Here is a 136898-nt window from a genome sequence, read left to right as displayed (position 1 = left end):
CTCTTCATGCATTTTACGCTATTTCTAATACTCACATAACAGTACTGGGAAGTTGGCAATGGTTCCCGGTCGTAAACCACTCCTGTAGGCCAAATGTATGGTGCGACCTTTTCTATTTCTCTATCAGTCTTCAAAAGAGAAGACCGCGCTTGCAAACGAGGAGAGAGTAGAGAGATCAGATGTTCGTCAGGCAGGCAGGGAAGCTGGAACTGCCAAGGGGTGCAGCGACGGACGTGTCTCTTCCTCTCCCTCTCTCGCTCGACCTCACCTCCCCTGGACTCTGAGACCGGAAATGAAAAATATGCGCCGGAAAGAGATTCTCCGACGAGCACATTATCATGCCGAGAATCCGACGTCGCAAAGGGCGGAAGAAAAAGCCTCCGTTCCGGGGCAAAAAAAAAAAAGGAGCTTCTTCGAGTGTTTTTGTTTCTTTCTATTCCCCCCCCCCCTTCATCTCGTCATGGTAGCAACCGTGTAATTATGTCGTGGGGAGTATCTTCTTCATCATGGCTGTATGCCCGCCTCCATGCACATGTCTCACATTAAAAAATCAGACATTATCATATTTTGTCTTTTATTTCTCCTCGTATTCCTGACGCCCATTGGCGAGGCTAGTTAGGCGTTAGAGCGGATCTCGTAGCCCGTGAATTCAACGTTCGTAGGGACAGAGCCAATGCAATGTGTCGTCTGATGTATTGATATAAATCACCCTACAATGTTAATGTTACATTTGTTGATAAAGAAGAAAAACATCACCAGATACATCATAAAAAGGATCCCTTCGTGAGGAGTGGAAAAATCGAGATTCGAGACATTGAACATTGAGAATGATATATGATTGTTAATCTGTCATTATCAATCTTCCCTAATGTACGTGACAAAAACATAAACAATATCTTTGGGAATTGCATCCCATGATTGGAGGGGGAAATAAAAGATCTCGTCTTCAGCTGGTAAAGTTCCATAAGCGGTGGGATGGGTGAACCCTGACATGATTTTCTTTTTCTAATGTGTTCATTTGTTTTGTTTTGTAAACGACAACTACCATTCAGTAAATGCCATTTTCCCAAGGTGTAATTCCACAGCTGTTAAGTTTTCTCTTTAATGATAAAGTAGACTCGGACGAATAGCGTACTAGAAGTTCTGATATCAAAATCGGAACGGGAAAGGGAAGATACGGAAAATAAAATCTCAAATGTTTTGGCTGAATAGTGACGTTGGTGGAAACCTCATGATATGCAAATTAGCAGAGGTGATGACGACATCGACTCACAAGTTTCCTATAGGTCAGTGCAAAACAATTATAGTAAAGACGATGGTCTTTGGTGACGGTATTTAGCAACTTATCAGTCCTTTTCCTCGGAAGTAACCATTGAAAGGTGAACACGCACACGCACGCACGCGCACACACACACACACACACACACACTCACTAGGCCGCATGGAGACCGGTCGTTTTCGTTCTGCTTCCAAGCCCACACCCCTCCCCCCCCCCCCAAAAAAAAAAAGAGAGGGGTTATAGTTTTATGATTTGTGTGAAGGTCAGTAGGAGACTTATAAGGCAATGACATTATCAGATCATCTTATTTGCATATCTGATTGAAACTGAAATCATTGCTTGATGAAACATGTCAAACTTTAGAATCTTGTAACTTTGTTATACTCACATGCATCTGCCATCGTGTTCGTGTTAAATATTCTATTTTATCAAATGCAATCTCGGACACAGCATTCAATTATACTTCTCGTCTGGACTGGGTCAGCCAAACCATTGATTTATTGGGATGGAAAAAAATGAATAAACAAGTGTCTTGTCGATGCAACTGTCTGAAGATACCCTGTTCTGTCAACAAAAGGTCAGTTAAATTCAGATTGAATGGAATATGCAATACTACTGTCGTCTCAACTTCCGACTCGGGATTTTTTTCGTTCTCTCTCTTTCCTCCTCAGCCTGGAGAGCAGAGTGACGTGTTTTTCCGAAGCGATCAAATATTGACAGAGCATGTCAGTGGACGAATAGAGTATACAGCTGGGGATAAGGGATCTCTAAATAAAACTCAATACCAGGGACCACATTTGACGAAGGGTGAAAGGTCAGCAGTCCCATATACCCTTTTGGATGCCGTATTTATAAGAAGGTACAGAAGAGAGCGAGCGAATGTCTTCGACTCGGGGCCGAATATGAAATGGCCGAGCGAGATGTGTGTTGTGTGTGATCAGGCGTTGTAACTCAACGTACTTTTTATGCCAAAAACACTTGTACGGGAGGGGAGGGGGGGGCAAAATCAATAGAAAAGAGATGCTAACCATAGCGAAGAACTCATCTTGCGGTTGTTGTCGTTGTTGTTGTTAAATTTTCTTCTTCCTCTAGATTGGCGTGAGCGATGGCCTTTGGATATTCAAAAGCCATTATCAGTTGATAGACAGACACCACTGAAAAATTAAACAGAACTCATCGGTCATACAGTATACATGATATTTACGGTAGCATGACATTTGCTCCTGCGACGATTACTCCCATGAAATATCTACACGCTAAGACAGTCAAATTCCACCCATATAACTTGGTCCTAACTCTAATCCTAATTCTCACATCTAACTTAGCCTGAAGCCCAACACAACCCTAACCCTGAATCCTTGGAGAGAATAAGACCAGAGCATTTGTCGCAGGAGCAAATGTCGCATCACAATAACAATTCGTTCTATCGCTAAAATGGGAAAAATAATATGCTGATGAGTTACATTTTGTCTATCATTTATAATGTATCACCAACCATCATCATTCCGTCATCACTTTCACCATCTTCACGTTTCTTCTATTACTTGACCACCAGCCTTCAGTTTGCATGAGGTAAGATTTGAGTGAGAATGTGTAATTTTTGTCACATCCTGGTTATCGATGAAGAGGTTTGCCATACATCTATAGCATACTCGAGTTCAGCTCTCTTTTCGAGTGCTGCAAGACAACGCTTTAATTAACAGTTGGTGGTAGACTGTCGTGGCGCTCTCGCGTTTGACGTTCAGACAAGACTAAACAGTGTAACTTGTGCATTCACTCAAAGTATATAATTTTGCTGGCGTTCCATATCAACTGTAACACCAGTAAATCAGAACAAAAGAACTTGATGTTCGCCTTATTTGATTTCAGTTTTGTTAAATGAGCTGGAAATTGCCATAATTCCATGCTGTAGCTGGTGGAAGAGATACACACCTCCATGAATTTACTCTTTCAAACCGAGAATTTCACTTCGCATCTTGGGCGTAGTTCCCAATCCGAATGTAGGCCTACGTCAGAAGGGCGAGGTGCGACGAATGCTCGAGCTCAGAGAAAACCTTACTATGTATTTGATCGTGAGATACCTTTGCTGTCGAATTTAAATCACTGTCGTTATTTGTTTCACTTTTAGCTTCTTCTCATCACTCTCAAGAAAAAGGCGCGAGGACATTTTTTCAACAAATTTACCGCCACCCCCCCCCCCCCCCACACAAACACATATCCTTCCCTGTGATCTTTGCGACTTTCTGCCATTGATAAAGGACGGGTTTTGTTGCGAATTCAGCTAATGGGTACAATATATCAAAGTATAGTGTTCACTTTGGCGCACACGACAGACTGCTATGCGTTGGTATAGTCGTGGGATTTTGGTATTTTTCTCCCCTGCACCCCCCTATCCCTCTCCCTCCCTCTCTTTCTGTCTTTCTCCCCCCCCCCCCCCCTCTCTCTCCCTCCTCTCCCCCCCCCCACCCTCTCTTGATAATGTCTTGTATTAGAAAAAATATGCTTGTTGGGAATCTTCAATTCAATTCAATTCAATTCATTTATTTTCATTTTTCTTTTTCCAACAAAACATAACACATAATACATCTGGAATTACATCATAAACATAAAAGTTCGACTTTGCAAAAGAAAAATGATTCAGATAAACAAAAGAATGCATACTAGCAAGAAAAATACAAAGTTATGCTTCAGTTGAGAAAAAAAGAATTGAGAGGTCCACTAAAAAGCAAGCTTGTATGTTGTGAACCACTCAAAAAAAAACAAGCTTATGAATTACTTATTTACAAACACTTATCACAGATATGATTTGCGACAGAACGGAACAAAACAGGAGAAACACAAAAACATGACACGACTTGACAGAATAGATGAAAAGAATGGAGGGAGAGAAAGGAAAAAAGAGAACGCCTACACACTGAACAAGGGAAATGGAACAGGGGGTGATTGAGGATGTGCTTCAGAGAGCTGGTACTGCACGCAGCTGTGCAAAAATTATGATGGCTACTTCATTACGTAATAGTGAATTCAGTGATCGATTGATTGGTTGATTGATTCTTGAAACAAGAATTTCAATTTACAAATTTAATGTAATCCCAGAAAGTACTAAATCATGTAATTTGCCCTGCTGTGTCTAGCTAAATGCTCAATTCGTATACTTCAAGTGTATCATCAAGCAAGTCATTGTATAAACAGATTGAGAAATAGATACATGTATATGATTTTTTTTTTAATATCTGAGCGATTATTACGATAGGATTCCCATATCCCTATATATCACACTGTTCAACATTTGGACAAGCTATTCCTCTTCTCTTCGGGAAGTATTCCAAACTAATGCTCCGTTATATTGATTCCATCCGTCAACGTGCCCCTTGTAGTCTAGAAGCTTTTATAAATAACATGACCCGAGAAGAGCCGATAGCTAAGATCACGCTCAACCATAGCCTTTCGAAGCCACACCTAAGCCATACTACGCCAGAGCGTATAGACCAGTAACACTAAACCCAAGCCCTATAAAGCCAAACCAAGCCCTGTATCAACAGGCGCAAGTCCTGTATCGCCAGACAAAACCCATGTAACGCCAAACTCAAACCCTAGATCGCCCAACAAGCCCTGTAACACCAGACGCAAGCCCCGTACGCCAGTCCAAAGCCATGCAAAGTCACGAGTAAGTCCTGTGCAGGATATTCGCAAAGCTATAAAGGAGTCTCTTGAGCCTGCACTATCTTACATTTCTTGCATTTGTCTTTACGAATGTTTACTTTGCAACATGTCCTGTTGCCAGGCAACCTCGGTTACCCGCTGGAAGACCAGACATATCAGCTCCACGCGCCATGCTGCTAAATTAGGAGTGACAGTCGCACATATTCCATTGCTCCTTCTTTCTCTATTTCTTAATTTCTTTCTTTCTTTGATGTCAACTATTTCTGCATCCACGCAGCCACGATCCTCAGATTCTAGGGATGTTGATGTCTGCGTGAACGTGTCTGCATGTCTGCTTTTACGCCAGAGTCTGCGTTTGAGCTAGGGAATGCCAAATTTCTTTCATCAGTTGTTCATATTACTTTCTCTCAATATGCTCCCACAGGCCTTATTGTCAAATTCATCGAGTTGAAGTATATTGAGCGTAATGAGCAGCTTGAGTGCAAGTTTATTGCTGTTTCTAGGAATTTCTCACGCATAGAATTGAGCTTGGGTAGGTGCGTGAAGTACTATTGTCAATTCAAAATCATCATTACGGGCGGATCCAGGAATTCTGTAAAGGGGAGGCGCCTTTACAAAAAGTTAAAAGGGGTACGCACGCGCCCCTTTTTTCTGTTTATTTCTTTTGTTTTAACAAATGATACAGAGGGGATGCGCGCCCAGTGCGCCTCCTCAGGATCCGTCACTGATCATGATAATCTATTAAGAACATGCTAAACTTCCAATAATGACTCTAACCAAACACACAATAAAGGTGTGCGCCGCAATCTAAGACCTCAAGCCACCTCCTCCACTGTGATTGCTCCAATATGGAAGTAGAGGAGCGCCGTTCAGTTTAGAAGAAACATGAGTGCATCTAACCCAGATTGATGGATAATATTGCGATGGACGAGCTACATGTAGGGACAGAAAAGGAACAACACAAACAACAGCAACGACGATGCTACAACCTTGAACCAGGTAGGCATACACACTGACTGGAGACATATTGGGTTGTTCTATAATGATGATGATTCGTTTTGATGTATGCGGAGAAATGAGGCGTTATGATCAAAATAGAACGTGCAAATGTAAATGCACTATCAATCTGATGGTCTTCTAAAGATAGGTACTCGGTTGATTTAACTGATCAAGTATTGTTGTGTCGATTGGTTTCGCTAATCAAATTGTTGTGGTTCCCCCTGTTCTTTTTTTTTCCATAATTCTGTCGTCACAATATTCTATCATTTTGCAATGAAGAAGTAAGCTGAGCTCAGATCCCGTTCTAAAGTTTAATATGAAGAGCGCTCAGCCATTCTGTTTAAAATGCTTTATCAGTCCTTCCTTTGACCAATTTATGTCATTTCCTTTGAATATTGCTTTTCTCCTTTAAATTTGACAGTAGTTTAATATCTTTGTTCTTGCGTATTTTGTCATTGCAGAAAAGAAAAGAAAACAATCCATTATGGTTTAGATCTCTAGAGGCATTATTGACGTCACTAGGTGACGTCGTCATGATTTTGCCGCCAATAACTTTGATAACGCTGCCTGTTAGGACTTATCTATCATCGATGCAATGATAGAGTGCAGAGACGCAATGACGTAACAATCATGACCACTCAATGCAGTTTTGATCTATTCAATCAAAATTTTACTTCCAATCTCTTTTTTTTCCAAATACAATAATTACAAGAAATCAGTGTAATATAAAATATATGGGCATGCATATGGAAGCTGAAAAGAAAAATAAGCATGTGCATAGCCTATATAAAAGTGAAACCTACTGAGTGATTACGAACTATGCAATGCGTGAATGTCACAAAAGACATTGGAATGTAGCTTCCCAAAGGACAAGCAGAACTTGTATGCTTCCCTGCAATGTCTTTCGTTAATCATATCAGTAGCATGCAAATTTTCAAGTTATGATTAGTCTAGAGGAAGGTGCATTCCCAATGTCTTTTGTTAATCGTATTAGTTCTTTAGCAATGATTAGAAGATTATGTCACGGGCAGAATCTTGGTTTGGAAGGGGTTTTTTGTATGTGTGTAGGCGTATCCATAAGTAATCTGAGGAAAAAGAGAAGAAAATTATCAAAAGAAATATATATATGATAAAATGCCTATATTCAGATATATATTTGCATTTGACCACATAGGTGAGGTTGAAGGTATCATAAATCAAAAAGTCAACATGCATTTGCATCGCATAGTTCCTTTAAACACTCTCAAGTAAATCCTTCTCGAGTGTTATAGTCCATGGGCCAGGCCAGATATTGGTACCACCTGAGGTGGCAAAACCTTTTTGGTGTCATTTTGTTTGTCGGGCATAGATATGCTTATCAAGCTATGATAGCATTTCCAAATGAGTAGCTTAGTCATAATAAATGAATGTTTAACCAATTTGGTCTCGTTTTTATATCCCTATACTTCTGAATCGAAACTAACCGCTATACAAAGAAGAGCACTGTCTTCTGTATGTTCACAGGTGTTCTGTTGTAAACGCGGTGCGCTTAGTCTTTATTCAAGACAGCGAAGGGAATATCCAAAGGTTATGATGTCCACAGCGCTTAGTCTTTATTCAAGACGGCGAAGGGAATATCCAAAGCTTATAATACAGTGTCTATCCCTTTATCTAAAAACAATAACAAAAAAAAAAGCAATTCCTCGTGAATTTTACCGTACTTGTCAATTATTTATCATTTTCCGGTGAAAACGCTACGGTGAAAACGCTAATACCACGCCAATGTCGCTTTATTTCCATCCAACAATGAAAGATGATGCAAAAACAATGTACCGGTACACTACAATACATTATAATAAATAATATTGTAAATGAACAGAGTGATTTTTGTTTAAAACTGATGTATTTGTTGAGAGGGTAGTATAAAAACAGTATAGATAATCCCTTTTATTATAGTCTGGGTGCCAAGGCCACTTTTTGGGTCTAACCTTGTTTTACCGTCCACCCAATGTTTTTTGCTGGTTTTACCCTATTTCGGAGGTGCTGAATCTGAATCTGGATGATGCAACTCTTGCATCCTTGAGGGTTTTGAGATATTCAAGATGGCCGCCAAAATGGCCGCCCAAACCGGAAATTCCCCTGTATTTCCTCTAAATGGTGAAAAATTGAAAACAATTGATGGTTTTACCCTATTTCGAGGGTGCTGAATCCGAATCTGGATGATGCAACTCTTGCACTCCTGAGGATTATGAGATATTCAAGATGGCCGCCAAAATGGCCGCCAAAACCGGAAATTCCCATGTAGGGCCTATTTTCTTTTAAATGGTGAGAAATTGAAAACAATTGATGGTTTTACCCTATTTCGGGGGTGCTGAATCCGAATCTGGATGATGCAACTCTTGCATCCCTGAGGGTTTTGAGGTATTCAAGATGGCCGCCAAAATGGCCGCCAATTAAAACCAGAAATTCCCCGTATTTCCTTCTAAATGGTGATGAATTGAAAACAATTGATGGTTCTACCCTATTCTGAGCGTGCTGAATTCGATCTGGATGATGCAACTCCTGCATCTTTGAAGATTTTGAGATATTCAAGATGGCCGCTACAATGGCCTCCAAAATGGCCGCCAAAAACGGAAATTCCAATGTATTTCCTTCTTAATGGTGAATATTGCATGAAAACAATTGATGGTTCTACCCTATTTCAAGCGTGCTGAATCCGAATCTGGATGATGCAACTCTTGCATCCTTGAATGTTTTTTTAGATATTCAAGATGGCCGCCAAAATGACCGCCAAAAACGGAAATTCACATGTAGGCCTAGACCCCCTGTTTCTGGGGTTAACCTCGATAAGCAACTTTGCTTTTGTTATCCCCATCCACTTTCATCGTGGCTGATGTTAGTACCGTGGTTAAATAAAATGAATGAATGAATGTATCTATACAGCCATTTTTGATGATTATACGCATGTACATATGAATTGTCATGTAAACGCAGTGTTGTATTGTTTGTTGCTATTTTTAATCACAGTTGTATTTGTTTATATTTTACCTGATTGTGGAAAATTGAATAAACTGAACTGAATTTAAATATTTCCTTCTAAATGGTGTAAAATTAAAAACAGTTGGCGGTTTTACTCAATTTTGAGTTTGCTGAATTTGAAGCTGCAGGATACAGCTCTTGCATCCTTAAGGGTTTTGAGATAATAAATATGGCCGCCAGAATGCCTCCCAAAATGGCCGTCAAAAACGGAAACGTTCATGTAAGCCCCTATTTCCTTCTAAATGGTGTAAAATTGAAGACAATAGATGGTTTTACTCTATTTCGAGGGTGCTGAATCCGAACCTGGTTGACGCAGCTGTTGTATTAATTAGGGTTTTGAGATGTCCGAGATGACCGCCAAAATAACTGTCAAAAATGGAAAATTTCTAGACCCTATTCAGCACCCTCGAACTCGGTTGTTGCAATTTGTGCATTCTTTAGGGTTTTGAGATGTCCAAGATGACCGCCAAAGTAACTGGCAGAAACTGAAATTCCAATGTTAATATTTTTTTTTCTTAATGGTGAAAATTTTAAAATAGATTGATGGTCTTACCCCATTTCCAGGTTGCTGAAGGTCTTTGAAGGTTTTGGGAGATTTATAAATGTACTGTATAAACGGACATTTTCTTATAAATGATGAAATACTGTGCTCTAACGTGAAAAGTAATACTTCGTATTCTTAAATTCAATTCAGTTGAGCGCATTTGTGCAAATCAGCCAAAAAATAATGGCATCCAAAATGACTGTCACAATAGTATACTGAGGTATTCCGATATGTCTCAAATGGAATTTTAACACGTACTGGATAAAAAATGATATTGACATCATACTGAAACGTACAAACACAAAGATACAACTGAAAATTTCTTTATGCATTGTTATGAAATAAAGCTTGTGGTCGCCAACAATATGGCTGCACAGATGTGAATTTAATCCTTTTCGGCTACCAATAGAGTAAAATCAAATTATGGCATGCTTTTCATTAGAAAAGGTTGCATCCATGACCACTATAGTAGATATCAATAAGGGTAATTTCAAAACACTCTGCGTGATTATTATATTCGTAAGTACTGGACTATCGACTTTTACCTTACATGTTGTCGTTTGTTTGTTTTTTATTCAGTTTTTTTAACGGCGAGTTACCTGTGATTTTTTCATCCCCTGTGTGTTTGTAATATATATATATATATATATATATATATATATATATATATATATATATAATGTTACATCATATTGCCGAAAAAAATTGAAGCATAACTATAAAAATGTCCAACTCGTGTATTCAACAATGTCATCAAGACCACCAATATAAACCAATTAACCAATATGAGTGTTCATGGATGAAGAGATTAAAACTGCTCATGGATAATCTCAGTAAACTTCTCTACATCACTATCACAATATGATTTGAATGGGCATGTCTTGTCCATTGATTGTTAGTGTTCAAAACTTATCCATGATATGTGGAGGAAACAGTCATATCATGCAATTATGCAACAGCATCTGTAGTCTTGCAGGGGTCATTGCTGGCACACCTGTATCGTACCAACTGCAAGATATCCGGTAGAGCTGGTTTCACTGTACAGCAAGTTCAAAGTGGGATAAATGAACTATAATATGCGTTCGTTTATCGACAGAGTAGAGTTGGGTTTAGATTTGCGATTGGCGAAAACCTGAAATCTTTCAGCACATAAAATAGGGTAAAACCACCAATTGTTATCAATGTCTCCCCATTTATTAGAAGGAAATGCAAAAGAATTTCCGTTTTTGTCGGCCATTTTGGCTGCCATCTTGAATGTCTCCAAACTGTCACCGAGTTCCATCATCTAGATTAGGATTCAGCATCCACGAAGTAGGGTAGAACCAACAATTGTTCTCAATTTTGAACCACTGAAAAAGAAATACGTGGGAATTTCCGGTTTTGGCGGCCATCTTGGCGGCCATCTTGGCGGCCATCTTGAATATCTCAAAATTCCTCAATGATGCAAGAGTTGTGTCATCCAGATTCGGATTCGGCACCCTCGAAATAGGGTAAAACCATCAATTGTTTTCAATTTTCACCATTTAGAAGGAAATACATCGGAAATTCCGGTTTTAATTGGCGGCCATTGTGGCAGCCATCTTGAATATCTCAAAATCTTCAAGGATGCAGGAGTTGCATCTTCCAGATTCGGATTCAGCACCCTCAAAAAAAAAAGGAAAAAACCATCAATTGTTTTCAATTTATCACCATTTAGAAGGAAATACATGGGAATTTCCGGTTTTAGCGGCCATTTTGGCGGCCATCTTGAATATATCAAAATCCTCGAGGATGCAAGAGTTGCATCATCCAGATTCGAATTCAGCACCCTCGAAATAGGGTAAAGCCATCAATTATTTTCAATTTATCACCATTTAGAAGGAAACACAGGGGAATTTCCGGTTTTGGCGGCCATTTTGGCGGCCATCTTGAATATCTCAAAACCCTCATAGACGCAAGAGTTGCATCATCCAGATTCAGATTCAGCACCCCCGAAATAGGGTAAAACCATCAAAAAACATTGGGTGGACGGTAAAACAAGGTTCAGCCTCTGGCACCCAGACTATTAGGAACTTTAGATATGATAACGGTACATTGTTCTAGATAAAGACTAAGCGCACCGCGTGACAGCTGTGGACATCATAACCCTTTGGATATTCCCTTCGCTGGCTTGAATAAAGACAAAGCGCACCGCGTTTACAACAGAACACCTGTGGACATGCAGAAGACAGCGCTCTACTTTGTATAGCGGTTAGTTTCGATTCAGAAGTATAGGGATATAAAAACGAGACCAAATTGGTTAAAAATTCATTTATCATGACTCAGCTACTCATTTGGAAATGCTATCATAGCTTGATAAGCATATCTATGTCCGACAAACAAAATGACACCAAAAAGGATTTGCCACCTCAGGTGGTACCTATAACCCATTTTTCGGGTCTTGGCCCATGGACTATTACTGGAAAAGAGAGGTCTATGTAAAAGACATTCGCGTAGAGACGTGGGTCACTCAATTGAAATACAAAAAGAGAGCACACAGCACACACATACACACACACGTGTACACGCACACACTTACACACAGGTACACAAACAACTAAAGGAATCAAAGATATATCTATAGATAGAACATAACTGTAAGAAAGTTTGGGAAGGGGCAGTTAGAGCGAGAAGGAATGGGGATGCATTTTTTTTTTAACCTTTGTGTTAGCCTCTGCTTGTTTTGAATAAATGAAATGATATCACTATTTCCACACAGACATTTTATAAACTTATGTGACGTCACCCAGTAGTCCCTTTCAAAAAAAAAAGTTTAGATGATGTATCTGTTTTATATGTCAAGCAATGACGCAGAATGTGGCACGGATACATGTTTAAACCCTGGGTTTCCCTGTGACCTTACGCTTGTTCCATAAAATTATTCCCATGTGAAACTTCTCAATCACACAAATAATTCATGTGGAGCTAAATCATGGTTTGTCTGTTGTTCTTTGCTGTGCTGTTATTGCCAGCTGAGACATCGCGGCACACTAAAAGGTGTGAGATACTTTGACGCACATTATTCCACAGGACAACGTCACACCAACGGAGATCTTAAATGTCACGCTAAGTAAAACGCCACGTGTCGCTTGGGCTTCGGTTGTGAGGCTGTGGCGGATCTGTGGGGATTGCTTTAAAGGTCAATAACACTAGAGTATATTATGACGATCTCATCCACTTTAATCAATTTTGATATTCGCGAGGAATGAGGAGTGATGAGGTGCAATATAAGACGTGCCATGACCCGTAACTGTTATAATCTAGTTGATGGCCAACCACTGGTTGTCGTCATCAAGGAGGCATGTTTAGAAGATTAAAGGCGAAACGATGGGTTAAAATAAGCATGGCATGTCTGTGCGCTGCTCTGACGAGGTGAAAATATATTTACAGGTGTCCGTATTGGTATTCTGAAGGTCCGATGTACTAAATGGATATCAAAATAAAGCAATGATGAGACAAATTAATCCCCCCCCAACAAAAATAGGTATAGATCCACTGAAATGCATGTACATTAAAGGTGTTAAAAAGTGTATCTCGAATATTTCATTTTCAGACCTGCAGTGAATAGATAACATACCGTTGTAATGTTGATCATTAGATTTGTCGTAATTATCATTTTTCTGTCAAATAATCAAAAAACGATTTAGTTGAACATTTTTCCATTTGATGTACAATATGAACCATGAAATGTATACCACCAGCATGAATATTTGGAACTGGAAATAAGTGGCTGAACTAATAAGTCGTAGAATGTCGTGTAATTGTGAGAACTCAAACCAAATCATGCAAACTGTACCAAAGAGGAGATATGGGATATATCTCTGGATAACTTCCAACTTAGGGTGGTGTAATATCAGAAATATTCTCAGAGTGAAATTTTCGCGAATTGGAGCCGACGGCCTTTTCGCGAATTGCCGCTGGCATTCAATGAATGGTGGGTGTGGTATATAGACGAGAACTTTTGGGTGCATTTAATTTCGCGAATCTCGGCTCCTCGCAAAACTCGCAAAAATTTCACGCACGCGAACATATTATTTTTGGTTTTACAGAATCTTTTTAATTTCGGGATATTCTAGCTAGAGATACTAGATAGGGTAACGGTAAAATAGCAAGATGACAGCTACTTTTTGGGTGCGTATTTACCTAAATATTACTTTTTTGTAAATAATTCATAGTTTGTGACAGAGAAAGCTGGAGCGACTGTAGCGAACGCATATATTCATCCATACTGAGTGGGCAGACTCGAATGCAACAATTAATGGAAAGAGTGAGAGTTGCGGAGATACCTCGTACTTTACTATTGTCAGATTTTTCAATAAATTAGATATGAAGGAAAACAATACTTTTTGTAATGATGTAATGATAATGATATTAGATAATGATAATAGCATCACAATTACAGATGATAAAAAGGAAAACTAATTAACTCAACAGGCTATAATTGTGAAATTACTTACCTCAGATTCTGTACTCTCTTTCCTTTTTTTTTCTCTCTCGACAGTTTAGAGTTTAGCTAGTCTAAAGCACCAAGGTTCTCACCATGGTCCCGATACACACATATATATAAAACGCTCCAGAAAAATGCCTAAGCTTTTGTATGCTACATTTTTCTTTTCTCGTCGCTTTCAAGGTGAGAAAGCGCAAGGAAGTTTAAAAAAAAGAGTCACTTAAGCAATCTGCTCTTCTTAGAGGAGAAAGGGTTGACTCAGGAATAAATAGAATGAGACAGAGACAAATAGACAAAGAGTCTTGGACAGTGCTTCCGTGGTTTCTTCCCTTCTTTTCTATTTTTTCTCTTCCTTTCCATCTCCTTCTTTTTAGGTTACGGAGAATTGAGTCCCGAACCACTTACCGTGTGGACATCCAATGCGTCAAATCCTCAGCAATGTTCTCTCTTTCTCTCTTAGAAAAAATTGGAGGAAAAAATAGAGAGAGAGAGAGAGAGAGAGAGTCGCCTAAGTGTGTCGGGTTAGATTTTGGCGGGCTTTTTGGCGTCTTTAGTAGTTGTCTGTGTCGTCTGCCGAGTGGTATCGATGAGAGATAGATCTCTCTGTTTAACTTCAAGATGGGCATTCGTGGTGATACCGCTAGTGGTGTATCTTCTCTCTTCTCGTCCGAACCGTCGCTCGGTGTGATAGGGTGATGCGGGATTGGGGGGGGGGGGGGGGGATTTAAAGCGACCAGTCAGAGAAATTAACATAGTAGCGGTCTATTTATTTAACTATTTCTTTTCAGTTCATATATTTATTGCGGGGTGGGGGGAAATGAGAAGGCATACTATGTACATATTCGTTCAAAATACACTGCAAGTGTACTGTAAAATCAAGCATGATTTTCATGGAAAATGCAGAAATAGAATCAATGTGAAATCAAAACAATGCACCAGCTATTTGGAGGGTTGTATCATGACTGAAATAAAATCGGTGATCAACGTCGACAACAAAGTGCAACAAGAGAAAAATCATACAGCTGGTGACAAAGAGAGAGAGAGAGAGAGAAAGGGAGAATATGAGAAAAAGAAAAGAAACAATAGATAAAGAAAGGAAGAAAGAGAGGGAGAAGGAGAGAGCAAGAGATGAGCTAGGATGAAGAGTGATCGCACCAGCAACTAAGCATGTATTCTTTGAGTAAAACACTTTGACTCTACGAGGATGGATCAACAGACCCACTAACACGACTAGGGACTGATTGTATTATGTGCAAATACGCAAGTACGGACCATAAACATTTTGACTAACCATTTTGTTGGGATTATCTCCAGACGTCAAAATATCAGGTATATTGCATCTCTCTGGGATAAAGACCGGTCGATAGTATAGTATTGTGATGCCCAAAACACATACAACCCCATGTAGACAAGCTAGTGCAGCTGAATTTGAAATAGACAGGCATTATTTGTCTAGTACAAATTGACAATCACACACACACACACACACACACACACCACACACACACACAAACTTAGCGTAGGTAAGTAACTTTGCCTTATCAGCTTATCGAGCGTTGGGGGCCAGCTCGGCTCCACAACTTCCTGCGTATGTTCTAAGAAATTTCTCACTCTTACCCAAAGAGAATCTATCGGTTTGAACAGCGCACTACTGAAATCAAACGGTAGTGGCAATAAAGATCTTGACCACATTTCGAAACGACAAGTTAGAAACTTAAAGGCACACAAACCCGAGATTAAAGAGGGCGCTCTAAAAATGTGTACGTTAATAAAACCGCTTCGCACGACAAAGTTACTTACGTCAAAATGGTCGAAATAATGCCAAGCTGAGTTCGTCTTTTGATTTGATCGTTGTTCCTAGCTAGTTCAGTTTACAGCGAATCGTGAATGGCTATGAACCTTGACAGAACAGAGCGCACGCAATACACACCCGCAATCTGCTTGGATGGACATTTGGCTAGCTTTACATCGTTGACCTTCGCAACGAGGATGGCGGCGATCATCACGCCACCCAACAGGGACTTTTCGATTCACCTCCTGGACCTGGACGTCGAGGTAATGACGTCATTTTAATTAACTGCGCATGCTCCACGTTCTCCAGCATGTATAGTGAGGTGCCCGCACCTCGTCAGGGGCCCTAATACCGTCACCCTGCTTAAAATTGTTGCAAGCGCACTGAACAAAAATTTATGCCTGGGACTGTGTTCAGTACGCTTGAAACTTGGCAGGGTTACCGCAACCAAGCAAACTGTGGTGAAAACCGGACAGTTTTTTCGCGAAAATCTTAAATTTATATTAGGAATACGTGTTAAGTATCAACACGGTCACCTGCACGCATCTTTTACGTGCTTTGTCTATGCGAGCATCACGGTCACCCGCACACGTCTTTTACGTGCTTTGTCTATGGGAGGGCGGGTGACGAGTTGCGGGCCCCTTTCTTAGCGCACAACTATTCCACATCGTTCGCGTTGGACGACGATAGCTGCAAATTTCCGGTATTGATCAGTGAACTTGTGGTTCTATTGGAATCTTCAGCATTTTTCCTGTATGTGAGTGGGATTTCATAGAATTTCAGTGACGAAATGTGATTTAAACATGCATGAACATTAACTATGACGAGGTGCGGGTCACTCAATTAGAATTGCTAACGCGCCTTCCAAGGATTTCACGGCCACCTAGATTCAGCGCGTGAGTGACGTCATCGCTTGGCGCACCAATCGCTAACCCGCTGGAGGGCGGGAGGGAGCCATGACGTCATAGCGGTGCAACGTGAACGGCGTGAACTGAAAATTGAAATGGATGATAACACCGGGAACGTGACAAGTGGACTGCAGCAATTTTGGTCCGCTCTTGTACGAGAAAGGCGGCCATGTCCACACAATCGAAAAGTCCCTTTACATTTCTCTCTTGAATCCGGGGTCCGTGTGGTTTTGAACCTGTACTGAATATTAAATACTTTTCTTTAATCAAATAAGACAGAACTTTTACATTTGAGCAAAAGGGAAACTCGAGGGGATAAAGATAAAGCAGCAACATCTCCCGAATCAGGAAAAATGAAAAGCTTCAAAAATATCTCACTTTGAATTATCAAAGGATACACCAATGATTTCGGCTTTTGCTCTTCACATTCGCTTCGAACTCGTCAGTTAACATAGAGTTTGTCATACAAACATACAATCTATTTTTCCCCCATTTCCAAACAACCCTCATGCGTGCATGACGCGCACGCGATCAAGACAGCACACTGAATAGCCCTTGCACAAAGCCTACTACAGCCAGTCTGACAGCCATGACGTATATGGACGAGTCAAATTGCAGGTCCGAGCCGTGGCCGTGGCCGTGGCCCGTGACCGTGGCCCGTGGCCCCAGGCCCGTAACTAGGATTTTTATGAGGAGGTGATTCAGAATTAGAAAAAAAATGGACCTTTTTAGTTCAAGTTTATGTTCAGTACCGTTATTTTACACATACCGAGCAATACCAAGAAGCGAACCGGGGGGGGGGGGGGGGGGGGACGGGGCGGGGGAAGTCCGCCCCCAAGTTACGGGCCTGGGCCTGGGCGAAGACCACCTTCAGAGGTGATCCCATAATCAGGCCGCGTCTCAGCCTTTGCATGTACCAAGCTTGGACCGCAGCGAGCCTAAATGTAACAGGATAATAATCACGTACTTGCCAACATTAAATCAGAACTTTGACGGATAATTGAGTAGACCTATGAATATAAGAACGACCCAAATCCATGGAAGACCATTTCGAGTAAACTAAAAAAAAACTTCATATCTTTTTTGATTGTCCAATAATATTCTATTTAACTGTGACGGGAAGGCAACATCGTATATACAAATTAGAAGATACATTTTTATGATAATTAACATTTACATTAATTGTGGAGAGGCCATTTTGTGTGGTGGACTTGGGTCGTTCTTTGATTCATATGGACTTGGGTCGTTCTTTGATTCATATACATGATATTCTGCTATAGAGATGAGAGAAGGATGAGAGAGGGCGCTATAATATGAATGTAAGAATGACCCAAGTCCTTCATTCTTACATTAATATAAGATTTAACTCATTCATTTCAGGCACTTTCGGGGGTAATTAGGATTTATCATTTATACACAAGATGAGTCCATGCATAAGCTACAATTTCCATGTCAAACTGAATTTGGCCAAAAATTGGACTTGGGTCGTTCTTATAGTCAGGTCTTCAATTGCTTTCGGACCTGTCTGTTAACATTCTCAATGTTACAAAGCGTTGCTGTGAACTCGTATAGAAAAAACGCAGTAAAACTGAAATTGACTTGAATCAGTGAAAAAAAATAATCTATAAGGAAATCTATACTGAAACGAGTAAAGAATCTTAAATTGAAATATTGGTGTCAGTGCATTTAATTCTTTTGTATTTTTTTCAGGAGATATGGAAAATATGTTCATATGTTAACATATTCATATAATAGTCTAAAAAGAAGTCCACATTATCCTTCTGTGCTGGATTATCAGGAGAAGTACAGCACAAGAAAGATAGGGACAAATTTAATCCAGTTGTATTTTGCTCATCATTTTTGTAAGACATGGCATTCATTCTCATGGTTTTTTTTTTTTGTTTCTATTTTCAGATTTCAATATATTTTTCTGTATTCTGCCTTACTTCCGCAGTCTTTATTCCAGTATGTTGTTTATGCAGATGATGACACGACGAGTGCGTTAAATCCGATTCGATTGAATGAAAACTGTATACTTCCAATGATTAGCTTGTACGGTACATGTATCGTTGTATTGTGTATAAAGCCATGTATAATTAATGTATTGCAGTAATGTAACGTAAGTGAGGGGACTGCACTATAGAAGTTCGCTTTTTAGCAGCCCCTCAATTTTCATTTCCATGAAGTTCTTTTAATAACCAATATGTATTATTATGTTCCAAGATATGTAATCATTTGAAGTGTGTCATTTGAATTACCTGTGTATATTGATTGGAAATGAAAATAAAAAACATGCATGTGAACATGCATGTGTGAAATGAAATGAAATGAAATATGTAAAGCTTTCCTTATTGTGGTTGCTGTCTCGACGAATCGTTTTCAAGTCTGTCCAGCAGACGATATCTACTGTTCAGAAGACTGGGCGATTAGCCGCCTTCTCTTCCTTCACTCCCTCTCTCCCTCTCTTTCTCTCTTTCTGAGAGCATTTCTGTCTATTTTTCCGTCCCCCCCCCCCTCCATATCCCCCACATCAAGGGCAAGGACACAACACACACACACACACACACACACACACACACACACACACACACATACTGTGTACACATGCACGCACACGAGCTTACACGCCATGCAAGCACACAACACAAGATACACGCGTACATATTTTGCACAAAATGCTCACACGCCGACACGTTCCTTAAATCACACAAATCTTGAAGTATCGAGAATACGACGTTCCTTTTCATAATTCAAGTGGCGGGATTATGTCCCCGCCGGCTCCGCAGCTGCTGTTCCAATCTGGGAGATGAAACGTATCTGTTTAGAAGTTTAAAAGGATCTTTAAGCAGTAGCTACATGTTGACAAAATATGCAGCAGTACATCCATTTGTCATATCACATCACATCTGGCCCAATTTTCGAAGCAATATCTGATATGTAGACACCTGGTTATAAAGAGATTCGGCAAGAGCTTTCGATAATTGTAGAAAGCGTGTAAACAGAACAGATTCCCTGCTATGGACAATAAATGATTGAATTAAATGAAATTGAATTAAACTAAATTGAATTGAACTGAATTTCTTGTTGGTATAGTGGTAACAATAATAACTGTGTCCTTTTCTTTGCTTGGTAAAGTTACATAATTTAACCCAATTACAAGCAGTTTCATAATTTAGAGCTCTGCCAGTGATAATTGTAATATCTACAGCGGACGTATTTTGATGAGCCTCAGTTGAGAGGTATTTTAGATTATTCCCAAACGAGATTTCAAAATTGCGCATTAACGTTGCAGTTCAATTCAATTCAATTCAATTCAATTCAATTCAATTCAGTTCGATTCAATTCAGTTCAGTTCAGTTCTAATTTGAATTGAAATTAAATTTGAATTGAATCGAGCATTGTACTTGAACGCCAGGTTCTCGTAAAACATTTGTTAACATGGCTTCATAACGCAGATAACTCCGCACTTACATGACTGTAAGCCTATTTATTGCTTTCTGTTTTCACGGAAGTCACCGGAGGAGCTGATTACGCCTGATTTGCAGCGTCGCTCTCTTCTTAAAAGCGATGATTTTATGACGAAAGAGGGCGACATTCACTAGCGTTTGATGTCGTGTGCAGACCAGCGATAGAGATTGGGCAGTGAACGATAGTCAAGCTGTACCGTCTAACACCGGGCATCATACCGGGAGTACTCTGATGTCGTAGATGTACATCGTTAATGAATGACGATGCAAAATAAGGCAGATGTGATCTACATAAGACACGAAACGAACGGCTGGGGAGTGATGTTGCCATGGAAACCATTATGACGGGTAGACTGTGTTCTTGACTGTTTTATTTGTGACATCTAATATCCAACAATATAATCAAACTGCCCTACATTTCACGGTTTTCTTTAGAGAAATCAAAAATTATACCTTAGTGTTGTATGCGGTGAATTGATTTACGCCATTTAACATCAAGATATATAAATCATATATACACAGAGGAAAACTCAGAGGTCGAAACTGTTGCAGGAATTCACGAATTCTCAGATGCAAAGATGGCAGAAACAAACTAAGATTTTTGTAACGAGTAACGGTCTTAGCAGTACACACCATTATATGATACATTTTTGCATTGTTAAAGTTCATTGTTGAAGTTTTATTTCTGTTTTCCATTCGTTTTGGCAGGATAGATTATATTTTCCTCGCTCAGAACAGAAAAATGCTGCATTTCAACAAATCCAGGTAGAGGCCCCTTACTCAAGATTTTAATATTAACTTTTCAGAGTATGTAAAAGATAGCTTTTTTCATTAATTCCGTAGGTGAATATTTTTTGGTGAAATGAGGACCTTATAATACTATATCCTTATTTACAAATTAGAGCACAATACGCACTAAAATTAACACATACTAATGATGTTGTTATAACCGCCTATTATTTTTTAATATTTCAAATACAATACCGGTGCAAATTAGGAAGTGCAAATTCATAAGAAAATACGACCAATTCACATTTCCACTTTCAGGTGAGCATAACACAAATTCAGCACATCGAAATCTAAAAGCTTTATTTACCATTTGCAGATGACACAAAAAAAAAATCCAGCTTTAGTTCTTCAGAATAGTAACAAAATGTGAGTCGCTTCTGGAATAAACTGTCTACAGTTATGGTTTATTGAGAATAACATTGATATCTCTTTATATTTCAGGTTTATTGCGAAATGTATAATGTTAGGATGTTTGTGATACAACTGACGTACACATATGCACCAAATAGACATCTCGAACATTTTCTTTAAATCACTGCTCCAAATGGCAAACAGCACCTTTAAACAATAGTATTGTGAATATCACAATACATGTAATGAAATAATGTAGTCGGAAATGCCCAAGGCAATTTACATGACAATTGTGAAGAGATTAACAGTTGCAAAGTATTCATAAGCAAATATACAGCCTGGCAGGTACAAACTGAAGCTACATTCAGGATATTTTAGTCATGCATAATAACTCGGGGATAGACAAAGCAATTAAAGTGTCTGTGCAATTTGAAAAGATCTTACTAATATCTCGTTCGATGAGCTTACTTTGGAAATTACCAAAAATCCCCCCTAAAAACAAAAATAATAATAAAAGAACAAATAAATCAAAATAAAAAATTGTTATAATATGTCAGGAGACAGAGTAAATAGACGTACGCAGAAAAAAAAGAAAAGTAGAGCACATACGCAAGAAGTAGACATCTGGGCCGGCGCTCTGTTTTCAAAAGTGTGGGGGCCCACTTCCGGGTTTCATGAGCTAACAAGCAAAAAAAAAAAAAAAAAAAAGAGAGAGAGAGAAAAAAAGGTCCTCAGCTCATCTCTCCCCGTCCCCGCGTCCACTTCCGGGTTTCTTCAGCTGACAAGCAAAAAAAAAAAAAGGTCCTCACTTCATCTCTCCCCGTCCACTTCCGGGTTTCTTCAGCTGACAAGCAAAAAAAAAAAAAAAAGTACTCAGCTCATTCTCTCCCCTCCCATTTTAGTGCCACTTACGTACTTCCGGGTTGAAAAAAGTGTGGGGGCCCAAGGTGATGACACCTTATGTATTCCTTTAATATGGTGCACAAAAAGTGTGGGGGCCCGAGCCCCCACGGCCCCCACGGCTGCGCCGCCCCTGGACATTACATTACCGGGATACATTTTAATCAACTAAAGTTTGATTTATTCTACAAACAACACCCCACTTTCCGCATGTGAGCATACGCTCATTTCATGTCTCGAGAATGCTTAGTACACATTTTATGCGCATTCTTTGGGGTGGGGAAATAGCAAAGACTAGTCAAGTACACTCACCAAAAAAAAAAAAAAGTGAAAACTTTTTCCAGTTCATTTTTTCACAGAAGATTTTGAAAATTACACTGCATATGCCATATATTAAAGCTAATTCAATTGGATTTCACTGTTGTCCTCCAAGGCACAAAAGAAAAAAATGTCAAAAATGGCATGTCGTCATTCATTTGCGAATGCAGTTCAAGACTGCAATAATAACAAAAGACAAATTTTAAGCAATGAGAGACAAATGAAAGAGAAAGTGAGCATAAGATTCTGTTCTCTTATCCTCAAACGAAAACAACGTGGGGAACTAAAGGGGGAAAACAAGAATTTTTGTCAACTTTTACTTCAAATGAAATCTGGAGTAAAGCCACAAAGATGATTGAACAGACAAAATTTCATCCTTTAACTTATAGGAATAAGACCTAATGACACAAATTCAAGAACCAAGTATTATTTTCGAATTTTCCTAATTTGAAATAACATGTCAAATCTCTACCATTTTTGTTGATATTGTTTTTTTCTCTAACGTAATTTGAATTTGGATTTGACAGAAGACTCCTCATTTCCCTCGATTATTCCAATATCCTTTAACTTATAGGAATAAGACCTAATGACACAAATCCAAGAACCAAATATTATTTTCTACTTTTCCTCATTTGAAATAACATGTGAAGTCTCTACCATTTTTTTATATTGATTTTTCTCTAATGTCATTTGAATTTGGATTTGACAGAAGACTCCTCATTTCCCTCAATTTTTTTAAGACTAATTCTCAATTCTTTTGCTGAACAATAAATAATTATGATCTCTTCGCCCCACTAAAAATGGAAGAGTATAATGTTTGAAAAGTGACTATTTCATTCAGCTCATTAAAAAGAAACAAGAAAAAACAGGATCTCCTGCCTTGCCTTCGATGGTGACTATAAGTATATTCAAACATGCTCAATATCGAAAGGTAATAACAATTTAGTTAGCAATGCAAAGTCATGCTCCTGAAACACTGCTCTAAAGCTGAGGTTTTCTAAAATATATACATCCAAATATAATCTGAAGTGCGCGGATGAAAGTAAGGAATTTCGTCATGATAATAATAACAACAGAGATCTCCTTACAGGCCGTTTCGCAAGAGGCTCTTTGTAGGGCTGCGTTCCTCCTCAAAACAAGCACACGGTTCAAGTTTATCTTCGTGCTAGGCTTCGTAGCCCTTTGAAGATTAAGAAGGAATAATTGCAAGAAGAAGGAAAAGAAGAAGCGATACATATATGTGAAATGCACTGATGGGCATAGCTACAATAGCAACAGTATCACTGATGTTGGCATCAGCAATGACCAAAAAAGAAAAAGAAAAATAACACCAAAATGTTTTGACCATACGTTAAGGGCGATTGATTATCAGACGAAAAGTGTGCATAAATCAGCAAGACAAACTAATGTCGCTATATCATATGTTGCTTTTGCATTTGATCAGTATGATTCTGATACGACTGAACACGTATTTGACGTTCTGTCTAAAGACTGGATTTACGGCCATGTAAATGAAGACGTTAATCATGTGATTGAAGCCTCTCATACGCGCGGCAAAATAGACGACGCGATAATTCACTAGCCTCGTCACAAGATAAAGGTAGGCCCTGGCTGGGAGGGTCATCAACATGGCGTAGGGTAGCCAGGTCAGAATCAAGAACACCGTCGTCACCAGTAGCATCTTCGTGGTCCTGTTCCCATGGACGCGTCTGCCGGGTCTGACAGCTTGTGCCGCAGTATTAGACTGCGCCTGCGTCACGCCTGTTGTACCCGTGCCGCGGTGCCCATTAACCTCTGCGGGTGACAGAGGCGGTTGTGCCGCGGTTAAAACCGGAGAGGTTGTGGACCCTGTACTCGCCGCGTTGCGGGCCAATGGAACAGCGAGGTGGCGAGAATCATCTGAGGTCGAGTTTTCGCTGACGGGCGGGCGCTGCGAGGTAACCGTGCTTTCATGGGAGGCTGACCATGCTTGAGAAAACACCGTGGTCCTCTCCGTGGTCAAAGTAGACGGCGAGACGCTGTTAGAGCTGGGGTTTGTCGGTCGCAGATTTGACGCATCCATTTCTGCCCGCACTCTGGCTTGCCTCCTTATCACAGCAAACACCTTCCCGTACGAGTACAAACTCGAGCCGAACACGATCACAAACCCAACCAACTGGACGACGTTAACAAACAGTCGAAGCGGCGATTCTCCGATTGTAAACACGCAACTGTATGGTGCAGATTCGCTGAGGGGCGGAATGATAGAAAAATAGCCGAGAGAAGACAGACAGACCCCAAGAGAAAAGGCCATGCTCGCACAGGCGACCGCAGCCGCTTGGCATTTACCGATCTGCCGACCGAAGGGTTTGCAGACCGCGAAATAGCGGTCGACGGCGATGACGCTCACGAGCAGTAGCGACGTCAGCGACGTCCACATTCTAATGATGAGGGACATCCAGCACATTGGGATGATGTCGAGCATCTCCGGTAGCGGGGTCGTGCTCGCCACGAGGTCGATCACGGCTTGGACGATGACGAGAATGTCCGTACTCTTCTTCGGAGTCTTGTAGTAGTAGGCGGATATGATTATAATGTTGCCTGGTAGTCCAGTGACTAAAATAATCCAAAAGACGACAATGTTTCCGACATCCATCACTTTTTTACTTACAATGTATTAAACAACAAAAGAATACTCAACAAGAAGACAATACTCTTGAAAAGTTTTCGTTTATATGATCCAAAGTCTATCACGGGTGACAAAGGCTATTTGTACTAGAAACATTAAAAAAATGATAATAATGAAACGATGTATCAAGAGGAAAGCAAATAAAGAGCTACCTGACGAAAGTGACTTGTTGTCAAAGGCTTTTTCTCCTCAGTGACGTGGAGGTACTAGGAAACGAAAACTGCAATATTAACAGAAAATAAAATTGAAGAAATACACAAGTCACAATTCAGCGTCACTCTCCGTTAGCATTAGAATTATTTTATTTTGACTGTTTCCTCTTACCTTCTTCTCTTACCTTCCTTAAAACCGAACCGAGAATAGTTCTGGCACACCACACACACGCACACGCACGCACGCGCGCACGCAACACACAAACACACACACACAGGCAAACACACATGCACGCTAGCACATACACACCCAACCTCGCACGTATTGGGCAAGGACACACTCATGTTCGGACAAAAGACGTTACAATCACGTACACGATAATTCAATCAAGCAATCCCTGCTCCATCAACCATCCCATCTGAAAAAAAAAACAAAACAAAAGGAAAATGATAATTACGATATATTTTTTTTTTTTTGAAAGAAGACGGCTAGAACTGCTGGTAAAAAGAAAGAAAAAGAGAAATGGATAATCACGCGCAACTAATTTTCTGTTGAGATTCCGATTTGTTCATTTACATTTCATCTCCTTCAAGGTAATCTACACAAAAAGCTGCCGACCGCTAGAGGGCGACAAACGTTAGCAACAGATTTCAGGTAAACTTGACTCCCGCCTTGACAGAAACAAATGCCGCTTGTGACAACAAAATACAGGCAGTCGAAGTATACCATAACTGCAGGCACGGATGAGGAAAAAAAATAACCACAATGAAAGCATGTCAGCAATACTTATTCAACATAATTTTGCAGCACCAAAGTAGATCAATACTCATTCAAAGGAATTGAAGTTATTTTCTGAAAGCTCGCGAAGTATACATGTATACGCATCGTTCCTTCTGATTATTGTACATATGTTGATGTATATAATTTATTTCGTTTATTACATGAACCTTTTGTAAAAGTTTAAACAATATCATTTTATGATATGTATACTTTGTATTACGTTTTGATTTTCGATGATTGGAAATAAACCATGATTGAATTGAATTGAATTGAACTGAATTGAATTGAATTGAAGGAACTACGATTGCATTGAAAAGGTATTTCACGATTCGAGCTTGAGTAGAGAATGAAATTTCAACTTTAACGAAAAATCATAGAGGGATGAGAGAAAATGGAGTAGATTATGGAAATGATATCAGTCAGGAAAGGAAGGGTTTGAGAGGCGATTGAATGAATTAGATAGTGTAAGGTGTGATAAAAGTGAGACAGGGACAGTTTTTTTTTTTTTTTGGTCATTTATAGTTTTTAATGACTCCCTGGTGTCACTGCGCAGTATTGTATCCATTGATTGTAATACATGTACGTTGTATCTTTGTGTTGTATAGGTAAATGTATAAAATGCTGACTGTTTTGAATACCTGAGGTGAATAGATCTGGAACAAAGGATGAGGTTTTGTGTATGACAATGTGTGTGTGTGTGTGTGTGTGTGTGTGTGTGTGTGTGTGTGCTGTTGGGTTTTTTTCTCTCTCTCTCTAATGTAATACACGGTGTAATGGCACTGTTGTTTATATCAACAGCTGACTTACCCCCAACTATTTACACACATGGATAAATAGGGACATAATGTGGGTGGAACACCTTGTCATGGAATGAAAGCACCAAGCGGGATTTGAACCCCAGACCTTCTGCTGAAGAGGTAGTCTTATCAACTACATCACGGTGCTCTTTTATTGTTTGTATTTTGTTGACGACACTTGTGGGAAAAAAAAGAGATAGTTTGATAAGTTCCTCTCTACCGTGTAACTGTAAATCCACGGTAAGAGAATCAAAGATTAATGACTTGTATCGTTTGCCCTTATAGGACAATTTATGCACAAACTCATCGACAATTCTCGCCCTCCTGTGTTTGATTACATGTACATGAAGAAGAAGAAAAAGAAGAAGAAGAAGAAGAAGAAGAAGAAGAAGAAGAAAGAAAGAAACTGCCCATTCAAATATATCCTACCCGTCAATCCAAGTATGAATGTCACTTACTTTTGACCAGGACTGTTTTTGCCAAATCTATATTCTCTCTTTTTGTTTTGTTTTATTTTGTTGTTGTTGTTTTTTTTATTTCTGGCCCGAAATTTTGGAATTCCCTTGATAACAATATAAAAGAAGCTTTAAAGTTTTGACACCTTTACCTTTTAATTAAGGAAATATTACATATGTTTTTACATTTTGGAATGAGTTATACCTTTGTAAGCCTTAATTTAGAGTCCCTTCTTTATCAAAATCATTTATCGTCTTCTACCCTCTTTAGAACCCGTTATACTTTTGGGAGCTAATTCAATTCAATTCAATTAATTTATTTTCATTCTTCTCTTTTTTCCAACAGAACATAACACAGTATAAATTAGGAATTGTATCACAAACGATTATATCTCGTGCTTCCCGTGCCCTGGTTTTGCCCCATATATTTCCTCTTCCTCCCCCGTTTTTTTCTTTCTACTATGTAGAGAATCTCTTCCTGTCATGCATTCCACGCGTACTTACTTTTCCTCTTTCTTCTTTTACAAGAGGGCTCCCTCCAGTCTGTTTACGTGTCTGTATGTATGTATTTATTCCCTGTCTTACTGTTCTTTTTTTTCAAACAATTTGCCTAGTTTTGAATTTTTTTGAATAGATATTTTTTGAGGGGACTGCAAAATACACGACTCACTTTTTAGCAGTTCCCTCAATTTCGAACAACTTTTTTTCGGTATTTGTCATGAAATTTACAATATTGTATGTTGTTCTGTTTGTTTTATCTTTACATTTCTGTGTCATTTTATGTATTAAGATGTTATGATTATATTTTGTTGGAAATGAAATAAACGAAATAAAACGAAAGCCTCTTATCCCTACGACAGAAGGAATGCTACATAACACTAACTTTGTAGATCCAAAAGAGATTATCCAATTCGTTTGATGTGCAGAGGGCATGGTTGTAGGTCAATGCATTCTGTACGAGGTATAAGAACAGCGCCACCTACAGTTGGCTCATTATTGATATCAGAATTCTGTCGATAATCGGCGTCCACCGTACTTTTTTGCACGAGGGGCTTGGTGGTTTATACAACATCGATTTAAGGTGTGATCAATCAACCAATCAGGAGAGAGGGCGACAAATGAGAGGTGGAGATAGAACGCAATAGGAAGATACCAGTCGAACGGGAGATGAGTAGATGTAAAAGCCCGGTCACACAGCGGTCAAAACACGTCAAAAAGTGGTCTCCCGTGAAGCAGACGATGTTGTTCGCGTTGATGTCGAATTTAAGACGAGCTACGGTCGATTTATAGACGTGACAGGACGCGGGGAAAAATCGGAACGGCGTCGGACGCGGTAAAAAGTTTTGAACTGCTCAAAATTTTATTCCGCGGACAACCACGGGCGGCACATGTGGTAAAGACGTGCAACACACGTGAAACACACGTGAAACACACGTGATAATCCGTGTTCCGGCAGTGATTAAAACTTGGGGAGACGCGGTAAGACGCGAAAGTTTAGCGGTCTGTCCCGGGCAGAGCACGGTCATCTGACGCGTGTTACGCGTTGGTATCACGGGAAATAGCGTGTGTTTAGCGGCTTATCACTGACAAATGGATTTTTCCGCATGCATACACGTGGCTGGACGTGGTTGGCAGTGCTTAGACATTTCTTCAGCAGTGGAACAGCCGCCAACGGCCATACCCCGTACAAAGCACGGCCAAACCAATCTTGACCAAAAAATTATCACTTACAACCACGTCCACCAGATTTTCATAACTTTTTGTACGTGATTTAGACGTGGAGTGCTGTGTGACCGGGGCTTAGAGAAGGGGAAAGAGGGGGAGAGGGTGAAAAAGTTAGGCGTCAAGTCCAAAGAAATATCAGACTCGTTCTTCCATAAGAATTATGATAGAGGGTTTTATTATTTTCATATTGAAAGATTTTTTTCCACTATTCTTCACAGCGTAAGCAAAATTAAACGACCTCGAGGAAGAAGCATTGGTAAATCATCTCGTACATGATGCGCGAAGAGCATCAAAGTAGGCCCTACATCTTTAGAGAGTGCTGATCTACTTTCTGGCTCAATATCTCTCTCACTTTGTGAAGGACTTAATTCAATTCAATTCAATTCAATATGATTTTATTTCCATATAAAGTAATACAAAGAAACGTACATAACGCTTACATGAGTATACATAATAATACAATTTAAAGGAACTTTGAATCACGTACGTTTCAACAAAACATGAATACAATTTTTATAATGATATCAACTCTGGTTTGGATAAATAAACAAGTAAGCAATACAATCTTAATTTATAACTCTACATGGAAAAGAGGACTTAAAGACGATTGAATGAGATGGGTCGCATCTACATGGTAGTCGTACACTATCAAAAGGGTGTATCTCACTGAGCGGTGAATGTTTGCGAACGTAGCGATTTTAGGTTTCGTCAGGGGTTTTAAACAGTTGCAATGAAATTCGCAAAACGGTTTCCCTTGTCGGAAACAGTTTTTCTTGTCGCAAAGAAACGTTAAAAGTGACTTATCAATTGCAATTGTTTACGAATCCTGACGAAACCTTAGATTCGGTACGTTGCAAACATTTGCCGCTCAGAGAAGTATCCCTTTATCATCCTTGTCACATGCTTATAGGTCACATAGAGCGAAAATGAGATACACGAGATAATAAAAACGCTTATTCGTTGTTTTGACAGATTAGGTTTAAAAAATGAAAAGAAGAACAGGATGTTGGAGAGGACTAAAAGAGAAGGGATCAAAACGAAGACGAGTCTCTTTTAAACAAAGGATATGATGTAAGTGCTAAGTATTAATTGTAACAGTCAACTAAGAGTCTGATACAGTAAGTTTTTATTGTTTGTTTGTTTTATTATTTTTTTGTTTGTACGGAGCTTCCAAAATATATCGAGGTTAACAGTAAGAACGTGTTTGGCGAAAGGTAAGTCTGACTCTTGTTTGGTGTGACTGACGAGACCGACACCCACGAGTCATACGGCCCACGAGATCGACATAAAAAAGGTCCATGAGTCAGATAGCAGGCAAACAAGGCCCATGAGTTCAACACTATACGCAAGGAAGGTTCATCATGAGACCGACATTAGTAGATAACGGGCTTTATGTGTCGGTCTCTGATGGGCCTTTTTTTTCTTAGTTTCGAACTCGTGGGCCTTATTTGCCTAGTGTCAAGCTCATGGGCTGTATGACTCATATGATGTATGACTCCTGGGTGTCGAACTCGTGAGGTACACCCATAGCTAGGAAGATTCCATACCTTTATAAGAGGCATAGGAATGTCAGCATGAGACTACAAATTACATGCATGATCATAATGGTAATTGGAAGTTTGATCTTACATTGACGTCTTTGTCTGAAGTATTCAGATTTTAAAATTATTATTAGTAGTGTTAAAACAAATCTGATATCACAACCTCTGACTGTGAAGGCTTTTCCAAAGAATGAAAAAAACAACAACAACCCAATGCTTTGGAATCGTTCACCATCATATGCAGACTGAAGTGTAATCTACCGGATTTTCCTGTCATGGTTTTATCCTGTTGGAAAACCATGCTGACTTGACGCTAAGCAGCACGAATAAAAAGTATCCAGCAAAGCAATCGAGAGTTAACGTTCTATAGTAAATAATCATTGTTGTTACTTTGTTACTGTAATAACAGCGAGCAGTAACTCCGTTCGAGGTGTTATTTCAAAACGGATTGAAGCTAAACAAAAGCTTAATTCACACCTTGCAGAAAATGCTCTGTTATCCCTCCTCTCCCCTGTCAGGTAGCAAGTTTAAACAGCGGCGTTTTCTCTTTGAGGCCTTTTCTCTAATATTCAGAGAAAGGGGGAAAAGAATTTTCCATAAGCACACCTTGATTATTTTCTAGCATCTTTTTTTTTCATCAAATTTCGGCAAGTCATAAAGCTAAGCTTAACCTGATTACAACACCAGGCAGAGTGGAGAAGGGTCTACTCAGAAAAAAAAATAAAAAGAAAAGAAAGTTGATTGAATCGTAGGAAGTTGGCAGTTTACCCCCACGCCCTTTAAAAGGACTCTCTCGTACCGATCCCTAAAAATCTGAGCAGATTTTACCCGGTAGCATTTATTTTTGAGATCCTTTGTATGACGAGCATTAGAGTAATGAGCAATTTCGCACCTTCAAGCTTACGACGCGGATACACACACAGCGGTAGCTGCATTTCTCAGCAACGAACGTCAACAGTTCGGTGTCTCTCAGGTAATGTTGATGTAAGGTGATTATTCCCGTCTCTGATGGAGAGGACAGTTCAGTTCCATTCAGCAAAATAATTGGTGCCTGACGGTTCCCAACCAACCTCTCCCCAACCCAACACACAAGAATAGTCCCTGCAGTTTTCATTGATGGCAAGACAAAGTGTGAAAAATGTCGGCATATCAGTGAATAGATCATAGCAAAGTATAGTCATAGAGCGTATAGTAAAAAACCCTTGACACCGAATTAATCTAAATGCAGAAGTCTTCATACAGTAACTTAGATATTCCATAGCGAAAGGGTTAAAATGATCCATGAAAAAATTCAAAATGTGTGGCGAGATGAAGACTTCTTGCATCTTGCAACTCGCGAAAGCGCCTCGTTTAACATGAGGAGAGAAGACATGCAACTGTTACAATTCAAAATGCAAGGCTTGTTATTTAGGACGCTTAGACAAGATGGGCAGAATTCGACTGGTTGGCACACGCTCGGCCTAAGGACAGGAAAGGGAGAAGACGATTTGTTTAACCCTTTCTCTGCCAAGGACTTTGGACATAGTATACAACGCTATGGAGTTTTCTGCCCCAATCAGGACTTGAAGCAGATAAAGGGTAAACGCTTTCTCTGCCAGGGACTTTGGACAGTGTGTACAATGCTTTGGGGCTTTCTCTATCAATCGCACTCAAAACACTGAGGGTTTTAATAAACACAGATATAAAGGCACTTTGCGTGGGACAATGATGCTAGACGTTGACCCGTTAAAACTTGTCAAGGTTCCTTGCTACCTTCTTAACCAATGGGGCACCTTGTCGGGTTTCAACAACCCGCCTTCACGAAGCACAGCCAAGGTTACTGCAGTGAATGAGGTCTGATGTATCGAATGCGAAACATCGATTCATTGGTTGCGAAGCACATCGTTGATAATAATAATGGTAATAATAACAACAATAATAATAATAATAATAATAATGATTACAATGATAATAATAATATTAATAATAATGATAATAATAATAATAATAATTATAATAATAATAATAATAATAATAATAATAATAATAATAGTTACTTGTTCGCCTTCGCTTCTGCCTAAGCTTATGCTTGGCCTCTTATGGGGATGAACTTGGCTATGTATCGGTTCCTATATTGGTCTTGATTTTCATTTTATCGACATTACTTCGAGCACGTCGATTTTACTAAAAAATTACTATTAACTCTAGAAGTATGTTATCAAGAATGACAGAAGCTTATAAGTGGCAAAAGTCCCTATCATAGAGAATCGTATTAAAAGATAATCATCGAAAAAGTAAAGAGAATTTTGTCAAAATCTAGAAGGAGCTGTTAAGCACACACACACACACACACACACACTTTTTTTTTCAACGATGTTTATTCTGTTCCATTCAAAGTAATAGAAAAAAAATAACAATTTTCATTTACAATTGAAATGACGAAAATGTACATTTGTGATCATAATAGCAAATTTGCTATTGCTGTACATAATGACATAACAAAAATTACATTTTCATGAACAGTTGTCAATTTACATACAGTCACTTCCCCCTATGCTCTCAAAAAAATTGCTTAAATTTAACAGTGATAATTCAATTCTTCTAGCATTAATCTTAATAATCATCCAAATGAATTATGCAGCAAAATTATACAGTAATAAATAATGGAACCATAATCAACCAATACCCGCCCACCTACTAACTCATATCCCTTCCTGAGTCCCTATGACCACCCCCACCAGTTCCCTCCCTTCCTGTTTCCTCCCCCACCCCTATCTGTACACATGCAACACACAAACACACACAAACACACCCATACACACACACACATACACATGCACCTAATTTGGTAAACTGCTCTTGCCTACACATCACAATATAGTAAATATTATATAAATAGTGCATGCTCTATGATGCACTATACTGGATTAGAGAACGACAAATACTAAATTATCCCGAGTGCTGTTTTGTTTCACCGAGGCCGCAGGCCGAGGTGAATAGAACTGCACGAGGGATAATTTAGTATTTGGAGTTCTATAGTCCAGTACTGGTGCATCAATAGAACATGCACTATTTGTTATAGTAAATAGGCCCCTTGATCTAGGCCACCAATGCATGTTGCGTAGGTCTAGAGCTAGAGGTCTAACCGATATGTACATCTAGATCACTTCTAACGTTAGTAGGCCTACCGTCCTTAGCTTAGGCCTCCTGGTCTACTATTAGATATTCTAGCTCTAACGTTAGATCTATAGATCTAGGTCTAACCGCGCTAGTTCTAGACCACACTCCTACTTCGTTTAGAAAAACGAGGTCTAGATCTAAAATACTCAAGTTTCTTACCTATAGAACAAAATGAGCTCCAAATCCAGATGAACACCAAAAACTTGAACTTGAATGCGCTGAAATTCCAATGAAAACTTGAATGCACAACTGGAACAATGGTCAATCCACTCAATGGAACATATTCACAGTAGCGTTAACACGTTCTCTAGTTAGTCTAGTGTCTTCCATTTGGAATGTTACTTCTGATTGTAGATTACTTTCACTTTACAATTGTGAAAATGAAGGTGCATTTGAGAGCTCACAGATGTAGATATGTTCACTGGAGATGCAGTTGGCTGACTGAGATCCAGCTGAGATGACTGTGGTGGGGAAGGAGGCGCAACATTTGAAGTGGTGCTTGAAGTAGGTCCAGAAGTGACAGTAGACTTATCAGTAACGTTAGATCCAGCAGTAGAACTACCGGCACGCTGTATCTGTAGCTGAACAGGGCCAGAACTAGGAGTAGCGTTAGTCCCACTAGAGCTAGGTCTCGATCTACGCAAGGTTGACTGTAGGCCTACATTCACCTCTTCAGATCTGCTTGTACTGGTGCTTGCGATCGTCAAGCTCATTCTCCTCTTCTGACTCTCCTCTACCCTAGAGTAGTGTTTGATGCTAGACTCCGATTTATGTCCAGAAATGGACATGATGTGCCGAGCTTCAAACCCAGCAGTATCAAGTTTGTTGATAGCTGTTGCACGGAGGCAGTGATTGGTATATACCCTGGAGCACTTGGCTTCACTTGAGATGACTGCCATTTTATTCCCAAGTGTATTCATGCCCACAGCCATATTATCGTACCAAGGGTTACCTGCAGGCCTAGCTGCCTTTGGCCGTTGCCAAAATGCGTCACATTTTTCATTCAGACGAGATTTGTAGTCACAAAACGATGCGACAGGGCAGTCGGACTCACCCGTTTCGTACATGCGGCCGCATTGACTTTTTTCATCATCATCCGCACCGCCACGATGGTTCTTTGTCGTCATGTCCCGAACAAGGTGAACATACCGCTGATTTGCTGAATCTTTGTCAACGGCAAAATCATCTTTTTTCATCTGACGAAGATTTTCACGACCTCTGTTGCAGAGATGCAGCATGAGATCGAGAAACACCTTATTCTGCAAACCTTTTGGTGTCGTGGGGTCAACTGCAGAACTTTGCCTTATTTTGTCCATGTCCTCTGTGGTGATCGGATCTTTATGCCGAATGACACCTTTCCCCTCTGTCTTCAACATGTGGAGGACCGCGTTAAACATTTCACAAGATGATTGAAAAGCATCATCCTTCGTAATGTCTACTTGACGATGCTTTAGTAAGTAGCGATGAAGTCCGTATCGAATCGTGATCATCGACCGCTTGGCATAGAGCTCCCCGTCGCCTCGACGTACTTCTGCATAAAATGTCCGAAGGAAAGTGTTCAATTCGGGAGAAGAAGAATGCTCGGTCACACGAGAAAAATCTATGTTTTTCTGTTCGCAATATGCCCTCAAAATGCTCAAGGAGTGATTAATAACGTCCTTGGTTCTTCTGGAATCCTTTCCATCGACGATAGACTGTAATTCCACCTCAGAAAGAGATAGAAATCGCTGATCTCGCCCACTCTCTCGAAGAGGTAAACTGGCCATTTTGACCGATAGAAGTTAGAGCTTGATTAACCGGTTAACTACTAACGTTACTACTGGTACGTTAGAGCCGAAAATTTTCCTCCGATCACACATTATCGATCATTAATAATTGTCTGATCGAAATTATCTACCGCTACCTATATAAAATCCCGCAATTTTGCTTTCGCTGTTATCGATAGCCCTGTGAGTAATGTTTTCTTCACGAAATGATATCGATCCCCATACGATAGCAATCGTAAACAATTAACTCATCCCCTATTTATTAACACGGGATTCCCCGTGCAAAAATCAGCGTTATAGTGGCACGGTCGTGCCACTATACCGGAATTTTTGCACAATCACGTGATGCTATCCAGCCAATCACAACGCCAATTTCACTCTACCTATTTACTATTATACTAATGATGCACAGGATAGAGTGTGTTAGTGAAGGTGCGGCGCGCTCGAGAGTATTGACAATGGTGCGACATGCACGAGGCGCAGCCGAGTGCATGTTTGCAACCGTTGTCAATACTCGAGAGTGAGCCGCACCTTCACTAACGCCACGAAATAATCCTGTGCATCATTAGTTTTATAAAATGGGTCGAAAACTAACAGCATTATTCACGTACCTTTGTGGGTCAATACCAGTCAGCTACATGTAGCACTCGCTCAAAAGTCAAGATGTCCGAAGATGTTCGTCCCAAACATTTACGCACGTCGCACTCGGAAATCCCGCACACTAAGTACTGTACGTACGTATAAGAGTATACGTACGCCACGTACTGTTATGCACAAGAAAGGCCGCCGGCTGTTGTGGCAGCCCGCGGCCCGAACTAGAAGTTGTTTACAGGATTGACAGCGCGTATAGTAGCGCGTGACGCACTTGTAACAACTGATTGAGTGCGCACTGCTAGTGTAAAACATTGTGACGTACGTCAGGCCAGGGAGGTGGAAGAGAGACTCTTCTTAAGCAACGTTTACACTTTGGCGAGTTGGAGTCGCGAGTCGTGCGCGAGCTGTGCGAGCTCCAACTCGCGTTAACTCGCACAAACTCGCGCGAAATGTAATTTTTTTTCTGGAATTTGCATGAATGATATAAGACTCAACGCCGAGTTCACTACGCTCGCTGTACGAGTGAACCGAGCTCGAAACGAGACATACCGAGCTTAGTATGAGTTGCAGTGACCTTTATACGACTTAAAGCGAGCTTTAAACGAGTTGTCAAGATTTTATTACGAGTAATAAGAGTTTTATACGATCGAGGGGCGGGAAATGCACATTTTTGGCGCTCAAAGATGGATGCCAGAAGCATTTTCGCTCTGCTTGAAGAAGAAGAGACCCTGATCTTCTGCACGATTGGTGCGACCCAGTTGTCAAGGAGGCGCCGCAGAAAAAGAGATGCTCAAGAGAGGACCAAAATGCTTCAAAGGAGGTTTTGGACAAGACCCTGGTTGTTGAGGAGGCCAAAGTACGGACACTATAATAAATTATGAGACGCTGATGGCGGAGTTAGCTGGTGAAGACCTGGACGGTCTTGCGGGGGGAGATGACAAGGCGTAAGAAGACCCTCGTAGATCTCTGACCTCATCTGCTCGCTGGAGGAGCTACAACATAATAAAAGGATACCAGTCACTTCAATACTCATAAGGGTACATCGTTTATATTTCACCATGTTACACAAAACTATTAAGTTATTGAGCAGTTAACCACAAATTATACGGTATCACGAAATTATCTCGAGAGTACTGGAAAAAAAATCACAGTTATAATCACAGTCTCAAACATATTTTGAGATCTTGAGATTAATGACACACTTTACTGTTCCTTTTCTTTAATACAGAACAATGTTCATTATCATAATGTTTAATCACCTATTAATGTATCCCAGAAAAACCCCAAGAACTGAATAATTTTAGTAATAATTTTGTGCGTTATTTTAATTCATGTTAGTGTATGGGACAATGCCTGATCAAAATTTTTGTTCACTGCAACACTTAGTGTTCAAAGCTTGTTTTAATATCGAGTGTTAAAATGTACTTGCGAACCTTTATTCCTTAACATCTGCCATATTAACTCAAACATAATTATGTAGGTGGATATATACAAAACTACAATATCAGCGAAGTTGAGAACAGTTTGAAATTCACATGTTAAGAGTAAGTAACTCCTTTATAACATTGAGATTAAATATTTTCAATTACTCGGATACAACTGGTTGACGAAAATGTAAATTTGAAGAAATGCGTATCGTGAAAGCATGCATATAATTTTACTTTGACGGAGTTAACTCAAACAAATAAGGTTTCTGTATGGTCGAGATGAAATGTCCAAATCGCAATTTACGTGTTTAATCTCTTGTTTTGATGTTAGAGGTAATACATGTATTTAACATTATGTTCAGTTAAAAAAATGAGCTGCATGTCAAAGTGCTTTCAGAATATATGTTTGGATGTAAAAGTTAACATTAAACGTAATTATGCTTCACAGTGTGAAAACCTAAAACTTCACCTCATGGACAACTGTACTGGAATTATTATTCTAGCAGATGATAATTACAATTTTCATTAAAAAAAATCTGGGCTGCATGTCCTTGCATGTTTTCAGAATATATGTTTTGAACCTTTGAAAATATTATGCTTCACAGGAATCATTTAGTGCTTCAAAAGGTGAAAACCTCAAACTTCACCCCACTGTTCTGGAATTATTATTGTAGCAGATAATGATTAAAAAAAATATAAACATCTTGGTAGTGAATGTGTGTCGTTCGTTATTTTCATATTCTTGGTTGTTTTAATCAATCTGAACATAATTAGACAGGCCATGCAGCTCATTTTAAGAATATTTTTAAAAATCGATCAACCACAATGTTGCAGTGGCCTTAATGTACGTGTTGAGTATCCTTTTCACCGGTTTTATATCATGGCGTTATCATGATAAACACACGAACGGAGTTTTACCCTCTAACAATATGGTGGATTAGTCATTTTGTTATTCGTGCATGTACTTGTATTAAGTAATAACTGTTCATAAAATACATGTATTACTCGATCCGTACTGTCTTTTCTTAACAACAATTCACATTCACCTTTTCCAGCAGTTCTCTGTCCTTGGCTTCTTCAGAGGCCACCTTGGGGGTTGTACACCTCCCTTTCATTTTGCCTTTGCCCTTGCCAACAATTGATAAGTTGGTGTAAGAAGAACCAGCTTCATTGTCTGCTGGGGGTCATCAGCTTCTTGGGTGGTCTGGTCATTCTCACTGCTGTCATCATGCCCATCAGTCTCAGTATCCTGGTCGGGGGAAGAGTATTTAATTCGTCTTCTCTTGGTTGGGATGCTACTTGTCCCTTAGAGGTCTGCAAAAAATAAATAAATCACTCGATCAACATCTTTTACAGGAAAGACGCACGATGGCGATTTCTATATTTTGTTTAAATGTAGCTTATTACAGATCTTAATAAAATCAAATGCATATTAACCTTCCCAATGTTCTCCCTTTCATCCTCACAATATCTCCCTCCAGGACGCGGAATGTATTGAGAATCCACTGATCTCTCTCACTGTAAGGTGTGTCTCTGGTCCCCTTTCCAGACTTTGGGTTCGTCAGACGGCTGTACTGTGTCCTCATAGACTTGAGGAAATTGTTCAGCTGTTCAGCTGAAAAAAAAATCGAACACTGGGAATTTAGATCACAGAAATTAATGGAAAGAAACAAACAACTTTATTAAATTCTTGTTTCTCATACAGTGAAGTATATAGCTAGCTAACGGGATAAACGAAATGTGGGGGTCAAAATTTTCAGGACTAAATATTATGCATGTCGTGTTGTCAGTTGTTTACAGGATTTTCGATAATTATGGCAATCATAATCATAGTAGTATCATGGTAATGAATTCAACAAAATATATTTAGCGAAACTCCGTTTTGCCGCCACAGCCCCCCCCCCTAAATAATAGATATTAATATTCATCTTCACTTACCGAAGCACACCGGATCGTATACTCCTTGGCTTTCTCTTCGATTAGCCTTGTCTTCTTTGCAGTATCCTTGTACGACTTTAGTCGCCTGTTATACAGACAATCGTGATATCTGTACCACTCTGCTTATTCTACTTCTTGCTCTTCAGTGAATGTGTATGCAGTGAGGTGTTTTTCGTCTCTTCGGGGTGGACTTCTTGTTTGGGGTGGACTTCTTTGTTCTTTTTTTTTTTCCGTCTTCCCTGGGGTGCCAGACGGAGAACCTTGCGAGTGGAGAAATATGGGTTCATTTTCCTCCCCAACCAGTTCGACAGGCGATCGAGGCCTGATGCTCAGTAGTTTGAGCTTGGACCTGGTCTAGTTTTGTGTCTTGTTCTTTTACCTGTCTCTGCTCGTCATTGATCTCCTCTTCCGTCTCCATTCTCTCTTCCTGCACTTCTTCTACTTCTACCCTTGTTTGAATGACATTATTCTTTTGGTGTTTAACTACCTGAATGGCCACAACTCTTGGATCTCTTGGGTCGGGGCATATTCCTCTCCTATTTTTGCTAGTTGTAATAATACAGTGACAATGGCCGTTTTAAAAGTACGTGTACATGCGGGGGTCGATTAAAATGTGCTCTCGTTTTAAAACATATATGGAAAAATATAGAACACTGGATATTTATTATTCAGCTGGCATGTCAATACGCACTTGCAACGCAATCTGACTAAACTCATACGAAACTCGCTGTAACTCGGGGTGCTCGATCTGAACTCGCGCTAATCTCGCGGGCACCTCTCCTTCACTCGTAATACGATCGCAGTGCTCGTATCTCGCTCTAGTAAACTCGGAATGCACTCGCGTATACTCAAATATGGCGAGTTATTACGAGTTATTACGAGTTTATCTCGAGCTTCTTTCGAGTTATTGCGAGTACCGCGAGTATATAACGAGTCTAGCTGAGTTCAGCACGAGTTACAGCGAGTTAGCAAAAATTTTGAACATGTTCAAAAATTTTGGGACTGCTCACGACTTCAAGGAGAGTTGTCCCGAGCTTGAACGAGCTTCGCCGAGCCATGCCGAGTTGTCGCGAGTTATCCCGAGTTACATGGTGAGCTTAACGCGAGTTATCGCGAGTGCCTCATTTTGGCAACTCGCCTTAACTCGCCATAGCTCGCCATGTCAACTCGCCAAAGTGTAAACGCTGCTTTAGTGCTTACCTGAAGAAAATAATGCACGCACACGTGACTCATTTCAGCGCTTCCAATTGGCTACATTCTTGAACCCATTTTATAAAGTTATATAATCAGCCCGCCAACAGGCTGACAGGAACGCATGGGAAAGGAGGGGGAGAAAATACAAAACAACACAAGAGAAAAAAAAAAGAAGAAGAAGAAGAAGAGGAGGAGGAATGAAGGAAAAGAAAAAAATGAAGAAAAGAAAGAGTGGAATACTATGGAAACATTACTATTTTCATAAAAGTCACAGACGTTGCACGTAGCTTCAACGAAGTCTCAAAATATTCCCATTTTTGTAAATGTACATGTAGCTTCCCAGCCTTGGTCGCAAGGATTTTTTCCTCATTTATTAATTCAACAATAATCTTTTGCATCTTTTCTCCAGTGGGTAACTTATTTCCCGTTCTAGATTTAACAATGATGTATTTTATTAAAATAAAACAAGTATTTACACATTTTGATCTATTTGAATAACCCGAGATTCCCCCAAATATATCTCTCCAATCCATATTCCTTAACTCATTTATATCAAAATAATTAATTGTGAATTCCCATAACGGTTTCACTTTAACACAGTGTAAAAATAAGTGCAGATAAGTTTCAGGCTCATGTTGGCAGAAGGAGCAAAGGATGTCTGTTACAAAACCAAACTTCATTAAACGCTCCTTAGTGTAAACTACGCCATGTAACATCATAAATTGAAATTCTCTATATTTTCTTATCAATGTACACTTACTCGGTTTAATAAAAAGATCTTTTATTTTTTTGTTTGTATAATCATAGCTACTGTGGTCATCTTTAATTTGTAAAACATAAGATGACTGTAAATCTTCCACCATAACCTCATATATTTTTCTCGATTTTAAAACTTGCAAATTTACTCTCTGACCAGAAAAAAGAAATCAATTTTAAGTCAAAGTTTGTGGAATCAACTTGCTGAAGTGTACCTGCTCTCATAGAGTCCTTCCATTTCTGGGGTATAGCATTAAATATATCATTCAGTTTAAGCAATTCTTCTACCTTAAAACCAAGACCCAAGCTTTGAAAATGTGACTGAGATCTCAAATGACCGTTATCTAAAATATCTTGTATTGTAATTATTCCTGCATCAAATAAATCTCTATGAAAAAACATCCTACCTGCTATGCGTACACTCCTATTATTAAATATTATTGGATTTACAACCTCATTTTCCAATTGTCTATATTTATAGATATCGAGCCAAACCTTCAATATTTCAGAATATAAAGGTGGTACATTATCTGTCATAATAGATGAATCAAAGTCACACATAAACAGGAATCTACCTCCTACTGTACTAAAACAGAAGTCAAAAAATAATTTCCACCCAACTTCTTTTTCTCCATATAGAAGGCGTTTTAGCCACATAATACGTTGTGCCTTAACAAATAACCGAAAGTTCGTCATTCTTAAACCCCCAAACGCATAATCTTGATACATAATATTTCTCTTTATACGGTCTTTGCCATGCCATAAGAAATCAAATGTAATTTTTTCGACTTCTGAAAATACCCACTGAGGAACAACAATAAATGATGCTACATAATTTAATTTTGACAAGGCGAATGTTTTCATAAGATGTATTTTTCCCATAAGTGCTAAATCTCTTTCTTTCCACCATCCTAAAAAACTTTTTATCTTACTTAATATTTCTTTAAAATTTAAATTCTCTTTTGCCTTAACATCTAAGGAAAAATAAATTCCTAATATTTTGATTTCTTGGACAAAATTCCCAAACAAATGAATACACACACACACACACACACACACACACACAAAGTTCTTCTAGTTAGCTGACTATAGTGACATTGCAATTATTTTGAACAATTAGTTCCATAATATATGCATATTCTCTTGTAATATATTGCACGTTTTGTTTTCTTTGAATCTGTATCAAACATGCGTTATTGGGAATAAAAATTCATTTAGATTGGAGGAAAAAAAATTAGATCGGGGTAATTCTAAACCAGTATCAATGAAATTCGCAGTGATTCATTACCCGAATCGATTAATTAAATCTTAATCAAACAATGGTTACTAGGGAGCGATTTTATTAAGCTTTTCCTAACCCATTGCCAACGAGAACATTGTAAGTCCTGCACTAATTCTGTGGAGATTTCATAATCTCAAGTGCAGAGGGGTTGATTAAGCAGAAGCTGAAAAGGGTCCCGCTACGAATGAAAATCATATTTTACGGTGAAATGAATTCTGCTTAAAATAGGGTATATTTCCCGGATCATTGGGTTTCAAAAAAAAAATCACGCTGGGATATTAGCTCAACCTACTAGACTTAGAACTCTTCGCATTGGTGCGATATTTTTACCGCATCTTTGCAATGCTAGGACCTTCGCCGAGCCAGAACGGCTCCTGACATATTCCCCCAGAGTGAACGATGCCTCTGTCCTTTTCTTCTTGTGGAAGATCAAACCATGGACCCTACAGGCAGACAGGGTCCATGATCAAACTATCATTAACGTGGGCCCGGAAAGATTTATATACTCGCCAGTGGAGCATCGCATCCTTTTCCACCTGCCCCACAGACACACTCACAAGTAGGAATCCTAAACCTTGCTATAATTATTTCCAGGGATTTTGGGTCTGTCTTGGGGACTCTCTTCACTAGTATGCAGGTGGGATACACTTCTATAAACATGATAAATTTGCACAACACGAATACGTGCGCATACTTATCCTTTTTGTGCAGGGGAGTGTGTACGGCGCTTTGGGGTTTTCTGTAACGTGCGTTCTTGGCACTCAAAGCAAATGTAAGACTGTTTGTTTGTTTGTTTGTTTGTTTGCTTTTTCTCTTTATTTCCGCCTTCTTTCTCAGAACAAAAGCACTGTTATAACTTATGGAATTAGTGAAATGACTCATCTCACATAAATATTTCTTGTATACTCTGCATTGATGTTCGCAGCAAATTCATCCTACATTGTACCATCATCTTCCTTCCTATACCTCCCTCATCAGTCTACCACATCTCATCTCCCTCCCACCCCCATCCGCTGGGCATTATTCACAAATATGACGTGCTCCGCTAGAAGATTAATGTACTTCCGATTTCTCCATCGGATGCTTGCTGGATTACCGTCCGCCCTACAGAGACGTCCGAGCGCTTTTCAAAACACCGAACGAGTGCAAGGCAGTGTAACGTTTCCACTTTCGATGACAATGCGGATTAATATCCTACCGCCACCCGTCGCTCCGGGGAGGGTGACAGGGGGGTACCCGCCCCCACGCCCCCTCGCCCCCTTCAGGGAGCGGAACACACCTGAGTATACAATGGTCCTCTAGAAAGAGAAGTGTGGATTTTCAAATATTTCGACGATTCTGAGAGAAATATGTCAGCAGACGGGAAGCGAAACCCATCGTCGGTAACGAAGAAATCAAGCAATGTAATGTCGAATGAGAGTAGTAACTTACCGCTCTGATATAATATGTACAGTGGTCGGGGTATAGATTCACAAAGCGGTCCGCACGATCTTTTTAGCTCAATCTGCCCGAGTTGTTGTTGCTGTTATCGTTGTTGGTGTCGCCGTCGTCGTCGTCGTCGTCGTCGTTGTTGTTGTTCTTCTTCTTCTTCTTCTTGTTTTGTTATTGGTGTATTGTCCGTGTTCTTTCGCTTATTACATGAACAGCTATTTATATGGCAATTTGCTTAGGGGGAAAAGGGTGATACTGTACAAAGTAGAGAACTTATGCCGAGTTTATTCAATATGTTATGAATTTCAACTAAAGATAGATCTGAGACATACTGAAATTTCAATCCTGATAGACCGAACTCATGAGTCGAGTCACAATAGTTCTCCATAAGTGTTGTCAGACCCCGGCAGAATTGCCTAATGATAATGACTGCCAACAATGGTTAATTCTCGTTGTAACAGTGGCGGATCCAGAGGGGGGCGCAACCGGCGCAAGCCCCCCCCCCCTTTAATTTTCGTTAAAAACAAAGGAAATAAAAAGAAAAAATGAAATGAAAACCGGAAGTGGCACCAGAAATATAAGTCACGCCCCCCCCCCCCCCCCTCCCCCCCCCCCTTTACAGAATTCCTGGATCCGCCCCTGTTTGTAATGTGTCTCTCTTGTCAACTGGATAGATTATCGTGATATTGTTTAGTTGGAAATTGAAGTATTTTAAAGGAAGACGAAGAAAATAAGTCAAATTGGTATGTGCCGTGTACAATAATAGGAAGATAAAGGATATAATTGTTTTACTGGTCTGTTGTTATTACTGGGCCTAACATATAAAAGAGGCAAAACGCCACCAAATCACTGTTATCTCAATTTAGCAACGAAACTGTTTTTGCTTTCCTGACAAAGACATTCAAAACAGTACATGTAGTTTGCGATATTGTGTGGACAGCACTCTTCCCAATAAATTCTGTAACACTCAGTCCTTGATGGACCCGTTTCTTGGTTGGAATCTCTACATAAATGTGGTATTTGCTGATGTATGTAACGTTGACTTTTACCATCTTTTTACCATCCTTTGTCGCCATTAATCACACCTATAATATAAACTCCTCCAAATAAGTTCTGAGGGGTCTTTTGAGGGGTTTATATACGAGGATCATGTATTCTCGCATGGAGAGGAAGATCAAAACAAACTGGGGTTAAATACCTTAATCGAGCAAACATTTCATAAAATACAGGTGAATGTCTGCCCTCATAATCGACAAATTATTTCACGCCCCACTCGGATTTATGCAGCTGCTGTCAGGTCGCTTCAAGTTGCATTTGCAAAATCAGAGAGGAAGAAAAAGTAGATTCATGTTATGTGTAAACTGAACGAAAGGACCTAACCTAACAACAAGAAAGTCCTTCTACGATTCAAGTGTCGACTGATGACTGGATCAACGAGCACACAGCATACAAATATCTGCAGAAACTCGTCCACATATTCGCCTGCGTATGACTACGTGCATATTGTATCTATAAAACATATTGTAATTTATACAGCTACGTGAATATACTGTTCAGAGCAAGGGCCACTTGTAATACACGTGCAATGACCGCAAGAAGTTTGTTCAATATCTGATTATTCATTTATTTACGCTTGACACCCTGTTAGCATTAAAAACCATTCATTGATGCTTCAACTTCGTTGCTCCTTTTTAGCAGAGTTCAAACAACTGTAATAATACCAGTGTTGGATTTGCTTCTACTGCCATGGAAACAAGGGACAGAAAACTAACGTTTGACGGTTAAACCAATCTTTTTACGCTACACCGGCTAAAAAATCACGACAAGTCGATTAAGATTCACTTCGTTTGTCGTTGGAACATCGAATGAGGGTCAGGGAGCTCGTGGATAAATCATAAAGTTGACAACCCAATGTAAATAATGGAAATGTTTTTCTTTTTAAGCAACTGTGCTGTCTGTCTGATAAAATACATTTTTTTTAAATCTCGGAACCAGGAAGAAACCAATGGTCCACTGACAATAAGAATGGTATCCTGTTTTTTTGATGCGCCACATTTTCTGCGCAATGCATTCATGATCTTTATTTTTAAGAACTGGTAAGGAATGGATCTGATCAAACCTGTTGGTCTGATTTGAGAGATTCGTATAAGATGAAACCGCTGTAACGTGTTTGCTGATCAAGGTCTTATTGCCTCAAACCACACTAATTGATACATAACACGATGATGACAGACGAAGGGGGTTGAGGTAAAACATCGATAATATCTAACCTAAAAAAAAAGATATATATATATATATATATATATATATATATATATATATATATATCCTATGTCCCTCTTCAGCCTTGGGATAGTTATAAGCCTTTCAGAACTGCAACAATTACACACCTATTAACCCTTTCTGTACTATAAACTTTGGAGAGTGCATTCTTTTTTTTTTTAACCAATTGGCACCAATAGGCACTCAGAGCGCGAAAAGGGCCAACTTTCTGTACCAAAACGTTTCCAGTGGGAGTCGTAGGGTTAATGGAAGAGCACTCCTTGAAGTCAGTGCTGGTTGGTCGAGAGGAAGAGAAGGGAAAAAAACTTTCAACTTTAAAGAAAGAGATGGGAGATGGGAGTCGAGGGTTTGTTTCTCAAATCTCTTTTCCTTAATGTAACAAATGAAACGTTTCACAGTGTTTAATGGTTGAGATCAATATTCCGATACCTTTTTTTGGAAAAAGCAAAGGGAAGAAAACAAAGATGATTTTAACTTCGTAAGGTTGTTGGTGGAGCTGGAGGGGTGATATCACAACGGCCAGCGAGAATAAGATTGGTCAACGTTTCCCATTCCCCCGAGGAAAGCGAGCATTTTACGACAAGGCGCGCAAAATGACACCGCGTCGATAAAAACTTTTCCTTTAGCGCGCCACGGGCCGAGGCAGCGAGTGCCATTACGATCCGAAATCAATGCCCTAGGTGGGAAGGGAACCAGGGGACGCAAAAGCGGCTTTCGATTCGACAGCGAGCCAGCTGCTAAACCCGGCGAAGATGATCTGACGACGAGGGGACAAGAGTTTATCTTTCTGGAATCAAAAGGACGCTTGTAACTTTGTGCTCAATCCTCATAACATGTGTGAGGGTGAGCGTGTGCGTGTGTGTATGTGTGTGTGTGTGTGTTTCTCCTTCCTCTTTTTTTCCCCCGACGTTCGCTGATATTTCTCATTTTTGGCGGGTGGCGCCTCCCGCGTACAGATGTGGGAAACTTTGACGCCCGCCGTATCGACCTGCCATGTCGCGCAGACGGGCAAAGATGGCGGCACCAACTGCCTCGTTTCGGAATGATTGCAAAGCGGAATCGATCGCACGCCGGCGAAAATAGAAATCATTACAGCGAAGAAGAGAAGAATAAAGATGGGGGAAGCGGAAGAAGATATAGGAGTAAATGATAAAAAAGAAAAAAATGATGATTTATATTCATGATGCTGCATGGCCGTCCACATCAATAAAAACTATTATTTTACTGATCTCAGTTGGTTTCCATACTGCCCCGACATCGCGGCGCTGGTCTGACCAGATGTTACGGTTGAGAAGAGCTCCTCTTGAGAAAAGCTGAGGATTTTCGAGTATCACCCGGCGGATCGAATTGCTCCCTAAAAGAGTTTATTCTATGGTCTGGGGGGGAAAAAAGAAAGAGAAAGAATCGGAAGTAAACACCATCCAACATATCGTATATTTATCGTCATCCCTGGATCATAATAGGAAAGATGGTGTTAAACTTCTTTGAGAAGTGTTGACTTTGTGATCCCCAGATTGCCTGCCTCTTTATAGGCGTAGAGCTTTTTACACCGAATGCGCGGGACTTTTTTCTTCTCCTCCGCACCTTTATTGCTGAGCGGAAACAAAGCTGCGAAGTTTTACAGCAAGGCAGGCTGTGTATGGAGAGTGAGTAAATAAAACGAGGTGAGAAGAGTTGGAGTGATGATGTCGAAAGCGATTTCCGGTTTTGCCGCTCGATTAGCGAGGCGCTTTTGTGAGAGCGCCCACCTTTTGGGGGTCGGTGTTTTTTGCTGTGGCTTGGACAGGGGTACTCGCGTCACTATGCTCAATAGCAGGCGGTCAGGGCTGGTCGATTTTGTCAGTCTTCTCACCTTCCGTTCGCTGTCTTGTCGAGCGGGGAAGAAAGGCGGCGGCTGGAGTCTGCCACACGTGTTGCTGCCCGCAGCGCGCGGGCGGGGGGAAGAATTTTTCGGGGAGAGCCGCGGCAGTAAGCCGTGACACCGGAGGCCTGGCCGCGTAGTTATCGTCAAGGTGTCCGCTGGTTGGGTTGGAGGACCCTTGATTATGACACGCCATCCTCTGGCAATGGAATTCAAGTCATAACTACATCGAAATGAAAACTACTTCAGCAACAAACAGGGAAATAACACAAACACGTTCGATATGTCGAAAAACACGAGGCCTCTGTATAGTAATCACGCTGTTTCAAGAGACATTTGGTGTTGTTTGTTTCTTTTTTTTTGTTTCGCTTTTGTCTATCCTTACAGGAATCCATTTTGTTCTCTGCTCATGGCCGTGGAAAGAAGGCAGAGGCTAAAATAAATAAGATGGCGTGCTGGTCATGAGCAAACACGGACCTTCGAGTTGCTTACTGCAGCGAGAATTAAGCGATCTTCACGAAATTGCCGTACCTGTATTACCCAGTCAAAACTGTTTTTTTTTTGTAACTCGCAGACGTTCAATGTAATTACACAATAATACAAGATAAAAACGAACCAATTTTGCAGCCTAGTATTTGGCATAAAACACAGGGGAAAAAAAGATTCACCGGTGAAATCGAGTTCCTTTTTAAAGTTAACTTTAACAGAAAGAGCAAAAATCAAAATCACACGACATCAAGAGTTTCGTTGATATCGGACATAAGACCGAAAAAGATTTGGAATTTAGAATGTCCCATGTGTTTATGAGACACTGATACCAGCTAAAAAATCAGGTGCAATGATGACGTCATGGCGTCTCAACTTTCTTATTGGTTGACTAAACACATTCAGTTAAAACTTTGTTTATTTGCAAGGGGGTCAATTTGTCAGAAGACTAAGAATTGCAAATTTATATGAAATGAATGTCGGTCAGAAACGTACACTTAACTGTATTCACTTTATTATATAAGACAAAAAGGGGCAGTATTTAATGTAATATCATCCCTCACTTTGTGTACGCACAAATCAATATAAATTTCATTCAGAAGTAGAAATATAATCATGCATAATGTGGGTGCTGCTGCTGTTGCGTTTTGTTTTAGTTTATTTTATTTGCTGATTTATGTAGCATCACTTTAGACAACTAAAATTCAGTCTCTGTCACTATTACTGTCAGTCCATTATGAAAAGAATTAGCATTGTGTTCTTGTGATATATTGTGTGTTTGGTAGATTTCTTGTTCAACAATAGGGCGTATGCTGCCGACATGCAAACTTATGTTTCTTTCCTTTAATTCGAAAACCTAATCTATCATTCCATTACAATACTAAGTGGTGTTTTCTTCGACTGCGAAGCCGATCGATTTATTGACTATGTCAAATGAATTAATTTCTTTGACTTTTCACATAATGATTATAATAACTTTATTATAGAAACGACACTTCGAATATCCTAGAGATACGTATATCTGCACTCCTGAGTCCTAATATCATTACTTCCTACAGTAAAATTTACATGTTCTCGAAACACATCTTTTTTTTTAACCCATCGAATCCTTCGAACCAAGGCTTCTTGACCTTTTTAGCCCACGGCCCACTTTGGCTCCTGTAATGTTTTTCGAGGTCCAGTTACATAGAAATTACAATACAATTTTTTTTTTCGTTTATTTTTTGGCCGACATCGCCCCACCTGAAAGAGTTTCTCAATCGGTGGGCCAAGAAGCGGGGCCTTATTTAAAGCCACATTACTGTTGTATGGTGCTACATTTATTCATAAATAAATACTGATTTTTATTATTAACTGTTAATGTTTCATAATATCCAAACAGTCTTTAACTTAGCAGTTTGACTGTTCATTAAACACTAGGTGTTTTGTTCGTTTGTTGTTGTTGTTGTTGTTGTTCGTCTTCTTCTTCTTCTTTTTCTTCTTCTTTGGAGGGGGGGGGGGGGGTGAGCACATTTAATGAATTTACCTAGTTCCAAGTTCTCAAGTATAAGATATGCAGTAAAATTCAGAGTTGCCAATTTGAATATGAAAATATCATAATTTTTACTGCAGAATTCCCACAGCTCTTGATGGTTTAACTACAGATGCAAAATCAGGCTCAAACCCTTTCTGTGCCAGGGCCTTTTGACATTGTGCAAACAGTTTTAACCTTTCCTGTCTTATGCTGTTCTATCATCAATGTATAGTCTTTTGGGGTATCTTTATGAGTGTCTTATTATTTGTTTGTTTGAAGAAAAAGGAAAGTCATCTTCTCATCAGCTTAATACTGTTATTTTGATAACAACGCAGAGAAAACAAACAAACAAAAATGTCTCACAGCTGACTCCCAGATCTAAATCATGAAAACAAAAATCTGATGTACGATGCAAACAGCGATATAACACATCTTATAAATAATAATGACAAATGAAATAAAAATTAATACACATATATAATTATATATATAATCATATGATAATAACAATAACATTAACCATGATAACAATAGAGATGATAATGATATTAGCAACTTAATGTACAGGGCTATTGAACATTAAAAATTGTATAAGTTCATACCATCGCGACGGTATGAACTTATACGTCGTAAAATGGTTCGCTCTTGGTCCAGTTTGTTGATTATTGCTGGAAGCCAAATTTGTCTATTGATGTTCTATTGATGCATAATGATAACTGAATATGATTATATCTTTATCAATAAACGAATATATATACATATATGTTTCTTTTTCATGAGCTCGAAAGATTTAGAGAAAGAGACGAGTCATTTCCATTTTCAATCTTCGCACACTTGCTCGCTTTTCATGCTGTTTCATCATCGAATATGTTAACAGCGTCCTCTACAGGCAAGCACTGCACAGCGTTTTAATCGCCTCAACGTGTTGAGGCTGCAGTTCTCTTTCACTTGGGTGGGTGTTGATGATGACGATGACGATAATAATGATAATATTGCTGAAGATGATAATGATGAGGAAAAAAAGAAATGAATAATTAGGATGGGAATGGTGAAGGAGAACATGCTTGTAACATTGGGTCTGAATTTGAAGTAGTGACTCACTCAATTTTTCTCTTCACAACTCATTCTTGCTGATTTACTTATTTTTTTACATCGTGAAATTCAAGTCTCTCAGCTCGTCTAGCACCAAAAGGCAAAATCACACCTGTTTCAGTTTCCTAGTAGCCAGTTTCTTGGATTTCCTTTCACATCATTTTGCAAGTAACTAACCAAATGTCACCAATTTGTTTCGACCATCGTCAAAGTAAGGAGGGCCATTGTTGATTGGTTGATGAGGGGAAAAAGATAATCATAGATAACAATAAATCCTGTTCCCCCTCACTTTTTTCGAACGCAGCAAACTTATTGAGAATATAATGATAATGTATGATATTATCACGACCAAAGAAATCACCAAGAGTCAACGCATTGAATAGGATTTACGTAACCATCGCGTTTGTACTGTTGTATACACAAAAATTAAAACGTAAGAAACGTCGTTTATGAGTCAATTTTTACCATGAAAAGAAGCGTTACATAAAGATTGGCGGCAGGTATTTTTTTTTTTGTAATGCTAGAACTTCTTTGAATGTTAGAACTTCTCATCTGTCTTTCATTTGGACGTTCTGATAAAGTGGTATAGTATATCTTTAATCAGAATAATGCAAGTAAAATCAAGTATCATCTTTTATGAAAACGTATCAGCAAACAGGCCCCCTGAAATAAATCATTATTAGTAATGCCACCACCTTCATTACACTCTATATTTTTGGCCAGAAAAAAAAAGACTTCTACAAGAAATATATCATCTTTTGTAGCGTCGTGGTTGCTTCCCAGAACAGATTAGAGAAGAAGGAAGTGTATCATAAGTTATGATAATGTTAACAATAGAAAGAACTTGCTAGTTCATCATATATTAATTTTTGTTGGATACAATATGCTTGAGGTATGCATGTATACTACCAGCATTCATGCAGGTATACAGTACAGTCACACTGTCATCATTGTATCTATGGATTTGACACCTCCCATTCCTCTGACAAACTCCTGGAAAGGTAGCCGACTTGAATCTTTCACTTTCTGTAAAAAAAAACATGGAAAAAGAAAAAAAAAGCGCTCGCTATGGCTCACCGCCGCTCCGGTCTAACTTTGACTTTTCAGGGTAATAACAATACTCCATGAATCATCGATCAACTCCAGTCTTTCTGACCAGCAAATTGGAAATGTACTTTTCAAATCGACGTGTCATCTTCGACGCCATCTCACAATCTTTCCCGCTCCGATGAGCTAAACGGTTCTTTGGTAATAGCAAGTGTGACATTGCGAGAGGGAGGGAAAAAATGAAACAAAACAGAAAACAACGACAACATTCGTAAATCTGAGTTCACCATCACTTTGTACCGGTTGAGTGAGTTCGGCGAGGTGCTCAAGAAGTTGTGACGCCTGTGATTGGTCAATACTACTGGCAACGTCACTCGGGATCGAGTGGAAGACTGAAGTCGGTTCTTGGATAAGGCCGTGCTCCCCCTGCCTCGTACTTCATTCAAGACGAAACGTCCAGCGACCGACCATCACCACGACAATACCCTGGCGTTCTGTAGCCATTTGCTGGAGCTGAATCGAAGGATAATTTTATCATAGAAACGTGCACGGTTAGTGAGGCGAGGTCTTCACCATTGTCAAATTTGGAATTACTTTGCCATGCTTTACATTGTTGAATTCCCGACTATTACAAACTGCTGGTATAATATTGGTGGACTTAAGAAGCTGTTTCTCCGTCATTTCGCGTGTTGACGAAAAAAAAAAAGACGAAGGGAAAAAAGCGAAAAAACATACAGGAGTCGAAATTTACTTTGCGGAGTAATACGATCGTGAGAGGAGCGGTATTATTTCTGTTGTTCACATTTACCCCCAGCATTCGTGCGCCCTTTTGAAACATTTCACCACGTTCCTCGGTTTATTGTATCTGACGGACACCGCAGTGCGGGTCCATTGCATCACGCCCAGCGATCCCGGGGTCTGCCCGTCTCTTCTCTGTTCGCGTGTCAACTCCCGCAACCTTGGAGCATTTTCTTCATCTCCTTTTGCGGTTTTTTTTTTTTCTTTGCCCGTAGCACGGAGCACGGAGGGGAGGTGGAAACATCGAGTGCGTTTTTTCTTCAACCACGGAATCGCGTCTGCCTCTCTTTACCTCTCTCTCCTTCTAGCCCCTATTCAAGGATCTTTATTTTACTGTGGGAATCTTTACACGTACTCCCACTTCGTTCTGTCACCAAATAAAATCCGTGTGTGACCTCAAACAGCTTTCAAGAACACGTGTGTTACGGGACCGAGTCTTATATTCTGCGACACGTTTTCTTTCTTTCTTTTTTTTTTTTTACAATCGTAAAAGAAAGAGTGTCAAAGATAATCATAAACAAGAAAACGAACCATGTGAATGTCAGTCGGTAGTAGTCTGAAAACTTGAGGGACGGTATCAGTCGACATATTTCTCTGGACTTTTATGGACACTTATATGGATCGTTACGCTGGTGTCTTTCACTCGACCATTGTGCGTGTGATGACACAGCTATTTCATTTCATCAAGGACATCTAGAAAATGTGAGAAGACAAACCATTAAGGATTCTCAGCAGATTACTTGGCAATTGCCTGGCATTCTAACAAGAGGGACGGTTCAGAAGGGTCCATACTTCGACATTATGGTCCGCGGCAAATGAGGTTTTGAAGTTCATTTCCTTGGGAAATCTATATAGACTTTTTCGTCTGGGCAGAATTCAGAGCCGCCACCCCGCTTTTGGAGACACTATTCCTGCGATATATTTGTGAATCGCTCTTTCTTCTGGTCTGATTAGGTGACAAAAAAAAAATCCAGAGCAAAATGTGAGACTCCTCAAACGCAGCTGATATATCAAGTGTATTCTTACCGATACTGAAATATTAGAAGAAAAGTGATGATTTGTGTAACCTACCGTCATGTCGGATAGAGTGCATCTGTATTTCAACATGTTATCACTATTACTGCATGCTCAACAAAATGGTGTCAACTGCAGCTTTGAGCGACTAGTCTAAAAAGGAGAAAATTCTGAATTTGGTGAAACGCGAATCTTGGATTTTTATGTTTTCATCACCCCTTTTCTGTGGAAGAAGCGAAAGAACAAAGACCCTAAGAATGTGGACCAATCTAGTCTTGTTCCTATGCGGCTTGTGGCTGCATTCGGGCGTGGATTGTGCCGCCCATACCACAAATGAGGAATACATTCACATGAACGTTTTTCCCGACGACCTGGACGAAGACTACGGTAGCCTTCTGTCACTGGTAAGTAAGCAGTGTCCCCTTATGTGTTCTTATTGTTGTTATCTCTACTGTGTATTCCTTTGATCTGTTGCTTCTTCTGTGTTTCGTTTCGCAACCCCTTGCTTGACACACAACTGTTTGACGAATGTACCGTAGCGTAATATGCTTCGAACCGGCAGCCGCGTGTCACTACACTATACCCAAGTATCTTTCTCGCCTTGCAAAAATAGATACATTATTTTCTTGAGCCAGTACCTAATATTTATCATAATAGGGGGACACGTAACTTAACACTGAACATAATACATGTACACACTTGAAAAAGTGAACACTGACCATTCGTTCTCAACACCTCTTCACAAGCGCTCCCATAACACGTCGAGCAAGCACGTCAGTCTTTCCTCGTACCATGGACCCTAGGGTCCTCATGCTCGCACATGCTGAAGAGCTTCAAGCACCTAGGGCTTTTACTACCATTCATGAGTTCGCTACGTCTGCGTTGCACCCACAAACTGCGATTGTCATGTTCTGGTGCGTTTCGAACATTTTAGTCCCATGAGAGGATGGGGGGGGGGGGGGGGGGGTTCTACATCGACTATTGTCACCGATTTTATTAGGAACATTATCTCCCCAGCGCGTGCCCTGGATGATTTTAACTTTAGCAATTGAATAATATCCAAGATGTCTATAGGCCTTCATGGTCTATGAGGAAATGGGGGGGGGGGGATTCAGGAGAATGGAAGGCCTACGTCTCGCATGCAAGTTTGAAAGACGTGTACTCCAGTAGTTTTTTCCCCAAAACTCCGTCCTTTTCGCTCTCCCTCTCCCCCTCTCTCACCCCGTCTCTTTCTCTGTCTGCCCCACCTCCCCCCATCTATCCTGCCCCCTCTCTTTCTGCAGCATTATCGATATGCGAACAAATCGAATTTTTTTTTCTTCTTCTTCTTCTTCACAGGCATTGATGGCATGTAAAATGGTACTGCTAATATCATGGCTTGTCCATGGTTTTAATGTGGGAAGTCAGTGAACTGCCGCAAGACGGCGTTAGACACAGAAGAGTAGGCCTACATGTTATCCATCTGTGTATCGATAGCTTCCGAGATGAAAGGGGCAGAAAAATGTCAAAATGATCGGGATTTGCCATGTTGGAGTTCCGAGATAGAGGAAATCACACAAGACATCCACGTCGCATCCACGTCTGCAATGAAGAAGAAGACGAAGGAGAAGAAGAAGAAGAAAAAAAAAACACCCCAACCCCAAATTTATGAACATTCCCTGGATACATAAATCTCACGGGTAAACCAGGGAAATTTGATCAACATCCCCAAACATCCTGTTAAACTGCCTTCAGTGACATAGTTCTGTCTTGTTTGGTTATGTGTGTAGTTGTAGATGGGACCCAATGTTCCACTTCCATATTATAGGTATGTGTGTAGGTGTGTATGTATGTTAGAGAGGGGTTGAAAGGTGTCGATTTGGAGTGTAATGTTATTGTCACAAGGGGTTTGTATAAGCTTTGTCCGGTTGTGCCGCAGAGACACCGTAATCGTACTCGAGTGTATACGCGAAACGAAATCCTCCCGACCAAAACGACATTGTTCCAGAGCTGTGGCTGTGATTAGAACTCATAATAAAACCCAGTCTTCAAGAGAAGCGCGCGACAATAGGGCCCGAACAGTTAGACCATAAACACCGGTCCATTGTTAGGCTCCCGCCTTCAATGTGTTTGAAGAGTAGGCTTCCCTGTTTAGACCTGGCCCTAATTACGTCGGCTGGTACCGAGGCGTCATTACGTGGCGTCTGCTTGCCCTGGTGGTCTTCTCGGACCGTGATGGGTTTGATAATTGTACTTCACTTTTGGGACACTTTTGTCCGGATTAATTGGTTGATAAAAGGCGGACGATAGGCAGACAACAATCAAATCCTCAGGTGTCTTTCAAAGAGGGCATTTCTAGCTGTCCTAAAAGTTCGTTTCAGACAGTTGTGTCGGCTGCTAAGTGTTAGTGATCAAAGCGTCGAATAGACTTTAAGGTGATCGTGTTGATACACGTCAAGGACGTTGGATAGTTATCTTGAGGAAGCGCCGTCCGCACTTTTCACTCTTCTTCTAATTGCACTAAAGGCATGAATAATACAGTCAGAGATTTTTTCGGCAAGAAATGTAGTCTATTACTTGTTCACTTCGTCTGTTATTCACTTGGAACCGCGAGAACCCGAGCCCTGTTATGCACACACGTACACACTTTTGGCTTCTCAAAAAAAAAAAAAAAAAAATCTGAAAAAGATCGAGAGCAGGCCTACTTAAAAAAATAAAGTAATCGCTCAAGCTAATGTGATACTTTTTCCTCATCATCATCTTATTATCATTATTGTCATCATTTTTCTTCTTCTTCTTCTTTTTCTTCTTCATCTCCTCCTCCTGCTCCTTCTTCTTATTGGTAGTAGTAGTAGAGTATTAATTGCTGTAGAAGTAGTAGTAGTAGTATCTCTGCTTCCTTCATCTTTCAAGATTCTTGCAGCTAATGCAGGACCTATATAGGCAACGAGTGTCATATGAGTAGTGTTTATGTGCTAATCGTCATTGGTTCCACTTTTAAGTCAACTCTGTAGTATAATGCACCATTGCGCTATTTCGTTCAACCCAGGATCAGGTTAACAGTATCCTCGGCTAGCCTACAACCGTAACAATGGGTGATGTTTCAAAGAGCCCTTTTGCAGGGTTTGCAGAGAAACCCGCTATTTATGATTTGTGGTCTTGAAGTAAGACTAAGAGTATATAATTATGCCGCTCGATATTGGCAATTCGAGTACACTATACGTTGTACGTCTGGTCGCCAATTCTCCGAAGATTCTGATTAGTCGGTGTCGAAAATCTGATCGTCTCGAGCAAGTAATATAACCCATTAGGCAAAGAAGTCGGATATATTTATCTGCCCTATCCTTTAAGAGTCGCTAGTGATTTTTGGACGAATTATTGGCTGGATATTTCACTTGTCGTCCTTGTATAAGTGGATCTCCATGACAATCCGCTTTTCTAATCAGGGTGTTCACATCCATGTGTGAATGAATGAATGAATGGATGAACGAATGAACGAACGAACGCATTGTTGAATGCATGGATGAGTGAATGATTGAATGAGTGAATGAATGAATGAATGAATGAATGAATGAATGAATGAATGAGATATTGAATGAATGAATGAATGAATGGACGGATGAACGAATGAACGAACAAATGAACGAACGAACGCATTAATGAATGCATGAATGAGTGACTGAGTGAATAAATGAATGAATGAATGAATGAATGAATGAATGAATGAATGAGATATTGAATGAATGAATGGATGGATGGATGGATGGATGAACGAATGAACGAACGAACGCATTAATGAATGCATGAATGAGTGAATGAATGAATGAATAGATTTAACAATGATTACTCAACTAGTCCTCTAAACATGTCTGGAAAACTTTAATTTCATGTAATCTATTCTACAAACGATTCCATTGCCTTCGGGTCGTACACGTGGAGCTAGCAGAACCAAGATTGATTTAGATTTAAGATGTAGCATTTTCACATTTTATTACTCTTGGTATGTGAATTATATCAAATAGCACTGTCACGGTTGTATGCTTGACTTCTCAAATTCTTTTGATGAGGTAATCCTGTATTTTTATTTAAAAAAAAACCACACACACACACACACACACACTGTCGATTATATTTGCGTTATTGCCACATCTCGTATCAAATCAATCCCGGAACGATTTACACCAGTCACCATGAATTATAAATCATTCCAAAGATCACTTAATTGTCATGATCACGTGGCAATTTTCTCTTTAATTACACGAAAGGATGAATTTGAAAGAAATCACAATCATTGTTCAAAATCCCCTGCATCAGGTTTTATAACAGTGGGTAAATGAGGATTGCAGAAATAACTTTTTGTGATTGTTACTTTGTATGATTGTTTGTTTGTTTGTCGTTTCTGGGTCATGGGTAGATGTATCACTTTCAATGTACCCAACCAAATGGATGACGAGATAGTCTCTGTTCATCTGAACAACACTGAAGCCGTGCGTGCTAACAGGTAAAATGACTTTGAGGACGCTGTCTGCGATGTAAAATACTCACCGATACGAGAATCCTCAAAGTTTTGGCGCGTATCTCAGCCCGGCCGTCAGCAGACAGCCCGATCCTGCCAAGTCTATCGTCGACCGGTGATCCGGCGCGCGCCTATCGGACTACACCTCAATTTGAAACGCAGACGACGCCAAGAGTTTGCCTCTTAAAGGCGGCGACACTCTTGCAAAGCAAGTTATTCTTGAATTTGACCGTGCTTCCATCTGAGGAATACAAAAAACATATGGATATGTGGTATATGTGCCAGTAATAAGACCTACAGTCATAATAGTCGTTTTAGGTGTTCAGCAGAACATAACATTTTGTTGAATATCTCAATATTCTTTTAAGTTCAAGCACCTTCTTCCGAAATTAAACAGATTTCGGCATCCGCTTGGCGTCGTAACCTCTCGTTCAATTGTCTTTTAAATCAACCAGGCGAAACATAATTTACAGCTACAATTGAAGCAATTTTATTGTCTTGTTTTTTTTAAACAACTCCCAACGATATTAAAAACTGGAACCAGGAACAACCTTTTATTCGCTAATTCGTCTCCCAGTTCAAAAATGTGATACTTCCTACCACTTCTCACCCCACACTTTTTCGGACAAATACAGCTCAAGATTTCCTCCGTACGATGAAAAGACCGCAAGACATATTCACGTTCATCATGTAGGCCTATAAGGAAGCCAAACAAACAAACAAACAAACGATTCTGCACCCCTCCTGAAAAGTTCCCCTCCAACTCACGTCTCTCTCCGTGAAGATGAAAATAAATAGTGAAATCTGCGGAAGTATTTTCGTCCGATAGGGCAACATAATTAGTTCAATTTCCCTTTTCGCGTATCGCGGCCGCCAAGAAATTTCAGCCCGACACATGTTCTTCTTTAATGTTTTAGTGATATCGCAACAAGTGAAATCATGTTTGACCCACTTTAAAAAGCAGTTGAAGGAAAACGCAGCCCAGCATAGAAAAACAAGCCCTCTACTAAAACACATGCTCCCACACGTTTCATCAAGATGTATGTCAGTCCCATAGAGCAGAGTAGGCGGACAAGGCGGACCAAGTAAATCCAACTTTATTAGATCGTAGGCCTATGTCCGAGATTCAGTTTACGAAGAGTTCATTCCGCACCAATGAGGCTCCGAACTAAACTCTTTCGTAAACGGATATTTAAGAAAAAAAGAATAAAAAAAGAGAGAAAACATAGAGAAATCTATCGAGTCGTCAATGTTGGTGGCCAGAGGGATAACTGGAAGACTTTATGAACTAGTATGTCCTTTTTTTTAGACTGGATACTAACCAAAAGAGGCACAATTTAAAAAAAAAAAATCGAGGCGGGAAGAAAACACTTTTGACAGTAAAGTCATCTTGGATGTTAATATCACGGCATCAATGCTGGTTATCTCGATCGCTACGTGTCCTCTGTCCCAGGGCTCAGCTCTCGGCTTATACCAAGAGGTACTCGGGTACTAGGTCCTACCTCCGTACTGAACTATACAGTATACATAATAATAGTAATAAGGTCTTATTTATCCAGGGTAGCCTCTTCAGTGTTGCCACTGCTCTACCAGAGGGCCCTGCCATTATTATTACCCCAGCGTTGCCAGGTACCCATTAGATTAATACACCAGTTTGTCCTGGGTCGAGAGGGACATGATGGGTAAAAACATCTTGTCCAAGGACGTAAGCACTGGGCGGGACTCGAACTCGGGTCCTCCGATTGGGAGTCGGGAGTCTTATCCACTATGCCACAATATTGGGGAATTTCTTCTCCCTTTTCATCACTAAACAATATCTGCTTTTGTTCGTCTCAAGTTAAGCTGCCATTATCGAGCATTGATACTGCAGGACCAGCTCATTACCATTCCCTGATTGCCAGGATATGTCGCTCCGTTGGTTTCCGTGGTAAATGGAGATGAGGTTTTCAAGTAAAATTCTCAGGTAGTAGTAAGCGGGAAACACGGAACTATTAAAGAAAAAAATGCTGCCTTTTAAACGCAGCGTTCGTGTGTAACTTATTTTAGATACATGCAAATGTGGAGGGTAACACTTCTTTTGTTAAACTATATATAGAAAGTTGATGTATGGAATGAATTTCACGCTTGTAGGCCTACTTTTTTTTGGAGGGGGAGGGGGAATACTATGAGAGTCAATTCTAATTGGCATGAACATTAACAATGGTTGGAGATCATGAACGTGAATGAATGCATGAACGCAACACTTTGTATGGATATGGCTGAGTGGTTATCGTCGCAGATCTACATGGGAGACCAAATTTGATAGATTAAAAGAAAAAAAAACTAGAGTGAAAAAAAATCGACTCCCTCAGCGACGCGAGGCAGTGAGTCATTACAATCCTGCGCCATATTTTTTTCTATCTCTCCCACAAATACACACACGCACACACACACACATACACACACACACACACACGCACACACACACACGCACATTAATGACGATAACGTGTAAAGGAATCCTCTCACACAGGACTTAAAGCTAGGGTGTTCTTTTAATGAACTTCATTGTTCTGTTTAGTTTTTTGTGTGTTTCGAGGACGAATTTCGTGTCAAACCCCTTTTACCATCGAAAAAAAAAACAACAAACAATCTGGCAGATGCAAGGAAGTGGGAGATTGCGTCTAATTAAAAATGTCAAATTTCGCTATTTATTTCTTATCCGAATTTTGCCATTTTTGGGACGTTCTGCAGGGATTTCTTCCTCTATCTTTTGGAGTTTATTTGTTTTTGAGGTGGACTTCCTCTTTAAAATAACATCACTTTATTTTCCCAATGCAATATCACATTTAAACAGTATAACATTTTGAAATACACAATGTGATAGAGTTTCATACCAGGAAACAGGAGAGGGCTGAGGAAAAACACAGAGAGGTCAACAATTTTTCCTCTATCTCAAACCATTGCGAATTCGGCTGGTTGTAGTGTAAGGAAAAGGAAAGAAAAATTGATCAAAGTGAGTTTCAAATTCTGGCTCCACGGAAGAAGTTTAACAGAATCTCGGAGAGGCGTGAAAGGGGGCAAACTTCTGGAGTCTACTCACTGAAAAAAAAAAGAGCAAGGATAGAGAGGGAGAAAGGGAAGGCAAAATTGAGGGAAAAAGAGTAAAGGACCCCCACCTTACGACCAAAGTTCATTCAGAATGCGATTCCGAACAAGTTTCGTCGCTTGCCCACCGAGCCGTATTAGCTTAGCATCGGATTGCTATGAAAACAGGCCTCTTTACTTTGGTAATACGAACTTGGCGACAAATTTTCTGCAAGATGAATGGTTGAGATGCTTGTGTAGGATTGTAAAACGGTTGTAAATCGTTCGGAAAATAAAGGAGCTTTGTGCTACTGGTTTTTTAAATCTCCAAATACGATCAGGTGGGTGTCTCAAGTTTGAAATTCAAGTCAAATAAAACACCCACCATCCTTAAATCTTTCTTCTTATTCCTAGGCACTGTTTATATTTCTTTCGTTATCATTTTGGCAGAAAAAAGTTATTGCACATTGATAGAAGTTATGATAAATGTCCTCAACCAAGCAAATGAATAGAAAAACTTAATATTCACACATGATTGTAGTTATCTTTATTGGTCTCAATTCCAAATTCATCGATTTATCAGAATCCCAAATGATTATTATCCATTCTTTATCAGATTACGCGCTAGAGAACGATCTGTTTGCAGTTAACACGCTGAAAATTTGTTACACACACTGTGCGTGCGTCTGTGTGTGTGTGTTTGTTTGTGTGTGTGTGTGTGTGTGTGTGTTTGTGTGTGTGTGTGTGTGTACTTATATGTGCTCCCATTGTTATACCTTCTCATTTTTGTACTTCCTAGTAATCAAGTGGCCCTCATCTATACAAGAATGTCTTTACCATGTTAACTTGGGTCTCTCTTTTCCAATAACACAATACTTTGTTTCAATATGTTATGCGTTTGTTTATTTTTCTTTTCCGTTCTCAAAGTGTACACATGTTCATGATATATATTGTAATGCATCGACTTGTTAGTAATTATTGTATGGAAAAAAGAAAATGTGTTATTGGAAATCAAATTTGAATTGAAGTGTAAAATCAACAGACACCTTTACTTATTATACCTCCCGGATGCATCATTATGCATGACGCTATTTCATTAGAGATGAGAAATGGGTCGACACAATTCAGGTATACCCAATGTGAAACTTAATTAATGAACAAAATATCACAATTGTGATACCGGGTGCAGATTTACTCCCTGGTATAGTTGTCGTACAGATAAGGACATCATACTGCGAATGCAGGTCTTATATAACATTCGGTTAAAGAGATGGCACAGTCTTAGTTTAGATGGGGCTGCAGGTTTCCAACTTTTATGCGTGTGTGTTCGTGAGATAATGATAAACCTCTTATGAAACATGAAAGATCATGTAATTCTAAGAGGAATTCACGGTTTATTTGAAGAAAATTGGTCTTGATATGGCGAGATATCCTAAGAAAGCAATCCCAATAAAATTCGACTGGCCACGAATCTTATCAGGATCTCTTTTTTTTTTAACCTTGTTTTTGGATGTCTCAGTCATTTCAAAACCGATTTTCATCAAATGAATTTTCAATTGCCCTGAGAACTGTATGTTCCTTAAAATTTCATAGAGTGGATTCCAAACATCTCGCAAAAAAGCTGAATCCTCACCTCAACCAATACTATATTATCTCTTTAATGCTTGTTTCTTGTTGTTTGTTTGCACGCTGACTGGATAACAAAATCTTGACCTATATACAATCTCCAATATTCATTACAGATTATTTTGTGGAATTCACGTCATCATAGTTGTTGCTGTGTTTTCATTCTGTAGTTATTGGTGTTATTATTGTCCCTGTAAATTTCCCATGATGCATTGCACATGATGACGTTCACCGTCTGCGCATGCGTACGAAGCGTGACGATCTTAACTTGCTCGTGGTTTAACGGCGATTGCTGTCTGTTAGCAGAGTGACCCGTCTTTTTAGAAATAAAAAGGAGAGAGAAAAAAACTCTGTTGTCCTAGAAAGCGTTCACTTCGCGGAAACCTGACAATCGGCTAAAATCGTATTTAGAAGTCCTTATACGGAGTGTCCACGGGGGTCAACTTGCAGATTAGTAGGGCTCAAAAAAAGGGGGGGGGTGGGAGGATATCCTTTTCTCTCACGTCCAAGTTGTCTTCGACAATTAAAGGTGTTCGATTTAAGGCGCAGATTGCTCTTTATACCCCTAGTAAATTTCACGTAGCCAGACCCCACCTCTATGATTCCGGGTGAGATATTTGGTTCACTCTATAAGCCACAACCCTTCTCAGGAATGAGAACAGTGTAACTTTTCATGACGTAAGCAAACTCAACGAAATGTTTCATTAAAGGAAATTACAAATCATGAGACCGCCATGATAACAAGCTATCGCTCAGTGGTTTGATCATTGCACCATTTTGCATTGCAGACACGAATATTGAATGGGAGTGTCTATAAATTTTCTCGAAGTATGCTACGTCGACGGAATCTTACATCGCTCCTCCCCAGGAATTTTGAAGACGTGCCTTTGTGTACATTTCTGTCAAATACAAATCATTAACGGCATCAAATCAGGTCAGACATTACGTGATCTTCTTGTCTCTATCATTTTATCGTTGTATATCGTTCCATCCGCTGTATTCGGAGGAATAGGCACGTCCTTTGTACTAAGACTGCAAGTCGGCTGCTCGACACAGCTGAACGCCATGCGATGCTTGCGAACGTTAGCACTGTGCCATCATCAAGAGCACTGGCAATAAAATGGAACGCCAGCTTCAGCGAGGCGCTTTTATGGCACATTTTTATGAGATTAAATCGTAAAACAACCAAAACGTGCTCCCAGCCCAATTTTTGAGGCAGAATTCGAGGGCCATTCTCCACACACTCTACCGTTCTGTTCGATGAGTCGACTGCCCACAACCAGATATTCTCCTCAACACAGGATATATACAAACGTGTTCTGAGGTCGGCCGCACTTTTGAACCGCAGTCGCGTTCCCCAAACTATGGTGTCCTTGAAGAGACCCAAACGATTTACGCTCTTGGTCACATCGTGAAAGCGATACGATCGCCGTCTAGTCTCATATTCAGGCTGTTTATTTCTTGAGAAACTAGTGTGACATTACCCCCTCCCCCAGCCCTCCCGCCAATATCTACAAGGATGAACAACTGTTTTCCTTCTAGGCTTATGCAAACTGCATGAGGAAAGCATAGTTTTATCAATGAATTGCTGTAACTTGTTCCAGCTAAACTGTCGTTTGAGAAACAGGATTTTCTTCCTTGTGCCTTGCAAGTTTGTAGAAGGAAACATAATTTGATAATTTGGCTATTAAAACGTTCGTTCTTGAGAAACAGAGAACATATTTTAGATCAAAGCTAACAGAAACGAAAACGTAAAGTATAAAGCACACATTGTCAACATTCTTCAAATATTACACGTGGCCTTAGTTCCTCCCTGAATATGGCCCTTTCCTACTGGTTTGGATGTTTCATGCGAAGTGTATTAACAAAATAATAAACCCATACATTAACGAATTCAGGAACCACATAATGCTCATCATAGCTGGGTGATATAGTATCTAATTCTGTATTGGGTATTTTTATCTTTACAAGATTGTACTTCTCAAGTCGTACGCTCTCTGAAGTGATTTAACTTCAATCTTTCAATGACATATCAAATTTATCGTGTTTAGACGGGACAGGTTGAAACATTTGAAGCGCTTGAGTAGTTTTCATAATGCATGTATATATTGTATAATATTGTATCACAATAATGACGCTGTATATTTGTCATGTTGTTACTTGTTATTGTTGAAAGGTTGTATATTCACATGCATGTTGTTTTTTATATTTTTTTCCAATGAAATGTGTTACAATGATTCCTTTGAACTATACCATTTTGCAAGTTTTTCAATAAGTCATTAATCAATCAATCAATGCATTATTCATACATAAAAATGTGTATATATGATAATTTGTACTGCAACCTCATGATACGTAGACATGTATCCTATCTCACGCTAAGGTTACACTTGTTGGTTTTTGAATCTGCAGCTGGAAGAAAACAAAAAGAAAACAATTCCGTAGTGAAATGATGGACAGCCATTTGGCTAAATCAATACCCAGTCAGTGGTCTCTTAAACCCACAATACCGTCTTCTCGGGGTTTACGGATTTCTTTCAAACCTTCTCTTCTTTATTCTTTCTTTCTTTCTTTTATTTCTCCTTCTGTTGGGGAGGTTCAATCGAGCGAGAGTAGGAGAAAGAAAGGAGGCGATTGTCCACAGTTTTAGCCGAGAAAAAGCGGGAAACAATGGCGCAGCGGTGGTATGAGCGGGATACCCACCCCGGCCCCACCCGGTATAAATAGAGAAGTGTGAAGTCGCCGATACAGGAGTGTGAATTCTTGGACGATTCATCCCGTGTCACGTGACCCATCCAAACCTTCCGACCCCTTTAAACCGATAGGAAAATTATACCTATGATTGTACATTGTACTTCCAAAGTCAGATTGATAAACCTATAAGATAACGACTCATACGTATCCACCTATACTTATTTTACACTGTATCATATATCTGCGTGTGCCCGTATAGACGCATTGACGTCGATATTGTAAAACGAGGATAATTCTTTCAATCATCCGTGGTTCCATACCACTTTTCCTAACCTCTCCATTTACCCACATTCCTGATTTTTATTCCCACGAAGAATGCATAGGGTTCCCTCCTCCCAACCGTTAAAATTGATAAGCCATTATGATCGCTGAGTATTTGATATCTAGAGGTCTCTCGCCTGTAATTTTTTTTTTCCATAGACCGTGTTTAGGATTGAAAAAACAAACAAACAACAACATATGAACAATACATGAAAGATTCAGTCTATTTAGATTTGTGTACAATGATTCATCCTCATCCTGACAGGCTTGTGTGACTTATTTTTCATAATTTTTCCCTCAGATTCGCATTTTTATATCTATGTACGAAATGTCTTCTTCTCGTATGGCACAATGTGTCTGGATGAAACCTTGTGCTGACTAATTTCTAGCCACCTTGGGTGAACCACGAGTGGTCAGCATCTCTCGGCCGTTTTCTTGTGTGGTTGGGTAAGGGGACCACTTCACCGGGTCAGCACCCTGTTCTTTGAGATAAATGAATGAATTGAGATCTTTGACGTAATTGAGTCGTAACCAACGAACACACGGGACCTCCATTTTGTGTCCTGTCCAAAAAAGACAGAGTATTTTGCCGCCTTCTATAGAGGGGGCGGTATGATAACACACAACATTGCTTACCTAGACTTGGGAATCGAACGAGCATCCTTTGGATCTAGGGGCAGAGGCAACAAAATCACCACCATAAAAAAAAAAATGATGGGGCTTGGCTTGTCAAACTTTACTTACAGCAGGGAGGTGGTCACTCTTCCACCTCCCTGCTTACATATATGAATGTGCTCCCACCCATTTGTTAGCACCGACAGTCGCGAGGAATAAGCGTAGAGTCCGTGAGTTCTCACAGTACTTTCTTAGTCTTAGCAAAGAAGTACTAGGAGCACCTCCCTGGTTGATGAAAGGAGGTACTAGAGTACCTCAGTGGTCGGAGCAAGGTGGAAGGAGTACCTCCTTTGTCGGAGCAAGGGTGTACTAGGAGTACCTCCTTGAATTAGTCGGAGCTGGGGCTGGCCTCATGTCTGTGACTTGATTGATTTTGGACTCTCGTTACGAACCCTCCCCTGGTCCCTCTTGTAATTGTCACAGGAAGAAAACCCTCCGCAGAGTCTCGTGTTAAGGGAGACGTAGCCGTTTCTCTCCAAGAAGTCATAACAGCTTCATGGTGACGAGCTTTCAGAGGTAGCTCCGCCCATGGAGGTATACGAACCTCCTTGCTCCACCAAACAAGAGATGTCCTAGACAAAGTTATAGCAGGGAGGTCCCTGGTTATAGTCATTCCTTCGAAACGCCCCGGTAGAAACTAGAATGACACTCAACACGCGTGTCCTGCACGCGGGGAACCAAGAGGTTAGAATGTCGCCACGGTTAAAGATAGATACACCTCTTTCTTCAGGAAGCTAGCTCGGTTATTTAAGAAAATTATGGATATTTTGTGCCCTTCAGACCTCAGTGCTTCTGTTTCCTGTCCTTCTGTAGCTTCATGTATCCACGCTTGGAGTGGAGTTTGCATGCAACTATACAGCTCTTCATATTAGGTTAAAAAAGTTGCTTCTGATTGCCTAAGTACCTTGATGGTCCCATCTACCTCAGTAAGAGCTGGATGTAGACAACGTTTGAAAAGGTTGGTCAAATAAAGTGTGGTCAGAAGGTTGGTCAAATGAAGCGTGTTTTCTTCTTCCAACAGGATAACTTTTCTCAAGTCTCTTGCAAATGTATGTCCCTTTCTTGATCCTTGTGATGGTGTGTACACATAATCTCTTTACAAACTTTATTGTTCTCTTAATTTGGCTGCTATTATGCGTTTCAATTTTTTTTTCCAAAAAGGCAATAATGCGGTCTTCGGGTCCTTGTAGTGGCTTCTTCAGTGCTAGCACTGTTCTCTTAGGTCGATCCCCCTCACTATCAGTACTCCACAAGTGTCAGGGGTGTCAATTCCAGAATCAGCCCCTTCTCAAATATTATGGAGGCCTCTGGTGAGACTCGCTTGGCTGGCTTCGAATCCGGGATCTCCTGGCTTTCTTCACTTTACCGCTGTGCTTCTCTCTTCAACGCCTTTTAACTGCTGGCTACACGTTAGTACCTTACCTGTTTTGAGTACTCCCCATGGCCTAGGTCGTGTAGATCCTCTCTTTCACAGAGGTCCTAGTACGCGGTTTTTGGTCCGACCATGGAGCTCCGGCCCTATTGGACCAATTCTTTCGGGACCTCTCTTTCTTTGTGTCACAGTACTACCATAATCTCGACACCTTAATACTAAGTATCATGGACAGTTTCTCTCAATGCATGGTCCTAAGTACGGTTATTTGTGTTGGTTCCTTTTACCACCCGATATCATGATCATAATTTACTGGGGGGGGGGGGAACATGAGGGGTAGGAAAATCCCGTAAGCCTGGGTTAGAACCTCTACCTCAATCCAAATAAAGAGTGTCTCTCCTCTAATCTGCTTGTCTTATTCCAGTTTTTACATGAACCCTACATGTACTCAGATATAGACCACAATGAGAGAACCTGTTTTAAAGGGGGAAAAAAAGTTCCTCAGAAACCGTGAATATTTCATGCCCGGGTGAAGAAATAAAACTAACAGAGATTGGAGAACTTGCTTGCTTTAGAGATCAAACGGGGATTAGAAGACACTTACACTGAAAAGAGGAAGTATTGGTCGGTTTGTTCAGTGGTTTTTCAGTGGAGTGCGTCGAGTTGACTCGGTCAGCGTTTTCTGGTCGAGATGAGTTCGCATTTCACCAGAATGGGTAAGTTCCCTCCTCTCCCCCCCCCCCCCCCACACACACACACAAACACACACATGAAAAACTAACTATCTATTATTGAATTAGTCAGTGATAACTTGCATACTATGTGACAAGCACAAGACTTCTTCGGTTTTCTGTATGATATCGTCAGTACCGGTTACGAAGACGCAGTTAGATCAACACAAATAGCAAATAACGCCACCGAATATGAGAAGAGCAAAACTTCTACCCCTGCAATCAAAATCCTAAAGCACGGTCATTTTCCACGCTTTCAATGTCCCTTCTGTAGAGGTTTTGTCAGTTGAAAGTAGCAAAATTTAAGTGCAATTTCCACAATGTCTTCGTATTGGCTATGCGTATACAGTAAAACATTAAATAGAAACGAAAAAGAAAAATGTGTCATTGAACTCGGTCCCAAGGTTACAAAGTTGTAAATCATATTCTTCCCATGCCTCGTTCTTTTTTCTCTCTTATTTCTACTTCTTCATTATTCTGCTCGTTCTTCTTACTTAATTATTTTTTACTGCTCTTCTTTTAGTTTCCTACACTTCTCAGTCTTATTCGTCTACCTCTTATCTTTATATTTTTCTACGTCTTCTTCTTCCTCTTTTAAATGTTTTTTTTTCTTTTATTACTTCTCCGTCGTCCTCATCGTCTTCTTCCATGTCCATTCACAGGTTGTCAAGTGCCACGCAGCAGCGTGAAAAGTCATTTGAACGACAGGTTTTCCAGTTTACTGACCCCCATCATACTCCCGTTTAGAGAAACTTCTTTCAGCATGTCCAAAGATCCTAAAGGAGCAAGATCAAAGGGGAGGGAGAGAGGGAGGGAGGGAGGGAGGGAAGGAAGAATAAGAAAGTTCGCCAAGAAACAGTAACCATTCTGGAAATTCAATTTGCTTCTTTTTCCAGACCTGCGTGTACACACACACACATACACACACGCGTTTTTTTCTATATACACACATTTCTACCTGTGGAATCCAGAGGCCTTCGCGAATTCTATGTAGACCCAGTCAAAGGCGAGGCGAATACTAGTACTAGTACTCCTTCAGATGCGATGCAATTGCTGGTGCACTTGTTTTGGCTACGTCTTTTCACTCATTCAGGCCCGTAATGGTATAAGACGGCCCTTTCGCAGTCTACGCGACGCCACGAGACAAAGCCAGAGCAAGCGGAACGGTGTAAACACTGACGCCACGAGTCCCGGGGAGCACCCTGGTCTCTGGGGCTCTCAGGGACGCAGGGGCCTCGGGAAAACGTTGGGAGAGAAAAGGGGATTAGTAGCTTGAATGGCACAACCTAACTAGCTAGCCGTAAGAAGAAAGCGAAAAAAAAGGACACCAATTCGTTCAAAGACGCACAATTTTACGGATTCACGAGCCCACGTTTAAACACGCCTTTAAATGGCTTATATTGCTTTTGCCACCTTTTCAATCGGTGAAAATTAATTGAATCAAGCTCATCTTAAATGCGATATACATGCTTGCTGCTCGCAAAGTCAGTCGCGTGTATAGAGAGCACCATTTCAACAAGTTTCTCCTCTCGACCTTGTAGGTGCAATTAGGCGAAATCTTATTTGCCGAAGAGTCTCCACAAACATACAGGGAAATAATCATGTTTCACAGTCGGACAGTTGATTACCCAATGTCGTCCCGAACTATAGAAGAGCACGTAGGCCTACAATAGTATAATGTGTCTGCTCACTGCCCTCGTGACCTTTGGAATTGATGGAAAAGTCGATCTGTAATTACCACTATCACATTTGTTAGGTGGAGACGTCACTAAACGACTGAAGGTTGGTTTGTTTGTTTGTTTGCTTGTTTGTTTGTTTGTTTGTTTGTTTGTTTGTTTGTTTGTTTATTTGTGTGCAAATGTGTGGAGGGGAGAGACCTAGTGATTTTGCCGAGACTCGCTGGAGAAAATAAGCAAACTTTTTTTTGTTCTTTTACCTAGAGAATACTTGTTTTCCTTGTCGATTCTGATGAGAGTTTTTCGGGCTCTAGATGTGACAAAGATAACTATAACACGATTTTTAGCATAATCTCAGAGCTGAGTATAGAACGGAAGTAATGTGGGTAATAATATCGTGCTGACAGGCCTTTGTGGTGTTCGTTAAAGCTGCGATTTACATATATCAGGTGTATGTCAGTGTCCAACCCAACTGTTTTACAGTTCTTGGCCAGTTCAAAACATCAAAGATTTAATTGCAATGAAGAGGAAAAAGGGGAGGTGGAAAACACGTAAGCTTGTCCGGCTACCATATTGTGTAGCGAAGCATTATTCAGTCAGTTTTCATTCAATCTTTCCGTCGTGCTTATTGTTTGTTAAAATAAGAAATATAAGGAATGCAGTTTCCTCCACAATCTCTCTGTCTGTCTGCCTGTCTCTCTCTCTCTCTCTCTCTTTATCTGTCTTTCTCTATCTCTCTCTGTCTTTCTCTGTCTCCCTTACAGCCACTCTGTCTGTCCTTTTCCCTCTCTGTCACGCTATATTACGGGAGAAGTGCATGGATTTGATTGCTTATCAGGACTGGCGGAACTACAATATGAATGCTATGGACATGAATAAATAAATGTTCTCGAAACATATGCATATATTCATCAAAAGTAGTGAACAGACGCCTCGCCGTTGCCTGTGATAAACCTGATAAAAGCAAAAGAAATGTATGGAAAACAAAGCAAGAGAATGTATCCACGTATGATTCCCTGAGGATACGTCTGCTAGGACCTGGTGCCAAATGATATATCGAACACGGCTCCTATAAGCGGCAGACCAATCAGTTCCACACCGACGTTGACTCGTAACGCCGAGGAAAAACTGTCAGGAAACACGCGTTGTCATGGAGACTGCCTGTCTGTTTCCGCAGGCTCGAAACCCAGTTTGCTAGCCAGCCGTCGTATCGCATCGGACCTTTTTCCCGAACTTCGCGTTTCTCTGCGACACCCGGTCCCGGCGGGAAATACAACTTCCATATCGTCCACCTTTACCTGTCAAAAGGCTCCATCGCACGCGTCATGAAGGCTTGCCAAACACTCTAGTTCCAATATTTATTTATGCAAGTCCTCAAAGTTTGGCATCGCGAAACCATATCAACAGAAATTGGTCAAACCGTGCTATCCACGTCACATTACTCAAATTTCTACCACGACTTTCCATTCCGCCAGCAACTGTTTTTCTAGATCTTGCATAATGATTGGAAAACGTCCTTGTGTCCCGTTACTTTAGAACGAAACAGACTTTGAAATAGACATATGGGTAAAAGACGAGTAATGTAAATGTGCAGTGATTTGTTTTTCAATAACTTCTCCACTTGTGTGCTCGTGTTCACCAATCCATTGAAAGAATTCCATTTCTATCATTGCCAAAAAGAAAAAAAAAAGGATTAACTATTGGTAGTGGTAACAACCCCTCTCAATCTCGATGTTGTTTTCCCTAAAGTTCCTGGACGAAACCAAAAAGTGCTGGACTCGACAGCTGGTTTACCAGCAAATATTGAAGACTGCGAGTTAGTTCGAAACAAAACTATTTGAAGGAACTCATGAACTTGTAAACTTATACCCCGACTTCGACTCAAGTAACTTTAGATTCGTCTTGATAATTGTGTATATAGCCCATCGTCTAGTTGATTTAGACATCTTTCTTGTACTCATGGGGGAGTTTGTTGAGTTTTGTGACGGGTTTAGTTTTTAGCGGTATTAGATGGCATGATTTCTTTTTCCCCGTCGTCTTTCATGTCTTTTAAGTCGAGATAAGAGGTAAATAAATCCAACAAATTGTTTGGACGGGGAGACGGGTGTAGTAGATAGAATCATATGCATATATTTTTAAACTGTATGTGTGCATTCTGATTATGATCTCAGTGATTGTGTGAGCACTCATGGTAGTGACTTTAAAATCACTGGAATTGAAGCATTGAGTGCAACTACAACTTGATTGAACGGAGAATTAAAGCTTCGGTTCAGGTACATGAACACTTTGCATCAAATTAGTGACCAAAAAAAAAAAAAAAAAAGAGAAGAAGAATACGATGTCAAGAGGTGCGGCTGGTGATCGTAATGCCTCAATTCTTTGGGCGAAATTCTTTAGCCTTTGACGAATTGAGAATTACGTTCAACGATTTTTGGTGGTGCTAAGTTCGTGATGATCACGTACTTGCTTACAGGGCTAGTCACGAAAAGAGTTAAACAATTGCGACACATTACTCAAACTGAATGGTTGTTGATTACAATGTTAGGATAGATACTCAAAACATTCTCAAAAGGCCATTTGACTTGAAATGAAATTTCTGTAATGTGACGTCTGCAGCCTGCTTGCTCAGCTCAACGTTTCGCTACTTCTTGTGTACACGCCCTTTTCGAAAAAGTCCATTAATCCTCCCTGAAGTTACAAACCATATCCTCCTTTCTTTTTTTTTCGAAGTTGGCAATCTCCACTCAAACTTTAACTCAGGCCAGTGAACTTTTGGGAGAATGACGTCATCCATCTGGTATTAACGTGTCGATCAGCGAAAGCTCATTGAATAGTTGTCCAAAAAGCATTCGGAGTGTGTTTCTTCGACCCAATCATCTACCAATCTATTATTATTTTTTTTTAGGGGGGGAGGGGTAATTTTCCAAGAAACTCTGCCACCGACCCAGATTCGAAATACTTGCATTTAGAAATTATTGGACTTCAGTGATTTCCTGACGAAATATGACATTTAAATGATTTGAAGAATGGGAAGAACATCTCTCCATGATTTCTCCTCACGCTCTTAGTTATGGGAAGTGAATCATACTAGTTGGTGAAAAACTTTTTTTTTCTCTTCCTAATAAGAGCGTGTTTACAGGCGCGGTGCCGATTCTAAGCATATCTTCGTACAATATCCTTTCGGTTTGTTTTTACGCAAAACAAAATATGAAATTTTCAAATTCCAACCTGCCATAAAATTCGGGGCATGGCCACTTCACGTCTATTTTCTGTCCAAATAAACATTCCCAAGAGCGTCTGTCGTTAGTGGTTCTCAGAGCGCAAAAGTTTGCTAGATTTACTTAGCCTTTGTCCCAGGCCCTCTCAGTGAAGTGATTCCAAGAGAAGCTAGACAGATGGTCTTCCCGCACGAGCGAGACGGACTTTGGGGACCAGTGTGAATTCCTTAGCCTACGCCTTTGAAATACATAATCTCCCTACCAGCATTTTGGTAGCCAGATCTCACGACCAATCAGCAGAAGTGTGTTCGAAGAATCTCACCCATAATATATTTCGCACTGACGGCTGAATCTAACATTGGACCGGTTCATTAACATACATTATTCAAATTTATGGATGTTTCTTCCGTCCTGTAAAGTAACGAGCTATTCTATTAACCTTTACGTGACACTTTTCAATATAATCGGAATCCAGTCTTCGTACATTATTTGTACATCAGGCAAACTTCGGACAAGCTTTCAGGTCGTCAAGAATATCATCATCATGTAAAAGTCATGCATAAATTTTGAATAAGTCAGTGATTCGGTTTCTTCCAATGGTTGAGCTGACGAAAGTATTCAGTGCTGAATTATTCAGTAGAACTGGTAGAGATATGATTGATAATAATCACATTTGTGGATCTCCAAATGTCCTCGCACTGACGCGCTCGTTCTCGGCTCTATTTGCTAGCCTGCTCACGTCTTGTCAGTGCCAACACACAGTTGTGAAGGCCTTTAAAAGAAAGACATTACAGGGCTTTTTACACTTGCAAAATTTTGCTTAGTCCCGTTGGTACCGGAGTTTACACTTGTTTTTGCCAAAGTGGGCTAGTCCCACCGATAATCCCGTACTATCTGGCCCTGCAAAATAGCAGGGTTAGCACCGCAATTGCGGTGCTAACCCCGCACTTGCGGTGCCAAGCAAGCGAGTGTAAACAGAACAAAAAAAAAATAATGATAATCAGGGGCTAAGCGACAGAGACGAAGTCCGACCCCCCACTGTCCAATCAGAAACGAGGTAATCAAGCGCTGCCGGTGCGTGCGTGTACTTGTACAGTGCACAGCGTAATCATGAATATTCATGTGGTTTGGAAAGTACGGGACTGAGAAATACGAGTGTCAAAAGGTCAATGTTCTCCTTAGCCCAGGACAAGAGTACGGGATTTATTGGCGAGTGTAAAAAGCTGAAAAAATTGGTACGGGACTAATGATAGTCCTGGGTCAGAGAAAGTACGGGGTTAAGAAACACAAGTGTAAAAAGGGCTATTATGAACTCGAAACGAAAAGGGTCGTTTCTCTGTGTTTGTTCAGTCTGATATGTTGTTGGGTCTTTCTCTTTCCCAACGTAAGTCATTTTGCCCTCATTTGTGTCTCGGCTTCAAGATGAATCATTAAGAAATCTCTGAGATTGCAGACAAGATCATACGGAACATAATTATCCTCTCAGGTATTAAAGTTCGTTTGCAGATGTTATTCAGTTCAAGAGCGACATAATTTATTAGCGCGAACCACCATAAAGTCGTCCAAAGGAGTAAAGTATTATTCCGCCACCTTTCCGCCTTTACTTTCCATGCATGCTTTCACTGAGTGCTAAGCGCACCTTTTGCTTAATTGAGTTTTGACTGAAGCAAATAATTTTATCATGAATAAAGTACTTTGATATACTGATTAACGATTAATCTCATCGCCATCCGTCGTAAGATGCCAAAGATATCCCTCAACAACCACTGACTACGGAAGTTTCACAACAGCTCATTCTTTGTCCACAACATATCTTACTTCTCTAGATGGACTTCCTAGATGATGCAAGACATTTTATGTTACCACACCTTCAAGGTAAATTCAGATCTGAATGCAGCGAATATTTGCATGTTGAGCAGTGCCGTGATACCTTCACAAAATTTCATCCAATTTGCACTTTATGTATATAGCTAATAGGCCGTTTTCGTAATGTATTCAAATTAATTATGGATATTCCATTCCCGGGAACATAGAGACGAGCTATCCATTAACCTGCTCTTCTTCAATAAAATTTAATTGCTGAAATCCAGTTTGCATGTACATGTATTACTTGTTGCTATATCGGGCAAGCCTCGGACAAGCTTCCAAGTTGTCAAGAACAACCTTTGACAGCCTACCCGACTGACCGTTGCTTTGCATACGACCCACCTTCCTTGATAGTCAGCTGAGCGATGCATACTACTAGTGTGGTACTCTCAAGACGGATGTTTAAGCTTCTCCATAATAACTGGGGTCGTCGATTCTGTTACAAAAAAATACAAAAAGGAAAAGAAAAAAAAAGAGTGGAAGTGGCGAGTACTCTAAATTTGCGTGTAACAAATCGTGACGACCTGTTCGGGGTTCAGCTCCCTCGCGTTTCCAAAAGCGGGACTGAAAATAACTCGCCGAAGTGCGTTGCCTGTCGGGTATGGGGAAGCTCGCAAAATGTGTTTGGTTATGTTTATATAAACCTTAATTCCATGCACAGGGAAATGTGATAGAAGCCTTTTGTCAACAAGATGAAAGACATCTTTACCAAAATATTACAAATACATTTTATCCTAAGGTCTAACATTATACACATACACACACTCACGAAAATAAGAATTATTGTCACATTGTGTTCGGGATTATACGTTATTAGGCCTACTACATACCATTATTATGTATAGGCTTATACATTGAACTAAAAAGGAAAGTAGAAATATGAAATATTGATAGATTAAATCACATGAAATAAATGTGATAACCTGTTCGTGCTTTAATCTTTTTAAATATCTAGGTATGTATATATATATATATATATATATATATATATATGAGATTAAAACCTAAAATGGCATTAAAACGCTTTATCCTGGCGAGGAAAGCGCATGTTTTAGAAACAAGACACCAAACAGGTTAGTCATCGCATTCTTCATCAGCGACCAGGATGCGATGTGATGTTAGATTAAAATCCGTTTCTGAAGCAGAACATACACACAAGGGTATACGTCTGCTCCTGGTCGGACGGATTTCAAAACTAACCTGCTTGTGATGGAATGCGTCTAGACTGTAACTAGTTGCTTCCACAGTGCGTGGTAACCGCGCAGTGTGTCTGTGCGCGTTTGGCGTAGCAACGACGCATCCATGGACTGGTTCCCTCCACGAAGAGCCAAAGATGAAAGGATGAAATCAGTGTTAAAAAACATGACAAACATGAATCCCTGATAGCTTTTCAATGGACTTACATTGCCAACGTCATGCTCCGATTTACTATCACGAAGATAAACGGTTCAGAGACCCACCTCATCTTGAGGTATGTATATATATATATTTATATATATTTATGCACTATATGTGTCTGTTTAAACACTACATGAATTCAACAATAAAATTGACACTCTGAAGGGGATTAGTGTACACCTGTTAGAACAACGTATTCCTCACACAAGTTAGTGTGAATGTCAGAAAAGAGAACCGCCGTCATAAATCTATGTTACAAGTTCTACCTCAGGGCCTCAGAAGTTTTCTCGAACCCCGAGGGCTAGAGGTACCAAAAGGAAAGGAAAACGGGGGGGGGGGGAGGGGAAAGATATTTTGTATGCAGGGGAGTGAGATCGTTTCACTCAACCCCAAACCCCCCTTCCTCTCCTCAAAGCGCGTTTATAGACTTTCTATTCGATTTTTTATTTATTGGGGGAAGGGAGGGGGGTGGTATGATGAGAATTTCACAATAAATTTAGGTAAAAGTAAATTCTTCCCCATTGAAGATGACTTAATCATGTGAAATTTTGCTCATTTTACCTGTCTTAATACGAACATGAATCTCTACAATCCTTGATATCAACGTATCAACTTAAGAAACTATCATGGAGAAGTCGAGTGTACATCCCATAGCTGAATCTCGTTTTCACGTAATCAATACTCGCCCTATTAACACAGTGCTATCATTACAGGCTCTATATAGCCAGTTTTGCAACCAAACCAAAACATAACACGTCGAAAGAAACCTGAAAAAACCTACTTGTCTAGCGATGACTCGAAAGCAAGGTTGTCATATTACGAGCAACGTACCGGTAGACCTCTTTCCGTCTTCACATGTCTGAAGGTTTCACGCATCTCGAACATGGCTGAATTTTCTTATTAGTTACCCTTTTTCCCGTTTGATAAACGTTTTCCATTAGAAGTTTGCCCAAAAAGACCCCGTACTGCTCTAGAAAGGGTGTGAAACCCATTTTCGGACTTAAAATGACGTCCTTTACCAGCTCGCGAACCGGTACAGACGCAGTTGACCGCAAGTGTTTTGTGCTAAACCGATTTAGGAGAGATTTTGCCACGGATTTAGCGTCATCATCCAAACGTTATTGTCTCTCCGTTTCAAACGGGAAATAAATTCTTCGGAAAAGTACCAGAAAACCACTCTTTTTCTTCTTCTCCTTCGTTTCTTCACCTTCGGCAGAATAATCTGCCTCTTTTCAATCTGTTTGTCCGATTTTTTATAGTCTTTTGCACTACTGCGCAATTTCCCCCATCTCTTGGCAAACTCACATACACGACGCCTCTCTTTACGATGTCCAGTACGCGCCAAACGTATCACGCCATTATGGCGTTGGTTTCTATATTTCGCATGTTCCTTCCATATTTGTCCTTTATGGTAACGGTCAGTTTTACACGTCATTGGTGTCAGTGACGTCGGTCTCAATGATCACTGACTACAAAGGCTGCATGTTGCATCCAATTCCGCTCCGCGTTCCTATTTGTGTATTAAAGGGTGAGATCCCATTAGGAGAACGTCAGAAATTTCATCCAAATTAGAAAGTTTTATCAGAAAGATAAGTTTCAAATGTTTTTAGCAAACAGTGACAATAGTTACTACCCCACTTGTAAATCAAATGAGGTGTTTATACATGTCAGCGCCTCAAATGTTTCCCTCTTTTGACCTTTAAAAAAAAAGAAATCAGAACCCAATTTCTGTTCTGCGTGGTAATAACCTCCGAATGATGACTTCTAAAAGAGGATGTTTATAGTTTCTATAATACCATATATAGACATAAACACGAGTTTATTTCAACATTTGTGTTCACACATATCCGGTGCTGCGTTCACGTCATCACTTCATCTAATTTGCATATTAATGTGGTTGCGACCAGTATATCACTGGGTCCATATGAAAACCGTGAAACTTTGAAACTTGACGATTCTGTAACATTCATAATTTTGTTTTGATATAAAAATGTTCTACTATTTCCTGTGTTTCATTTTATTGTACTAAGTAACCTTGAATATGGAGTGTAAGTACGACATGCCTCTGTTTTTTCTCAGACATGATGCATTTGCTTGGATAATCTCTTTATTATCATCATTATCACACTATCACTGTTGTTGTTCTTCTACTTTTCTGATGACGATGATGATTACCATTATCATTATAATTAGAATAATTAATATCATTGCTAATATTATGATAATTTTGATAAAAAAAGATTATCAATATTATCATTACCAATATAATCATTGTTATTAGAATAAGGCTTAAATGATTATATAACCCTTATTATTCAAGAAGTGCATGAAATTTTTGCCTCGGCAACTGTTTTCCTTTTGTATTTTCAGAGAGCTTGAATTGTAGAAGAGAACCTAGACTTTTTTGCCTCTATGCCAAAATCCCAGTTAGGTATATTGTCCTTTTTGTTGCTGTTGTAAGGAAGATATAAAATGATTCACTGGGTTGTTGTTGTTGTTTTTCTATCTCGGTTAATAATTTTTCGACAAAAGTCATCGACAGCGAATGAAACTCCATTGTAGCTGTGAGTTCTGAGTTCTGTCTCCTCTCGCATTGAGATGGTCATCCCAAATCACTGAAATTGACTCCGTCGGACCAGCGGACTGCCTAAAACGCGGAGCCCGAAATGATCACTGGCGACTCTGTAATCCGCTGAGCTGCTAAATATGACGGATTGATACAATCTACATCGATTTCAAGTGGAGCTTCTGTTGCTTTCTAGGTCCGAGCAAAAACCGATGACAGAGAGATCCAGCGAATTAAGGCTTCTCAAGGACAACACATCGAGATCAATTCGAAAAATTTCTCTTCTGCGCAGGATTGTCCGACAAGTCGATTTGCCATGGATCCTTCTTGAATGATTTTGACATATGCAGACAACGTACATGATATAATGTTATACTGCATTGTATACTGTCAGCGCAAAACTCAAATATTTGATGAACGCACGACATTGTTTCAAATTTATTAGCGTAAGGATAGTGCATAAGTATAACAATAATGATTCTAATCAACAAGACATCTTCAAAGTTGACACCGTTCCCCTTGTCAGCAGCAGCATTCTTACAGTCGCACACTTAAGGCCAGAGAGATATAGTGGGATGAGCGCGCCAGACAGAATTTGAACCCATGAACTACTGATTTAGGTGTCCAGCGCTATATCCCCTGAGCACGGTGTTCCCACTTAATGCTGCCCAACTTTATTAGTATATGCATAATCATTTACGAACAGCATCACGACATTATCAGGGGCCGTTACATAAGATAACCAGATCCATTTCCCTTCTTATTGTGCATTCACAAACAGGACACTGTAATGCCACAATGGGCTCTTTCCAAAAACTGGAATTATTAAAAAGGAGAAATAAAATAAAGTCACAGGGTAGAAACGGAAAGATACAATCGTGTTCTTCACTCAGTCTCACGTTATTCTTCCCTCTATGGGTGAAGGGTTATGAGCATATAATGTGTATTGTATAAGAGAATCTGTGCGTACTAATCTGCTATATCATTCTTCCTCATTGTGTTTCGATACCAACTGGTATTCTTCTACACCTGACTTTGCTTTTTCTGGTCCCCTCCCCCTTCAACATAACCATCTGTCTCTTTATTCTCCCCACCCCCACCACCATGAAATTCTGGCTACTCAGGGGTTTCTGTTTATTAATGCCACAAAATTGCTACATTGGCAGGTGGACATTTCAAAATAAATGTATCTGCCCCGTTTTCCTTGTTCAGAAAATATGTGTCCCCCCGCCCCCCCACCACGCCCCCCCCCCCCTTATCCATCTTCTTGTGAGAGCAAGTGTCGCAGATCTAACTGGCGGTGATATGAAATATTGCATCGAATACAATAAATTTATGACATGTCCATCATGATACGCCTCGCAATACATCTTCTAATAGTACAGCCCTTCAAACGCTTTCGACATCTTTCTTTTTCACCCCACCCCAAATCTTTTTCCCTCCCCTTTCTCTCTCTCTCCTTTTTTCTTTTGCCCTCTTTCTCCTACGCATGAGCGTTCACGAACAGTCACACAACAATAGGTTCAACCAGTTCTTCTCACTTTTTCTACATAAATCTCTTTCCCCCTCTTTCTTATATTACTGAAAAAAATACACGTTTTTATGGTCTGCTTCGATTGTTTATAACTGAGATATTCTTTGGCTATCGTCCCCTCGATAGACATGAAGTAACAATCCTGGATCACAAACTTTGTCTACCTGTCGTCTGTGCCCGTGACATGTAACGAGGTGATGAGAAAGTTCTCCGGACAGCTGTAAAACATGAATCGAGTGCTTTAACTAATTTGAAGACTTTATCAAAGTTGGTATGAGTATTATAGCATGTGTGGGAATAGTCAGCCTACGTTTACAAATCGTGAGCAACGTCCGTGAAATGATGATATTGGTCCAGTTCATATCGTGAACGAGCACTTTAAAGGGGTATTTACAAGAAATATATATAGCTTATTTTGTGATAGTATTTGTACTTATGTAGATTCATTAAATGCAGAAAACAGAAGTAGAACACACATCAGCGTCGAAAATCAGACAATCCGTTCACAGGTTCAAATGAATTGTTATAGCTCTTTGTTAAATCCATGTGACGTCATATAAGTATGGATATGAGGGCTACAGCGATTGGTGATGTCACAGCAGTGAAAATATAGAATAGAAATATACAAAGATAGGACTTGACATATTTGCTTTCCTAGCATAACGAAAGACACTTAAGCTCTTCAGAATGATAATAATTTTCTTTCTGAGTATGTCTGTGAATAGCGGAGAGATATGTACTTTCTATGAAAGAATGAAATATTTGGATTTCTCTCTATTTAATATGTCACTGATATGTTCTACTAATACTATTCTCTTTTTTTAACTTCACCTCATTCACATGTATACCTCTTTGGTTGACTTCTTCTCTGAGCTGGTTTCTGAACACGTCTGGGCATCGCGGCTTTCCAAAGTGTACATCCCATTTGAAACACATGCAGCGACCACTTTACACAGAGCTACAGAGCGACTACTTTGTGGAGTATGGTGAACCTCTGTGAAACAAATTAGTGAATACGACAGTACCCCAGTAAAACTCGTGTTCAATTTCAACGAACGAGACTATCATTTATAATAAAATGATTACATTGCAAAACGTGGTATGGACCTCCGTGAAACAGGTTGAGAAACAAACCGGTTCGCTGTGCACCACTTCAGAGCGTTGTTTAAGTGCGTAAAGCGAATTGATCAAAACAACTGTGTCTCATTACAAAATGTGGGAAACCCCCGCGAAGCAGGTTTTTTTTTTTCTTCTTAAACGTTTGGAATTGTCGCACAAAGTCGTGGAACGCATTTTACTCGTTTCTATACACATAACGTGCACTTCCATTTTGCGATTTGTTTCAAATTCAGGAAAAGTCCGCGTCTTCTTCTTCGGCGGGTTCGAAGACCTGGTTTTGAAGTTACAGTTATTGAGCACGCCGACACAACGGGTTGTGCTTTATGTACTCCTTCGCGTTATTGTTCGCAGCTGGAAGCGAGAAGTCTCGTCGAATCCCCCTGAGGCCAATTACTTCTAATCAGAGCGATTTCGGAGAGTGATTCTAATTGGGGATGAAGCATCTATTATGGTCCCTAACAAGGTCCCGTTGGGGGCGTCTCTTCTCCTGATGTGGCCGCAGAGAGGAAACTTTCCTTTAACAAATCTACTAACTAGAGAAATACACAGCTGTTACAGCTGGCTCAGAAAAGAATGTATGTAATAATATGGCATTGCCAACTTTATTTACTGAAGGAGGTTTCAAGTTATTTCTTGTATCAACATTTTGTAAGTTAGTCGAACAACCATTTATTTGGACGAGTGTTAACATTCATTTCCAATTACTTCAGTACAAATCTTGCACTGCAAATACATGTAGAATGTGATTCTCTTAATTTCTCCGAATCTTCGGGTTTGTTTTCTTGATTGGGGATCTCACAACTAGTTATTGCTAGCTACCAGAGATACTCATTCACATCGTGTTATAGAACAGGTTGCAACACCCTTCTTAGCCCTCGGGTTTTTTTTTTCCTCTCCCTCCCCCCAGAGCTTACGTTTTAGTATCCGCTTATGTATCATTTTCACGAGACGCCTTATCTTTCAGTCCTTCAAACAGATATTTCGCTGTCTTCTAGCATGGAGCTACTTCCATGGTTCCTATTATACTAGTAGTACATTTTGTCCTGTGTTACAAAGGCCAGGGAGCATTGACATTCTGTACTTGCACTTCTCTATCTTCTATCTACCTCGATTATTTCACTTTTTCTTGATTTTCTTAAAATCCAGTTGAAAAACGAATTTGCCCAACTTATGGTATAGGCTTATGCATATATATATATATGTATATATATATTTATATATATATATATATATATATATATATATACACGTCAAACTATGTTTATCTTTTGTTGGAGACCAGCAGAAGATGTCATTTCCATATCTAACTGATTGTATAGCTACATTGTAATATCCTGTGTCATTTTCCTAAAGCATCACGCACTATACGTAAGTTCGTTCCCCCAAATACTAGTACTTAACGAAATTCTCGTGTACAATTTATAAGTCACGTCATTATATAGAGGAAGACAGTTTAGTGGTGTCATGCAGTTGCATTAATGTATGATAATAAACAGAGAAAGAGGAATGATAGCGAACGAGGGAGAAAGAGAGAATATGATGAAGTAAAACACTATACTCTTTGATTCAAGGCCTCTACTTTTAAGGTGATACAGTGTGTTTCAGTTATTCCTTTCAACTTTCCCCAAATTCTTGTCTGCTCTTATTTCCTTAGCAGTGTGCTTCTCACCAGCTTGAAAGGAGAGAAAATAAAAAGAGGAAGAAAGTGAAATAAAGGGGGAGAAAGGCTTCCCGAATATCCGGCGGAAAGCCGCCACGTTCTCTTCGAATCGTGGCGGGAGAACCGCCGGGGTGTTGATCAGCTCATTAGGCGGGTATTAGCGTGCGGCCACCGAGGCCGGAAGTTGTTTAAGGCGTCGATGACACGAGGACTGAACCCAAGGGTCACGCCTCAATTTCTGCCCGAAATTTGCTTTTGAGCCCCCGGATAGAAAGTGTCGTGGAAGTTAACTCCCCCCTTTTTTGCAATCAGTCAGCGAAATAGGATGAGGGAAAACAGATATCTGGATGCCGCACGGTGTTTCCCATTTTTTTCTTTTTTGGTTTTTTCTTGGCTGACTCAAAATATTTTACAACTTCAGGCATGGGCTGAGTAAAAGAATGTTAAAATGTTTCCTATCTATTATACTATCACAAGCTGATCTGGTTTACTTGAAATCGGTTCCTATTGGCTTTTACATAATTATAATTGCAAACTAAATCTATAAGTGGCAAGATTGCTGAGAAATTAGAGTTCATCATATAAATATGAACCCTGAGGAATACCACGTTGGGGAAACCCTCACATCAAAGCAGAACAGTTCTTCTCATTGAGGTAAGATTGAGGTAAGCAGTGAAATATCATAACACGAGTAGTTAGGCACACCGCGTGTTGTTAAATGAATGAACCTTATAGATATGGATGATTATGGCGTTTCGCAAAATGTGTGAACTGCTTTATTCTACGTTCTGCTTGACCATGAAACCTGGCATAGGAAGAAAGAGGTGACCCGAATGTGATTGATCCATCTTTGGTTGAAGCAACCTATCGATACTGGTCCCGTATCCACCATTTATCAAATCTACAGAGAGTCACCATACCTCGTGCAACGGCTTAAAAATTACCATAGATACTCGACCCACACAATGTAATCTTAAAATAAAGCATATTCCCAAATTAGCGTTATGCATTTCTTATAGTGATTCGACTCCGTGATATTCGTGGAATTTAGACGTGAATTGTAGTCGCGCGTTTCAATGCAACTTTTTTGTCGAAATTGCAGGCGAAGTGACTTTTCAACTTTCGGTAATTTTACTGTGTTCGCTGTATAGTCCATGTCCTTCAAAATGCTTTCCGAAGAAAAGGAGGTCACGAAGTTACAAAATGGACCTCTCTTTCAAGACGAGCATAGACATTCACAAGTCTAGGAACTGGTACAGGATAAAACATCTCTTCCACGGGCTTCAAAGGTGCCTATGGTTACAATTATCGTTTACAAAGGCCCTCTTTTGGGCTTCAATGGAAGCGTGCGTCCGTACCCGCAGAGGGCATTGTGTGTTCTTCGTATTTATGCGTTTTGGACGAATGGATTTGTGTTCATTTACGATTCTCGCGCCATAATGGTTTGGCTTTACAAGTGCCGTCCTAGATTTTTTGTGTTGCGATAAAAGTGGACTGTCTCTTGTCATGTTTGCGCAGGCTTTATAAGAGGGTTTTAAACTGTCTGCCTCACTTCTTTTGATGGCTGTGTGGGGCTCATCATTCGAACGGTTTGTAATCCACGGAGCTCTTGATTGGGCACAATTTTCGGGGTATAAGAAGCGACAGGCGCTGTAGCTCACCTTCCGAAGAATCTTGACGAGGGTTTGCACGGGAGATTATGGAATTTACACCAAATCTACACATTCCAGTTCTGTCTCGATGGCAGAATGATCTGATGACATGAGATGGTTAGTTCATTGGATGGTCAGTCGGAGATTGACTGGCCGTTGGAGAGCGACTGACCGTCGGGGCACGATCCGCGTAAACGTGATCTTTCTTAATGAGCAAATTCAATTACGGACATTTATACATACGTGACGATGGCGAAACGATCCGTGAAAATCTCGAGGTCCCATCGGATATAATCTATAGAATAATTCCCTCTCGCCTCTGAATTCCCATTGATGATTAGCACTTAAAAATGATACCTTAAGGTTGCCACAGGTTGCGTCATAACAGAAAGACTGTAGAAAGAGAAGGAGAGAGAGAGGGAGAGAAAGGAGGGAGAGAGGAGATAGGTGAAAAAGGAAGAAGGGATAATACGCAGCAGTAGTTAGCTTGACATATGGCCATATAATATTATTTGACTGAAAGGTGTTAGTAATGTGAGCAATTGGAATGCTCAATTTCACACCATGGACAAGAACACTCGTTAATAACTAAAAACTATAACTAAAAACTAACTAAAAACACAGAGTATACAGACAAATAAAAGTCGAGGAATTCTATCAAATTGAATAGGAAATGATAAAAGTTTTGAGGCTTTGAAAGCCTGACACGTTTTCACAAAATGCTTATCAACAATTCAGCAGCTGCAACCCTTTCATCTCCCCAAAAAGAAAAAGACGTCCTCATTGCTAGGTGCCAACACAGCCAAAAATATGATGAACCGGATGCAAGCTTATCTTTGTTTCTGTCAAAAGACTGGGGCGAAAATCTAACTTGTGATGCTGTGACGTCATTGCCTCAAACAATCTAAATAATGTGGTTGTTGCAGAGATATCTGTTTTGGAGAACTTTAAGTTCTATAACTGTGTTATTCTAGGTCCGATTTTATACAATATTTTCCTCTCTTTTTTTAGCTTACTCTCTTTTTTATCATTAAAGTCAACTGTACCCTAATGTCGAGGTGGACATCTTAATCTTCTTCATCCAGGCATCATCTCTGTCTTTAGCATGTTTGGGTTGTTGCGACATACACTAACACACACTAAATACCAAGCTTTGAAACAATTCTTAATCTCACATTCTAATTGCACGTCTCTATCCGTGATGCGTGAATCACTCTAGCCATACCCTTCCCACCTATTAGGGGGGGGGGGGGGGATCTATTGTGGAAGGAGAACTTATACTCCTCAAAGAGATCACATTGAAAAAAAAAATGATTTCCACAACTCACGATTATTATACATAATTATTCATAGTTAATGCATAGTCGGGGCCATTGTTTTTATAGGTAGTTACCTAGGAGAACTGAGCATGCAGACTACGTCACATTCACGCTACAAAGATGCCCATAAGTGGCGCAAAGAATGCAATATAAGTTAATAGTGCCGACATTCAATTGGTCTAGCCTATTCTTGATGCTGTTTATTAGTGCCCAAAGTCGCTCAGATTTTCAGAGATATTTTGCTTTCATTTCAATAATAACTGATTACATTTAAAAAAGAAATCGATCAAGTTTTAAATCTGTCTTATATAAAGAACCCCCTTTTTAAGGAATATCATACAAGTATTCCGTTTTGGAAGCTTGTGAAAGTAAAGTAACCCCTTTTTCATAGACAACATAAAATAATAGAGAGACTTACCACACCCATTATGATACCAGACTGACCTAATTACATATTTGTTCAGAGATAGAGTTTCATTATAGATGTATGTACATCTGCAAAAGTCGCTTGGTATCGAACCCATTTAAGACAAATCACAAGCGGCACGACTGCTCCCTTTCATTCATTGGTGTGAGAAAATATCACGAAGATTGACATAAATGATGGTCATTAGAATTCCTGCAAGCTCATGTTACTCGATTCGGCCGACTCAGCCGCCAACAGAAGTCAATCAGCACTCCCAAAGAATGGACAATTGTCACTGTGACACGTTTCAGACGTCGTATATAAGATATAAATGATTCAGCTATGTCACTCTCTGAACAAATAGACAGATTACAGATTACAGATCCGAGATGGATCCAAGATAGTTCCGGTCGCTCCCTCATTCTTCCGTCACTAACGGACCGTTCATTTTTCTTCGTGGACAATAAAGGAAATAATTCAACTTTGTCAGTGAACAGGATCTGTGATTCAATCTTCGTTTGCCAGACGACTGCAAGGTGTGTTCAGTGCGTCATCAGTCATCGATGAGAATGAGAAAGCATGTTTTCTCAAGCATAAAGTGCTTAGGATGTGTTCGATGTAATACTCTCAAACTTCCTTGATATGTGAGAATTCTGTCCTACTAGATTTTTTTCCTCCAGCCTGATTCTACCATAATGACTCACGTGAGTTACGTCTTAAAATATAAAGAATGACAAAGAGTCAATTAAAGGGGGGAAAAGACGACATGAAAAGTCTTACGTAGTCACCCGACCACAGAAGATAACACAGTGATTTATCGTACCCACGTAATATCTTCATGCAACAGTTCATTTTTTTTCTTTTTCTTATCGCTGGTCTGACAGATAAATTCATTTATAAAATAGCGATCGCACTCGCCAAAATATGGAGTGAAGTGAAATACGTTATGCCTTTTGTTCCGGGTTCCATTCAACCAGACAAAGAAAGGAGGAACAGTGTCAATAGAGCGTGAAGTATTCATCATAAACTTTATTTACAGTCAAACCCGAAATTCTTATACCGCTTAAATTGTCAAATATGGTTGGTCAACTTTTTATATAAATCTGCTTTAAATTTCTCAATGCGTTTGATCACTTTGAATACCTAAAGGGAAAAGGGAACATGGCATTATACAGACAACTTACAATATTGACTGTAACTATTCGTGACGTATTAAAAGATAGGCGCCACTTAATAACAAAACTTTAATTGTCCTTAACATTATAGTGGAAAAATAAACATGTGGTATACGATTTCATACACTGTGGTCATTGATTACAGTGACGTCACGGCCTTTCACTCATATCACAGGAGAACAGTGTGACAAAAGGTCAAACACACTCATAACACAGTACACTCGCGCGCGCCCGCACGCACATGCACATGCACAGCATCATGTACGCAATCAAAGTATGGTCGTTCACACACTGTCGTTCACACACAGAGATGTCCCGAGTTCGATACGACTTTCGAAAAGAAGCGGCTGTTTGTTCAAGTGGTTACTCCACTGTGTTTCCATCTATGCCTACGCAAATTGACACAAAGAGAACACACAGAGGGAAGATGAATGGACGAGAATCGAAGAGTGTGTCAATCAAGGTAAAGGATACTGGACTTCACGTAATGCCATTGTGACTGGCGCAGGAACTGAAAAGTCTTTGAAAGTTCGTCTCTATCAAGTGTAACTGACTTGACAAACGAGTTCTCGGATATTTGCGCACGTCACATGCGGAAAGTTGGCGCAGAAAGATGCGAATACCATTGAAGGACAAATATTCAAAATATGTTTCATTTAATGGTGTCATATCTCTACCTATAGTTGTGACGTTTAACCTCCCGTCAAGGATTTATCAATACACTCACCTGTTATGTGGAGACAGATATTTTTCAAAGGAATAATATTATGAAGTATTCACACCATGATTTCTGTCTTTGCACTTTATATTGGAGACTTTTCCCTTCGTCTTAAAGTGAATAACATAAACATGTATTTTACGTGGTACATATAATGTGTGTTTGCATGTATGGGAGCATGGGTCATGTATAAGTAGGTCCCGTATAATGGGATGCATGTGTGTGTGTGTGTGTGTGTGTGCGCGCGCGTTTCAAGTGTGTATGAATTTCTGAACCATTATGGATGCATCTCGATTGATAATGTGAATGTATGAGAAATGTGACGTGATGAATCCCCCGTCTGTGTCTTCAATCTTTAATCTGATGACTGGAATTGGATGTCACAAGTCGTGGGGCTTGAATGTTTGTCCGGTATCTCCAATTCAAGTCTTCCGTCGAGACAAAATAAAGATTATACATGATGTGTGTACAAAGAAAATAGCGAACGCAGTTGTAGGCTACATAAAACTAACATGTACGCGAAAACTGTTATTTGTTTGCACAAGGAGTAACTCACACTTGCCATATAGTCATAAAACAAATAAGACACAAAAATCTCGACGTGCTTACACGTATTGTTTTGTGTGTGTGTGTAAGCGAGTTCGTTGCCATGACAACTTCCGGGAAGGGGGAGGGTTTGGTTTTTGGCGTCTTCTCACGATGCTTTACGGCTGTTAGGTAGTAGGGTGGCGCCACACACACACACACACACACACACACACACACACACTTGTCTAGGATTTTGTTTTTACGAGCCCGCCACTATAGTATGTATAGTAAGATTACTAGTGCACAATCCCCACTCACAACCAGAGAACAAACACACCCATTGGCTGTGCGAGGTCATGAATAAGAGAGAATGGCCAATGGGATATTCTATGTCTACAGCAGAGCTGCTCGAATATGTTATTCACAATATCTCAGACAGAAATTTGCACTGATGATATTACACTCCTGGCATCGCTCTGGAGTTGCGATAATTTCAGAAGGAGCTCCTCACTCAGTACCCGATGTTCAATCAGGCACCCACGTCATAATTGTGAGAACAAAGACTCCTACGAAGATGGACATCATTTTTGGAAGGCATACAGGATATGTATCACCCACCCATGGGGCATGCACACACACACACACACACACGGACGTGTGTTATCATCCATTCTGTTGTCTACGAATATATCCAGAATTAAGACCACCAGCTATGAGGCGCCTTGCCACTAAACCACCTTCTTCAGTCGAGACTCTTGAAGATGTCACTTACGTTTTAACAATAGCCTGTTAGGATCTACTCATGCTTGGCAAGGTAAAATAGCATCCCTTCATAAAAGCTTTACCATACCACTTTTCTAGAAATTCCCTCCGTAGATGGCATCATGAACTTGGAGAAGGCAAAGCATTGAAGTCTGAACTCAAATCCTCATTCTGTTTGCCTGGTCACCAAGAACTGAAATATTCGTGGACGTTGCCATTATCTCCGGTGATCTCTGTGAATTTGCAGACATTACCTGATGGGCGTTTGGTGAGGGGTTTAACCCTCCGTGTGCTCCGAGTCCCGACTGGCGTAGAAAACCCCACAATGTTGTACACACTGTCCAAAGTCACTGGCACGGGAGGGGTTAAACTATCACGATCATGATTATAGTCACATTGTTGTTGTGTGTGTGAGTCACATTATGGTTTGTCCACTCCCACGTACAAAAAATGACTGCTTCTATTATTCTGCTTCCAACGCACATGGGTGGAAGGACGGGTAATGCTCGTTATTTCAAAGGTAAGTTCATCCGAAAATGAAATACGGTTCGTCATTCGGAGGTCCGTTATTCCGAAACACATACATTCCCTATAGGCATACCTAGAGGTTTGCTAATCCGAAAATGAAAACTGGTTCGTTAACCCGAACATTACATTTTGCAGCGTTTTTCCGAAGGTTCGTTATTCCGAATGTTTGTAATTCAAAAATGCACTAAGGGTAGTTAATCCGAAGGTTCATTAATCCAGTGGTTCCTAATCCGAAAAATGTGAAGACGGTGCGTACAAATGAACCTACGGAAGGAATCTTGTTTCTTTTATGGATTAACGAGCCTTCGGAATAACGAACCTTATTTCATTTTCGGATCAACAAACTTTCGGAATAACGAACTGGAAAGGAAAGATTACGTCGAGCCAAGGAGGTATCACACATTCCTCTTTACCAGTGTGTACAAACGGTGTTGTGGCATATAACCGAATAACGATATAACCGAATAACCATATAACCGAATAACAGAGGCCATTCAGTAAAGGCAGGTCCACATTGCGTATCATTGGTATGACTTTTCTCGGTAGTTACACTGTGCAGAGTTAGTGTTACGATTACTGCAATCGTTTGCATCTGTCAGCGTCACGTGATCATTGTCTCCTCTATTAAAAAAAAACCCAAACAACAATAAGTTAGTAATGTTCACACACAAATGTCAAAAGTCTGGTGTAATCAGAACAGAAAAATGAGAAAGACTGTCGATGAGTATTGCATCATCTACGAAAAACAGCAATTTCAGTTGGGATCTTCTTTCGTTCTATCTTAGCTTAGATCTTGCAAGGTACATGGTGATTACAGTGGGTTTACTGTCATGATACTGTTTCGCCTTAAAACACTTTTATCAACCCCAACTCATCAACGAAGGTGATAAGGAGACATCACAGTGCAATTCGTGTATACCTTGTCTTCGCGCGGCGGCGGCGTCACGTGGAAAACACTCGGGGCCCATAGTGTAGGGCGGCATTGTGCCTTTTTGTTTGATAACACCGTGTTTTCTGTTGGGACAGCACTAGAAAATGACCATCACAAATATGCACAATGTCCTCTTGCATGATAAACCCGTTAATGCTGGTGTTGGTCCGCTAATCCCTGTGTCAACCGCGAGGACTGCTACGCAAACCCGAGGCCCGACCTCTTGGCAGCGGTTCGGGGGCGGAGAGGGGCCGGTCGAAATTGCAACCACCTCGTACACTAAACGTAGGCCTACCCATCACGGACACTTCTCCAAACTCTGAAAGAGGAATTTAGAAGTTGGATTTCAGCCATTCGCAGTAATAAATACAGAATTCTAGAAGAGGTCAGTATACTCACAATGGAGACTAAGCGAATGTGCAAGCATCATGGAGACCCCTAAGATAATGAAAAGACAGGAGCAGATGACACAAAGTTAGAGCATGGATATAGGTAATAGAAGTATCATGAATTTGGTAAACAATGTAGTATAGAAATCAGTGTTTGACCTGTTAGAAAGGGGAAGGGTTTGGGAAATGCAGCAGTGTTGGTATGGAGAAGATCTATACAGTCACAATTTAGATTTTTTTTTTCTCTCCCGATAAAGCAGTACTTCACATTTTCCATGTTTTGTATCTTGATTTATTTGTCTATTCAGGAACTAGTTAGATTGATTTTGCTCGAAATTGACCATTCATTACCCTCTTTGCTTCCATATAACCGGCATCGGTTGTATTGCTTGCGGCGCCTGCTATTGCTCAATAAATCTTCTTTTCTCTGGTATGAATTATCCTTCTCCCGATTCCTTCTTTAATATACCACGAATATCGAACATAATCTGGTTGACAGTGCTGATATTGACTGAAATCTTCACAATTCGTCACTCTCTTATGATTGAATAATACTCTCTGGAAATGAAGCAATATTTGTAATGAGAATTAGGACAGCATGAACATGACCAAAGGAAAAAAAAAGAAAAAGAGAGAAAAAAAAGTCAATGAATGAGATCAAACGATTCTTTTGCGAATGACAATATCGAGAAGGTGACGCATCCTTTTAAACCGCTTGAAACTCATCGATCAAACGTTTACTGAGCAAAACGGTACCGAACAAGGAAACGCATTGTGCGCTTTCGAACATAAAAAGGGCCCGAAGAAACATTATCCCTCGCTACAATGAGAGCGTCGTTCCGATTTTGTTTCAATTGATTCGCATCCGCGATAGCGCCATGATGCACATCTGCGCACGCACGTTCGCTGCATGAGCTGTCACTGGCCTATGGACTACCCGGGTAATTTCCCGTGACCGTTTCCACAGACAATGTGTCTCTGGAATAATGTCAACTCTATACATGTTACACTTGTGACTTTTGGGGAGCAGTCAGACCAACATCTACAAACACGTCTATAGGGGTTCCCCAATCTCTCTTTCGTTCCCGTTGCCTGCCCGCCCAAAGAAAAGTTTGTAGTCATCTGAGACGGAAATACGACTGGCTTTGGGGGTGAAAGTCCATATTATCATTATTATCAAGGCTAGTATCGTTTGGACTGAATCCCACACAGGCCAGTTCATCCCGATACGAGCGACGAACTCGACATAAGACAAAGTACATTATCGATTGAAGGAATAGCTGCCAGAAAGCCATTTACCTTGATACCGTATTGCATAATCGTGAGATGGTCTTTAATAATTAAAGAAACACACATCCAGACGTAGACGCAATAAATTATTTATTGCGTCTGTGTCTGGATGCGTCTTTAAGGGTACACTTTGATTGCGTCGACAGAATGAAAGTATAACTCACTCTATAATTATATACAGAATCGACAAGTTTGAAAAAAAAAATACAGTTTGCAACTTCTCTCTCTCTCTCTCTCTCTCCTTTTCTTCAACGCTGTACGCATTTCATGAAATGATCAAACTAAGAGTCAGATAAAATTCACAAACTGAATTTTGAAGGAGACAAAGGAGAAGATTTAACACAAAAATGGTTGCTTGATAAGATACAAAATATTTTCATCAGCATTATCTCAAGAAAAGAGACGATTTTACAAGAGAATGTTGCGTCTTCTACCAAGAAAATTCGGGTCGGTGATGTTTTAGACCTCCCTGAAATTATCTGTCATCGTTCATTGTTTTGAGTTGAATCCTTTAAAATCTACAAGCAGTGGACGTAGGTGTAAAATGCATGGTGAAGATAGCAACACCATTGAGATATGGGCAGGGAGGTGAGCCACCACCTCCCTGATATGGGTCACTGACCACTCTGGAATGCAGATGGGAACGCAACTTATTTTTATTGACCGTGGCCCACCCGTTAACCAACGCCATTAAAGCGATTTGTTTGATGCCTGATCATCGTTAAATTCGTTTTACAGCATCCGGCTGAGCAACGTATATCGATGACTGGATTGGTCGTGAAATGCGCGGATTGATAGGACGGGGGATGCATGTATAGTGGTACTCCCGCTTGGCTCATGATGAGAATGATGTAAGGCCCAATAGTCGTTAGGGGTTTATACACTTAAAGCACGAACCACCAAACCACCTGTGGAATTCCACGTTATGGGTCAAGGGCGTGTCCGCTCTGAGCGGTAGCCATAGCAACCTCCAGGTGGCTTGGTGGCCTTTAGCTACGTAAGATGTGAAGCTATTCAGCTGTTTTATAACCTTACGAAATTGCTGGCCGAGAAACGAGTTTTTTTGTCAGTCCGTCGTAAAACTAGCTCATATCTGGAAACCGCTGGTATGGACTAGTAGTGCAATCCTTTTTCTTGTTCTTTTGCAATGACGTGTCAGCTAAAAACGAATTGATTTTCTTACAACTCTGTGAATTCTAAACAACATTTCAGAAGAAGGTCATATGACGCAAACTCAACATTTGTGAACGTTTGAAATACGTCACAGCGATAGAATAGAAGAGCATATCTTTTCTATTGCCTTTTAGTACTTTAAGTCATTGCCGCCCCTAAGACGGGTGAATCTCCCGCATTAGGTTTACGGTAAATTCTGTCAATGAACGGAATGTTCCAATAAATCTTCTTCATGTGCTGTCATGTTAGATTGTAGTTAGTCACTCACAATGTGTTGCAAGGAAGATTTTTTTTTTTGTAAACATAGGATCCTTGAACGTGACTGTATGTACTCTCTCAATTCTTTTTTGTATGTACGTTGTAGGGCCTATATCATAAATGGTGGGCCCCACAATCTACAAGATTCGCATTTTAGTGGGTTCTCCTATCTCCATCCGCCTATATATGTATCCCCAAAATGCACATTTCTGCAATTCCCACCAACAACATGATGTACCATCCTTTTTATCGATTACTTATATTGACATGAATAGGATGTAGACTCTTGTGTCTACCTTATATATATATATATATATATATATATATATATATATATATATACGTGTAACTGTCCTTCTGGTCATGAAATTAGCATTGTTGAAAGACTTCGCTAGACTGTACCATGTAAAAAAAGAAAGAAAAAAAAGATATATTGGAAAAAAATGACACCGTGACTGCCTGTCATTGTCACTGCAACTTTATAATTTCGTGAAGATTTATCATCCGAGGGTACAGTGGAACTATTTCTGATGGCCTTGAGCACCTTATGGAGCTATCTGAAGCATAATTTTGTGAGTTGAATTATTGAATGCATCATCTCCGGAGAACATTTCGACTCTGCTCGTTGTGGTAAAGGCCATGACAAGCACATCTTTGTTCCTCATTGCAGACCTCTCATTCGTCTTTGCTCATGTCACGTCAGAGACCGCTCCCTCTCTTAAATCTCTCCATCTCTCTCCCTCTCTCTTTATCTGTTTCACTGTCCTTCTGTCTCCCCCCCCCCTCTCTCTCTCTCTTCACCTTTCTTTCGTCATCGTCACTTGTCGGTGTCCTAGTTTCATCTTCGTCACTTGTCAGTGTCCCAGTCTCATCTTCGTCACTTGTCATTGGCCTGGACTCTTCTTCGTCACTTGTCGGTGTCCCAATCTCACTTGGTCACTTGTCAGTGTCCTATAGTCTCATCGTCGTCACTCGTCAGTGTCCTAGTCTCATCTTCGTCTCTTGTCGGTGTCCCCAGTCTCATTTTCGTTACTTGTCAGGGTCCTAGTCTCTTCTTCGTCACTCGTCGGTGTCCCAGTCTCATCTTCGTCACTTGTCAGTGTCCTAGTCTCATCTTCGTCAATCTTCAGTGTCCTATTTCATCTTCGTCACTTATTGGTGTTCCAGTCTCATCTTCGTGACTTGTCAGTGGCCTAGTCTCATCTTCGTCACTGGTCGGTGTCCTATCTCATCTTCGCCACGTGTCGGTGTCCTAGTCTCTTCTTCGTCACTCATCAGTGTCCCAGTCTTATCTTCGTCACTTATCGGTGTCCTAGTCTCATCTTCGTCACTTATCGATGTCCTAGTCTCATCTTCGTCACTTGTCAGTGTCCCAGTCTTATCTTCGTCACTTATCAGTGTCCTAGTCTCATCTTCGTCACTTATCGGTGTCCTAGTCTCATCTTCGTGACTTGTCAGTGGCCTAGTCTCATCTTCGTCACTGGTCGGTGTCCTATCTCATCTTCGCCACGTGTCGGTGTCCTAGTCTCTTCTTCGTCACTCATCAGTGTCCCAGTCTTATCTTCGTCACTTATCGGTGTCCTAGTCTCATCTTCGTCACTTATCGATGTCCTAGTCTCATCTTCGTCACTTGTCAGTGTCCCAGTCTTATCTTCGTCACTTATCAGTGTCCTAGTCTCATCTTCGTCACTTATCGGTGTCCTAGTCTCATCTTCGTCACTTGTCAGTGTCCTAGTCTCATCTTCGTCACTTATCGATGTCCTAGTCTCGTCTTTGTCACTTGTCAGTGTCCTGTAGTCTCATCTTACGCCACTTTTCAAAGTCCCTCTGTTGAAAGTCTATAAAGGAGAACACCACCAACAAATATACTAAGAATTTGATTGCAAAACAAACTGACTCTCTAGCTTTGTTAATCTGATATATTGATCTGAAAGATTAAACATTCTCTAGAACAACAAGTGAGGTATCGTATGAACGTATCTATTTTGCTATATCTGATGATGCTCTTACTTTAAAATGTTTAAGAATGGCGCTTATATAAACCCGAATCTGACCCTTATCAAAATCTTCATATAGGAGTACATTACTATGTTATCCATGCACATGTATCAAACAAACGTCCGACATTCCCGTTCATATACTGTTCTCATACTTTTTCCCCTTTATTGCTCATCTCCGCTGTTATTCTTTTCATCCTAACGAAGAGATCGTATCGATGTAATCGATCAACGTGGATTTTGCTTTGCTTTTTTTTCTCTCTCTCGCTTGCATCGAGGAATGGGCGTTTTAAAGATGAAGAGCCTACTCATATTTATATAATGTAATTTATAGATTACTTCTTCCATAGCCATGTCACATGACGGGGTCTTCAAAGGGGGTCAGATCGTGATCTTGGTCTTTCCTGTTTGGCAGAGCAGACAACAACCTCCCGGGCTCATTCCGAAAGCTATATTGCTTCATTTCGACGCAATCAATATCAATTTGAGAAGCTTCCAATGTCATTTTTAAGTAATACCTCCATCCATGCGATCACAGTAATTTTAAAGGATATTAGAGAATCCTCAGGCTGAGAAATTGACATTCCATAAACCATTTGGCCAACTCACCAAGTTAAGTTGGGGATTAAACGGCGACGTAAATCAGACGGAATCTTGAGTGTACTCAGAATTTTAGGCTTAGTCTGTTATTATGTTGCGATGGTGGAGAGAAAGTTTGTTGACCCAGTCAAGCCGGAGAGACCGCGGAGGGATATCATCCCGTGTCAATGATCTTTGCTTCCCAGTCACTGAACGCCTCAGCATGTTGATATCATCCATTAATTTATTTCTTTTTTAATATCGGGTTTTGATAATTATAATATGTGGTGGGGGGGGGGCACAGAGCCAAATAAAGATTTACGTTGGTGAAGATTTGATGAAATGATGATGATGATAATAAGGTTTATGTAGTTTTTTTTTTGCAATATGTGTGTATATATATATATATATGCATATATCATATATATATATTTGTTTGATTTATTATATTATATTTTGATGCGGAATATTGTATAAATACTGTGGATGATAATTATATTATTGTTGTTATTGTAACGCAGAAATAGTATATGTATTGATTGATCACCGGTAATATTTGATATTTTATATGTGATATGGGTTGCAATAATGTAAACTCTAATATTGTTGTTTTGTACCCTCATGTTCGTGTCTAAACCTGCCATTCGTTTTGAATGAAACGGTGGACCTGGTTCCTTTGCATACTTGTTATTCTCACACTTTCTTGAACTTGAATAAAGTCATGATTAAACAACAATAACCAGAATTGTAAGTGCAGTAGTTTACGTTACCTTACAATCTAGAATATTGCAAATATAAAAGAAATACAGAAATTATCTACAGACGTTCTCTTGGCGCATGAACCACTTTATTTTTTTTTTTTTTGTGGATGATTCGTACCTTTAATTCATCGGAAATGAATAAGTAAATCAATCAGAAAAGTATCATGCTGCTACCGTCGATATTGAGTAGTGCTTAAAACGTAATCGAATAAAACTGAATGAGCAAAGCCATTTTCTCGACTGTTTTCTTTATGACGTCATACAAAGATTGAGCACTTGTCATATTGTTTTGGAAAGGCCGGTGGAGAGTTGGAACATTGGTTCTACCTTGAGTTCTAATAAGGGATCATTTGCCGAAGACGTTAAGTGATTATGATAATTCTGATCCTGTAAACAGGATCCCAAATGCAATTACATTGTTTTCAAGTACCGCCAAATTGGCAATTTTCGCGAAATTCAAGGAGACACGCAGAGTTACAAAAATCCAAATAACTCCCCGACTCTCCAATATTCAAAGTATCATATGCTACACAGCTACCTTGGTCATATAGTTGTGTTTACGACTTGCCGTTAAAGTTGACAAATTTGGCGATAAGACACCATGGCAAATAAAATGTTTCTGGGTCGTACTCGTGTCAAGTCATCTACTTTAAAGCACGAATCTGGTTTTCAATTTTTCTCTGTTTTCACAGGAATGCAGAAGAGGTTTCACCTTTTTTTAAATGTATCTTCCAGGTACCAGTGAGAGTTTGCCCTGAGCATGTTGCTCGGAAATTCCATGTTATCATCTTGGAATTGAGTTTCATCAGACTTTGTATTCATCAAAGTGATGTTAGGTGACATTTGATATCAGCAAATTTAGAAAACAATGTTTGTTTGTTTGTTTGTTTGTTTGTTTGTTTGTTTTTTGTTCATTTCTCCGAGCAAGCGTAGCAATACCCCCACTTGAGTTTTCATTTTTTTTTCGTACGTTATTGGGATCAGAAATACACTCTTTTTTAATCAAGGGAGAAGGAGGGGGAAATTAAAATGAGAGCATAAAATTAACTTCCATGTGTATAGGCAATGGTTTATGAGGTTCGCGACGCAAGAACTTTCTGGAAAACGAAATGAATGTGAGTATAGTTCTCACAACGAAAAGGATTTCACAATACAAAGGGCTGATCACGGCGAATAAAGTCTGGACGAAAACGAGATATTGGCTCCAGAGCGCCAAAGTCTCCCGTCTCGCTACATTTGAAAAACCAACATCACCCTTAGCAAGTTTACTTGACTCACTTTACCCTCTTTGGACTCCAATTTCACGTCCAACAGGAAAAAAAATAATGATAGGAGAACAAGATCATTTTGTTATGTCGAAATTCCCTCTCCGATCCCATTATGTGCATGTCAAAGAACTCTAAAAGTGTAAAGTTTACAGACCGAAAGTTTAGGAAGGCGGGGACGGGGGGGGGGGGGGGGGGGGGGGGGGGGGGGGGGGGAGGTGAGTGGATGAGAGAATGTGCCATGAAAGGGGAAAAACTGTCTATAATGACTTCTTCGCTGTGGCTTTTTGTTAGATTCCTTTGTGTGACTTGGCCGAGATCTGTTGTAGAGTAAATCGAGGGGTAAGAATGAGCCGTCTTGGTGGCGTCTTGACTAAATACGAGAAATAACAAACTGAAGCCGAGAGAGGGGGTGGGGGAGGGGAGGGGAGGAATATAAACAGAAAGAGAAAGGGAGGGGGAAGGTATGAGGCGGTTTGATACTATGATGCATTTGTACCGTTAGAAACGCAAAGTAACAAAAATTGTGTCGTTTGAATCTTAACTTTTATTATCATAACAAATACTTTTGTCAGGATTTCATGCTAGTAGCCCCCCCCCCCCCTCTCCCATTCAATGTTCTTTGGGTTCTTTTTTGTGATGCTGGCGTCTTCAAAATTTCCCCTTTCTTCTTAAACGATGAATCATAGAAGAAAAGTTACTTTTAGATAGAACTTTTACGCCCCTGAATTTCTGATCTCTCTTTTTTCTAGGGTGTTCAGAGTTCCCTGGAGTGTTTAACCTTAAACTGTTGCAGTTTGTATATTGTCAAAGAAAGAAATGGAGAAACACGAAAAGAAAAAGAGAGCGAGAGAGAGGGGGGGGGGGGGGGCGAGGGACATAAAAGAGAGGGACCAGCCATAAAGTTTACCAATGAATAAGCGCCAGGAATTTTGCCCTTTCATTGAGGAAAAGTGTCGCCCTTTTTGTTCCGAAAAATCCACAGAGGTAGGAGTGAGCCGTGTAATCCGCAATCGGGTCTGTTGGTTTTTCGTCTTTCCCGAGAGATTTGCTTCCACATCGGCCGTCGGATTGGAGAGAGCACTCGCGACCCCACAAAACCTTTAGACCTAAAACAAGCGCCTTTAATGCCAGTGATAGCAACATTTCATACGACGAAAGTCTTCTTCCTCTTCTTCCTCCTCCTCCTCCTCCTCTTCTTCTTCTTCTTCTTTTCCTTCTCTTCCTTTGACTACTTCTTCTTGCAATCTTCTTGTCATCACCTTCTTCTTTCCATCTTCCAGTTTCGTGGTTTCTTTAATGTTGTCTTTTTTGGCTTTTTAATCACTTGTTTTTCTTCTTCCTGTTTCAGCAACTTTTCTCACTTTTTCTAAAATCTTATTGCGGTTTTTTCTTTTCTTTTCTTGTCCCCAAGAGGCAATATTCTTCTGCAATACACATGCACCATCACCCTTATATTTCAATAGTACAAGTTGTATTTGCTTCTTATCTACCTGCATTGTTGCAATTTCTTCTTCCTGTGATCGTCCTCCTCCTCGTCCTCCTCCTCCTCCTCCGTTTGTTTTTATTCTTTGTTCTTCATGTTCTTTCTTCACTTGCCGCATAGCATTCATGTACAAAATGTTCGTATTCCTTAATGTGATTCGTTAATGGAAAGTCTTAAATATGCGTAGAAATTAAGAGAGCATTTGACTCTCTCAACAGAAAAGGCGAAACGTTTGATTATCAAAGTTCTTAAACAAATTGTTCTATTTGCTTTAGATTAGCTGGATTTTTAACTGCGGCCGGAGGTTTTGTACATGTTGCCACTTGCTACATATTTATTTCCAGAGGGTGGATAACAATAGCATGTCTTTTCAGATAATAACTTTTGTGTGTGTGTGACACGACAGTGATGAAACTCAAGAATCTAGCAAAAGGATTACCCATTTTAAGGTGCAATGTCCCATCACTGAAAACAAAATATGCACACCAAGGTATGGATGGAAGGTTTTAAGCAGGAATTCCGTGGGGTAAACCGTGCTCACCCCGTTTGTAGTGGAAAGGAACGTTCATCGCCAAAGTGGTTGAACAGTTGTCGGGGGTGGCTTCCAAAATCCCTGATCATCATTTGAGTGAAAGGTTAAGGAAGATGAAAAGCCCGTTCGAGCCCGTTAGTCAACTAATAGTTTATTGACTTGGCACAGCCTGCGTGTGACGTTATAACTTACTTGAGATGACAACTGGATCAGCAGGTAACATACCATTGACAACTTGTACAATATGGCAACAACATTTTGAAAAGTGGTCCCAAGGTGAGTGAGCTGAAATGAGGCAAGCCAAGAAAAAAAAATCTCTATTTAATCTTTTTTTTTTTGAAATAATTTATTATAAGTGAACAGTTTTTGTGGGCAAAGCAAAAGCGTTGATAACTGTCAATTTTTTGCTTGAAGAACGTGCGAGAAACTAGTTTCCATCGCTGTGAATTGATGTTGTCGATAATAGAACGAAGTCCCCGAAGATCGCTAGATCGACGCGTTAGTCCCAAACGTATACCAGTGATGTTTGTTTGGTTAAACCAAATTCTCAGTCTTGTCGGAGACCCAATTTTAGCCGTTTTTATCACTCTTTATCGCGAGACATCCCCTTCCCTTTATCAATCTGTTCAAATATGTAATCTTTGATTCTTTTCTACATCTTTTTTAATCAACGGCAATTTGTTTGATCTCGATCGCGCTCCAATTATATATATTTCGGTCATTGTTGGTGATCGTAGAATCGGTGGCTTCCACCTCAAAGGAGGTTAGTTGGTTTGCAAATGGGATTAGAAAGGTGATAAAATGCTATGTGGTTAAATGTGTTCGATTCTGACACCTTTTTTATTGGACTAAAAGCCTTCCCATAAAGTGGATTTTAACGCTGAGGCTGAGAACAAAAAGGCGAGTAAAGAAACGCACTTCAAAGCGGGTTAGCTCATTGTTTATTGAGTTAGCTTTGATTCTTTTCCCCGTGTTCATCCTCGTCATCTTCTTCCCCTCTTTCAAGAAACTTTTTAGTCTCCTGTGACCCCCCTTTTTAATGCTTCTTTGAAGTTCTGTCTATTCCACACTTTTTTACTTTCTTTTTTTCTTTCTTTCCTTCTATAGCAGAGAAGAGAGAAAATCTTGTTAGGGACTATAAAGCTCGAATGATTCATTGCTTGTAAGAGTTAAATCGAATGTGAGATTATTAAGGATGTATGCATGCTGGTAGAAGCAGATATTTCATTCGTTTTGTTTTCATGCAACAATACAAAAGTTTAAAAACAGGGGGAAGTTTTCAGGCTGCACAATTCCACCCCTATCCCCGATTATGTGTAGTAATTCTAAATATTAAGCATGATATCATACCTTAAAACACAATTCTCATCATCTGGAAATATGAAAACCATGCACATTCAAAAGGGGAGTGCTGTTGGTATGCCCAAATTTTTTCCTGACTCCACTTTTGTTCCTCTCCACAGAAGATGAGGAGATACCCCATCCCACCCCCCCCCCCCAAAAAAAAAACATCAACAGCAAGTTCTTCATAGTTTCATTTCCAGACGATCGAGATAAGCTTGGTTACATATCTCTTACTAGAATTTTATGCGTATAAAGTCATCAGTGTTGTGGTCCCCAAATCGGAAAAAACGGACTTTACGTGGGATGCTGAAAGGCTCTGGATACCAATCCACCTTGCGGTATATAACACGTGTGGTTTTTCGACCCCATGTCGGGAGGTGAACTGCAAAACCAATATGTCGTCGGGCTGAGTAAAGTTTGCGGATTAGGGTCGCTTGAAAAAAAAAAAGTTCGCCAAGCGCGAGTAGGTGTGAAGAGACACACGCACGCACACACACACACACACACACACACACACACACACACACACACTCACAAGAAATCAATACTGTACTAATATTCATATATTCATATACTGCATATTCTGTACATTTTCGACAGAGGTATGATTTGCTCGTAGTCACGGGTGCACATCACGAGACTGACACCCACGAGTCATACAGCCCACGAGTCACAGAGCTCACGAGTCATACAGTCAATGAGTTATGCAGCTCACTAGTCATGCAGCCCATGAGATCAACGCTTAGTTAACAAGACCTACGAGACCGACACATTAAGCCCCGTGTTGTATCTGTCGTACTCACAGAGACTCCAACTCTCCCGTTTTCGACGGGAGATCTCCCGCCGAAAACCCATTTTTGCAAAATCTCCCGTTCTCCCGCTTGAGATTTAATTTCTCCCGCCCTGGCTCTGTGTCTCCCGTTGGAAAGGATTTCTTACTTATTGCTATTGTATGTTGAAAAAGTAAGCCTTAGATAGCACCAGAGAGCATCTAGAACCCTGGGAACTTCGCGCTTCGCACACATCAACTTGGAGTCTCCCGTTTGCTAGGGGTTTCAGGCGGGAGAATCTCCAGATCAGAAGGTGCTTTGGGCTGGAGTCTCTGTGCTCATGGGCTGTTTTTACCAGTCCTAGTGTCGAACTCATGGGCTGTATGACTCGTGAGATGTTATCATTTTTTCGATGTCGAACTCGTGGGCTGTATGACTCGTGGGTGTCGGTCTTGTGGGATGACCCCGTAGTCACCAGTCTATCTGGTCCTATTTTCACAAGGTATCCTTTTGAATTTTGGGGCCATTTTTTGATATCATACTCATCCTTGTCATCATCCTTCTCCTATTCTTGCTCCCCTTGATAGACGGGTCCGGAGGACAGTCCAAGACGGGTGGATCCAGAGGGCAGCTGGTTGTCGTTCGTCCGTCATTCATCTCGGTCGGGGGGCTCGTCGACCTCCTCGTCGTCTTCGTCGAAAAAGAAATGCGATAAAAAGAAGAAGAATTCGAGAAGATTGGTGAGTTCGGAGGATGGGCTAATTGGGTGGGTGATCACTTGGTTGATTTTAGCATGGATTGTCGTCGTGCGAAGTTTCATGTGATTCCTTTATTCGCTTTTGCTTATAACGCAATCGATTTTTGTATTAACTCCGGACCACTTTCATAATAAAACATAATCTATTCTTTTTCTTCTTAAAAACATTTACAACGGCAAAATAAAATGAATTAATCATTGATAAGAGGATATTGCCATATAATAATTATGCTAAATGTTGTTCTGGTTGACATCACCCACCTCCACCTCCCCCCCCCCCCCCCCCCCCGACACAGAGAGAGAGAGAGAGAGAGAGAGAGAGAGAGACACACACACACACACCATCATTACGCAAAGAAAAATATAAAGAAAAACATGTACAATCCGTTACAACTACACCTTTAAACTTGTCGAATAGTGCACCATAATATTGAAATACAGCTGAGCGAAATGAATTGCCACTGTATTCAACACATTATATCATTACCTTTACCCATGGTGTGTTTCCCCTATAGTTATCACTTCAACCTCAGTTCCATACATGAATGACTGTGAACTAGATATTGCGGTGATTTGAACCTCAACCCACCGTGTGAAGATGATTGATTTCTGCGCGATTTTGTAGCCCAATTACCGTCGATCCCGTAGCTATTGTTCGATCCCACGAGGCCTTGATGCGGTGGTTTTATCGCACCATTTTTGGGGCTGATTCTAAAGCTGGACGCGCTATACCAGATGCTATCATGGGCAGCAAATGGAGCGAGACGTGCTTACGATATTACCGAAATACAGATTTTCGTGCAGAAAACAGAGATTATTTCATGGTTGGGCAGCTAAATATGGAACGCTCACAAAGCCGCCGATTATTCAAATCATTCGAGCTGACGCGTTTGCCTTGAAAAGAATCAATACCATGGAACGTGGTATAGAAGCGATGAATGGAAGCGACTTATACCGGAAATATATTTTGAGATAGCAACGGTACATGACCTGAAAGTTTGATTCTACAGCATGTGCAGGTTGGCTTATGAATAGAGTTAGAACAAATTGATGATTGGAAGCTCCATCATATTCGGACACGAGAAATTACAGATAAGGAATTGATAAATTCTGTAATATTCACTAAATACGCGCAAATTGACAGAAGGATGGTGTCATCATCTCACATCTTTCAATTGGTTTGTTCGCAAAAAAAAAATGACTTTGTGTGCCATGGTATTAAACCCCTGTGTGTCAATTATTCTGAGACCGTACAGCGTGAGCACTTTATAGGAAAACATTCTTTTTGTCAGAGGCATGTAACTTTTTATTGAAATGTTTACGCTAGAAATGCAGTACAGCAAGAGAGCAGAGAAGATTGCAAGCTTTGCTGCGCTTTAAAATTAATGCAATAACTGTGCTATGGCTAAGAGACTTCTAACGTATTGTGGCAAATGGCGAATAATCGAACAGTTGGTGCTCGGTTTGACCAAAATAATAGAATTTGGCAAGCCGTCCACTGGATCGAGGATGCGAACATGGCTTTCATTCTTGATCGATGTTTCTCAACAGAAGTCATCGCTGCGAGACTGTTACAAAACGAAAATAATTTGGCACAGAGGATACGTGTTATTCTTATTGATTTTATGTAAAATCAAATAATAATAGACAATCAATAAAGATGTATGCTTAGTTCAATGGGAGACCGGTAAGGAGATCGATTTCCGATTTAATTACGATTTCGCCGATGTTATGACTCATATCTTATTTTTTAAAGATAGATTGAACTTAGTATCTAAACTGAATAACTTTTGTGTTTGTATATATGATGTCTCTGTACGTTCAAGAATTTGAGACGTTCATTTCATTTTTGAAAGGACAACTTGCTTGCTGTTACCTTATACCAAGTAAAAGTCATGCAATCTATATGAAATTACCCGAGTTCACTATCGTCACCATTTCCACATGTCTTTGCCCTCAATGCAGCCCGTTGCGGAAGGTCCAGCAGGACCTCCTGGGCCCAGGGGGCCCCCGGGTCCACCTGGTGCCCAGATTACGAAACAAGAGCTCCTGACGGAATTCAGGGTACTTATTAGAGGTAAGATCCTTTAACAGTTCTGTAGAAGATAAAGTGATAATCATCCTGAAATCTTACGCAATCAGTAAGCTGCGATGTATGTCCTATATTGATGCAGAATATAAGAATTATGTGCGATATTTTTTTTATCATAACATGTCAAGAGTATTCTCCACATGATGAAACATGCGATTCAAGCGATTAACCATTTACTTTACCTCAAGGCTCCACTACATCTAGTTAAATAGCATCAGAATAGAAGGATACACGCGATTCGTTCTGTATATTTATACCCTCGACTGCATTTGATTCTATATGTTTCATTTCTATTCCGTAATCCGCTGTTACAGAGGCAGCCGAGAGAAGAGCACAGATAATCATAGGAGAAAGTGTGAGTATGATCAATTCAAATATCTCCTGTAAGATATATATATATATATCTTACAGTATGCACTTACTAAAACAAATAATATATTTTTTAGTAACCCCCATAGTACATATCTGTAACTTATCATTATCTACTGGGATCTTCCCAAATTCTTTAAAGATTGCGAAAGTAATCCCTATTTACAAAAAAGATGATGCGTCCCAAATAAAGAATTATCGTCCAATTTCATTATTGCCCGTCATTTCCAAAATCCTTGAAAAGATTGCACATGAACGTTTGTATAAGTTTCTAGTTGATAACCACATTTTAAATCCTAACCAATTTGGTTTTCGAAAAGGTTTTTCTACAGATTTTGCAATCATTCAAACTTGTGACAAAATTATCGATTCTATTGCGAACAAACAGCACGTGATAGGAGTTTTTATGGACCTGAGCAAGGCCTTTGATACAATAGACCATGGAATTTTATTAAAAAAGCTACATAATTATGGCATAAGAGGAATAGTTCTTTCCTGGTTCCGAGATTATTTATCCCAACGTCAGCAATACGTAGCATTTCATTCAAGTACCTCGTTTAAGTCATATATTACTTGCGGTGTACCACAGGGATCCATTTTAGGACCTCTACTTTTTCTTATATATATTAACGATATTATAAATTCCTCAACCCTTCTCACCTATGTATTATTCGCGGACGATACCAGTGTCTTCTACTCTCACAACTGTTTAAACACACTAGTGGATATACTTAATTCTGAGCTTGCAAAAATTTCTACATGGTTTAAATGCAATAAATTATCACTAAATATAGATAAAACGTGTTTCATAAACTTCAATACTTCACATTTGCAACCGATAATGCCTAATAACATTATTATTGATGGTATGCCCATTATTGGAAAAAAATCAACCAAGTTCTTAGGGGTAACCCTTGACTCCAATTTAAATTGGAATAACCATATTGATAATATAACCACATTAATATCTAAAGTCATTGGAATACTTCGGAGATTAAAATATTTTGTAACGGAAAAAGTACTCACTATGTTATACAATGCATTAATCTTACCGTATATTAATTATTGTAATGTTGTCTGGGGAAACTGTAATAAAACCAAAGTAAATGTTATTTTTCTTTTACAGAAAAAGGCAATAAGAATATGTACTAACTCACATTATTTAGAACATACTGATCCATTATTCCTTAGACTAAAAGTTCTTAAAGTTGACGATATACACAAATTTCAAACAGCAATATTTATGTTCAAATACACGCAAAATCTACTCCCACTCTTCCACAACGCATTTTCCCTTAACAGGGATGTCCATGCTTACCCCACGCGCCATCGTAATGATTTCCATTTGAATAACCCTAAACTCCTATTAGCTCAAAAATCAATTCGGCATAACGGGCCTGATATTTGGAATTCACTCCCTCTCCACATAAAACAGTGCACATCTCTCTATTCCTTTAAGGCAAATACAAAGAAATATTTCTTGGCACAATATCATACGGTACAGTAATCATTAAACATGTACCTCTTATACTCAACAACAAGGCAATATTTTGGTCCACCCCCTTTTCCCTTTCTTTTACTTTGCTGCTTGACCCTTCGCCCATATTATAACATATTCAATCATTTTCTTAGAAGTGCTGACCATCAACACTTTCGCGCTTCATCACCTGCACACGCACTCACAGGCACCACTCCTGTTTACCAAGTAATTGTATAAAACTGGATTTACACGCATTTTAACATGGCCCATCTGTATTAGTGTTCAAGTACTACAATAAAAAATGGTAATTTAACTCTGGCTGTCCGTCTGTTCAAGCACGGCTTATAACGGCGGCCCTCTGCATTATATGTATATATTATATATTGTACTGTGAATCAAGTCATTATTGGCCATATAAACATTTTGTATGTTATTTAACGTTTCATTTGTCTTTATATACAAAATATGACTTACTATGTAATATGTCAATAATTTTCAGAATTGTATTTGTGTAATTGAACCTGCCTTTGTTATTTTTGTATTCTGAAAGAAAATATGAAATGCAGAAAATAAAATCTTTTCAAACAAAACATATATATATATATATATATATATATATATATGAAGAGTTTGTTTGCAAAAACAGATAAGTCCATATTTGCCAAATGGAGATATTTGCGATTAAAGGTCAAGAAAAATAAAGAGAATAATAAGAAAATTTGGGCTTCATTTGACCATAACTTCAAAATTGTACCTTTATATGTAGTGACCAATATTATAATTTAATAGTTATTATTTTGTACTTTATGACAGAGACCTTAATTCAAAATCTTCAAAAATGGACTTATCGGTTTTTGCAAACAAACTCTTCATATGTATATATATGTATATATATGGATATACAGTTACATAGATATAGATCACCATTCATCGCTAAGATGTCCATCGAATATCGAGCTAGGAAGTTCATCAAAAATCTCGAAGACGGGAAAAGGTCATACGTTGGCAATTACGTCTGTCACATAGGCGGCGGTATTTGGCTCTTGATTGTTTTTATCACAAAATGACGTGTTTCGCTTCCCTGCAATTGAATTAAAGCGTTCATGCTCACCTGATCTGCTTGATCATTCGCTGAACTAAAAGTACACTGTGGCCTGTGGGTAGTATAACGTCAAGTATATGACCTGACGTGAATTTTGTGTCAGCAAAATGTTAGAAGCAATCAATTTTCGATTCAAACCCTTTCTGTCAAATCACCAACCTGTTCCTGAAGAATAGCTAGATTCACAGACCAAAATTGGCACTCAATATACACAGGGGATAAAATGCTGTCAAAATCGTGCTAGAAAGCTGGATCAGGCGTGATCAGTCAATGTCCCGAAAGGCTCAAAGAATTCCCTCTTTTTACTATCAAATCAGAGCTAGTCAATCGCATAGATATCAAAAGAAGGAAAGCAAAAAGACAAAATGACTAACGCCCGACCTTGAAGAAAATCCTGATCGATTGATGAGGGGAACAAAACGGAAGCTGGGAGACATTCTAACTATCGTATACCCCGTCGGATTGCCATGTTTGAGCATTACACGTTCCATTTTGACTTCCGCATGAAAGATATGAATAAAATTCTTGTTGGGGCTGAGACGACATCCACACCAAAATTTTAAATGAATCCCCCTCACCGTGTATATACAGTGGTCATTATTGTTTGACCAAATATTCAATAATTTCATATCATTTTAATTCTAATGAAAAGTAATAATTTGGCAAAAACAACGGTATAGCAAATGCCGGAGGTCATGACGGATTATTTCAAAACAGTGAACTTTATTATAGACATTATTCTGCTTCAGGAGTTCCCTGTTAGTAAAGACCACCTGTTTACGGAACCACTATCCCCCCCCCCCTCCCCCTTGGCAACTTTTAATTCAATTCAGTTCCAATCAATTAGATACAATTCAATACAATACAATTCAATTCGATACAATTCAATACAATACAATACAATACAATACATTACAATACAATACAATACAATTCAATTCAACTCAATAATGTATTCTTTCCATCAATAAAAGGAAATACATTTCATTTCATTTCATTTCATTTATTAGGTTTCCACACAAATCATAAAGTGTTGTGTTTACAACATCCATCAATGACAATGTAATGTGACACAAAATAAGTTCAGTATATACAAAGAGCATTTACATAGCACAAAATCAATTGAAATTATTCTCAAGGGTATAAATATTCATGACGGATAAATCAATTGTGTGTGGTGGGAACACTCTGCACGCACGCAAGACTAAAAGCACCTGGACAAGCGTGCGTGCACTTGTACGTCATACAAAATATTACCAATATCAACTCAACTTTTAAACATTTTGGAAGGAGAAGTCATTTAATATAATACAAGATATGTGTAAGAGTGGTGTTATAGCGAGAAAAAAAAAGAACAATGCACGATTTGTCAACGTAAAGATTAATCAAATAAATATGGCGATGGAAATTAGTGTTCCACTAAAAAGTAAGTCTTGCAGGACCAAGGACGTGAATAGTTTGTCCTTGCCCTTTTTAAGGACAAGGTCAAGTACAGAGAGAGAGAGAGAGAGAGAGAGAGAGAGAGAGAGAGGAGACACTGAAATAAAGCATAAAGTACATTGAAATACAAAAGATAAAGTACATTGAAATAGAAAAGATAAAGTACATTGTAATTGAAAAGATAAAGTACATTGTAATAGAAAAGATGAAGTACATTGGAATAGAAAAGATAAAGTACATTGAAACAGAAAAGATAAAGTACATTGAAGTAGAAGAGATAAAGTACATTGAAACAGAAAAGATAAAGTACATTGAAATAGAAAAGATAAAGTACATTGAAATAGAAAAGATAAGGTACATTGAAATAGAAAAGGTAAAGTACATTGAAATAGAAAAGATAAAGTACATTGGAATAAAAAATATAAAGTTTACAAATAATGAAATGATCAATATCTGAATGTCATGTGGCAACCTTTGGCCGTCACAACTATCATCATCTTAAAGGATTATAGCATGACTTTCGAATGATTCTTCGAAAATTGCTGGGGTGATTAAAGTCTCAAGCATGTGAAGAGGGGCAATTAGAGAGAAAGAGAGGGAGACAGAGAGAGTTAGGGAGACAAAGGGATACAGAGAAAAAGAAAAGTTAAAGTTCGAACAAAAAGTAAATCACAAATTTTGCCATGTAACTTCTTCCGCCATTATATCATCATCTTAAAGGATTTATAGCATGACTTTAAGAATTATTCTTTGAAAATTGCTGGGGACATTTCAATCTCAAGCATTTCATGAGGTGGTATTAGTTGTGTGTGTGTGTGTGTGTTTGAGAGAGAGAGAGAGAGAGAGAGAGAAGGCAATGAAGCAGAAAAGTTTAAGTTCACATATAAAGTAAATCATTTTTCTTTACATCTTGTGCCATCCTCCGCCGTGACATCGTCTTAAAGGATCATAACACGACTTCAAAATGATTCTTTGAATCTTGCGGTGGGGATTAAAACTGAAACGTATTGTCGGGGGCTAGTTTAAAGATGGGGAGAGAAAGGGGACAGACAAATAGGAAAACTCGCATAAGTTCACATATATAAACAAAATAAAAATAGAAAATAAATTTCATCATGTGACAACCTTTCGCCATTACATCATGATCTTAAAGGATCATGACATGATTTCAAAATAATTCTTAGAAAATTTGCTGAAGAGATTAAAAGCTCAAAAAAGGGGAAGGTTCAGTGGTCGAGCATAAAAACAAATCCTAAGTCATCTCGGGTTGTCTTGGATTTGGATCGTATCCAACATAACGAAAGGACACTAACCCCGAACTGACAGTTTCTGATTAGATCGAGTTGTTTTTATGACTTTCCAATCAAGTGGGATACAAGTAGCAAATTCATGCCTTTCGCCTCATTGAAAAACGTTTGATGAATAAATACAATGTATATGAATAAATAGATATGTGTATGTGATTAATAAGAACTTGGAAAACAATGGCGTAGCAGATGCCGAAGATCACGACTAATTATTTCAAAACAGAGATTACAGATATGTTTACTTATGTTACAATTTACATTATATATATATATATATATACATACATTTGAGCACATTTCATTTTTCAATTTTTTAAAATACTTTTCTGTTCTCAATCGGGTAATTTTCGTGTTTTTATTTTCTTAATTATTATGTCGTTGTGTGTATTATATTTATGATCTTTATGTTCATTAGTTTTCGTAATTTTTATCAACCTATCTATTAGATTGAGAGATACTTCAAATTATTCAGGGGCACAATGACTTCTTAAACCAACTTTAACGACTGTGAAAGGCTTAATCAAGTTTGTCATCTCTCTCTGTCTGTACACAGTGTCCAAGTTGTTTGGTAAACATCACGCGCGGAACCGACCTACATGTTCCCGCTGTGGAGGAGTTAACGCTGCTCCCAACGCTGCCTGTCGCGTTCCACTGTAAGCTCAGCAAAGATATCAAAATCCCCGGGAAAAGTTTAATAGAAATCGACAATTTCAGAACGGTAAGCTCAAGCAGTATCCGTTATTTACCCACTCTGAGTTTTGTTCTTGTTTTTCATGTTGTTAATTTTGCTCTCTCTATAACGCCCTTTCTGCATGTGCTGTAATCTGTGCAAACGATCAAAGCGGAAGTATAAAAGGCGCCCTCGAAGAAGCGATTACGCGTTCGGGTAAACGCTTCTGACAGCGTTACAAGATTCCATAGTATGCCACTTCCGAGCACCCATCGCCATCAGAATTTTGCTCACGTAACTCATGCAAGTTGCAGTCTTTCCAAAATTGCAATCAAGCCGTGCAAGACCTTTAATGTACATTGAGCGTTCTCGAAACGAAATCGTTAAATCTGTGAATATGTATTGATTGTCAGTCATATCTACAGTCATATCAATCGAAAGTGTCTTAGCGCCCTATACTATCTAATTATCAAATGAGACTCAGTGTTTCTGTTCTTAAAGTAACTGCTCGCAAATGCCTTTGAATTAAACGATTTACAAGAAACGACGACACGACGTGATGTTCGTTATTCGAAGGTTCGTTCAGCCAAAAATGAGAGTAAGGTTCGAATTCCGAAGATTCGTTTATCTGACAATGAAGAAAAAAAATGCGTACGAGCGAACCTTTGTTCTACATTTTAGAATTACGACCTTCCGGGTAGAGAATCCTATCATGTCAAATTTAAAGATCCTTCGAAATACCGAATCTTATTTTATTTTCGGATTAACGAACCTTCGGGATAACAAACCTTCTGATTAACAAATCTTACTTTAGTTTCGGATAAGCGAACTTTCGGAATTACGAACTTTCTGATCAACAAACCTTTTTGTTTACATTGTCAGATCAACGAACCTCCGGAACTACGAACTTTATTTTCATTTACGGATTAACGGGACCTTTTGATTGACGAAGCTTATTTCATTTATGGGACTATGATAGCTAAACTTGGGGGGGGGAATCTTCTGATTACCGAATCTTATCTCATTTTCGGATTAGCAAATCTTTGGAATAACGAACTCTAACCTTTCTTTCAGCCTTTGGATACAGGGTCCTTTGAAAGGGGGCGTGGTCTGGACGTTCGATCCGGCCGATTCACGGCGCCGCGCACGGCTATCTACCAGCTAGCGGCCAACCTGCATGTAGCACAGCGACTGTCCGAAGTGAAGGAACGCACGATAAAGCCACGGGACAACGTTCGGGTGCTTATCTGCATCAACTCCATGTGTCAGAGACACACGTGAGTACAACCAGGGAGGTGGGGTACAACAGTATGGTCAATTAGTTCCATTGTCACTACTACTCCTAGAAATACTGCTACTACGACTACCACCATCACCACTGCAAAACCGCCACCACTACTATCACCACTATACTATCTACCACTATAACTACTACCACTATACTACTAATTCTACTACCACCACCACTACTACTACTACTACTACTGCTACTACTACATAGGCACCTCCTACCAGGTAGACTACTACTATACGACGACGACGACGGCCGCTACTACCGTTATTATCGTTATCATTATCATTGTCGTCATTACTGTCATCATTATAATCAGCGTCACCATCAACATTATTTTCACTATCTCCTTACGACGGCTTAATGAGGCGAGTTAACAGTTAAAGTCTTGAACTCGAGGCGTTTAATACCCATGTGCAAGTGATGTTATCATATCAAAAAGAGAGTCCGTGAATCCGAGCAGTGGGAACCTCTACGAAGTATTATACCCAAGGAGTTACATACTAGCCCTAACTTAAACTGAATTCCTGACTTTACAGTATTTTTCTTGAATATATCGAGAAACAAATTGACACTTTTTGCTGCGGGAAAATACTTCTTTTCTCCTGAAATCAAATACTCACGCAGTTCGTAATGCTTTTTCTTCGAGAGAACACAACAAAACATTGTTTTGAAAATTGTACGCACGTGTTTGTTTCAAAGTTCATAACCTTTCTCGACAATGTAAGGTTACATCGCTTTACGAAAAAAAAGAAGAAGAAGAAGAAAGAAACAAAAATCGTGCTCGTGTTTTCCATATCTGCTGCGTTCCCATGGTCTCCCGTAGCTAAGGACAGCTAGTTTGCCACCCATGAATGAAAGCCATTTTGGCGCGCGAAACAAAGGGACGTGTTAAATATTACTCTCCGTATATGACAGCCCATTGTCCAGTACGTGTGAAGAACTCCTCCTCCGCTATACGCAGCCCTGCAATGCCCGAACAATTCAATTTTACTCTAATCATAACACAAACTCTTTAGGACTTCTTTGAAACTGCATACAAATAGAAACAGGCGAAATATTTTCAGAAATTCCGATGTTTGGCATATCTCCCCCGCATGCTCTTTTTTGTTTCCTTTTTTTTTTGCGGTTACACAACTTGTCACATTTCCACCTGAACTGATTCCAACAACCAACTATAAAAGCATGCTTTTATGAAAGGAATTTTGTAAAGACACGGGTTTACGACTTTAAGTTAGATGTCACGAACTGTCCACATTCATGCTATTAACGAGTACCCTTGTAGAGACTATAATTCCGCGAAATTCACAAGTAAGTTTTTCATAAATACACTTGAGCTACAACGAGCAATTTTGGGAACTATTAGATCAAAGACGAAATGTGGGCCGGCTCAGGAAATTTCACAAAACAATGGCGGGTCGCCTTGTAATTCCGGTGCAGTCTCTTTTACGCCCTGTTGCAAGAAACCTCAGACACACCTTTATACAGCAAGCAGTTATATACCTATACCAGCAAATATGAATTGCTCTAAATTCTCATCAATTCCAGAATACCAGAATATAACCAACTGCCTAACTCAATGACATCAATCCAGGACAAAGCTTCAGATATCTTCAAAACAGCGGCTCATGATCATTTCATTAAGCAAAGCAATCAAAATCAGTGTTTTACTCCTATGCGAACATCATCTCATGAGCACTATTAAACACACCTGCGCGGTTGGTTCCTTGCGGAACGTTGGGCAGTACTCCGAAAGAAGAATTCGTCACAGACCGGACCGTATATAAAACAAATACTGCCTTTTTAGAGATGTGATGTTGACATAACCGTGGGAGTTCTATTTTCCACAAGAGATTATAATTTTCTGAAGCGTAAAGCACTGAGCGTTTCTTTGTATTTCTTATTATTTGTTTGTTGGAAGTGAAATAAATCAACTTGAACTTGAACTTGAACGAGGGAGAGTACTGTCTCAAGGGGAAAATAATATACATCCTAAGGGATCGTCACATGTTATCCCACGGTAGACGAAGCAATATTTTTCTTATATCATAATGGTCTACATGAATATGCATCATTTTATTCTAGCCCCGTCGGCTGCCAGTCAAATTCTGAAATTATATTACTTGATGTGACGTCACTACTCGAGTTATAACATTTTCAATTCTTGCAGCATTAGTCACGTGATTGCATAATCACCAATCGCCGACCAGTATTCATGTAGACCATTAATATCATATTATGTTAATTGCCCGCTCATTTGCCCCCCTCGTTCTCCGTTATATTTGGAACACTTTATGATATGTAGACAACGGGCGTGATATTGCCCGGCCATTATTTCCCTCACTGGGGAGAATATGACACTCATTAGAACAGCAATGAAGTCAGTCAAAGATAGAATGTCACATATTACATTATGCAAGGCTCAACATAATACAGCGATGGCCCGCTGGCCCATGTGCACTATACTTTTAAATAATGTTTATACGACGACAGACTCGTACAGAGACAGTGCAAAAACAGGTCGTCTAGCATAAAAATTATAATAATTGCGATGATAGGCTGAACGTGCTTTCACATCGAGAGACAAATAGTCCAGCCCAACTGCAATAAATATCAATAAATATCAATAAATATCAATACTGCCCTCGACAAGATGTAAGTGATATTTGCCTGATATAAAAAGCATAAAGGGATGATACTTTTGATCTGTTTTTCCGGAACTCGGCAGCAACTGAAATGTTCGGTCTTGAATGAGTACTTGTAATGATAGACGAGTGTTTATTTGTCCATTTTCTCTTCGCGGCGTTTCGTTCTGGCATGGCACTGACGTCACTCGTAAATTTTGCTCCAAAGTGCACCCCAAATTGTATCATTTTTGGGCCCTAAACGTGCCAGTTTAGGAGAAGAATCAAAGACTTCAATGTAGCATGGACTGTAACATTATAACATGTTTTTCAAAGAATAAGCAGTTCATGTATGTTCTTCTGTCTTAGCTCTTGAACTCTCACACAGTTTTCTGAAGAAAAGAAAACATTTATCTTTTTTTTGTGTGAATTCCTACGGACAGAAAAAGTTTGGTTAATGACCACCCACAGTTTTTCAGACACAAGACAAATTCCACAACTCTTACATGTCTTACATGAAAGCTGAAAATATAAATATGATGATAGACGAGTGACACAGGAAAAAAATCATACCGCTACCGAAATAAAAGTTTTGCATCGTGTGCGTTTCGAGCTGTTCCATCACTTTCGTTGTGCTGCTTATGATAATCGGTCACACTTTGGATGATGGATTTTGGCTTCGATACATGGCAAGATCTCAATTCTTGTCATAGACCACTAGGAATTTCACTTCCAAATAAAGAGTTTGCTTTGGGAACGGTTGTACTGACGTCGATTTTACTGAAATCATTTTTATTCGTCAATTTTTGTGTCTATATATTAATTGAATGCATACCCTGTACAAAATACAAATATGGAAATTTATCAGTAACAACAATTTACGCCCCATCGTTACTTTCTGAATCATTCTCTCAATATCCAGCATTCTGTGTAAGGTTTTGTTGTTTCAGCCATTTGTTTTTTTAACGTGAATTTATCATGTGCTTTTGATTAATTCATCGAGGTTTCCGTGATTGCGTTGGTTAGTTTAGCTATTCGTCTGTTTGTTATGCGCATCCAGCCACTGTCCTTTTCTGCCCAAAGATTATTCGAAAAGAAAGTAGGGCCTACGAATGCTTACTCCATTCTATCAATAATAGATTTTGATTTCGACGGGTTGGTTTTTATAGCAGTATATATGTCGTGACAACAACCATCGACACATTCAGTATAAATTTTGCTCAATTCAAACTCCCTTTCACTATGAGCCCGGCCCCCCTCCCCCACCTTTCAACTTCTCCACAACACGACGTGTTCTAAAGAGACTACCGTCTTCTCACTAATATCAAATAGAAACAAGGTTGTTTCCAAACAACTTCTTTGCTTTTCTAGTCAAGACGGTAAGGCTCCTCATTCTCCTGTTCTTGCAGATCACCTTACCAAAATTTCACGCTAGATTTGGCCCGACTCAAAACAAGAAGCACCAAAAATCTGCCAGTATAGAATCTGTCAACTGAAGCTTCCTTACCTTGATAGATCAGAGGGAGGGAGAGAGGGGGAGGATAAGAATTAGGAGGCGAATAAAAGGAGCAGACTCATGATAAATGTGGCTTAACCACAAGTCAGAGAGCAAATCGAAATAATGCATTCTAGGACTTTATTTTTTTGGTACCATTAGCTGTAGCCTAACGGGGGAAATAATGACCTAGGGTATACAAAAGGGACTTGTCTATTTCAAGACTTCGTCTATTTTTCCTCTCTCTTTTGTCTATTTATCTGTGTCTCTGCCTGTCTGTCTGTCTGTCTCTCTCTCTCTCTCTCTCTCTCTCTCTCTCTGTCTCTCTCTCTCTTTAGCTTTCAAAAGAAAGGAGTTTTTTTTACTACTTTACTCTATTTCCATCGAAGAAATCCAAATCACGAAAAGAAATAATTTCCATCCCCTAGTTGTTGGTTTTTTTTTAAGAAGAAAGGGTGCTCAGTCGGTGTTTTCATAAAAGCAAGGACGCTAACCCATTATTACGTGATAATACGCGTGCATGTCGTCATTTTCATCCTACACAGTGTCAATAATATAAGTAAAAACGGAATGAACATCGTTCGGCGAGAGTTGATATAAATTAAAGAAATGAAGCTACTCCACATACATTTAATTGCAAAACAGAAAGACATCTGCAGTAGACCCTATGGATTTGTGCTTTTAAAAATCAACACACACACACACACACACACACACACACACACACACACAGACACCCAAGCACGCAATGTAAAACAGACACTAATGTACACTAGTGTAATATATTCGAAGTGACTGTTCAGGCATACAGTCATTAAAGTTAAGAGAGTGCTGCGTTATTCGTAACAAAGCACTAGTATCTCTCCCATTCCAGAAACCACAAGGTAATGTAATGTTCAATGCGCATTCGTCCTTTGATCGTTTTGATCTTCATTGACTATTGACGTCATCCTAGCTCGACGAAGAACTTCGATAACTGATTTTGAACAAAGCGTCGGCCTTTCGTCTCTCGCTTTGTTTTGGGCCGTCTTTTTTTAGTCCTTCTTTTGTCTGTCAACCGCTTTTTAGTTCGGAAAGCGATCATGTACTATTTTTTCGAGCATGTTAGCATGGAGATAAATTGCACTTTGTAATACGATGCCCATCTCACGTTAAATAAAATGAAAATGCCGCTGGAACCACAAAGCAGGGCCGCACAAAAGTGTTCCCGGTTGAGATGTTACGGGAACAGTCACCGCAGGGATATACGTTTATAGCGGGTTCGTACTGACCTCACTGATATGGCTGCTTTTATAGTGTGTATAAAATGTCCAATCGCATCAGTCTTCGCGATTTACCTGGCCCTTATCATACCGTTTCCACCTTTGAAACACCTTCTCTAAAATCGCCTTGGATTCCCAGATAAGGGGATTATCACTTTCTAAAGCCATCGTTCCTCCTTCAGTAGGATTCATTATGCGCTTTGCTGGCGTCTTTGTGCATGAAAGGATTCCGGCTAGGAAGCATCCGTACAATTAGACACCCATCTGCCATTTAAAGAGAGAAGGATCGCCCCCTCTCAAAATGTCCAGCTTTAACAACACTTCATTCCTCTCTTGTCAAACATCATTAGATTTGTGCTATTTTCGCGGGAATTTGTGGGGATTCCGAGAACTGCGTGTTTACCTTTCACCGCCCGAATTCAAAATAGAGATCATCTTAAAAAATACGTGGTGGTAGAACTGAATGGTCTTATTCAGTAGTTAGATTTGTTGCTGTGACAACATGAATTTTGTCTTGCTGCTGACGTCACTCTTAACATGAAGTGTTTATGCGTAATTATACGTATTCAAGGTACCCGCCCTCCTCTATCCTGGACAGTGCAATTTAGTTTTCAACTATACATCAAGTTTTGATGCTACACTGAAATACCGTCATTTTCCCAGGATTTTTAAGTCCGAATACCATGCATGATACAATTAGTTGTAATGTCTTTGCGTCATACATTTATTGCAGGGCAGAACTTACTCTCTGCGTCCTGGACTGCTATTAAACCCATATCACTTTTCTCCGTGCTGAAAGGGCATAGATACGGATGGAGACTATCAGACTTAAAGCATGTGCTGCTTGGATGAATGCAATGATAACTTTTGCGTTTTGTAGGCCTATGTATAAGTCATTTTCCCTGTATATTCTTCTTCCTTTTGGGGGGGCAATAATGCTTCTTAAATTAACTGGAACATCGCCACTGAAATGCTGATGCCTTACAGGACAATTCAGCCTTGAACCACTTTATTTTTACATCAAAAGAAATTGCTGTATTCAAATCTCATGTGTCAAGAGCATTGTCATTTGTAATCCATGTCATGTTTGATACAGGAAATCAATTGTACAAACAATCAATCGAGAAAGAAGCAAGTCTTGAACTGAGAATACGCTCCTCAATACTTTTTTTTTTCCGGTCAATTTAGGTCACTCGAGTTCGTTTCGGGAATGGAGAGCAACAGCCGAGTCTTCACCGTAGCGTTGTCCGGGCTCCTCAGATTAGAGGTAAGAGAAATGCGCAGATGGTATCAGTGGGTGTCATAGCAATGAGCCTATTGTTATATCGGCAGCTATTTTACACGTTATCCCAGGGAATAGAATCTTTTCTCTGAAGAATAACAATGGTAAATATATTCTAAAACAAATGAATAAGTAAGAAAAAGTTTTAGATATCGCCTTAACTCTAATGCAATGTCGATATTTAGCGGTATCTGTTTTATTCTTTATTTAATCTGCTTTGAATGTCAATTGACATGGAAATCGCCATACCTCGTACACTCTGTCTAAAGTCTCTGGCACAGAATGGGTTATAAAACAACGTACAAAATTCATTGATATAAGGTTTGTTCAATAAACAGTCAGACAATGAGTTTCCTATTACAATTATCTCAATTTCAACTGTCGACATTGCAGTAAGGGGTCACGACAGTCACAGTCAAAAATTTCCTTTAAAAGATTCGGAGATGTCGAAGGAAATGAGAGATGATGATTCCCGACATTACACATTCATCGCTGATAATCCTACACCAAACTCTTAACGATACTTACAGGAGGGGCAGTACGCCTCGGTCTACGTGGACAACAGCTCGGGGCGTCGAGTCGAAGCACAGGTCGGGTCGGATTTCAGCGGCGTGCTGATGGGAGTCTAGCTCCGGCCCACATCTCCCCGGCGTGGTGGATGCGCTCCCTCTGCGTTTCCATGGTAACATCATCAACACGAAGAGTGCCATCTGCATGGACATCGTAATTTTCAGCGACAACGATATTAGGGTGTATAACGAGCTGGCGCGCCTAGTCCCGTGGCACGCTTCCCGTGAGGCTTCGTGCCAATGTAGTTCATTGACCCTTGACCCTTCCGGAACGTGGAGTTCTCATTTTCTCAATGAGGGGGCAAAATTAAACGATTTTGTAGGGAGTCATCACAGCGAGCATGCTCACCTTCGTTCATCAATGTTGCTGGAATCGATAGTTATCACACTGCCATAAAGTACATCAACATTGTGTTTCTTCGGAAGTTTGACAGAGAGGTACACGGATCCAGCACCAACGCAAATGACTTTTCAGTTTGAGCCAGCACTAAAAATGTTGTTACATCTTTATCGTACTACATATTGCAGAAAGGAGAAGCATTGGATGATGTCAGAGAAACTGATGAAGAGGAACAGCTATACGGACAGACTCCCGTAACGACATGGGGCGAATTTAAAAGTCAAGTAGTAAACGGAACGAGCACGCATGAGATATAGGAGTACAATCGTCATCGATAGCATTTTGTTTCGATCGCAACTGAAAATAGCCGAATAATTATGCGCAACGGTATTTCTGTTCTTTTAGGCCGAAACCGTCAAAACTTTTCCTTGCTCTTTGTGTATCCAAGTAGAGACTGAAATTCACATCGTAACAAATGTTTGGACAACAACGAGGGATATGGAGCAAACTATAGAACAACCTCGACGATGATGACAAAAAAAAAGGAAAAAAGTCCGACAATGGAACAACTCTTGTAGTACTTTTTTTGCTGCTGATTCGCGATATGATAGTTATTCGCCATGCTAGCAACTCTTCTTCCTGTTAATATGGACGCAGTGAAACGTTGTCTCATGAGCATGCGCAGTGTATGTCAGCTATGAAAACTATTGAGATATTCTGTCAATGACGCTAATTCTTTCTTGATATTCAAAACCGTTTCTGATCTTACCTCATCAAAATATGAAATACATTTTATGTTTCCCCTTTTAGCTCTTCTATATTCGTCCTAGCTTTTTCTATAAAGAATCTACAGAATATCAAATACAAACAAATATATAATGTATATCTGCCATTCGTCAAAAACAAACGAAACAGATTGTTTGCATTCACAACCATTGGTATGATGAAGTCAAAAACTATGTGAATAGACAATAATGTATACAGGATATCGTCTAAAATATATATTCATATATGATAATGTTTTGTTTTCCATTTACCACGTTTTTTTGATCAATGATAGATCAATCTGAAGTCATCAAAAGAAATAATATTCTTGAAAGAAGCCTAATTTCCCTTCGTCGATAGTTCTTTCGTTTTTATATGTTAATTTCAAATCAATCGTTTTTCTATTTCAAACCCATATATTTTCCAGTTATTTTTGAAATTAACTGAAACGAGCAATTTTGTATTACCGTCAGTTATTGATAATTAGTTACTAGTGATGCAGGTACAAAATATACAGACGGTATAAAATATAATTTATACGTGACAGTATTTACAATTGAGACATTTTCTAAGTTGGATCTATAAGTTTGATAATTTTTGCTCGAGTCTGCTAATCCTTTTGCAAGAAAACGTCACCGTAACTTGAAAAAAAAAAAGATCATCCCATATTAAGCACAAGCTAGCTCAGAACTTGTGATTTTGTGGGCGCGAAAAAAAAGAGAGAATGCTCTATACTTCGTAACAGAAATCTGAACCGGTTGGTCACTGTCTAAATCTATACAACAGTTTAAAAGAGTATTTTTGTCTATTATCATGCTAATCATGTGGTTTCTATGACACAGTATCTTATTGATGTTAAAGGTATGTGTGGCTCGAATGAATTTGGTTACGGCGAACAAGTAACGCACGTAATAATGTTGCTGTTATCAATGTAGAATCATATGTATATCTGAAAGTATAAAAAAAACGTACATAGTATGAATTTGTTGTTATATAACTTATTATGAATGTATATTCATCAGTGTCTGTTTATTTATACAATTCGTTTAGCTGATGTACATACACGTAGGTCATCCCATTCAAGTGTCATGTCGCTCTTTACCATAACATTATACATCATGGTAGGAACGTCACCGAAACAATGTCATGTGACCGAACCAATGTCACGTGATGCGAGTATGGTTGATTAATGAATACGATACATTGAGTCATGTGAAAACTCAGTGAAATTTAATATTCAACGGAATATGACAGTCTCCAGTTCTAGGAAGATCATGAAGATCATACAAATAAAAGCAAGTGTTTAGTTTCTTAGCAAAATCACTCGGTTTCATTTTGATTGGTATTTTTATAGCAATCATAAAAAAAAACCATGTTATTCTTTCGCAAAGCCTGTATAACAGAACCTGATCAATTAATGTAGAACGACTAATTGTGTGTCATTATGACAACAATACATGATTCGGTTATCGCCTGGAATAATGATTGAAGAAAGAATAAGTTATTAATTTCTTCCTTATTCAATCAAGCAAGCCTTCCTTCATTCATTCATGCTTCCATTTATTCTTCCATTCAGTAGATTGATAAGGATTTGGTTGTTTTATTTTCTTCGCAATGAGTCAAGTGGTCGAATTCAGTCTTCGTCAGTTCAATCAGTAGGTCTAATGTGTCTTTGTTAGATTGTAGACAAATCGATTGATTGATTGATTGATTGATTGATTGATTGATTGATTGATTGATTGATTGATTGATTGATAGATCGACAGACTGGCTGGTCAGACAGTTTGTGTTAATTATGTTTAAATAGCAAATTTAATGTTGCGTGTTCTCAAAAATGAAAAAGGAATGGAAAGAAATAAACTTAGAATGGCTTTCTCCTGAAAATATATTATACCAAGCATGATTAAAAGTTTGTAATGCTAACATGAGCATCGTTTCACCATTCAAGGTTATGATACATCCCCCAAGGTAAAATATGACAAGATAAAATGTGTATTCATCATAGTTCTGTCTTATTAATCGTATTTTGTATGCGATATTGCGGTGACTATAGAATGTTAGCGAGTGCTGTTATTTTGTACTCCATCGTGACTCGATACCGCATTACGTTCGTCTATATTTTTCGTTGAATCTCAGGGTTGTTTTCTTATGTGTTGCCCTGTGTAAAATTGCGTGTAAATGCACTGCCATGGACAATTTTGTCGTGAGAAGCGAAACGATCAGAATATAATTAAAGGCGCTGTACTCGTGAATGTGAACATTGTGTGATTGTATTAATTTTGTTTTGTGCATACGTTCCATCTCATGCCACCAAGTAATCATCGATAGAAAATGCTCATGCATGGTTTACTTTTCGGGGGCCAATTATTTTCTTCCAAAATTGAAATGTACCAGATGAAAGAGGTCCGAATCTACTAATGGATGACCGAATGGGTGTGCGATGTGATTTTGTGTGGCTATACTTTCTCTGTTAGTTTTAAGGAAAATCAGAAAGCACAAGAAGTAGGCCTACACGTCGAGTCACCACTGAGTTATACATCGCAATCGCAGATAACGTGTTGTGAGTAATATTAATGATGATCATATAATTGTAATGATAGTTATGGTATTAATGGTAATCATGTACGACTGATTCCACTACTAAATGTTTTACTACTACTAATATAATTACTGCTGCTACTACTACTACTACTACTGCTACTACAACTTTTACTATTACTACTACTGCTACTAATTGTGGTAATAATAATGAAATGATTGTTTTTTTTTTTATTTCTTCACTTAAACAAATGAAGCCATCATGACAATACATCAAAAGTATACATACACAAAAGTACTTACAAAGTATACCAGTATACAAGAACATATCGTATTCCAAGATACAGGTGGGGAAAACTGTCATCAACGGTCACACGCGTGACTGGGATGCGCGGCCACGGGGCGATCCGAGTATGGTATCATCTATATATCTATATATATAATATTTATATATATATATATATATATATATATATATATATAAAGTGAAGGAAGATAACACACAAAAAAGCTTCTTAACTTGAATCTTGAATACACAGATAGCTTTAGGCAATTATTATATACTATTATCATTGTTATTATCGTTATTATGATTAAATAGTGGTAATCATGATAACAGTGAGATTCTCATTGTAACAGCAGAAACGAAGGATTAAGATGTTAATAACGGTGATATACTAATATACTGCAGTGATGCAATTTTTTAACATAACTTTTAAGATATTCATAGTGCTTCTTTAACATGTCATGTTGCAAGTTGAATTCTTGTCAATACCCCGCCTCAACGATCAACGATTTTAAAATAAGGGGTTGAATACGTATATAAGAATCATTGTACGTATCAACGTACACAAACACTTTTAAAGGGATGGTATTTTGGCATAGATGGAGATTCAGGTCTTAACCTTTTGCGAGATAATTGAAAACCACTTGAAATATTAAAGAGCGTATAATTCTAAACTCAAACATATATATTTGATGAAAATCAGTTCTGGGAGGGCCGAGATATCAAAAAACAAAGCAACCCAAAAAAAAAAAATGGTTCTGTAATAAATGGTAGAAACCACCTTTTGTGATGAAATGACTCCAAATCTTCCTGAATATATTGTATATAATGATCACCAAATTTCGAGAATAAGTAGGGTTCGAGCTTTGCAACGCCCCACAATTTTAAAGCGATGTCTCAAGGAACCATTTTCAAAAGAGAATCGATGGAAACAAAAAAAAAAAATCACTCGTAAAACGGACAAATATCTGGTGCAAATTGGCAACACTTCTTCACCAAATTGAAAATAGCCGCTTCAGGTCGCAAATAATTTTCAGTAAAGGAAGGATGCTCTAACTAGTTGTAAGTGTTCATTAGCGTGCGGGAAAGAGGAGGTGACGGCACGGTCTTAATATTTCCGGGTCCTCTGTCAAAAGCGGGTCAATATCGTGACTTTTGCGCGCTTCGCGCCTCGCAGTCATTTAAGGTTTAAACACCCTGATATCCGCAAGAGTTTATCCAAATACCATGCATGGCCAGCCATCCAAGCCAATCAGACTAGAGATATCATTCTGAATGGGAAAAGGTCAGTTTGAGATTTGACCAATGCACCACCCCCCCCCCCCCCCCCCCCCCCCCCCCCCCCCATCAAGCCTGCGAGGCCTGTCCGCAGTACGATAATGTGTTTAGTCTAATGAACATAGTTGAATAAGTATACAGATAATCCAAGATGATAACAAAACTCTCAGGAAAATCGGACCAACAGCAATAAAAAAAACCAAAGCAATGAAATTATGAAATTTCACATGTCTTCACGAAGAATAATAAATAGTAGCAGCCGGGTAATCACAATGGATGAGATGCTGATCCCATGACTTAACAGGTCACCTATTGACTTACACACATCTTCATTCAATTTCCTTCCTTCATATGACATATAAAGAACACAAACTTGTATCCCTCGCATTTTTGCCATTAAAAGCAACCTGTTGGGAGGGTTGTTGCTACACTATCTATCAAGTAATTTGAGTTTTTTGCTTGATCTTTGTGTGTTTGGGTGTGTGGGTGTGCAAAAATCAACTAGAGAGTTTGTGCATTAGTCGACTACATCGTCACCTGCGTGCAGATAAGTTTATTTCAAGTTGCGACCGACACCAGTATTCTGTGAAAATATGAGGGAATTTAAACGAGTCCTTACGATTGCCATTCTATATCCAATATTGATGTTATTTTGGTCTTGCTTTATTTCGACTATTCCAGTCAACTCGAACATTGCGTGGAATTCCACTAAAAGGTGGTGTGAACTTGTGTCGGACAAACGTGTATAATCATAATAGGCTATAATATACCCGTCGAAAAAAGATAGTAGGCGTATTGAAGTTTTGATTGAGGTGGAAGGAAGCGTGAGGGGTAAGATGGAATTTGTAGATTAGATTTGGATGTCACGGAAGAGGTGTGAAGAAGAGAAAGAAATGCGAGGGAAGGTGGGAAGAGGGGGAGGGAGGAGAAAAAAAGAAGAAGGAGAGAGATGGATGTTTAGCATAATTTCAAGCATTAAAGGGATAGTTTTGGTTGAGATGGAGCTTCAGGTTTTTAACTTTTTTGTAAGATAATGAGAAACCACTTATGAAATATGAAAGAAAATATACAATCCTAAGATGAATTCAAAGTTTATTGATGAAATTTATTTACTTACGAAATATGAAAGAGCATCCGATTCTAAAAGGAAATCAGAGTTAGATGAAAATCGCATTTGAAATGGCTGAGCTGTCCAAGACTAAGTGGTCCTAATAAACCGGGTGGGTTCCGCCCTTTATTGGGACCTCTTTGTTTTCGGACATCTCAGCCATTTCAAACCCGATTTTCTTCAAACTCTGATTTCCTTTCAGAATCGTATGCTCTTTCGTATTTCTTAAGCTGCTTCTCATGATCACACACACACACACACACACACACACACACACACACACACACACACACACACACACACACACACACACACACACACACACACACACAAATATGAAGCCCTATCTCAACTAAAACTACCATCCCTTAAAAGGGGACAACGGCCAATCTTCTCTATGCGTTGTTTCTCGGTCCCATTCTTAACCTTTGACAAAAGAAAAATCCCCACATGTATCGTTTCAACATCGATCGTGGTCCATCACAACTACCGAGGACAATCCCCCCTCTCTATTTATCTATCTATCTATCTATCTATCTATCTATTTATCTGTTTTTCTATCTATCTCTCTATCTCTATGTCTGTCTCTTCCTCATGCCTTGCCGGGAAATATTTGGGAAGTTCGCGCAAACTTTCAAAAAGACGCGCGTTCAGTAACATTTGTCCTCGTGAACACACCATGAAAATTGCCTCTTTACATCAATAATCATCCATTTTGTCGCACCATGGCATCCCTCCGCACTCCTCTTGTCGCCTAGCTTTTGTGAAATATGCCCACTAGAAAGGGAATACCTTGAAGAAGAATTCAAGAGCAATCTCGAAGTACAATTCCGTAGTTTTCAACTCGAAATTAAACACAAGATAGGGCAAAGTCAGACGAACAGAAGGGAAAAGAAAAATTTTCATTCGATATGGACTTAAAAATCAATATTCAAGATACGGAATTTCAGGATTTCACATGCTTTTACCAAATGACGCGCAACCATTCCTTCATGCAAAGTACTCTAATACTGACGTCATCGACTCGAAATTTTCCCAGATAGTTTTATTCAATAGCTATAACCCTTACCTCTTCATATCATCATTATTATGTTGTTGTACCAAGAGTGAACTTTGTTGTGAAGGAAAGAGATATTTCTTGTTGGTTTCATTTTTGGACAAAAACAGAAAGAGCAGAGAAGATTTGTGTTTATTATACGGTAGGACAAATTTGTGGTTACAACTTACTATCTGACTATATAGCACTGTTTCTTCCCATAATACTTTCTTGTGTAATATATGATTTTGACAAAACTTCTGCCATTGCGATTGTTTTAATTACTAGATTGACTTACGTCACCAGCTGGAATATGGAATGAAATCTTACTTCAAGGGGCTTTAACACTCCTCGAGAACGAAGTTGTCAGGACAGGTCCTTTACAACACTTCCGTTTTGCAACTCCGGGGAAGAGTAGGGAGGGACGCGCGTCGGGGCTCGTTAGAATTTGCGGCATCGTTCCGATTCAAGGCCGGCAAAACAAGACGACTGATCCCCTTAGCAAGTTTAACCCGTCAGCTGTTGTTGCTCTTTATATTTTCTCCGTCCTGCATCTATATCTCTCGACTGTCACGCCGTATGATATTGCGACCATAGACTTGAAATCGCAAGGGGCATGCATGATGTATTAGTGAAGAAGATTCGGTGGACCGTTATGCGACCTGTGGCTATACATACTTCCTGCGTGGTTGGAGGTTTGAAGTTAGAACTGTTCTGAACGAAACTGATTTCAAATCTTAGAAGTCGTGTCAATGAATCGTAAACCAGGACAACGTGTATTGAAAACAGATGATAACGGATAAACGAAGGCACTCATAGTCGGTGTAAATGTCATTTGATTCCATCTAGTTTTAAGCTTTTTCTGAGATGAAGATGAATATGAATAATATAGCTAGTGGAAAGTGCTTGACCTCATGAGATGGAAGGAACAACTAAAACCGACGCAACAACAGGGACTTTAGTAAAAATGAGATTGTGATGGATTCGTATGCAATCTCATCAAATGGACACGTTGCAATAAAAGAACAAAGAAATGCCGGTGGTTAAACTTGATGTGGATTCTTTATTTGGTTACACAGTATGTATCGACGATGTGTATACTGTGTGTACTGCAGACTTCAGCTTGAAATGATAGTCTAGTCTATTCAACAACTGTGTAGGAATGAGTGGTTACTGGGATTGTTGCACAGCATTAGATTGTCCAAGAATATCAAATTATAATTGACTTATAAGCAAGCTGCTGTAGCCAACTACTTTAAGCAAACTGCTGCTCTTGTGGAGCGACTGACCCGAACTTTTTTTTGCTGACAGTCTTCAATTCAGACCCTGACTTTAACTCCTACTAGATTATAATATCATCATTCCTTGACAGAGATTCTACTTTGAATTTATCAGAATTTGCATCATCTTTAATAGAAGACCATCGCGGATTGTCTGCAAGATCGTTCCGAACTTTGAATCATCCGCAAACCAATTTTCCGCCTCAATTCAAATTAAAGCAAAAAGGAAAGTAAACTTGAGTCGTCCTGCATGATCAAAAAGAATGTTACATTTGACTTCTATAAAAAAAAAAGAGATTCTCATCGCAACATACTCAGTCCAACAGAAATGATTGATTTTTAATTCAAAAAAATGTACTTGACTAAGTTATTATTGTGAAAAAAGTGCATGGAAAAAGTGAATCCTTCTACTATCTTGACGAAATTTTGTTTCTTTAAATTGCGTCTATCCCTGCCTTCGTGGACATAAACATATCTCCTTTATTTAGTTAAGAGAAACATGGTTTGATTCGGTTTGGTTTTGTCTGGTCTCAGATCTGGTTCAGTTTGGTTTTATTTAAGTCTATCTTTTTTTCTCTCCCAGGTACGGTTGCATAAGCATAGTATATATGCAGTTTAAGTTTGCAAACGAAGTACAAGATGAAAATCAATGCAAGGATTTGTCGGAGTTAAAATTTTCCGAAAGGGCTGAAAGACTGTGACCAGCAAGATAACAAGACATTGAAATGAGAGAGGGAGAAAGAGAGAGGGACGGAGATATAGAAAGAGATAGATAGATAGATAGATAGAGAGATAGATAGAGAAAGAAAGAAAGCAAGAAAGAAAGAAAAAAGCAAAAAAGAAAAGAAAGATAGAGAGGGAAAAAAAAGGAGAGGGAAGAGATGCAGAAATATAGATGGATAGATAGATAGATAGATAGATAGATAGATACATTGATAGATAGATTGATAGATAGATACATTGATAGATGGATTGATAGATAGATAGATTGATAGATAGATAGATTGATAGATAGATAGATAGATAGATTGATTGATAGATAGATAGATAGATTGATTAACAGATAGATAGATTGATTGATTGATAGATAGATTGATAGATAGATAAATAGATAGATAGATAGATTGATAGATAGATTGACTGATAGATAGATAGATAGATAGATAGATTGACTGATAGATAGATAAATTGATAGATAGATAGATATATTGATAGATTGATAGATAGATAGATAGATAGATTGAATGATAGATAGATAGATAGATAGATAAATTGATAGATAGATAAATAGATAGATAGGTAGATAGATAGATAGATAGATAGATAGATAGATAGGTAGATAGATAGATAGATAGATAGATTGATAGATAGATTGATAGATAGATTGATAGATAGATAGATATAGACAAATTGGGATATAGAGAAAGGGAGGGAGAGAGAGAAAGGCACCGTTTCTGTTACATCCAGAAGCACATCCAGTCTGCACATAATCACAAAACAGTAATCATGATTGAAATTCGTGTGACAGCCTGGATAAGAACAATTGAATTCATCATGACATTCATGTCATTCATGGTTAGCTTCGTACTTACATGCACACTTTATCCTCAGACATACATCTACATAATCATTAAAAGCAAATGTATATGTGAAAATGTGTATAGATAAGCAAATGTATCTTAATACAGTTATGAAATACATTGATGGTGTATAATAATGTTTTGTATAATGCATTAAATGCTATTCACTAATGTTAAAACCTTGTATTTTCCTGTCTGCTGTGTATACATGCATACGCACACTTTGTGAAAGAAGGATGCTGATTAAAATATTTGCAGGTCAGTACTATACTGAGTTAACAAATAAACAACAATAATAACTTACGGGCGATAGGTTTGTCGTTTCTAAAAGTTAACGAGAAAAAAAGGCATCCATTCAAGACAAATAAAGAGGATTCTTGGAGAAAAATATTTTTCATGGAATGACTTTCTAAATAAAGCCAACGGGGGCGAATTTTCCCCTGTTGGAAACACAACTCTGCGATCTAGGTTCGGGAGCGGCGAGTTGTTTACGCGCGCATTCGACAAAAAACTCATCGCTTTCCGAAAATGCACCAAAAGTCTTGTGCGACTTTGTCTACATTCTGTCCACATGAATTTAGTTTGATTTTGAAAACAATTAGCTTCTGGAGCCGCACTTCCAACGAACATGTGACACGTTGACTGCAAGATATCGGTTTTCAGTTGTTTGCCGGAAAGGAGAAAAAAACAAAAATCGCTCCGAGCTCAAGCTAACACACACATTCACACACACGCACACACACACACACACACACACACACACACACACACACACACACACACACACAGTTATATATATATATATATATATATATATATATATATATATATAAAAGCATTATTTATCTATTCATAATTATTCAAACGCACACACGCACACACACATACACATAAAGTGCGTGTGCCACAAAATCCACATTCTTCCGTATAAGTTGAGCGATAGAACTATAAAAGTGTCATATCGAAATTGACTTTAAAGGACATGTCGACCTTTATAGACATGTGGATTTGAGTGGTCAATGCAGCAATATTATAGAACACATGAGTGAAAGTTTGAGGAAAATCGGACAATCCGTTCAAAAGTTATGAATATTTGAAGTGTCTGCTCAGTCACTGCTGGATGAGAAGACTATTACAGCGTGTGATGTCACATATGAAGAAAATATAAAGAAAATTCAACATGTTTTCACTTTTCTCGCATAATAAAAGAACACTTGACTTACCTATTTCAGAAGGCAAGGGGAATGATAATGGATTACCCTCAACATACGTCAGTGACAAGTCGAGGAAATGTGCACTTTTTTCAAAAAAAAGGAGAATTTTGTGAAATTCTCTTTACATATTTTCCTTATGCCGTTCTACGCATGGGACATCATACACTGTAATAGTCTTCTCACCCAGCAGTGACTGCGCAGAAACTTCAAAAATTCATAACTTTTGAAAGGATTGTTTGATTTTCCCCAAAATTTCACTGATGTGTTCTACTAAAATTGCTGCATTTACTCAATCCAAATGTATTATAGAGGTGAACTTGTCTTTTAATCAGTAAAGTAATATCAAAATACGAGGTGGGTAAAAGTTGTACAAAAAAAAGACTAGAAATGGTATACTGACCTACAAACTATGTAATCACCACAAAATGAAGAGTTTGTTCGCAAAAACCGATAAGTCCATATTTTCCAAATGGAGATATTTGCGATTAAAGGTCAAGAAAAATAAAGAGAATAATAAGACAATTTTGCTTCTTTTGACCATAACTTCAAAAATGTACCTTTATGTGTAGTGACCAATATATCATTTAAAAGGTATTATTTTGTACTTAATGACAGAGACCGTACTTCAAAATCTTCAAAAATGGACTTATCAGTTTTTGCGAACAAACTCTTCAAATAATGTTGTGATGCGCAGTAGAACATGTTAATGGCAATTGCGCCACAAGACATCATCATCATCGTCGTCGTTTCTGCACAGAATGGTCGCAACCACATAGTATTACATAGATGGCATAATGTAGCTGAGGTGATAACATTAACTCACAACCCTGCAATTGATTTGTGGACGATTCTACCGGTCGCTGTCTTAGTTGTAATTACTTGTCCCTCCTGTTGTTATGCAATGTAATCTCATTTTTGTCTCTTTATAGGGCTTTCGAACCGATCTTTTTATTGATTTTTTTTCCCATTTCTTCGAAGGGGCCCACATATTACAAGCATTATCTCTTGAGTGTGTCCCTCCATTTTTCGTACATTACAATCATAATATCATCACTGTTTTCCTGATTTATTACAATGCTTCGTTAATAAAAAGTTTGCATCATAATGTTTAGCTATCGTATAATCTGTTACTGACAAAATATATATAGTTTATATTGTGACTCTGTCGCAAAGGGGGGGGGGGGTGAAGTGTGTGTTTTGTTTTTGTCGAAAAATGGAAATGAATTTGAATTGAATTGACGAATTACTAGAAAACTTGATAATTCAATATAATATACATTTGCCACTCATTCCCTTTACATGCATATTTCCATCGTTGCTATATCGATGATTGCTATCCAGCAAGAAAAAAATAAATAAAAGAATTACGCTGCTGCGGACACAGGACACAGGTTTACTTTTTGATTCATTATTTAAAAAATTGATATCTAGTGGAAATACATTTCTCTATAGCATTCTTTTACTTTGATTGAAAATGACACATCGACCGCTATGTACTATGTTTGTATATATATATATTTTTTATATATCCAAGCTGGACACTCTGTATTATTATATTTTGTTATATTTTATGTATTTTCCATCGAAAAATACGAAAATAAAATTGAAATTGAAATTGAAATATTTGTAGATCTGTTGGAGACTTGTGAGGCCATACAATATTATGCCATTGTCACCTCATCGAAATTGCAAATTGTGGTTGCTACAATAGTTTTTATCATTACTTCTTGAAAGTGTGTGGAATTCGAAAATGCGGTCACTTTTTTATTTTAATGAAACCTCTCTGTACCTTTGTTTCTGTTTTATGTTACCTGATTTATCAAAACCGGAAGTGACGACTCATTACAGATCTGTGTGTGTGTGTGTGTGTGTGTGTGTGTGTGTGTGTGTGTGTGTGTGTGCACGTGTGTATGTGATCAAGTTTAAAGATGAGCACTTGCAGGTCATATCAAAAGAAGAGAAGATTTAGAATGTAGTTTCTCTCAGTGCAAATAGCAATTAATTGTGGATATTACCATGGTAACGCTAGTTTGGTTTTGATAAATTACTCATTTTTCATCTCGTTTGCCAATGATCACCGTGCTCTGATATCACAAACGTTTTTGCATTGAGAAAAATTCCAATTTATTAATCCAGAGTTGTTGTTTTTGTTTCTTTTTGGGAGGAGGTTAAGAGTAAGTTCAATCAACGTATCTTTCCTCTCAAGTGACCCATAAACATTGATCATAAGTCATGGAAACAGACGCAATACTAAGCTTTTATAAGACGTTTTCATTTCACAGAAAGAAAGTTCGCCGTAGAACGAATATTATATATATATAATATGTGTGTGTATGAGTGTGTGTGTGTGTGTGTGTGTGTGTGTGTGTGTGTGTGTAAAAGGGATAAAAGGGAATTTACTTTTAGGCAAAAGTGGCCAATCGTTCAAAGTCGTTTAGACTATTGGTTTTTTTCCTCTAATGCACTTAATTTGGTTAATAAGTGCGATATCATTACGTCAATTACACCTGATCATTCTTGTATTTTGTTACAACTTAAGAATCTAGCAGATAAATTTTCATTTGGTAAATCTTATTGGAAATTTAATAATAGTTTATGTGCAGATCTTGAGTTTGTTAATATGTTGAATGAGAAAATTTATCAATTAAGGGAACAATTGATTCCAGAAATCCAGGATAAATTACTTTTTTGGGATTTTTTAAAGATGAAAATGAGAAATATTATAATCAATTATTCGAAGGAGAAGGCAAAACGAAGGAGAAAGGAAATAGAAAAGTTAGAATCAGAAATAAGTCATTTACAAACTCAATTATTGACTTTACCTGTAAAATTTATAACGGATGAAATTGAAGAGAAAAAAATAGCACTAAACAATTTGTATGATTATTCTCGCCAAGGTCTGAGAATCAGGTCAAGAGCAGAGTGGTATGAAGAGGGAGAACAGAAAACACAGTATTTTGAACAGTTGTTGAAATCTAAGAAAAGGAAAAGTGTTATCAAAGAAGTATACAATGAAAAGAAAGAAATAGTGTCAGATAAAAATGAGATTTTGAAAATTATTAGAACATTTTATGAAAAATTGTATTCTGCTTGTGATATCCTTGAAGATGAAAAGTTGATGTTTTTATCTGGTATTCCCAAATTAAATGAAGAAAGTAGAAATTTATGTGAAGGTGAAGTAACTAAAAATGAATGTTATGAAGTTTTGAAGGAAATGAAAGTTAATAAGTCTCCGGGAAATGATGGATTTACTGTGGAGTTTTATAATACTTTTTGGCCAGTTTTAGGAGATATTTTAGTTGAAACGCTAAATGAGGCATATAATAGGGGGGAACTGTCTACATCTCAAAAGCAAGGAGTAATTACACTTATAGAGAAGGAAGGTAAAGATGGTATGTATGTTCAAAACTATAGACCTATTACTTTGTTAAATGTTGACTATAAGATTTTATCAAAAATATTAGCTAAAAGGATTCAAAAGGTGTTACCGGAAATTATTTATCATGATCAAGTATTAGGCTATATGAAAAACAGAAATATCGGAGAAGCTGTAAGAATAATAGATGACATTCTTTTTCATGCATTGGAACATCCTTGCGG

The 136898-nt window shown here is 39.3% G+C and overlaps 2 protein-coding genes across 2 annotated transcripts; one reads left to right on the top strand and one right to left on the bottom strand.

The window, feature by feature from the left end:
• Nucleotides 1-34109: 34109 nt before the first annotated feature.
• LOC139727027 (zinc finger MYM-type protein 2-like) lies at nucleotides 34110-35537 on the bottom strand. The gene is made up of 3 exons (XM_071638008.1): nucleotides 34460-35537; nucleotides 34391-34407; nucleotides 34110-34340 (listed from the first exon to the last, which is right to left on the bottom strand). The coding sequence occupies exons 1-3, from the start codon at nucleotides 35535-35537 to the stop codon at nucleotides 34110-34112; spliced, it is 1326 nt and encodes a 441-aa protein (XP_071494109.1).
• Nucleotides 35538-54510: 18973 nt separating this feature from the next.
• LOC139727040 (adipolin-like) lies at nucleotides 54511-121933 on the top strand. Its single transcript, XM_071638022.1, has 8 exons — nucleotides 54511-54657; nucleotides 104721-104873; nucleotides 106856-106967; nucleotides 107297-107337; nucleotides 113234-113398; nucleotides 114425-114627; nucleotides 121211-121289; nucleotides 121835-121933. The coding sequence occupies exons 1-8, from the start codon at nucleotides 54511-54513 to the stop codon at nucleotides 121931-121933; spliced, it is 999 nt and encodes a 332-aa protein (XP_071494123.1).
• The last annotated feature ends 14965 nt before the right edge of the window (nucleotides 121934-136898 follow it).

Source organism: Diadema antillarum, unplaced genomic scaffold (genome assembly GCF_040938485.1).
Source record: "Diadema antillarum isolate AM-2024a unplaced genomic scaffold, OU_Dant_1.0 seq00000112_RagTag, whole genome shotgun sequence".
Taxonomy (NCBI): domain Eukaryota; kingdom Metazoa; phylum Echinodermata; class Echinoidea; order Diadematoida; family Diadematidae; genus Diadema; species Diadema antillarum.
This window is presented reverse-complemented; position numbering and strand designations above follow the sequence as displayed.

Bases quoted from the DNA above. Each gene is read 5' to 3' on its own strand.
- LOC139727027 (XM_071638008.1), bottom strand. From the start codon at position 35,537: ATGGCCAGTTTACCTCTTCGAGAGAGTGGGCGAGATCAGCGATTTCTA.
- LOC139727040 (XM_071638022.1), top strand. From the start codon at position 54,511: ATGTGGACCAATCTAGTCTTGTTCCTATGCGGCTTGTGGCTGCATTCG. The intron at 106,968-107,296 runs GTAAGATCCTTT...CCGCTGTTACAG, and splicing joins ATTCAGGGTACTTATTAGAG to AGGCAGCCGAGAGAAGAGCA. The intron at 121,290-121,834 runs GTAAGAGAAATG...CGATACTTACAG, and splicing joins CCGGGCTCCTCAGATTAGAG to GAGGGGCAGTACGCCTCGGT.